The sequence below is a fragment of the Rhea pennata genome, chromosome 4 (genome assembly GCF_028389875.1).
Source record: "Rhea pennata isolate bPtePen1 chromosome 4, bPtePen1.pri, whole genome shotgun sequence".
In the NCBI taxonomy this organism is placed as follows: domain Eukaryota; kingdom Metazoa; phylum Chordata; class Aves; order Rheiformes; family Rheidae; genus Rhea; species Rhea pennata.
The window spans coordinates 66,822,173-66,952,977 of NC_084666.1; the positions used below are offsets into that span (position 1 = coordinate 66,822,173).

General features: G+C 40.2%; 6 protein-coding genes across 9 annotated transcripts in view; 5 read left to right on the forward strand and 1 right to left on the reverse strand.

Moving 5' to 3' along the window:
* The window catches only part of LOC134140100 (alcohol dehydrogenase 1), a 12,456-nt gene extending 5,440 nt beyond the window's left edge, over nt 1-7,016 (forward strand). Inside the window, exons 5-10 of the mRNA XM_062574962.1 lie at nt 1,024-1,111; nt 1,222-1,441; nt 2,103-2,363; nt 2,887-3,022; nt 5,142-5,280; nt 6,836-7,016. Of these exons, the coding sequence (XP_062430946.1) occupies nt 1,024-1,111; nt 1,222-1,441; nt 2,103-2,363; nt 2,887-3,022; nt 5,142-5,280; nt 6,836-6,860 (869 nt within the window). The 3' untranslated portion in view covers nt 6,861-7,016. The remainder of the gene's footprint in view (nt 1-1,023; nt 1,112-1,221; nt 1,442-2,102; nt 2,364-2,886; nt 3,023-5,141; nt 5,281-6,835) is intronic.
* Nucleotides 7,017-11,288: 4,272 nt separating this feature from the next.
* LOC134139599 (alcohol dehydrogenase 1-like) lies at nt 11,289-17,680 on the forward strand. Its single transcript, XM_062574190.1, has 9 exons — nt 11,289-11,306; nt 13,191-13,292; nt 14,105-14,246; nt 14,609-14,696; nt 14,795-15,014; nt 15,156-15,416; nt 15,728-15,863; nt 16,661-16,799; nt 17,656-17,680. Exons 1-9 carry the CDS (start codon nt 11,289-11,291, stop codon nt 17,678-17,680), a joined length of 1,131 nt encoding a protein of 376 aa, XP_062430174.1.
* A 10,999-nt stretch (nt 17,681-28,679) lies between these two features.
* On the forward strand, nt 28,680-31,195 carry LOC134140102 (all-trans-retinol dehydrogenase [NAD(+)] ADH4-like). The gene is given in 4 exon segments (XM_062574963.1): nt 28,680-28,819; nt 29,862-29,951; nt 30,138-30,339; nt 31,010-31,195. Coding segments are annotated over 4 exon segments (618 nt in total).
* Nucleotides 31,196-39,760: 8,565 nt separating this feature from the next.
* LOC134139600 (alcohol dehydrogenase class-3) lies at nt 39,761-49,533 on the forward strand. 2 transcript variants are annotated; one of them, XM_062574192.1, is made up of 9 exons: nt 39,761-39,811; nt 41,722-41,823; nt 42,675-42,816; nt 43,317-43,404; nt 44,572-44,791; nt 44,994-45,254; nt 46,002-46,137; nt 47,059-47,197; nt 49,220-49,533. In XM_062574192.1, exons 1-9 carry the CDS (start codon nt 39,800-39,802, stop codon nt 49,242-49,244), a joined length of 1,125 nt encoding a protein of 374 aa, XP_062430176.1. In that variant the 5' UTR covers nt 39,761-39,799; the 3' UTR covers nt 49,245-49,533. The 2 variants fall into 2 exon arrangements, with proteins under 2 accessions (XP_062430176.1, XP_062430175.1); XM_062574191.1 differs by lacking the exon at nt 39,761-39,811 and adding an exon at nt 40,853-40,882.
* Nucleotides 49,534-52,302: 2,769 nt separating this feature from the next.
* Nucleotides 52,303-79,789, reverse strand: METAP1 (methionyl aminopeptidase 1). 3 transcript variants are annotated; one of them, XM_062574194.1, is made up of 11 exons: nt 79,670-79,789; nt 70,352-70,403; nt 67,735-67,847; nt 66,371-66,431; nt 65,232-65,323; nt 64,761-64,844; nt 62,992-63,130; nt 59,316-59,447; nt 56,886-57,029; nt 54,661-54,726; nt 52,303-54,436 (listed from the first exon to the last, which is right to left on the reverse strand). In XM_062574194.1, the coding sequence occupies exons 1-11, from the start codon at nt 79,781-79,783 to the stop codon at nt 54,276-54,278; spliced, it is 1,158 nt and encodes a 385-aa protein (XP_062430178.1). In that variant the 5' UTR covers nt 79,784-79,789; the 3' UTR covers nt 52,303-54,275. The 3 variants fall into 3 exon arrangements, with proteins under 3 accessions (XP_062430178.1, XP_062430177.1, XP_062430179.1); XM_062574193.1 differs by having other exon boundaries at nt 67,735-67,874; XM_062574195.1 differs by lacking the exon at nt 59,316-59,447 and having other exon boundaries at nt 67,735-67,874.
* Nucleotides 79,790-91,099: 11,310 nt separating this feature from the next.
* Nucleotides 91,100-117,276, forward strand: EIF4E (eukaryotic translation initiation factor 4E). The gene is made up of 7 exons (XM_062574196.1): nt 91,100-91,194; nt 101,832-101,938; nt 103,184-103,279; nt 105,178-105,241; nt 107,249-107,362; nt 109,896-110,035; nt 111,943-117,276. Exons 1-7 carry the CDS (start codon nt 91,177-91,179, stop codon nt 112,055-112,057), a joined length of 654 nt encoding a protein of 217 aa, XP_062430180.1. The 5' UTR covers nt 91,100-91,176; the 3' UTR covers nt 112,058-117,276.
* The last annotated feature ends 13,529 nt before the right edge of the window (nt 117,277-130,805 follow it).

Here is a 130,805-nt window from a genome sequence, read left to right on the forward strand (position 1 = left end):
TGTCCAAGGCAGGTTGATATGTATAAGAAAATGTTTTCTTAGAGAGAGATCTCTGCTTTGTTCTAACTCCAAGCAGATATTTCAAATTTCAGCGATAGCTCAAACCATTTTTTCTCTGTTTTCAAGAATTTGATACATTACTTGATTGTCCAGTTCTAGCAACCATATGTTTTCACATGTGCTGAGACAGTATCTGTCTCTGAACTTCTGCACAGAATACGTCTCTGATGCTTGAGTTACACGTCTGAGATCTACAAAAAGCCCTGAGACCTGCGAAGTTCCTACAGCAGAATGATTACTAAGCCCAGGTCCCGGTTCTAAATTAACAAGGGGTGGAGAGGCATTCTCACGTTCTCTAAGGTGTTTTTCCACTTTTCAGTGGGAATCAAAGATTTCCTTTGGCTTTGAACATGTCAAAGGTGAGCCACATTTTAGAACTGCCAAATCACAGTATGATCTGTATTAAATGAGGTATTTACAATACACTGTTCTGGTGGAATATACACAGCAGGTAATGTTGCACTGAGAATGATGTGCTACTTTGTTAATCATATCATTGTGCTAGAAAATTTGAGATCTTAACTTGTAGGTTGGCAAATTAATAAATTTCCCCTTTTCGTGTGCACAGTTCGCAACCTTGTTAGCTCAGCACCCCAGGCTCATGCTGCAGTGGATCTCAGTTTTTATTTCAGTTTCTTCACCAGTGTGACATTATTTTCCTTTGGAGAAGCAGAAGATGTGATGCACTGCTGACTGAGTACTTGGTGAATGGCAGTAGCTAACTAACTTTTATTATGTAGTTCAGACTTAGTTCTATGAAGGACACTAGGTCTTTTGCACATTGAAATTAGCCATCATAACCCAGCACTAATGCTGTCTTTTGAGACACATGCAGAAGTTCCATCTTCCAAGTCCAGTACTGCACTCATGGTGCATATTTTCCTATGGTTTAAATAATGTTTTTACCTGCATGCTTCTTGTCTGCCTTTTTAACTCCTCTTGTTATCACTGTTTTATTTCTAGGAGACAAGGTTATTCCACTCTTTGTTCCACAGTGTGGGGAGTGCAGCACTTGCTTAAGCACCAAGGGCAATCTATGCTGTAAAAATGAGTGAGTTTCCTCCATTACCTAATGACCTTTGTTTGATTTTATTTACAAAATAGCCTGTCCCATGCTTTAGAGATCTCATTTGCCATTAATTTCGGTTATCTTTTGAACAGAATTGGTTCACCTTCTGGAATGATGCCTGATGGCACCACGAGGTTTACCTGTAATGGAAAAAAAATTCACCATTTTCTTGGTGCAAGCACCTTCACTGAATACACTGTAGTGCACGAAACTGCAGTGGTCAAAATCGCTGCTGCTGCTCCTCTGGAAAAAGTCTGCCTCATTGGCTGTGGATTTTCGACTGGTTACGGGGCTGCACTGCAGACGGCCAAGGTAGGTGCTGCGGCAGCTGCTTCTGATGCCTTCTGGGGTCTGTTAAGCATTGAGGCCTGCGAGCAGGTCATCAGCATGGGAGTCAGAGGTACAAGACTCCATTTGCTGACTTCATGGTGGACAGAAGTTTTTTGCCTCAGTTTCTCTGTCTATAAAGTACTTTTGAATTGTAGACTTAAAATCCCCCCAAACTGTTACTTACCATTACCATCTGTAAGGTTTCCTCTCAGAACTCTAGCTTTATCGCCCTTTACCACCACTCTAGCTTTATCACCTGGAAGTCTGCTGTGAGGAAAGCTCGTAATCTGCAGCAATGCACAAATATGACTTTTACAGCTGGCTCTGTCTCCAAGGGAGTGAAACCACAGCCTGATTTTAACAGCAGTGAAATACAGAGCATCATAAAAAATTTGGCTCTAAACCTGAAGTTGAGACCTGTAATGAAAGCCTCGTCTCAGAAATGTATTTTAGAAACAACTTATCTTAGTCACGTGTAAGATTTTAACAGTGTACCTGGCTACTGCATTGGTAGATGCGCTAGTGCATATTCCTTCTCCGTGGGTAAACTCCAGCCGTCTTAAGTGAAAATGAGTGGATAATAAGAAATGCACTGTACTTCACCTGGAATGTAACAGGATACCATATTCTTTGATTACTGTAGGTGGAACCAGGCTCTACCTGTGCAGTCTTTGGCCTCGGAGGAGTTGGCCTCTCTGTTGTCATGGGCTGCAAGGCGGCTGGAGCTTCCCGCATCATTGCCGTTGACATCAACAAGGACAAGTTTGCCAAGGCCAAAGAGCTGGGAGCCACCGACTGCGTCAACCCTAAAGATTTCACAAAGCCCATTCATGAAGTGTTGATCGAGATGACTGGCTATGGCGTGGACTACTCCTTCGAAGTCATAGGTCACACTGAAACCATGGTATGCAACCGAAAGAGAGAGTCAAAAGAGGACTTAGTTGGTAGCTGTTCCTCCTCTGATCTGCTCAGCACTGAGGGTGCGGAGCTGAGAGCCACTGGCAAAGTGTTAACCGGGATTTCCAGCCATGACGTGCAGCTGTTTTCCACTGAGCTCTAGGGACAGAAGCACCCTCAGAAGCCTTAGGAAAGGGGACCTGCATGGAGCCCCCGAATATTCTGATAGAAGAAGGGCCAGACCAAAAGGAGACAAGCATTCATCTAACTCACTCAGTAACTCCCCTCCAACAGTGACTAATCAATCACCAACAAATAGGACAGAACAAGGGAACTGAACAAAGCTATGACATGTCTAACCTGTGACAGCAGGTAGGATGGTGTGAGCTGCAGAAATTGTTTGATAAGGTTTCAGTTGCAAAAGGCGTTGCCAGCGGAGTCCTGAGGGGAAGAGGAGGAGAATTTCCGTGTTGCACTCCAATGGCAGATCTTGCATAACCTCAGGGTCGCCCTCTCTGTTTTAAATTCAGGCTGCAGCCTTGGCCTCTTGCAACTACAACTATGGAGTCAGTGTGATTGTGGGAGTGCCCCCTGCAGCACAAAAGATCACTTTTGACCCCATGCTTCTCTTCAGTGGTCGCACCTGGAAAGGGTCTGTCTTTGGAGGTAAGGACATTGGAAAAGATAGCATTGGAAAGATGCTATTTAACTTGCTTGGAAAACTTGTAAATCATTTCAAATCAGATGAGATGCATCTAAATTCATGCTTAGGCTGCCCTACTGGAAAAATACTGATAATTACTAAGGTGACAGGCAGCACAAAGGCAATTTGTTATGAAAACTGCGATTAACAACTAGAAGTGGTTAATGGAGAGAGAGAGAGAGAGAGAGAGCAAGCAACAGCGCAAGTGAGAAAAAGTGCATCAGCAAGCGAGAGAAGCCACAAGTAAGCAAGAGGAATAACCAGTAAAAGAGGGCAAGTAAGACAAAGTGTGTGAGCAAGAGAGTGAAATAGCACGAGCACGAGTGTGCCAATGAGAGAAACAACAAGAAGGGGATAGAGCACACTAGCATGAGGGAGAGGGAAAGCGGGAGTAAGAAAGAGTATGAAAGAGACTGCAAGAGAAAGGAACCACAAGCAAGTGAATGAGCGAGCAAGAGTGAATGAAAGAGCATGAGCAAGTGAGAGAATGTGAGCAAAAAAGCGAGAGATGAATGAACATGAGACTGAGCAAGTGACAAAGTAAATGTAAGAGTGGAGGAGCAAAAGGGAAGGTGAGGGAGAGAAGGAGAGAGGAGGATGGGGGAAGCAGGGGGAGAGAGAAAGGGTGAAAAGGGGTATGAAAAGAGAAGGAAAAGAGGAGAGAAGGGGAGAGAGGGAGAGCGAGGAATGGGGGAAGAAGGAGGAGGAAAAAGGGAGAGAAGGTGGGGAAAGGAGCAATGGGACAGAGGTAGAACGAGGGCAAGAATGGGAGAGAGAGAGAAAGGGAGATAGAGACATACAGGAAGAAAAAGAGGGGGAGAGAAGGATGGGGAGAAGGAGAGAAAAGAGAAAGGGAACAGCAATGGGGAAAGTGAGAAAGGAGGAGAGAGAAAAGGAGGGAGATAAATGGACAGAAAGAGGGACAGAGACGAAGGAGAGAGGGAAGTAAAAAAGAGGAACAGTAAGGGAGAGAGTGAGAAAGGGAGAAAGCATGAGAGAAAAGGGGGAAGGGAGAAATGAGAGAAATCGTGGGAGAAGGGTAGCAGGAGAGAGAGGAAGACAAGGAGAACTAAGGGAGAAGGGGAAAGGGAAAGAATAGCAGGCAGACATGAGAGCAGACAAAGGGGGAGAGGAAGGAGGAGAGTGAGGGGGGAGAGAGAGAAAAGCATGGGAGGGAGAGGGGGAGAAAGAAAGGGGAAGAAAGGAAGGGGAAGGGCAGGAGTAAGAGGGGGACAGGGAGCGAGAGGGAGTGGGAGAAAGGGACAGAGTAAGAAGGAGAAAGGGGGAGAGAGAAGGGGGAGAGAAAGGGAGATAGAAAGAAAGAATGAACGAACAAAAGCGAGTCAGGATGCTGGAGGACACTGGGGGTCAGACGCACCTGACGCAGGTCAGTTCAGGCCCCGGCTCAGCCCCTTGGGGCCCCTCTCCTCAGTCCAGCCAGGCTCTCTTGTTTGTGCCTTGTCTCAGCAGAGACCCACACGCAGCAAGTCCTCGGGGGCCTGCAGCTGAAGGCCAGCGGCCATACATTAGATTATCCCTTCCCCAGCCTCCTCCTCATACAGTCAATAGGTACTGAACAAAACAGCAAAATGTGTATTAGGCTCTTCTGGAACAGGATCCTGCTATTGAGACAGCTTTATCCAGCTGCTTGCAAGAAAACAGACTCCCATTAATTTGGCCAGAGAATCAAGTTTGCAGTTACCACTACAGATGCCAGCGCTCTGGCTTTGTATGATGTGCGTCTTGGGGGACAAGGGAATCAGCACCTTCAACAATGTGTATTGAAACAGCATTTGACATCAGAAAAGGATTCTTTAAAGACTCAAGTTCTAGAAAATTTGACTTGTTCTGTTAAAGCACTGCTGGGTTCATCGTACGCCCTAGACTCCACTGTAGCATAGCTGCGCTTTATACCGTGTTACCTGTTGGAACTTTGTATCACAAAGGTAAAGACCTACTGCAACATCTCACCACGCTACTCTGCTAAAGAAAGTTCACCTGTGAATTCAGTCTGTTCTATGTTCACAAGCATTTAATTTTTTTATTATCCATTGTCTAGATTTTTTTTTTTTTTTTTTCCAGGCTGGAAAGGTAAAGATGCAGTCCCTAAACTGGTTGCTGACTACATGGAGAAAAAATTTGTTCTGGAACCATTAATAACTCACACCCTTCCTTTCATTAAAATCAATGAGGGATTTGATCTGCTGAGGACAGGGAAGAGGTAAGCATTGTTTAATTTTAAAGGCTCTATATAAATAACTCAAAGAGCTGTATAGTAACACGAAGCATGGCTTCGTGGCAGAGAATGGGGAAAGCAACCCATTGTGCCCGTTAACATTGCCCAGTGCACCACGTGCTGCACGAGCTGTAGCACAGCGACGCAGCCAGCCAGGCTTTCGCTTTGGAAACACGGAGGGGCCCTGCCTCCCCTTTTGGAGGAGTTTTCTGATGCTCTTTGTTCAAACTAGAAAGAAAACAAAGACTTTGGGTGGCAGAGGGAAAAAAGCCCGTACAAATCAGCCAGTCTGTGCCCACTGGAAAAAGAGCAAAGAACCAGAGGAGCCTGAGCACATTTACCTGTGTGATGGCTGACATATGAGATGTACATCACAGCTGGCAAAATTCACTATGGCAACAATAGAAAATTTTCCTTTGCCGAAACGGGAGATAATTTGTATATTTTGATATACGTTGAGACAATCCTTTTTGAAGTTTCTAGTCTTTTATAAATTACACAGTCTGGAGAATGCGTTCATGTTCCCTTTCCATTATCAGTTGCTAGTATTTTTTTAGGGGCCACTTGCTCTAAATATAAAAAGCATATAACAAGGGAGAGGAATTTACCCCCGATGATGTCGTTGAGGTTTTCTCCCAGGTTCTAACTACGCTCACTTCATTCTTCCGACTGCCCTTACTTTAGACATTTTTTAAATGTTAGTTCTAGACTCCAGTATAACAGGAGCAAGTCATGAGGACAGAGCTGCCATGAGCTTTGCTAAAATATTGGCAGTCATCCTGAAGATGGGGCATGTTGGTGCCACATTGAGCAATTTTGCTTTATAGCATTTTGTGTAGAGCATGTAAGGATCATACCACACTCTACCAATATTTATTTAGCCAGAGTCATTAGGGAGCTCAGACTAACCTTTAAACCCTTGCAAGAAAGTGAATTATTGCTGTATCTGACTTTGTCTGCTCTATGCACGCTGTCCCCATAACTTAGGTAGGGATAGTGCCCACTGCACCGTAGCAGATCAGGGCTTGAAAGCCAAGGTCTACCTCAGGAAAATTAAGTTTCCTGCCCTTTTCATCAATCATTTACACCAGAAATCAACATATCCTGTAGTCTCACTTGACAAATAAGCCCTATGGTAGTGCTAAGTGATGATCATTTTCTTGTATGTTCTTTCTGATAAGCCAAAAAAAAAGAAAATCCTCAAAATGAATGGAAGTTCCAGGGCTCACACCCTGGATATGGTTTTTTTTAGCTAGCTGTGGTGGGTGTCTCTGCATTTATATTCCATTTTGGAGGTGTTTAGATAAAAACTAACCCCTCCTAAGGAAAGAAGATGCTGAAGGGCCATCTATGCTCCCAGCAGCTTTGCGAGCTGTTCTCCTTCCCGCTCTCCTTCCTCCCCACCCCATTTGATACCAAGTTTATGAGAGTATTGTAGCCAGCAGTAATATCCTAGATTTTCAGAGAAAGCAGCAGCATCTTGCTGATGTTGGCATAGGCAGGTTTTCTACAATCACTAACCTGTCATTTTATATTGCAGTATTCGCAGCGTCCTGGTGTTTTAGGATTCCCAAATGCTAAGCTGCAGATGGCTTAAAACAGCAGTACAAAGTTTGTTATCCTCCTACAACCACTATGCAATACAAAACAAGCCGTTTCTAAAAGACCTACCACCATCACCCTCGAATAAAAGGATCAAGCTCAAAACCCAAACTTTAAGGCACAGCATTTATAAAGAAAATAAATAAATCGTTTTCCTCTCATGTCTTTTTCCTGATTCTTCTTGAAATAATCAGTATTATTCTGCAATTTTCTTTTAACAGCCAGTGCTGATATTGTAGTACTTAATGCTGTCACGTGTTATGAAAGGCTTAGATTTTTTTTTTAATCACTTTTAATGAGCCATTTTTTAAATACAAAAAAAGAAACTCTTTCTTTGGGTTTTAATAGCACTGCAGATTTAGCAGATTTATGCATATAGCTCACACGTATGGGAGATGAACGCTACCATACTACTCAGTAAAACTCCCAAGTCAGAACTATGCCCTGGCTTAACCCATTACCTGAGCGGTATGGAAACTACTGCAGAGATTACAAACAGGGACAATCTTTCACTGTGTTGTTAGATACCCCAGTGCATCATATTAAAATGACCGTTAATTCTTTTTTTCTTAAGCCAGTAGTATGCCAAACTGTTCTGCTTTAGATATGCAAGCCCTTTGTAGAAGAGACAATGCACAATTTTGCTGTTTTTTTTTTTTTTTTTTTTTTTTTTACTCTTGCAAGCTTAATGGAGTTAAATTGGAAAAAACATAAAGACTACTCTGTGAAAGGTTATTAGTGTTTTAGTCCCTCTTTTTTATGGCTTACCCTATCCATCTCCCAGTCTCTCGCCTCTGTAGCAGCATAGCAGAAAACTTCAGTGTGTGCTCTGATCCAGCTGACCATGTGTTTGAACTAATAATTTCAATAAATGATAAGTAAATCACAAACTTAGGCATTGAAGAATGCCTCGCAACTGGATATTTTATATAACTAACATGTCTAATCATTTTATATAAAACAGCTGTGGGTTTTTCTTTTAAGCCTGTACCTCTTTTGAGGTTTTAGTTGTTTTATCAATGTGGTTTTAGATCTTTGGAGAGGTTATAGAAGCATGCCTGAAGCTTGGGAAACAGTGTGAATAAACACAAATATACATCATTATTTGTTCCATTAAACAAAGGGGAGGAGTCTTAGCTGTAAGTGTGACTACAAAATAAATGAGGAGACGACATAATTGTTGGTAACAGGCTGCAAGAAATCAAACATAAAGAATCTTGCAGCTTTTGGTGTTTGTAACTTGGTAACAGGAGGTGTTAGAGGCTATTTCTGTCTTGTCAATCATGGTCAAATTGCCTTACTTTTCATTTAAACAGCCACTTACAGTACTGCTCAAAGCTTGCATGCACCCAGTTGCACAGTATCAGGGTAGAAGAGCATATGAACTAAGGTGTCTGTGTGCTAATGAGGACTGAGGTTTGTCCTAGCAGAAAGAGTCCTTGAATAGCCCAGTTAGATTAGAGTATGAGTTTAACCAGGGATTAGGCTTTAACAGAACAAGATCCTTGAACAACACGCATGTGTATAATAAACTCAGTTTACCCTGCAATTAAGAATCAAACTTCACATTTGTTTCTGTGTGTGTGTGTGTTGGGGGGGGTGTTACCTGTGTGCATGGTTTTGAAGCTCTCTCTTTTCTGGCCTGTAGGATGACACATCTCAGGTGCGGTACTGTTGAAAAGGTCCCATCTCTTTCCAGGCCAACAGTGTGCACTGGATCACTGAAATGTTCAAAACAGAGGGAGAGGGTTTTAATTCTGCTTAATTCCGCTCATCTGTAGTAACATGCATGCAACAGAAATAAGAACCTAGTAACGTCTCAGTGCTCAGAGTATTGTTCCCTTTTTTTTTTTTTTTTTTTTTTTTTTTTTTTTTTTTAATGGAGGCAAAACTGGTTTACTGTATCAAATAAGGAACAGGCATTAAACATGCTAAATAAAGCTTGTTTAAACCTAGTGTGCAGTGATAGAAAGGGACCGTACAGGGAGGTGAAACACCCCCGTGTCCAAGACTCAGAGGGGGGGTTTCTCAGGCATTCCACAATGCATCAAAGATACAGCAGCAAATACATTGGTAGCCTTGAGAGTGGAATGAGGCTGGGGGGGGGGGGGAAACCTGAGCTAAGGAATAAATCACAACACACCACCTCGTAACTGGATCTCAGGATCACGCAAGCTATGCCTAGTAAAGGCCTGCTGTTGGTGTCTTTAGGAGGCTATTTGCCAGGGTGCAGGACAGTCAACTGAAATCATCCTTACTGGGGACATTTTATAAGGCAGCACCCTGGCTTTGTGCTCACCTGTGGGGCTGGGGGGGGGGGAGAGAGACCCCTCTGTCTCTCAGCAGCCACAAGAGCTCATTGGCTCCCAGCCTACGACCCTGTGGTGAACCCCTATTGCAGCCGCAGGGCGCCCTACCCACATTCCAATGAGGAGCCCAGGGGGAGTGAGGGGCTGGGCCCTGTGATGGCAAAGCTCTGGCCAGCATTTGCCCTCAGAGACCCTTTCCCAACAGCTGACTCTGGGGCAGGGGGCACAAGCCTGGTCTGTACCTGCACTGGGGCGCTTTCCTGTGAAGAGCCAGGAGCCCCAAGGCTCCCTCGCCCCAAGCACCCAGACGGCCTGACTGCAGCTCCCTGGCGCTCTGCTCCTCCTGGCCTTCAGCTTGCTCCCAGCTCACACCATGGCATTTCGGGAGACATATACGAACTGATTTGTCAGCAGCTACATCCGTGCCAGCTACTGCTGCCAGGCTGTAAGCTGGAAAAGGTCTGGCTTAGAAGGAGGGTGCCTACCCCTGTGCTGCAATCACAGCACATCATTAAACAGCCACTGTTACAAGTTAATGCCAACCATTGCCACATATTAGGGCAACAAGATTAAAGCTGTTAATGATTCTCTTGGGCTCCAGTATGTGCCCTGAAGAACTTGTCTTTGCTTAAACGCGTAGCATAGCCTTTAGCCCCTGTAACTCTAGAGAAAAGGTTGAATATCTTATCAAGTTCAAATAAAAGTAGCCATGCAGCTAGGAGCAGCTGCCAGACACGGTTATTCAGCAGTTCATAAAAACAAAACAAAACAAAAAACCCCACGGGGTCGGGGTCGGGCAGAACAGGTCTGCCCCGCGGCAGCGAGCAGAGCAGCTCCTCCTGGTGGCTGAAGCCGCCGCCGCCCCTCAGGGCCAGCCGGCCCCAGGCAAGAGCTCAGCGGCCGCAGGGGTCAGCAGTGCTGCCCGTCTGCACCCGGACGCCTCAGCCAGGCTGGAGGCACTCACGGCGGCAGGAATTTTGGCCTGCCAACGGTGAACAAACGCTGCTGCTGCCAACCTGCTCTCCCCACCATAAGACAGTGCTGATACACACAGAGGCAAAGGCCAACACAAAGCTCACCAGGGATTCCCCTAAATACTTACCCCTGGGGCTGAAGTCTCCAAAGATGTGGTAGCACCTCCCAAACCTTAGGGTGAGCCAAAGGACAGGAGAGGTGCTCATCTTATCCTGGTGCCATTCTTCCAAATTCCTCTAGGTTAGCTTGCTGGATGCCTCAGTGGAAACACACCTGCGAGAAGAGAGCATAGGTGTGTGATTCTCATCACAGAACAGGATGATGTTGTTGTTACACATAAGTAAGTTAAACGAAAGCCTTCTTGGAAAAGCCTCTCCTTTCTGACACATTTGCTCCTTTTGGCTGGGGCACTGCTATAGCACACTACAGCAGCCAGGCATTAAAAAAAATAAAATCCAGCAACATCACAGATATTTAAGTTTTACTTGTACTCTTCAAAGTGCCCTGCATGTCTATTTTTCACTCTCTTTATTATTTTAATTTAATTTAATTTTATTTTTTAATCCTTTTGCAAGTATTGGAGGCACTGCCAGGTCAAATGTTGCCTTTTGGCAAGGGGTGAACTCCAAGGAAACCTAAGTAGTGCCAGGAATCTCCTCTCTCCACCTGTCCCTGCAGCAGTTGGAGAAAAACGTCAGTGAGTGCTGTTGTGCTTTCCAGGGGGCACAGGGAACCCCACCAAGATGCGAGGCATCAATAAAAGCCTTCCAGGCAGATTTGTCCTGGCACTCTGTGGAACATGACTGCCTCCCGTTGGCATTTCCCTGCCACAAGCAGGCTCCTCTGCTCAATGCACCCTGTACTCACTGATGTCCAGCCCTGGACAAAGATTAACCAGTGCTCCCAGCTCTCCAGTGATGCTCCTGCAGCGGTTTGCTCTGGCCCTACGCCAGGGCTCTCACGGTGCTCCCTGCTGTCCTTACCAGCACTGACCTGTGTGTGCTCAGGGCCACAGCTGGGACTTTTCGCAGTACAAGGAGTCAGCCAGACTGAAAGCAGCTTCCCTCGAGCCTGCTGCAGTGCCTGCAACAACTCTTCTAAGACCACATGACTACCACCGGAAAAGTAAGGACAATTCATTTATTTTCTTATTTTCAATTCATTATACTCACTTCACTTATTTTCTTTCAAAGGTATTCTGGGGAACAATCTTGAGATGGCTCACACTGCAAACTTGTAACTTTTTTCTAAACTTACTCCCCTAAGTCATCCAAATCACTCTCCAGTACAATCCTGTGCCTTCGTACAACTGCAGTTTGTCAATACGTACGTACAGGATTCCTCTTCTGTTCTATCTTCTAGCACTATTCAGTATTTTCACTGGTGAGCTGGTCTGAAAAACAGGCTCCTGCTGAACCCTGCCTCATGCCCCCACTTTAACAGCGAGACACAGCTCTTTAACGGGGAGCAGCCAACCACATATTCCCCAGTCTGGTAACAGCTTCATACTGACCTGTTTTCTGACAAACAGCTGTCACGTGGGACCATTTCCAAAGCCCTGATATAGTCAAGACCCGGGGCATTTCTCTCAACCCTGATACAAAAGGATATTTAATTTGATACGACTTGTTCCTGACAAATCCCATTTTTACTTGCAAGGTAACTGACTACAAATTGCTTGTTTCTGACCACACATTTCCAAAGAAATCTTTCCACTCAGCAGGGGTACGACAGCGGCTGTCTCTAAAACATGGCAAATGGCAAAGGGAGCCCTGCCTAGGTGGGCGTTCAACTGATTTTTTTCTAAGTTCCCCAGCAGCACTTGTGGCCCAGCCCTAACACCAGTGCACTCATGAGGGCAGCGGGAAATCCTGGCTGTCAGGATTTTACAAGAGTAGCTGGAAAGGCAGCCGGGTAAACTGTTGAGTACTTTCAGGGACTTGAAGACATTTGCCTGAATTAGATTTGAACTCTGCAGCAAGCACCCTGCTTCCTTTCATTGCCAGACAGGGCAAAGCCTCTTTAACATGCATAAGCTTTTAAGCAGCCTTCTCAAAGAGAAAATTCTGTAGCCAGTTTCCTATGAATACTGCCCAGGTGACAGCAGCTCCTCTGCTCCAGCCATTTCACTAGAAGCAGGATGTGTGATTAAGCTTCCTTCCACAAGAGCTATGGCCCTCTTCTCGGACTGGAAATATCATCTGTAACAGACTACAGTGCCGCGCGGAGATCTGTAGGATCCCAGTACATAAATAAATAAATAAATAAATCCACTATGCTTCGCACACAGCTGGAAGACAGGAGGCCTAGGCAGAATCACTGCTGAATCCAGCTTCCTTAGGGGCTTGCCCTGGCGATTGCTCCGACCATCCAGTCCCACAGATACAAGGTTGCTGGATATTTTCAAATCCAGATTCCTAGGGAAAGCACTAGCCTAATCCTCAGACTAATGGTTCACTTCACAATTTCACAGCTAAATCCACTCATGACCACAGCTGACAGACCAACCGCCATCAGCTCCAAAGACCATCAGGGGTTCATAGAGCAACTGACAGGCACTAACCCATTGAATCTCACAGTGCCCAAAGGAGCTAGAGATGGAGGGGCCCTTGCTCCAGGGAGACAGGCAGGGACACAGAGCTGATGCCATTTCCCACCTTAACTTGCAATAGCAGCAGTAAATGAAAGGAGAACCAGCCGAGTCCTTCTGGCAAAGGACAAATGGCATTTCCTCAGACCTCAAACTATGTCTGTATTTATCAACCATCACTTGATTTCATTTTTAATTCAGCACTGCCATGTTTCTGCTCTCCCACCTCATCCCACATATACAGGAAGATCCCCATGAAACATCACAGGAAGGCTGTCTAGCACCCACAGGCCCAGCCACATGTGTTTCGCACATACACCCAGTGTAGCTCTCTTTTATACAATTGTGAGAAGCCCTTCCCTGCTTATACTTTCAAGGCAAACAGTCCCACGCAGCCTAATCCCCTCTACTGCTTCCAGGTTATAAAATGCAGAGCTGCCGTTGCCTGGGAAGTGGGCAAATCACTCTCTGTTGAGGAGGTAGAGGTTGCACCTCCAAAGGCGCGAGAAGTTCGTGTCAAGGTAAGACCTGCAAGTTTTGCTATGTTCCTTTTCCCTCTTGTTCTTTTGGTTGGGGATTGGATATACAGTTTCATGAGTCTTGGTAGGAGGAGATCAGGGTGTGAGAGCCGAGTTTGGGCAATCAAACCTCTACTTAACATTTAAACACAAAAATGGAAAAACAAACAAACAAAAAAAAAACAAACAAACAAAAAAAAACGTTCTCAGTTCCTCCTACCTGATAGCTGTTGAAACAGGCAGAGACATCAATGCACACAACTGGGTACAGCAGTGTGCTGAGAAAGTGGACTAACACGCCAGTGCGTTACTGGTAAGTCATATGGAAAAAATAAATGCACAAGAGCTACTTGCCTATGCAGATATTTGAATGACATGGCCAGTTTATTTAGGGATGCCATTTTAGCCTTTACTGCTTTTTAAGTGAACGCTTAATCTCCATGAACTACCTTTCTTACACTTCCCCCACAGTTCTGGGCACCAATGCTATTCAGTTCACAGGAAAAGGAAATTTTTCCCTGGATTATCAAATTATGTGGCACACCAGTGGACAGCAAAACTCTTTGCTCTCCCCTGCTGATCTATACCATGTTATTTTAGATACCTGGGATTTTTGATTTCAGAACTCTAAGAACCAGAGATGCTCCACAGGTTAATTTTCAGTCCTCTTCAACATGGCACAGAGTACGATGGGAAGCATTCAGTGCGAGCAAAAGGCAAAGGCTGGTCTGGGCACAAATGATGATGAAAATTACCCCCAGGAACAGGGTTAAACAGTGTTTCTTAGGCTAATCTACACGTTCATCTCCAAACAGATTGTGGCCACTGGGATCTGTTGCACAGATGACCATGTTTTAAGAGGCTGCTTTCCTAATACAGAATTCCCACTTATCCCAGGCCATGAAGGAGCTGGGATTGTGGAGAGCATTGGAGAAGGAGTGACCTCTGTGCAACCAGGTAAAAGCAAGCACACACACACGCGTGCGTGCACACACACACACAAGCACGCGCACAGAGGATTCAGCACCCCGAATAGACAGAGCAGCCCAGAGCTCAGAAATTCCTGCCTGCAGTCTGCACCCTTGATCCCGAGTCTGCCTGTGCACTAGGACAGTTACTCTCTAACACCACAAAAACTTTCCTAGATGTTCTCCAAGCACATGAGTGTGGCTCCAAGCATTTCCTACTGACAGAGGAAGCAAAGTACTCTCTGTAGGAGGCTGCCACCTGAAAGCTCAGCCAAGACACTCCAACAGGCAACACAGCACCCTCAGGGCCTGTTGAGTCAGAGGTGCCTAACACGGTGTGCTTTCCTTCAGGAGACAAAGTCATCCCTCTTTGCCTTCCTCAGTGTGGGGAATGCGGCTTCTGTTTGAATCCTGACTCCAACTACTGCAAAAAGGCTCAGTGAGTTTGGTTTACCTCCCCTTTATCCAAATGCAGTTGGCTGTCTGACAGTCCTGTGTGTGCTGTGCTTGATGAACAATGCATTTGTCTCTTAACAGCTTTGACGAAACCCAGAATGTGATGCCGGACAAGACCAGCAGGTTTACCTGCAAAGGGAAACAGCTTCACCATTTCCTATGGGTCAGCACCTTTGCAGAATACACCGTTATGCCAGAGTGTGCCGTTGCCAAAATAGATGCTGCTGCACCTCTGGACAAAGTCTGCCTGTTGGGTTGTGGTTTTCCCACAGGGTATGGGGCTGCCATCAATACTGCTAAGGTTGGTAATCAGGGGTTTCTAGGACAAACATCACCACAGCTGCCTTAGCACGCTTGTCAAGGCTGTGCAACAGAAACCTCCTCCTCACACTGGAGCCCTGTGGATTCCAGATGGAGGCTAACAGGGCCTCATGTTGTGCAGGTAAAACCAGGCTCTACCTGTGCAGTCTTTGGCCTCGGAGGAGTTGGCCTCTCTGCTGTCATGGGCTGCAAGGCAGCTGGAGCTTCCCGCATCATTGCTGTTGACATCAACAAGGGCAAGTTTGCCAAGGCCAAAGAGCTGGGAGCCACCGACTGCGTCAGTCCTTTGGATTTCAAGAAGCCTATTCAGGAGGTGCTCACTGAGATGACTGGCTATGGCGTGGACTACTCCTTTGAGGCCATTGGGCACAAAGATACCCTGGTATGTGGCCTTTTAGCACATGCTTTCCCAGCTCATTCACAGTCCCCTGCCAGGGCAAATTTCTCCAGAGCAGCTACTTGCTTGCCTTGTGCCTGTGTTTTTGTGCATATCTTTGCTCAGTAAGGCAGGCTATTCGGCTTTGAGAGGAAACTATATCTGAGGCTTAAAACAGGAACAGAGCTTTGCATTCTAGTTGCAGAAGAGTGTGAGTACTTTTAAATTACCAGCAAGGGAGAAATAACTACATAGATGGAATGCATTTTTGAGAAACTAATTAGTGTATTTTCTAATTCACCTACCTGTCCCATCAGATTGCTGCCCTGGCCTCCTGCAACATGAGCACAGGCATCTGCGTGATGGCTGGGGAACTGGATTCTGGATCAACAATTTCCTTTGACCCTATGCTTCTGCTATGTGGGCGTGCATGGAGAGGGACTCTGCTCGGAGGTAGGAGACTAAAGAAAAGATGATAGCTATTTCAATCTTTGCAAACTTTTCCTCTCACTGTAATTCCCAAATGTGTGTGGACAGTTACCCTTCAATGTATATGAAAACCCTCCCCTTGACAATTCATTGAATACATTTTCCCATGTGAGCAATGTATTCAGCTGCATACCAAAAGAAACATTTTCTGAGTGATGATAAATGTCCCATGAAAGCAACTTCCTTCTGCCCCACTAACACCTTCCTGTTGCACAGCCTGTAAACTGCCTGGGTCTCTCATTCCACAAGATTCTTCTAATCTCTCCCGCCCCTTTGCTTCCCTCCCCTTTTTCTCCCCTCATCCCCTCCATTTCACGCATACCCACCACCCTCAAAGGCACTCCCCTCAGCTCCAAGCAATGTTCTCAACCTGGATTTTACTTCAAACCTGCTGCATCTAGCTCATGCCAGAAGTGGGGCTGATGTGCCCTAAGGATCTTCTAACTCTTTTCAACTATACCCTCAGCTCTAAGACTGTTCTATCTGTAAACCTCATCCTATTAATTATGATGCATTCAGGCAGATGGAGATCATCTCTCTGGCTGCGATCTTTAGAAGCAGCTATCTTGTTTTTCAAGGACACAGTCTGACATATCTTTTACATGTGAACATAGCCTGGTAGAGGTGCCAAGCCACTGACTGGCATCTGTATTCATCTCAAAGTACTGTTGTTAGACTTCCGCACCAGCCAACAAATACTTATGTTACTTCACCAATCAGCATTTCTTTGATTATTTACTGTGTGTACTTCTCATTTCTAGGTTGGAAGATGAGGGATTCTATTCCCAAATTAGTTTCTAGCTATTTAGAAAAGAAATTTAACTTGGACTTGCTGATCACGCACACATTGCCGATTGCTGAAGTGAACAAAGGATTTGAATTGTTGCGTACAGGTAAAAGGTAAGATTTTGACTGGCTGGAATTAGGCGTAACAAATGCCACCTCCATCTAAAATTCAAAGCAGTCCAAATACTCTGGCAGCCCGAATAAAGCAGCAACATGAAATACTACCCTATCAAAAAGCATCAAAGGGAACTAAGAAAGCTGGGCCCAGAACCATGTTAGTGTGTTGGGAGGATCTGCCATAACTGAGACATAAGAGCCAATACCCAGCAAAGGAATTCTCCTATTTATTGTTCAACTCTTCAGAGATCCTGCAGCCCCCAGCACTGGACTGATGCAGACACAAGATCTTATTTCAGTGTTTGAAAGCACAAATGAAAGAGAATAAGGAGGAAGGCATACCTGGGGTCAAAAGTATGAAAGTAAGAGAAGTAAGAAGGATGTATCTTAAGACTGCAGTACAAAAGAATTGAGGGAAGGGCAAGGTAACTTAGCTACTGAGTGCTTCCTTTCAGTAGATTTTTGAAGACAGCCCATTTGCTGCCTGTCTCATTCAGCTGAGTTAAAAACAGGCTGGATGAGAAACAAGGTGGCCAGTCCTCATACGCATCAGCCTGGTATCTACTCCATCTGAATATGAGGAAAAACTTCTTTACTGTGAAGGTGACAGAGCACTGGAACAGGCTGCCCAGAGAGGTTGCAGAGTCTGCTTCTCTGGAGATATTGAAAACCCACCTGGACGCAATCCTGTGCAACATGCTCTAGGTGACCCTGCTTGAGCAGGGGGCTTGGACTAGATGATTTCCAGAGGCCCCTTCCAACCTCAACCATTTTGTGACTCTGTGCGATTCTGTGATTCATGAAAACTTTCAATGCCAGCACTCGTAACTCTCACTTCCTTTCCATTTTTCAGTATTCGCAGTGTCCTACTGTTTTGAAAGACAAAACCAAGGGAGGCAGAGTAGAGTTAACAGCTCAGCAGACATCCTGTTGGTACAGGCACAACTTCCCTAGCACCTCATTTTGTGGGGCACAAGGAGAAGAGAACGAAGCACTTGCTGATGATGGTACCACCAGCAGCATTCCCATGGCTGGCTGAAACCTGAAACAACCCCTCTCCTAAGAAAACAGTCTTATAAATAAAAGGTTTCTATTCAACTCTTCCTACAGAGTGCAATGAAATGATAGAGGCCCCATGGGGGAGGAGGAGCTCTTCCTCATATCACAAGACCTTCCATTGCTCCCTCCACTGCTACTTCTTCAGACCTTCTTTGGCCTTCCACACTTAGGAACATACATCTTCATGTTCACCACAATCTCAGCTGTGTTATTGCTGCAACCTAGACCAAAACTGCATAAGGAAACACAGTGCACTGCTGCTGCTGTTATTCTTGATCTCTCTCTTGGGAACACCATGTGTTTTGCTACACTTGCTGCTCTAGCTCTTTCATCATTTACCTGCCCGCTTAGAACCTCCCACTTACTGTTAGTGAACTGCATCCCAGTTTTTTCCAAAATGTCTCCGCAAACTGTCAGAACCATTTTCTAATCCTCTCCTTCAGTATGCTTGCGGCCCTACCATTATCTGCAGATTTAATGAGCATACTCTATTCCAATGCCGAAGCCTCTCAATATGAAACACTGAGTAAACCCAGACAATGACAGAACCTTGAAAAACATCACTCAACATATCCTTCAAGTCATAACAGCCAATATTGAATAGTTAATCTCATAATTTCCCCAAACAGCTAGAATCATGACATGAGAAGCATGTGCAGAGTCTTGACACAAGAGAATACACAAGATGTACTTCAGAATGCAGATTATGGCACAGAGGAACACTTTGACTACCTGGTTTCACATAAGAGGGTCTGATGGTAATTTCCCTTTGAGTTTTTGTAAGCCCTGCCACAAAGCAACTTCATGTTTGGTTGATCTTTTGCCTGTATCTAAGTTTTAGCTTTGAAGTTAATATGTATCTCTCCATCATATGGCATTTCTGCCAATTACTACTATACTACTAGTAATTGCTATAACATTTCTCTATTAATACAACAAAAGAGCAAATTTCTGCTGTCAGAATTATATCACTATTTGAACAGAGATTCTGTTCTTTGGCAGAGCCTCACAAGACTATGCTATTATAAAAAACAATACAAAAGCATGCAATTTCAGTCATAAATGCAATATGCCAGGCAAAAAAATAAATGAGCTTTTTCACTGGTAATTATTTCACCCTATGATCATCATGCCTTAAAACCTGTGGTCAGAGTTCATAAAGCTTCCATATCATATAGAGGTAGAAATTAGCTGAAGACATTAGAGCTATAACTCCATTCCGCATTTCACAACATTCAATTAACTGATTCAGTTACCAAGAAAACTGCACTATTTGCACACCAAGTATCAGACAGTTGCTGCATTTCAGCACTGCCTGCCTGTCTTTTTTATATCAACACAGTCTGCAGGATGCTTGCAGAGGAAAGTATTTTCAAATAAAAAATAAAAAGGAATATTAGTTTTAGTTACCACAGCAATACATTAAAACCAATAAAAAAGCAATTCAAAATAAATACTATAAAAGAATTTGTTGAAACATGGCAAAATTGCACTGTACAACCCGCTAGACCCTATTTACATAATCTACATATTGCTCTAATGTCTTATTCTCTAGCCTTCTTCACAACAACCAGTCAAACATGTGAAATTTGTTAGCTGCTTGGTTTTTTTTTAATCATATTTTGTCTTCAAATTGTCCAGCTTGTGGAGTTTTCATTCATAAGATTTTTGAGCCACCCACCACGCCAACGTACTTCAATCCACTTCTCCCACTTAAGTGCTAGGCCCAAGTCAGAACATTCGAAACCCTTGTGACCCTGCACCATGCCATAAGATAGGCTCACTAAGCAGAATATTCATCTCAGATAAACAACACTTTCTATGACTCATTTTCAACAGCTTTTTTTTCTAATTTCTTTCAGGGAACATAATGCATATAGTGGGAATATCTTGTTATTTACAAACTTTCAATGGGTCTTAACATTGAGTTCTTATGGTACCATTTGAATTGAGATATCTCCTCTACAATTTTCTTCTTCCTTACAAAAAATGATCGTACCACTTCCCCTTCTCATCAGTTCCAGGCTGGGAACCAAGGAAATCAATACTGAATCACTAAACAAAATGTTGAATCTTACAGCACACTGGAGGTCAAACCAGGCAATCACAGCAGTTTTAAAGAAGATCAATCCATATGAGTAAATATGAGCAATATTTCTAACAAGCATGTTGTGACTTGTGTTGCTACAGCAATGGTTCTTGTGCCCTTCTCTTCATATACTCAAGCAACAATGCCCGATGTCTCCATTCACATGGTGTATGATGAGTTAACCACAGTGACCTACACACAAATATCCGAGGCGACTGACATGTGTTAGATAGTCCCTAATTTATACCCTAATATCCCAACTTAAATTCCAAAATGCTATCAGTCCCCCAGGTAAATGCTTATTCAGTAAGTGTATGTCATGGCATACTCCATTTAGACCACTATCACGTCAACATCTACTCAAAGTATGATTTAGTTGTTCACTCAGAGTTTCTTTCTTACACTATTGTAAATCTGAAGGTGAACTACAGTCAGGAAGAACGTACTACCAAACGTAAAACATGAATCAGTCTCTTCATATTCAAGTCTGTTTGTGCAGACAGCTTAGAAGAAAAAATAAAACAATTTAAAGCCAAGGAAGTTCAGTGGTCACTTGGCATGAGTAGACTGAATTCAACTTCAGCAGTCTCACAAACACTCAGTTACACAGGGCTTGCCTACACAAAAGAATTTACTTACAGACACATTCTTTGCTGTAACTATTAAAGCTCTCCCAAATACATGTTCAGTTTCAACCTCAAAATGTGTCACCGCTTCCATGCAGTAAAAGATGTCCTTCAGCACATGCACTCAGCATAGTAGCCAAGTAAGTCACCAACCTTTAGGCCGCTGCTGAACCCTGAGCACTGTGTGACTGTTCCCAGAGTCCACAGTGGAAATTTTACTAGAAGTCGCTGTTGTCTGCCTTGGAGAAAAAGACAAAAGGTAGCAGTGAAAGTCCCACAGTTCTTCTCTCACTTCTCCACAATCCAGTTCCTTTCTGATCCATGGCACCATTTCACACTGCCCACATGTCAGTGTGATTGGCACTCCACCTTCCACATTGTCATGCCATGGCATATATCTGACACATCACTGCCAGAAAACCAAAGCGTTGCAAGATTAATACTGGTGCCCCTTTTAAAGCCCCTCTTACTGCCACTTTGGACTACTGTTTGCCTCAGATCTCCCTATCAGTCCTCTTCAAGCATTCCTGGAAATGACAGCTACCCACCCTGCAACGAAGTCTGAGAGTCTCCTCTTTGACCTAAAAGCTCTCTGCTATCTGGCGCACACACGATACTTTGACAAGAACTGAGGATACATTGCAGAAAGGGCTATAACAAGTACTCATTTATCTAATTTTTCTTTCCGTGGACTGCATGATTATCAGGGCACTAAAAATTACTATTGTCTGTTTTGCACAGCATTTCCTCTCAAATTTTATAACTACGAAAAACAGATGTACCAGGTCACCTCTGTCAAAGAAGTTTGCCAAATACTTGCTAAAACTGACTATGGATTGTGTCCAACAACTTTAGGGAGAGCAAAATACAAATGAAGTATGTTTCATAATAGGATGCTGATTTATTTTTCAGTTTTAGCTAGTACATTGTGAACTGTATTTCTCATATTGTTCTACAAAATACAGAAGAAATGCTTTTTATCACTTTTCTATTCAAACACTAAAAGATTGTTCAATATTATGTCTTGAACATAATAAACTGCATAAACTGATGTTTTGCTGCAATCCCAAAGTCCCCCAGCAAAAAAACAAATGTCAGTGGAGCAGCACCAGTTTACATCAGTAGAAAAGCTGGCCATTGGATCTCATTCACTACTTCTTTATTATCCAGTGAGTGATAGCTCCACTGTTTAAGTTTCACATCACTAAACTAGTCATAACTGGTAAAAGATTAAATATAGACTGGACAGTGGAGCACTGAAACAGTATCTCTCCACAAACACTTCTATTATGGTTCCTATAAGGAAGACTAGGAGCCTGCAGCTATGGGTAAAACTGGGAAGAAAACCCCTCGCTGCAGACAACATCCATCTCATGTTGTGAAAGCTGTCAAAGCCTGTCATGTCCATTCTACATTAATGTCGTAAACTGTCAGTCTCTCCTCAGGGAATCTGTTCCTCAGCAACAACTTACTGACTGCAGTATTGCAGCTTGCTCAGCTATAGTGTGGTTCCTAAGATCTAGCAATCCTGTTACTCAATTTCTAATCCTCTTAGCACAATCAAGGATTTTAAAACTGCTGCTCCTGCACCTGATATCCTTCTCTGCATATTATGAACCTAAAAAGTTATATGAACTGTGAGCGATGTGATGGAAACATTAGCTGTAATCCATTTAGCTACTTCCTTCTCAGATTTGAAACGTGCCTGGCTAAGAGTATACTGTACACAGAGCCAGAACGCAAGTTGTACACAGCCACTTCCACACTCTTCCACAGCAGATTCACATACCAGAGGAGGCGTCTGGCTGAGAACATTTAATGGAACTTCTCTTCCAACACTTTTGGGGCTGGCATCCCTCCCACGCCTCACAGTAGTGCTGCCTGACCCCATCTCTTCCTTCTTAATATGAACCTCGAGTACCTCTACCTCCCCTTCCTCCCAGCTCTGCCTGTCAGAGCCAGGGACTGCTTGCAACACCAGAGTCAAAACATTGCTAAAATTCTCCCTCAGGAGTCTCCGCTTGTGAAAACTCCTAGTTGTCATAAATTAGTATCTGTCTTCTACAGCGGAGGAAAAGCCTTCTTGTGACATCCAAGTCATAAGCGAGAAGTTATTGATCGCATGTGTACATGGTATCTTTGTTACACAGTGAGCATTTATAGACAGGACCACAGAAACAGCCACATTATCTGGTTTACAAAAGCTTCCAGACAAAATGCTCCTGTGAAAATCCTTGTATATCTTTTAAATTTGACATATTTTTTACATCTCACTTGTATGTAATGTAGTTTCTTCCCTGTAGAACAGGCAGAAGAATCTCTTTGCCATGCCTACTACGAAACACGCAACTTGGCAACCCTGAGTGGAAACACAGGACTTTATGCTCCAAGTGAGGGAAAACATCTCCCACAGACAGAAAAATTCCCTTGTTTACTCAACACCATTACCAGGCATTAGTACAGAAACTGAAGCAAACAATATCCAAGTTTTTGTTGTTATATTGTGCATGGATGGCTTACAATGCAGCTCCTGCCAGGGCTGCAGATAAGGCTCTAAATGGAAGCTGGTCTATTCCCTGGCTCCTCCACAGTCTTCTGCGACTAAACCTCTAAGCCCAAACTGTCAAGAGGAGTGAGATGTGCTGTGGCAGAAAGGCACTACAGGACCATAAAGATGCCTTTACAGAAGCTTTGAAATATCTTCAAGATGCTGAGATTTCCTTTTCAGTGAGGGTTCTCTGTGCCACTTACTTTCTCTGCAATCCCACTGACAGGTTCAAGTCCCAACCTAATTGAGATCAGCCTAAGGACTACTACAACACATTGTAGAAAGCATCCCGTTACAGCTAATACGATAAATACAGAGCATACAGCAAGCCAGAAAGCACACAGAGCACCTCATTCAGCTAGGTTAGTCATTATGCAAAGCAACACAACAAGATGTGTTCTCCAGTAATTTATTTCTTGCACTGACATGTTAAGTTCAGTTTTCAGTTATTTGAGACATAGCTAACAGGATGAACAACGAATAAGGAAGTTCTGGTTAACTATGTTCAAGGATGATGAATTCAAACTGGCAGAGATGCAAAGGGAGGCTACTAAAAGGATTTAGGAAAAAGTGGAGGGTGAAATGATATGTCTTCCATAAATATATTAACACTACAAACACTAGACAAGGTAAGAACATTCTGAGGTAACTGGCACTGTTTGCATAGAAATAAGTGAGAAAAAGTAGCCTAGAAGTTAAGAGAAGACTAATTTGATCAAGATATTGTAAGTGATCTTAATGGCTGTAAAAATATTAAAACAAGATTTGACAGGTTTATGATAAGGGCTACATGATACAGTTTCTACAGCAGCAAAGGATTAGACTCAGTCTTTTTTTTTTTGTTTGTTTGTTTGTTTTTTTTTTGTTTTTGTTTTTTGGTGGTGGTGGGGAGTCCAGGCAACTTGTTACATGAGCATTGCTTGTATGGAACAGAATGAATAGAATTAAAAAGAATTAAGAGTGATAATCTCCTAACTTACCTGGTTGTACCAAGATATTCTCACCAGAGTTTGTATTCAGAAATGCATTTGTTATGTGACTGATGTCTAAGTCAATGATCTGGATTTGAGTCTAAAGCAAACAAGTCAAATTGTAAGAGCTGAAATCTTGGCAATGTTTATACTTGAAATGGATTTCCTCCTCCAAAACTTAAGACTGCTTGGTTTGGATTTTTGTTACTGATTGTTACAAAGAGTCAAAAAATTAATTCTACTCATAGGTTGGATCATACAATTTAAAGAATAAGACGACACACTGGGAACTGAATTCCTGATCAGACCAGCACTCATTCTGAGCAATTCTCACCATATGCTGGAGAAAATGTTTCTTTAAGGAAAACAATATCATTTGATGGTGCAACATTTTCTTGCAGCATGGATAAAACATGGCACCATTGGGGGAATGAAAGGATGCTTTTATCTTCATACATGAATTGCATGCAATGTATAAATAGCCACAAATTTCATTGGGAATCTATATGCATTTGATTCTTGAAAGTACAATGAAATTATTTCCCATATATAATCATTCAAATATTTACAAGATTAGGAACTTGACTAAAAACTTTTTTTTTTTTTTTTCAGAATTCTCACTTTTGTGTTTTGACAGGTACCTTAGAGGTATTTGATTATTTCCACCTTCATATTACTTGGAGGTAACAGTCCTTTTTCTCAGCTAAAAGGTCAGCATTTCAAAGAGGCATCAGTGGCAGCTTTGCTAATAGCTTTAGTTTAGTAATTAACTGATAACATGAACCTGAATTAGTCATTCTGTTGGGGTCTTATTTTGGTTTGCACAAACTGAAATGGGAGCCACATTCCAGAATAAACAAAACACTAATATACTTTGAACATAATTTAAAAATTGCAGTAAAGGCTAGTTATCTCTTGAAACCATCCTTTGTAATAAACCTGCTGAGAGATGTTCTGCTTTATAGGCTTTAACATGAACACGGGGTCTTTATTTTGCTTTCATTTTTGTAAGAACTACAGGAGCATGCTTACTTTTGTTTTGGCTTTCTTCATGCCCTTTGGGCTTTTCTTACTAATAACACAATATAGAGAAAGATTTCTGCTTTACATCAGAGTATCTGCTTAATAAACAGATTTATTTCAACAGAAATGCACATCATTTTTATCATCTTTATCATCTTATCCTTTTTATTGCCAGCACTGCACTTCTTGCCAACCAGTATTTTGCTGTTCAAATTTCTTCAGTTGTAGTTCTTTTCCTTGCTTTGAGAAAATATTCATCCCCTTTAGTACTGAGGCTTATAAATAATGTACTTGACCTGTGTACACTTGGTGCTAAGCACATGTTAATGTTTTGACTTTCAAATGCACAGCTTATTTTTCCATTATGTTACATCTGTGCTTACTTTATTGAACCAATGCTAATACTTTTATGTTGGCTTATATACATTTCTATGTTTCTCACAAAAATTAACTCTCAAAGAAATCATGTGGATTTTTATAAATCCGTAGATTAAAAAAAAAAAGTTTGATTATTGACAAGAGAGTTTGATTATAATTCCACTCTCTGGGTTTCTCAGGAGAAATCTGTACTGAGAAACTCAGTTCAAATGGAGAAATCTGCAACTGGCAACTCACTTGCAAAAAATGGCCTTTTCTCTGTTCTGAAGGACTTTATAGTCATAATACTGTATCAACAGCACACTCAAACTTCATCATGTGACAGTGCTCGAGATGTCATCATTCCTTTTGCATTTTTCTGTGGTTTAAACTATATGTTTTTGTTAGTAAAGCAATGCCACAAAATGTCACTGACCTAGGTTCAGATCCAAAACAGGATCTGTGTGTTTTCTAGATACTTGCCAAAAAAAAAAAAAAAAAAAAAAAAAAAAATCCATAATAAAGGATTCCACAATAGTCAACAATAAAGACTGGAAGAGCAGGCACCTAACTTCAGAAACCCTATTCCAGTTTTGACCTGACAGTTCCCAGGCTCCCATAGTTGCCAGAACTACTCCTGTTCTACAAGTCCTACCACTGACTCTGATAAAGCATTTCTCTGCCAGGAAGATGTTATTTATTAGTACCAGATAGTAACTGCCAGGCCTTGTTAAAGACCAGGAGCCCACCACGCTGGGCACCCTAAATACTGAATAAAATGCATGCCCTGCCCTACAGAGTTAACAGTGTAAAACAAGAAATGACAGATGAGCACAGTTAGACAAGGGGACAACCAAGAAACAAAATTTAAAATAGCTTATTATGGTAGACAGCAGCAATGGTACCTTGACAACAAATATGTTGTTGAGATTTTGTAGACCTCAGAGCAAAGGAAAGTTTTAGAAAGGAATTTCAATGAGTACAAGGTAGCACTGCAGACATTGACAAGGATCTACCAAAAAAGAGACAGTAAGTCAGACAGGGGTCTCCCCAAGAAGTTAACAGGCAGCTGGAATCAAGGATCAAAACATAGGTAGGAGTTTGTTCATGCTGAACAAGAGGCAAAGGAGTGTGAAAGGCCTTGAAAGCACAGCTAAATCACTTACATTTAATACACTGAAAGAATGAAATCAACAAGTGTGATGGAGAGAGAAAGAGATGATTCAGTCAAAGTAAAAGGATAATAAAATTATTTTTGCAGCAGCATTCTGAATGAGTCAGATCATACTTGTCAATACCAGAAAAAAAGATGTTGCTATAACTGAGATGAAAAGGCCATAAGGCTGTAAAAATATTCCCAAAATAAAAATATCCCATGTTACCTCCTCTCATTCTCTGTTTTTTTGATCTGTAACAAACAAACAAATCTGTAACAAAATGACATTAATTACTATTTGTATAAACTACAAACTGTATCTAAGTATTAGATGCTGGGTATACACAAGACATGCTTGCCTTGAGGAGGTTGTTAAGGAAAAAAACATGACTCAATCTAACAATAAATAAGACCTTTACAAAATCAGCAGCAGATTGTAAAAGGCACAAACTACAGCATCTCAGGTGAAAGTTGCTGTCCAAATACACAATACCGTCATCATTAATGAAATGTTACCAGTAAATCTATCACCTTTTGACATTCAGAACTGAAATTTAGGACTTATTCGCACATTCTAGAGCACAGGATTCAGTCTGCCTCTCATTAAAATCATCCAAGCCAGGTGGTTCAGGGACCAGCGAAGGCTCTCTGCTACGGGAAGGTCTGTTAAGTCTGTACTTCTTACATGTGTCCACATTAAGCACTCTATTAATCATATCAATCTCCTTTAAAAAAAATAAACTGAAGCCCACATTGCAATCACAGTTAAGTCTGTACTGTTCCGGTCCAGCTGATACAATGACATGTGACGCATTTAAAAAATTGTAAGACAACAACTAACATTATCCTAAGGACAACACCTGCAATCTTTCCAAGATGACATCTATTGGGGCTTCAAATTCAGAAGTCCAAAGAATGAGCTCGAAATTAAGTCTTGAGAAAGAACAAAAGCACTGGGAAAGTATAAGAAAATAGCTTGCATTTGTTTTAACACTGAAAAATGAACACCAGGTGCTTGATATTATTTTTGTGGTGAGTACCTATCACAGGTTACATTTCAGTGTTTTATTTTCAATATGGAGCTTGATATCTTTGGAAGGGTGGCTCTGTGATGTAGCTGGTGACAGCAGTAAAGAACTGGGTTCATGACTCATGTGGTCCTTTCCAGTTCTATGTTCCTAAATGTGATGTTACTTGTTCATATGGAGGGAGTAATGCTAAATTGTTACTTCTGAAGTGTGATTAGTATTTAAAATCCCATGCAAACATGAGATGTAAGTTTTATGGACTAAAGCTTGGAGAGAGAAGAGTGGTGTGTATATAGGAGAGAATACTGAAAGGAGGGGACTGCCGAGATAGGAGGAGCAAAGGGAGGGGAATGACAGAAATTCTAGATGGTATTTAGCACAGTGTAGCTGGCTCCTGCAAGATTCAAACAGCAAGCTACTGCTACTGATGCTCTGAGCAGCATCTTTCAGGACCTCAGACTCCTCCCTGAGACCCGCACCAGAGAGGGAAGGAACATGAGCAATAAGGGCAAAGTAAGACAGTGCGTTCAGACATCACTTACTGCTGCATTTCCTGCTCCTGTGCAACACAGGCATCAAATGAAGTGTTCAGCCACAGTATGTTGCCTTTTTCCTCTGCAACAGTGACAGGGTGACAGGGCTGGTGCTGCACAGACAGATGGCTCAGGGGGCTTTTCAGAACTCCTCCCTCTTTTAGGCAGCACAAAAAGGACAAAAAGAGGGAATATTGCAGGGCCTGTACTCTGTGGATATTGGAAGATTGTAGGGATGGGAACAAGAAACAGAGTTGAGTTGACAGCAGTAGCTCAGGAACGACAATTATGGACAAAACAATGCTATGCAAAGGGTCTGCTCCTGAAACTAAAATGCAAGCAAGGAATTTTGTTCAATTCAGTTTAAAAATGGAACTAGATCAAAGTGCAAGTATTAGGAGAATAAAGCATCTGCTGTGGTGACTGGTCCACCAAGACTACCTCTCTAATTTTTCTCAAGTCACAGCTGCAATGCTTCATGACAGACATGCAGATTGCTGCCACTGGCATATGCACAGATAATCATCCTATCAATCCCAGTTTCAAGGAGGGTGTTTTCGCAATGATACTGGGCCACAAGGGAGCCAGAATAGAGAGCATTGAACAAGGAGTTACTAAATTTAAACCAACTATGGAGATACTTTTTGTCACACAACATTTAAGTCCTCTCTGGAAAAATAGTTACATGCTGGTGTGAACATGCTGAAGTCAGAGTTACTCTGTTTAAATCACGTAACATTCTGCTGAAACAATTAATTGCTCACAGAAGGTGACTATAATGAACATGCCCCCACAAAACATTCCCCCTCCAACACCAATTCTGACTTGGAAAGCAGAGGTAAGATTGCAATATTCAGAATTTATGAAGCTTCACTGTCCTTCCAACTCAATGGGATATTACTGGATTCTCTTCATTTCATTCTTTATAAAAAGAAAGAGGAGGAGGAACATAAACATGAATCTGCAATCAAAGACAAAACTGATACTTGAACAAAATAACATTAATGTCTACAAGTAAGAAAAGAGTAATCTCCACAGTCCCTTTCATTGAAACACACTGCACTCCCACCCATGCCATGCCCACTTGCCTTTAGTATTTTCTTCTCTACTCTGACAGCCCTAGTCAAACTGTCTTCTCCACTCACAGCACTGGAAGAGGAGATTCTGGCATTCATGCCTCTAAGCAACAAGCGATTTATGAGCAAAATACCTGAACCCTTGCCACCTCCATTTGACCAATTATAACAGCATACAATCTTGCTTTTCCGTTGCCTTTCTGACTCCATACAATATTCCATGTGACAACACTGCAATGCCTATTTCTTCCTGTTTCTCTGTATCACTTGTTCAAAATCACCTGAATGCAGAAGCTAAAATTTGCCACTTTACTTGCCTACCTTGAGTTTAGCTGTTGGTTTTCAGGCTAGGCTAATTCAGCCATACTGTCATACACTGGATGGTCAAACTCTGGAGTTACACTAGTGAAGACTCTGAGCTAAGAAAAGGCTGAAGAACTCTTAAAAAAGTAGACCTACATATGTTTTAGTCCTATGGGAGTTCTATGCCCGGAGAACTTGCAGAATTAGGTCTATGACTGAGAAGGCAGGGTTAAAATATCAGCAATTGCAATAGCTTTACAGAAATATTACCCTATACAATTACTATCTTTAGGTGACAAGGTTATTCCCCTCTACATGCCTCAATGCAGCCACTGTAAGTTCTGTTTGAACTCCAAGACCAATCTTTGTGAAAAGATCAGGTAGAAACCACAAATAATTAACTTGTAGTGAGTTAATTCTGCAAAGACCAACACACGGTCTGACAGAAGCAGTGGTCAAGAGAAGACTGCTACTGCTAGCAAAGAGCCTAGCAACACAGAACAGAGGGAGAAGGACCAGCCAGGGCTGGTGACGTGTGAATTCCTGTTCTATTTTTATGCTTGTAGCAAGGTTAAAACACTTATTTCGGATCAAGATGTGATATGTGATGGATCTAGTAGATTCACTTGCAGAGTGAAGCCAATATACCAGTACAGTGTTGCGTCAGAAAGCTCTTAGGGAAACTGCTGCTGCTGCTCTTTTGGACAAAGTCTGTCTGTTGGTTGTGGATTTTCCACTGGCTATGGGGCTGCCATCAATACTGCACAGGTAAGCAGCTTACAGATCAGCTTCTGCTCACCCAAGCAATGCTGCTTCTACACTCTCTGAACTCATTTTAGAAACTTGTGCCTAATGTGACTTATTCGAGTTCAGTGGATCTATTCACACGACAAATGCAAGCAAAATTAGCTTTAAAGATCTTTTAAAGTAGCATATGAAACATTTGACATATATTTTACATGTATAATTTAAAGAAAAGTGCAAGAATAAAAGCAGATCACCTTTCCTCTCTTCCCCCCTCAGTGTATTGCCATGAGTGTTTTCCTAGTTTTACAGGGCTGATTGTACAAAACATTTGTACTGTTCCCCTTTTTAAAATGGAAGTATGGAAGTATACTGATTGCTTACAAGGCTCATAGTTTCAAACTTTAAGTTTCTTCTGCTTTAAGCTTTTCATATTTTTGGTGAACAGAACGAAAATTTAGTCAACACATGGAGCTATGTTGTTTACTTGAGGCAGGAAGTGTAAGCCTTGATATAACATACTCAAGTAGAGTTCTCTTTTAGTCTTTTGTTTGAAATAGAAATTTTAAGTAAAAATATGGTTACATGTAACTCATGCACTTCATGACACAAGTCTGACATCAGAGGGTTTTATAAAAAAAACATTTTTCCTTTGAACACTAAAGCCATTTCATAATCTTTCTCCCTGCTGTAGGTTGAGCATGGTTCCACCTGTGCTGTCTTTGGCTTGGGAGGTGTTGGCCTTGCAACTGTCATGGGTTGTAAAGCTGCTGGAGCTTCCAATATTTTGGGGATTGAGATCAATAAAGACAAATTTCTACTAGCTAAAAAACTGGGAACAACTGACTGCCTCAACTGGCTGGTTTGGGAAACAGAATGATCGTACATAGGCTACTACATGCCTACGCAAAAGCAGTCCATTCCAGTTCCATCACCCCCAGTTCTTCTAAGCAGCCTCACCAAGGAGACCAGCTGCTGGCAACACCTTGAAGCTGTACGCACACTGCACAGCTGGTAGCAGGGACAAATGGATGTACTTTTCACTTTTATAATCTGTCTCCAGTGCTCCACACTCCTATCCAGCCTACATAAACTTTGGAGTTGTACAAAGTCATATCAATCTCATTCCACGTATCAGAACACTTTGAATACAAATGATTCAGTATCTTATCTTACAAATTATTTCATAATCACTAGTATTTTCTGTTCCCTGAATATTAGCTTGCACCACATATATTATGGATCTGAAATCTTTATAGTTACATATCTCAGATAGTCTGGGAAGTGTACAAATCATGGGATAGGTTAAACAAGGTTGTATACATGCATTAAATATGAACACTTGAGAATACATGCTTCCTAGTTGGAAGGCTGGCTCTGTTCAAGTCAATGAGAACTTTATGGAACAAAACTGGATATATGGACATTTAAAAGTGGATATTTAATCCAAAAGAAATAGTACAGGACAATTAAAGCAGGCATAACTGTTGTGAAATATTACAGTTTTTACATGGGATACAGTATATTTCAGGCATAACTAAACACTGTGATGATATTTACTGAGAGGCAATTTATGCCACTCTTCTCCAGAATAATGTAAAGCAGTCCTTACTTATTGGTAAGTTTTCAGAATATGCTCTCAAACAGCTGAATTCCACTGGTTGAAAAGAAGCAAATGAGAGCAGAAAATCTCTCACATTTTCAATCATATTTTCTTCAACAATGAAAACAAAGAGATTTTCCTAATACTAGGCTTTTTGTCAAGTTATATAGAGTTTTGATTTGTGACTCCCATCTCACAGACAGCATCTTGATCCACAGTGAAATTCCCTCTAGTGTTCATGTGACTGCAGCTCAGTTATTTGACTGCGTAACACCAGTGAGATTGCCCTCTCAATCTGAGCTTGTTTTGCTTTTCAGAAAGCTGCCTTTGAAAGCACTGCAATGGGCTGCGGAACATTTGTGATGGTTGGAGTGGCTGCTGGTGAGCAACTGATACCTGTTTCTCCAAAGTAGTTGATAATGGAACAGAAATTAAAAGCTACCTTCTTTGGAGGTCAGTTTTCCCAAATAGCTTAGACAGAGTCAGTCTCTCCCTATCAGTTTAAGTCTATCAGTAGTTAGCCAAGCACCACAAAACAATTTGGTCACTTCCAGTGACATGCATTTCCTTAACTAATTTCCCGTATTTTAGAGATCCAAATACACATAATTGTATTCCTTAGGTTAGATTTATTAACTACAAGCACAAATGTTCATGAACCGGATAAGCTTGATCTTGAGGTTCCCGTGCATTCAAAATCCATTGGGCTGATACTGGTAAAGGAGCATATGTGGAGATCCAAGACAGTATGCATTTGGACTTGCATCTTCTACCCAGAACACTACAAAATATGTTTTTGTTTATTTAAATGTTTTGTTGGCAATGTATAAAGGGATACAGTATAACTGGCACTGACTTTTAATGATTCTAAGATCTTACCATAGTAAGTCTCCAAAGCATTCCCCCCCCCGCCTCCCGGAACCTCAGAAATTAAATTTCTGACTTGAAAAATGTGTAAGTAAAAAAATGGCACATGCTTCAGGAATAAATCTTATTCTACATAATCTTCATTATCCAGGAGAAGGAAACACAGAAAACAATTTGCAAAGATATGACAGAAAATGCAGATGTAAAAAAAAAAAATATATATATATATATATATATATATTTTAATTTGTCCTTCATGACAGTATCTCAGCAGAGTTAGGATACTTGGCAAATGTTTGAAATTTCTGGAAGTGATTATCAGAATAAGATCATTATAAGGGTCTACCATTTACCTCCCAGTTTCTCAGTATATACAGAAAAAATGTGATAATGCATTTAGACTTGAAATTTATTAAAAGAATCACAAACTCGAACATAACAACTAGGGTTTTTTTAAGAGTGTAACTGGATGTGTAACAGCATTTAATGTACTAATTATCCTTTTCTTGGAATATTACTGAAGTCATTTGGGCTTGCATCTTACTGAGCAAGAACTGCACTAGGTAATACTTAAAAGATGTACAGACTTTTATAACTTCACTAATTCCCTATAAATCAGCAATTTGTGGAGTAACACATGACTGCTAACACCACAACTAAAGTTTAATGACCAAACACTTCTATTCAGCCAAAACTCTTAGCAAGGACAACCAAAGAAGCCACTAGAACAGATTTGCCATTTAATTACTAACACTTCTGTTCAGCAAAGCATACTTCCATTAATCAAAACAAGATTGTTAGAGCACATTATATAGAGTATTCAGCATATTCAGGGTATTATTATTTACTTTAGCAGTGTATTAGTGCTCAGTGTGGAGCCTATATTTATCTGAACAGATACAGAATAGTGAGCAGCAGTTATGCATTTGACAGATGGTAGAGTTCAATGAATCTCCTGTATCCGTGAAACATTCATCAATCATACTTAAACTAAGTTTTTGCAAAATATGTGTGTGACTGCTAAGTCAGAAAAAGCATCTGTGACCACTGGCTTGAAACTTAAAATAAGAAAGCAATCATCTAATCTTGGATCAAATTGATCTTTCTTGCAACCTATTAATTATTTCAGTTTGTTCACTGTTCACTTGATTTGGTTTTTACAGACTTTGTTGCAAGTTGGAAAAGTGTACCAAAGCTGATGTCTGATTATATGGCAAAGAAATTTTATTTGGATGCCTTGGTGTCACATACTCTGCCATTTGAGAAAATCAGTGACGCTTTTGACTTACGATTGCAGGAAAGAGGTAAGATATCAATAAATTAAATCTGCTTATGCTGTTGATGAAGCATATTTTAATTATACAAGCTGAATATTTTGTTACCCTATTCTATGAATGTATCAGTTTGAACATACTTAAAAGGAAAAGAAGAAAGAAACATTTTAAACTGTTCCAAGAAAATCTGATTCTTGACATTAATAAATAGGAAAATTAACACACCACCAAGGAGACTGTGCATTTCCACAGCTTTAGGTACTCTGTGCTGACTCTTTATGAGGAAATCTATTGCACACCAGAATTATTACACTTTCAAACTAAAGTATGCATCTTAGGAAACAGTAAGCAAATCTTAACAAGGAGTTAACCTCCAGAAGCTAAAACTTTGTCATCTCATACCCCAGTTGACTACAGCGACTTCCAGCAAACCTTTACCTTTCTGGAGAAGTTTTATTGAGGAACTCTATAACTATTATACACTGACAGGATACAGTAATAAAATTTTCAGCTTACATATTATAAAAAACGTAAGAATGAAGGAGACAGAAGCATGGTGTGGGAAGAGTCATTTAATACGTCACACAGGTCTCTTTTTTGGAAGACATTGGAAATTTTATTTTGTCTTCACAAATACTTCTGGGATATCCTCTTTTACTGCAACTTTATTTTTGTGAGGGTCAATTTGACAAAGTGTGAGTAATCCCATCCAGGGAAAGTCAACTTCCTCAGATTTCTCCTTAGTGTAATGACAATTTTAATAGTGATACTAAAAAGCTGCTGAGTCAAACATTTAAGCTATATCGTTGACAGCGTGCCACACAAAAGTAAGGTTGCTAAGGTGATGAACAGCTCAGTAATAGGATTGCTTGAAGCTTTAATGCAACAGGAAAAAATTAATGATAACGAGTGGATATGATCCACATCCAAGTTCCATATAGAAATGCTTTGTTTGTGGATTATTTTTTTCTTTAAAAACAAACAAACAAACATTTTAAAACAAACTTTTAAGTGGCTGATTTTCTTTGTTACAGCAATCGAACAATTCTGGTTTTCTAATGATTGAGAAGAAAGTTTTGAAGACTCTCACTTGAACTTAAGGCTTATTTTCAGTGTGCGTCTATTCAGTAAACTGATAATTCTCTTAATATCTATCTAAGGGAGTGCAGCTCACGCAAATATGGAATGGTTAATAGTCAATGGTCATAACAGACATTATTTAAAGCACACTATATAAATCAGAATGTAACTGCTTTTTGTTATTATGTAAGTAACGTTTATACATACATATAAGGATGTGGTTCATTTTTGCTTATGACCTTTTGCAAATACTGTTGTACTTTTTAATATATACTCAGCACTAAGTCATTACAGTACAATCGTGCAAAACCTTCCCCAGAGAACAGGATTGTCCCTTTGAGCAGACCATTCTGCTAAACAAACACTTCATATGGAGCAGAAGTTCAGACCCGTAAGACTAATGACTTCTGACTGTTTTTGAGCCACTCTTACCCCAACCCATAGCCAAAACACATCCTCTGAACTTACCGTGAACCCCTTATCAGGGGTTACAATAACCAATTACACAACACATCACGAACACACTAATGAGCAATGAGCAGTTAACAAATTCCACCTTATCTGCTCATTTGCAGCAACCTTTGCACATGGAAGTTGTTAGTTTGCCCCACTATAAAATTTCTTAATTCTCTTAATTACTTTCTAAATAAAAAAAGAATAAGACTACAGATAATGAGGTGATATCAAAATATTTTTTTTCTCATTGTAAGCAAGTTCTATGCTTCCCTACATAGAAAATACTAGAATTTCCTCCCATAAACTGAACATGTCCCAAACCCTGCAAATATGTATGTACAAGTCTTAATTTTATATTAGCTAGTGTTCTCAGAAAAGTAATCAATTAGTCAGATAACTCTGTAGTAAATATAGACACAGAAACAGATTATACATTAAAATCATACTAATGTCTTATAAACAAACCATTTCCTCCATCCGCATTACTTTCAAGTTTTGCTAATCCGACTGATTTATTTTTAAGAAAAAAAATCTAAAGCGTGATTAAATCAGATTTGATTGTTACAAAATAACTCTGCCTTAAGTCAATTATAACATGCATTTTACCAGCTATTTAAAACTTTTTACATTTGATAAATCGTGTAAGTACATCTGATTACAGTGAAATTACAAGTTCTGACATTATTGCAGTGCCACCCAGTGCTTATTTTTACTACATTCTCTGCATACTGTTGATCAAATTTCTGACATGCAGGAAGAGCTGGATTTTTGCAAAGATCAAACATTTGTTTCTAGCAGGCATCTCCAACAGGTTTGCAGTGTGCAGTGATATGCATGCACAGTTGCCAATATCACTGAAAATTCTGCAATCTTAAGTTTCTATGGTCTACTATCATCTACTACAAGGTGAATTGCTAAAGAAACTGTTCAGCTGCCCTTTCCTTTGAGCCACAAATGTATTATTGCTAATTTTCCATCAACTTGGAGATTCTCCTGCCTTTTTGACATTGATCACTGACTAGGCAAGAATCTGAATTTCAGCAGATAATTATAGAGCTCCTGAATTTTTGTTTTGTTCCTAAAACCTCATCTTGGACGCCAAAGCCAAGCCAAGGTACAAGAAAATGCTCACTAAAACTACTACCCACTGGAGGTACATACCTCCCCCCCCCCAAAAAAAAAAAAAAGGAAAAGAAAGAATACTGCAGATCCCTGCAATAAAAAGCAATGTCATGCAGTATTGGATAAAAGCAAAGGTTGTAAAGCAGGGTTAGGTTACATGAAAGGTAAAGGATATTTACCTTCTACGTTTCAGCCCAATTTTTCTACCTCTTGCATAAGATAACCAGAACTCATCCATCATCCATCCTACCCTCTATCTGTCCTCTTTATTTTGCCCAGGTGCAGCCTTAGCAGATTCCAAAAGCAATCCAAAATATTTCCCTTAGTATGTTTTTGTGTTTATTAAAAACACTATGAAAAGCCTTCAGGAGGTTTTGCACAAAAAAAGGAAGTCAAATAATCATAAGGTATGTCAGATCAGAGAAGTACTTCACAGTACTGCTTCAGAATTACAAACACTTCTTTTGGATCAAAGTCTTTCTAGTCTCTCCCATAGCCCATGACAAAGCTTTGGCTCAGAGAAAGATAAAGAACAACAAGGCCTTAATACTACTCCTCATTGAAGTCTAAACAGTAACAGCTCCTGCGAACACAACTATGGTAGAAAGGCATCAACTGCACAGCAAACTTTCAGAAGGTAGAGTTGAATTTGACATACCTACTTTGCTCTGCAGCATTATAATGCTGCTGGAAAAGCAAACTTATCTTCAGTTTCCAAACTGGTCACTATCCTTTCCACACATGATACCTGAATAGTGATGTCCCTCTAACAGAATTTCCCCCATCTTTTGTAAATAGCTGCTTGGGGCTTTTCCCTGATGCTTGCCATGTCAAACAGAGAACATCTTCCAAAGTTAGGCCTTTCAGCAAAAACACAATTGCCAGGCCTTTCTCCCACATGCTCATAGAGCTTCCAAGCCCTTCTCTTTTCTCAATCCAAGCTAATATGCCTGATAAGCACTTAACATCTGCTAAAACAACAAACCAAAACCAAGCCAATGTTAAAAACCAGAGAGCACAGTAGCACAAGGAACCCTCACCCACAGAACTTTCCTATACAGACCTGAAACATAGATGGCAAAGCAACAGACAGTTCAGTCAAAAGCACAGTGTGGAAACTCGATTTACTTGCATAGTACAGAGAATAGAAAGTTGCAAGATCACTTACCATGCCCAGGGGTTTCCAATAGCACAAGGCAATACGGGAGAGAGCATGACAAAACTACAAAGGAAGGAAAAAAAACACATTAATCTCTGAAATTGAACAGTGAGCATTAATAAGTTATGATTTACATATTCATATTTTTCCCTACCAGAATCAGCATCATCAGGTTCAGGAACTTCACAGATATGGCCACTAACAAAGCGGAGTGCAATTCAGCTAAGGATGAAGTTTGAAGGTCTTTTGGAAGCACTGATGAATCAAAGATAACCAAGAGCATGAATTTCACAGGGGAGACAGGGTTTGACCAAGAACATGAGCAAAGCCTGCTTTGATTTGAACAACATGGTTTTAGCAGTAGCTGGTGAAAGCAAGAAGAAACACAAACAGCCGTTACTGTAAGACAGTCTCAAGAAGGGCATGGGACAGACAGTATGTCCGTATCCCCCCTTCATTTCTTCTCAATATATGTCACCATATGTGAAAACTAATACAGCACTCTCACTGCTCATATTACCTTCCAGATAGGTGTCAGCCTTCTTGAGCCTACAGATTTCCATGTTTATGTTATTTTTACACCCAAGTTAGCGCTGCTGTTTATCTATGGTCTTTGCTGAGCTTCATTAGCATGTCAGTGTAAAAATTCTGTGTCTTGCCACAGAAAACTTTGTAACGCTCTGCAGGTCCTTTGGCACAATCCAGCACCTCACATGTGAAATCCCAACAGCAGAAGTGTTCACTTGATTTTCATGTCTACAAATCCCGCAAGAAGCCCTTTCCATCCTGCCTGGGGAAAAAATGGTCCTTCAGAAAACAAAACAAAAGCATGGGCAGGTGAAGAATCCCAGCAGGGCCAAGGTGGCAGCAACAGTACTCTTGCTTGAACAATTGCCACAAGGTATCACAGCATCTCAACCAAAACTTCCATCTCACTGCTCTGACTTGGTGAATCATTTCACCTACACTGGAAAGCGGCTGCTTTCATTCAGCTGAAAGCCTACTGCTACCTAGTACAAAAACCACCACCACAGTGGCTCAGCTGTCCAAGTACAGATTCGGGTACAAAAGATCTCCACTGAAGACATGAGAACAGCTACTGCCTCCAGGATTACAGCTGAATAGCTCTACACTGGGTGCAAGAGGGTGACTCCTCTAAAAATGGAGTATGTCTACATACACACCGCATCTTCAAGAAAGCGGTTACAGAGGGGTAAGTTAACATCCCCTTGTAGCTGTATGTTCAGGAAAAGAAGTTGGATAGTGTCATGCCTGCAGTATCAGGGGAGTGGACCCCACTACATAGGACGATGTGCCTGTTCCTTTACAGGTAGAGTAGCACAAATCTGCCTGCTAGACTGATGGGACTGTGTTGTGAGATGATGATGCAACAGAAAAAGCCACAAAACTAGCAACCTTGTAATGAAACACTGGGGAAGATGTGAGAGAACTGCTAGATCCTTGCTCACACCAAGTGCTAACACCAAGATTTGCAGGAAGAAAAGGGTTGCACCATGAGACTGAAAAGCAGAATTAGTGGCTTCATAACCCACCTTCCCCTGTTTCCTATCAGCAGCTGTGATTGCGGCCTCCGACGGGCAGGGAACGAAACGCACGGGGCTTGGCCCGGCCTCCTCCTGCCCCGCCACCACGTTAGGAAGCGCGGAAAACACCCAGAAGCGGCCACCGAGCAAACGGCACGGCGGCAGGCTCCCCCCGCGGCGCCAGCCCTCGACGAGGAGAGGGGGACACTCCCCAGACCGCCTCACCTGCCCGCTCCGCTCCGCGGCCGCCCCAGCCCCAACCAGCGGCCGCCACCATCTCCCTCGCTCCGCCCTCACCCGCTAACGGCTCTAACGGCCGCGGCGGCGGCGCGCGCATGCGCCGCGGCCGCCCTCCCCTTCCGTCGGGCGGCGGCGCGCCATGGCGAGCGGGGTGAGTGCTTGTCTGAATGCGAAGGTGGGGTTTCGGGAGCGTTTTGGGGCGAGCCCGGCGTCCCGCTTCCTCCGGTCGCGGCCGCGGGGCGCAGGACGTTCGCCGCTTGCAAAGCGCGGTCGCTGCCGTTGGCTTTTAAGTACCGCGGCGCAGGCCTGCGGCAGGAGTGTCATGGGGACGGACGGACGCACGGACGCTCCCTCCCTTCTGGCTCCTCTTATCTCTGTCCTCCAGATAGAGAGGATATAAAAGCAATCAGTGCCACTTTGAACAGTGAAGGGGCCTTGATGGATGTATCAACCGATTGTTACTTGAAAAGTCGGTTTAAACAGCGTTCTGAATCATGAGTTGTTGCTTTAGGATGTGCAGTATTAGTTTGGGAAGATCTGAACCTGTCCTATAGGAAGACTTTTGTGTTTTTCCCTTTCTTTAATCCTTCATTTAAATAAACTTGCATGAATTCAAATTTTGAGAAAGCTCAAATCTCCTTTGAGAAAGTAAGTGGCTTTGTAAGGAAGACAGATGGGTGGGAAAACAGTAAATGATTTACAGAGCAAGAGCTCCCCTTGTACTTTGTGCCTTGAATTTAGATTTTCTGGCAAATTCTTTGGTACATTTTGAGATTACGACCGCACTGTGGCTCCACAGCTATTTTGTTATATGTAGTGCATTTTTATAACATCTATGCTGATAATAGAAAGCGGGACAAGTGAAGTTCGCACTTGAAGGTTACGAGCACTTCCGTCCAATCTAGGCCTGTGCGGGCTGTAGGAATAGGTATCTGTTTTGTCTTGCTCCAGGCCATGGTTATAAAGCTTCAGGCCTTTTAAGGTTGGGTATAGTTATCTCAGCAGGTTTGAGCCAAGTTAAACATCTGTAGTTCTGCTGTTTCAGGTGCAGTGAGGGTGTTAGCTGGCTCTGGTAAGGCCCAGTAGTGTTTACTGTAGAACAAAGGTATTATAGAAAATCATAAACTGATTTGTTACTTTATTGTATGCATGCAGGTGATGAACCAGAGCTGGCAGTGGGTCCTGGTGCTGTTATTTCATCTAGGCAATGGAATTGCAAAAGGCTAGGTGGCTGAGTATTTGGTTTGGGGAATTTCCATTTTTCAGTGATTCCACAGGAACATCACAGCTTGCTTGAACACACGAACATATGTAACACCTTTTGTCTTGGTAACATCTTATTTTGTATTGGTATATAGCACATGCTATGAAATGCTGCACATTTCCAAATGTCATAGTAGTGGCTTATGGCTTCTTTGCATGGAAGAAATGCTAACAGCAATCCGTGCAGGCTCTGCAGAGGTGCTAGTGCACAGTAAGCTGCTGGCGATAACCATACAGCCAAATCTGTCTAGTCCCTACCCATCACTGGAGGGCTCTGCACGTTAGCCACATGCACGCATTTCTCCTGGCCGAAATCCCACCCAGCAGCTCTCCCGATAAGGACAAGAAATTCACTCCTAATGCGGGTCTCGGACAATTAAGGGATCTCCACTTTGCTTTCTAGATTTCTTGAACGTGAGCACCCTGTGCTCAAGCAACGCATCTCATATAAATGCCAGTCTGTTCTTTTAAGCCACCATTTTCATTATCCAATCTATTACAATTGCTCGTTTCCCTGCAGTATTTGAGCATCTTCGAGCACTCCTAGTTTTAGTATATTTTTGTTCAGTAAGAGAGTAACATTCAAGTCTCAGATTTTGGTTTGTTTGTCCTTATTTAGCTCCCTGAAAGCAGATGTAGAGCCATTAAGTCTTTGTGTTGAAATTAGTAATTTCAAATCTGGGATTGTTTCCAAAAGCCGTAGCCTTTCTCTTGCTTCCTCACTTGGTTGAACAAGAATTATTTTAAATGAACCATGTAACAAATGTCCTCTTCTTATTTTTTTTTGTTCTATTTTAGGTTATTAAATGCAAGGCTGCTGTTGCCTGGGAGGCAGGTAAACCACTCTCTATTGAGGAGGTAGAGGTTGCTCCACCAAAAGCTCATGAAGTTCGTATTAAGGTAATTAATTTAATTGTTAACTGCATGCATTATATTTTGGAAGACTTTAGTATTAAAGCTGAGTAGATTGTTTACTAACCAAACATAAACAAACATAATTTGTTTATGAAAAACATGTTTAATTTTTGTTAGTCTCAGTCCACACTCTGGACTAAAGGTCATGGTTACCCCTGAAGATCAGTTCTAGTTGTTACAGGCTAAGCATCCCACAACAGCTGAGCTAAAACATCTTTGATCCTGTTTGAAGGGCTGCAGCTTGTGACCTGTTGCAGTTGTGTAACACACTGGATTTTCTTCACTCAGACTATAAATTACTGATTATTGTGATTACGCTCTTGATTTTCCAAACCTAAGCTACTGATTTGATCGGGAGTTTTTAGTAACCCATATCTGCCAAAAAGTATACGTTAAAGTAAAATTTATCACTGTGGAAGGGTCTGTGCATTGTCTTTACATGCTGCTTAAGACTTACTCTGGATTTTTGCAATACTGAGAGTTTGGTGTGGACTTTCTGGTAATTTTACCTTTGAGAGACTGACTAACTTCAGTTCTGGGACACCAACCTGCTTTGAGATTTAGAGTGCTGATTTCTAGTGTCATTTCCTAATTTCAACGTCACAGTTTAGTTGATGGAAATGAGAAAAGATGTATTATCATGACTTTCCTTTTTCAAAGTATTATATACTGTGTACCTTGTCAGGAATGAAAGTATGTTGGCAGCCTTGCAAAAGCTGTTGGTATTGGCAGACCTGTCCCAGCAGTAGTCCTGAATTAGTGACCACGGCAAAATATTTAAACCCATGGTACTATTCCATTCTTCACGACGTCTCAGATTATATATTTCTTTATAGATAGTTGCCACTGCTGTCTGTCACACTGATGCCTATACTCTGAGTGGTGCTGATCCCGAGGGATGTTTCCCTGTGATCTTGGGTCATGAAGGAGCAGGGATTGTAGAGAGTGTTGGAGAAGGAGTAACAAATGTAAAGCCAGGTAAGAAAACGTCTTGCCAATCTTAGTTCTGACTGCATAGTTTTCTCTTTGTGAGGTACATCTGTCTAATGGGCTCTTGACTGAATGTTTGGAAGATCTCAGCTTATAGAGTTCTTATTTGAAACTGCATCAATATAATTAAAAGATTTATTTATTTTTTTCAAATGATAGTTGTTACCTGTTTTAATTAAAGGGCTTAAGAGATGTTTAAACATGCTTTTCACTACTGGTTTGGGGTAGTTTTGTTTTGCAGTGTTTTGCATGATCCTATTTGTTCTGGAATGTTTAATTTCAGATTGGCTGTCTGCTCAGAAATGTGAAAAACAGCATTTTGTCTAGCATGCTCTATAAACACTGCTACTTTATTCTGTAAGCAGTTTCTAATACACAAACAAGGTTTTAAATGAACAGGCTCACATAAAAGCCATGAAAATCAAAGAACTGTTTTCCCTAGTGCCTCACTTGATTCAGTAATTAGCCATGTGTTTTTTTTTTCCTAGGGGATACAGTTATACCTCTCTACATTCCCCAGTGTGGAGAATGCAAGTTCTGTAAGAACCCTAAAACTAATCTGTGCCAGAAGATAAGGTTTGTATTATTTTTGTCTTGACACGCAGTATAGTATTTCTTCAACATGTACCTGATTCAGTTATCAAACACAATTGATTAGAGTTGCCTCTGAAGAATCAATCTCTTGACACATCATTTAATGACTTGGAAAGTGCATTCATTAGGGAGTTATGCAGTACTTTCTCCTTTGTTTCTTTTTTGACCTTATGTAAATCTGATTTGTTTGTTTTCTATTTGAAGGTGTGAGCTGATAGCTTGTATCCACAGCTTTGGAAACAAAAGCACTTACTCCATATTTAATCCATACTTAAGGGAAATACTTCAGGGAATTTAGCTTGTAGAGTAAACACCAAAGCAATTATGTGATACAGAATTGTATGGAAAGCCCTTTTTTCTTCAAACTTGCTTCCCAGCTGAATTTCCAGCTAGGTCCAATAAACAATAAAGGTGATGAAGAAGGGAAGGCTGCTCTGTGTTTGGGATTGATATACCATAAATACTGTTTGATACCTGGTCTACCTTGGATGCATTAAGTAGATTTAAGTGGTAGTAAAAATGATGAATCTTGGTGGTTGGGGAGAATATCTGGCTAAAGTCACTATCTTCAGCCCACAGAAAGTTAGTTCGCATTTGTAAACCAAAAGCTGCAGTTCATATGTTTCAGTCTTTAAAGCGACTAAGCTGCAACTGCATTTGAAGGTTCTTGGTTAAAACCCAGTTGTGCTACCACTCTGTCAGCAAAGGGCCACAGGAATAATGGTGGCCACTATTTTTGGACACACTATTTAAATTGCTGCTAAAAAATTAGCTTGATTTCACTGTAGATTCCACTTGGAAAAATAAGTTTTCCAAACACCTCCCCGCTTCCCTGGTGACATTACTGACAGGTGCTGCTCAAGGGAACTGGACTGAAGGAAGTGCTGGTTGTGAACAGGGCAACATACTGATAGTTCAGTTTCTTTTAGTGCTTCTGTGAGGGCATTATAACATGAAGTCTTCACTGGTTTTCAGAGCTATGAATTACGCCTATAGCATCTAATTTCTGTAAACTCCTAGGTTCATTGGAATGTTTCAAAAATTACAGCTGCCTAAGTGCACCTTACCTCTGGGTTGCTCAAAGGATACTATTTGGTAAGGATAGTCACTGCTTAGATTCTGACTGTAATTTCTTGTGTTTGCTTTAAGAGTCACTCAAGGAAAAGGACTCATGCCTGATGGTACCAGCAGATTCACCTGCAAAGGAAAGCAGATTTACCACTTCATGGGGACTAGCACCTTCTCCGAGTACACTGTGGTGGCTGATATCTCAGTAGCTAAGATAGATGCTGCAGCACCTCCTGATAAAGTGTGCCTGCTGGGTTGTGGCATCTCAACTGGCTATGGGGCTGCTCTTAACACTGCTAAGGTAAAAGGCTGTGGTTGCCTCTTGAAAAACTTTTCAGATTAAATTTCTGCATAATTCCTCTTAACCTAAGTGATAAAGTCTTGTAGCTATATGTATTTACTCACACATTTCCTTCGTTACAGACTACTTAACCTGTGCTTCACACTGACATGGAAGGGTGAGTCTTCTCTGTGTTGCTCATGCTCTTCTCTTACTCTTTCAGGTGGAACGTGGCTCTACATGTGCTGTCTTTGGTTTAGGAGGAGTTGGGCTGGCAGCTATTATGGGCTGTAAAGTAGCAGGAGCATCCCGGATCATTGGCATTGACATTAACAAGGATAAGTTTGCCAAAGCCAAAGAGTTTGGAGCTACTGAGTGCATTAACCCTCAAGACTTCAAGAAGCCCATTCAGGAGGTGCTCGTTGAGATGACCGATGGTGGGGTAGATTATTCATTTGAATGCATTGGTAATGTTGGAGTCATGGTGAGTGTTTGCATGCTACCACTTAGAACTTGTTTAGCTAAACAGGAAAATGAGTTGCTTTCTCAGTAATATATAGTAATAGTAATGATAACTGCTATGACTTAAAAATGCCTATTTACAACCACTTCTATTTATATAATGAAAGCAAATGTCACTTAGATTGAAAATGGCTTTCTTATAGTTCACAAACTTTTTTCCTTAATGGGAATTCTTTAAAACCCTGAGTTTTCATATGTTGACAATGGAAACGTTTACAAAAAACACATATAAAAGATACTGTACAATGAATAGTAAAATCTCAGCACGCAGCATCCCCCTCCTTCCCCAAATAATGAATTTAACCTTTAGAAATACAGAGAAATAAAGGTATCGCTAAATGTAAAGTAAGGCTTTCAGGAAAGAAAACAGCATTCCTAAACTATCAGTAACAAGGTCTACATTGCCTTTGATCTCTTTATTATACTTTATCACAGCTTCTCCCAGTGGGAGTTCAAAGTGACTTCTCTGGCAGCCAAATGGGATATAAAAAGAGCAAAATAAATCTTTAACAGTATAAGGAGTCTGAATCAATGGAAAATGTAATGTAGTTTTCAGGTTTTTATTGTTCTTTTAATACTGATGTGTGATTCATTAACTGGGAGGGAGGGCAGGGGGAGTATAACATGTACCAGTGTGTAACTGTCAGTGCGTATGTGCTGCATAAACATTAGTGATACATGCTGTGCTTTGTCCTATCCATCTGTGAAGAGGGCTGCCTTGGAAGCCTGCCACAAAGGCTGGGGAGTCAGTGTGATAGTTGGAGTTGCTGCTTCTGGTCAGGAGATCTCTACCCGGCCATTCCAGCTAGTAACTGGACGCACGTGGAAAGGGACTGCGTTTGGAGGTAACTTACTTTTGGTATGAAGGTACAGATAACCTAGTATGGCTTAAATGTGGGAAGAACATGCTGCTTTGCTTTTGCTTGTGGAAGAAACTTAATACTGGCAGATTATTAAGAATGTTGTGTTGGCTTTTAAAATCTTAGATTCCTACAGACAGGCTACAGATACTTCTTGTATCATATCTCACAAATTTCAGATGCAGAACATAGCCGTATGTTACTTAGTTATCAAACAGTGGTATAGAGCAGTTGCTTTATTAACAGCTGAAAATTTGGGATATGCAGTAAAAGGACCTGATCTCTGGGGAGACTAGGACTTGCATAAACATGTTTTTGTTGTCACTAAGCAAATTGTGGGGCTCCATATGAGAAAGAAGTGTCACTTAGTCACTGAAGTGGAAACTTGTTATAAAAGAAGCTTTAAAATAAAAAGCAACGAGTTCATAATCAGCATTTCCTGCTGTCAGACCAGAAGCATGTGGAGACCTCTACAGCCAGGAGTAACTTGGGGAATTCAGTAACTGCTGAAGTTCAGTAACTGCTGAAGTTCATATAGATACCCAAACGTTACACTGTTCTAATGCTGCTGTTTTTGAAAGTACTACAAAGATTATGTAGAGGGGCTGGCAGAGGTGTCTAGGGCATGCTTTCTGAGGGGAGAGCTGCTGTGTGTTCAACACTGAAATACTAGTGAAAGGTTAATGCACTAGTGTGTTGAGCTAACATGCGCTCTCTTGCCTGTCCTCCTACATTCCTTACTCACTGCCTCTTTGAGCAGGAAGGACAAACATGTGACTGATCTCAGGCCTTCAATTTCTCAGAATATCTATCACAAAAGTACTGCTGTGAGGGTTGTATGTTTTTCATCTCTTTTGTTCTGAAGAGGGAGGATAGGGGAAAAACAAATGCATACTTATCTTTCAGGCTGGAAGAGCGTAGAAAGTGTACCAAAACTGGTGACTGACTACATGTCCAAAAAGATCAAAATTGATGAATTTGTGACTCACAATCTGCCTTTTGACAACGTTAATGAAGCTTTTGAGCTGATGCATTCAGGAAAGAGGTAATGTTCATAATATTAAAAGGTGTAGCAAAGGTTTCTTGCTGGGACAGTCTAGGTACACATTTCTTGGCCAGTGCCATGTTTTAAACAGGGAAGATAAGGGCTGACATACAGCATGTATGTTCATTCTGAGATAAAACAATTGCTTTCCCAGGACTTGAGGGGTTTGCTGAAATCAGTCTATATAGTGTGTATGAGACAAAGGCAGAGCTAAAAGCCAGCGGCAGTGTGCAAGGGAAAGATGAAATTCTGTAAAACTGAAAAAGGAAAAGGGGAAGGAAGTTGGTTTTAGCTTTCAACTTCCAAAACTGATTGCTAGAACATTCTTCCTCAGAAGAATAAATATGAAGAGGTTGAAGGAGAGTTCTCATGAATTAAATCTAATGTTTTTACAAAAGTCATTAAGCTGTTAGTTTATTTGAATCAAATTGTGTTTGAAAATCTACTATTATTATTTGAGGACTAGGGTTGATCCAGTAGAAATCGTTATTTGGAAAGATCTTTTAATGTGCTGTATTTTAAAATTTTTCTTTAGTGCGATAGGTGTAGAACATTAACATGGCAAGTTTGTACTTAGCATGGTCAGTTAGCTTTACAGGAATTTTTGCCAGGCAATTTTGATTATTCATATTGCAGACTCATACCATAGCTGTGATCTGTATTAAAAATTCCTAGTGAAGCTCTGACCCCACTACAGGATGAACCGACTCTTATTGGTTAGTGAAAAACCTGCTGGATGCATGAGCCTTGCTACCCCTAAAAAGTGCTGAGCAGCAGCTGGTGTACTTTGCAGACAGTGATCAACCTGCAACAGCAGGACAAAGCTCAGAGTAGAGTATATTCTTATTAGAGGATGTATTAGGCAGTCCTTGGGAAGCCCCCTGCAAATATAGGCATGGATGCACTTGAGGGAAAATAAGGACCAGCATGGAGATACAGTGACAAAACTTGACCCTGCAAGTTAAAAATCTAAGGCAGTGAACAGAAGGGGAAAGGAACAGTCAGTTTTAGCCTTAGCTGTGTTAGACCTTGTCCTGCAGCGTATTTCCATGTGTGGGCTTGTGATAAGAGGCCAGTTCACTTAGTGCTCATCCCTTAAATGAGAGTTTTAATGAGATGCCCTTTAATTTGCTGAGAATTCAGAGACTTTTAATTAAATAGCTACTAGTGCCTCTTAGAGTAGCAGCCAGCTTATTGGCAGTGTAAGTCACATACTTTTTAAGAACATGTATTGAATGAAGGGAAGAATCAGCTGATAGGCAAGAAATGTGGAGAGGAAACATTCAATTAGAAGAGAATTTCTTCCTGCATATTTGCACTAATTCAGGCAACTGTGTTTATTCATATTTAATTTATCTACATACAGATAAACAGTTGCCTGCATTATTGTAAGAACTCAACTTCCTCTTTATATTTGTCCTCAATCCATACTGATTTTGATTTATTGTATGTCACTTTCTGAAAAATAGTTGATGTTCTCTTTTATCTGATTATTATCAGATTTACTTCATATTTAGTCCTATTTTGGATAATTCAGATGACAATTACATTTGTATTACTTAAACTGTAAACACTGCATCAGCTATGCAAATTTCATCCAGTAGGTGATCTCTTTTCCCAGTTATGAATTTGTACATCATTTCAGTGCTTTATTTCTAAACATGCCCTATGAAATTAATAATGAATATTTAAATTCTCCAGGCAGCAGAAAGAGGAGGGAATGCTTATAATGTTGGTCCTTCTGATCAAGATTCTTGGCTAGCTGCTGCAAATTGACAGTGGAACTGTTACTGAAACTTTTATTTTGAGTAACAGATAGTAATAGGCATTATGGCCTATTTCTGGGGAGGATTTTTAATGAATATTTTTTACAGGTATAAGCAGAATTTCATCCTTACAGAAGATGAAAGTTAAGCAAAAGTATGCTTCAGCAACACATGGGAAAGGGAGGGAACTAAGGTGGAAAAAACCCACACTTATTGATAATTATCTTTTTTTTTCTCTCTCTCCTTTCATTTTAAGCATTCGAAGTGTCCTGAAGCTTTAGAGCCAAACATGGATCATCCTGTTGGTCAGCAACATGGTAACTGTTCATTTATAATGGAATTTCTGACAGAGTATGATCAGGTAGATGAAGACTCATGGGGACTAGTAAGACAAACTATATTAGGATGAGTATTCTGAATATTAAATAACCTGTTCTTTGACAAAACAATCAAAAAGTAACCACTGAGTAACATTACATAATTAACACTGATCTTGGAACTCCTATTTCTGTACTTGTTCCTTAAATTTAATACTTATCTCAACCTACTTAATAAAAGGTTATTTCTAAACACAGTGTTGGAATTCTTGAGCATGAAAGCACTGATTGCTGAGTTTTACCATTTTCCTCTGGTGCTTTAACAGTACATGCACATTATGAAAGAATAGCATTCTTCTGAGCCAAGAGTGAATGATGTGTGATTTGTTATGCCAGGTAGTTTAATAAGCATTGGGAAGCAGCACTGATGCACTGTAACTGCAGTGAGAGATTGGCAAGAAAACAGCTGTCACACATATCAGGCTAGTCCAAGAATGAAAAAGGATATACTGCCAACCAGTGGAGCAAGCTGTGGTTGGATGTATGACCTAAATATCCAGATGTATTCTGGTGTTAGTTTGGGAAGTCTAATTCTGCTTAATTTCGTATTTGGTTCATTACAGTAGCTGTAGGTAGACTTGTAGAAATAATAATGGCATAAGACTACTCTGCTGCCTAGCCCTGGTGTTCTCCAAAATCCAGTAGTACAGAGAAAGTCTTGCCCTTTCCTTAAACTTGCTGGCAACTGAAGAAGCCCTTGGCAGCCACTGCAAAAGTTGTCTCTATTTAGTGAGATCTAGGATCATGCCATTGAAACAGAAAATGAAAGTGATGTTACTAGTAGAGCAATAATCTCCATTGTTATAATTTGAGACTGCAGTGTTGTTTTTTTTTTCCCCTAAGTTTTGTCACAACTTCCTTACTGCAGTTTAAGTGACCTAATTAGGTAAGATTTCTTAGAACTGAAACATGGAAGCAATGCAGCATGTCTAAAAAAAAAGAAAAAAAAAAGAAAAAAGAAAAAAAGAGAGAGAGAGGGAGAGAGAGAGGAAGGACAAAAACCAGACTGTGAAGCAGAGGCAGAAAGGCTCCTGAGTTAAGAGCAGTAAGGAATATATGCAAGTCAGTGGTTTTTGGTACCCCAAGGACACTGATCAAGAGAGGTTCCATGTTTCAAGTGAACATGATCATGCAAAAGCAACCATTACAGTGAGCCTTCTGAATCCAAACCCTATTTTTGTTATTGATGAGAGGCAATTTCTTCCAATAGTCATCTTACCCCTATGATGCTGCTGTACAAATGGGACAGCTTAGCGTATTCCATCTATCCTTAGAAATATAGCCTTAGAGCATTCTGAAAATAGATGAGATTATCTGACATAAAGTTAAAAATACAGCAGAGTAAACAACAAAATCCAAATCATGTGTATGTCATAAGAATGTCATAAGAAATCAATTTTGAGCATCCAAGAGAAATACAAACCTGGAAAGTGAGCCATCTGAAACTGCAATGAAGTGATTCTCAGTGCCTTGTAGCTCCAGAAACTCTGGCTGAACATTAGAGTTCAGTGAAAACTGCTCAATAACCAGTTCCAGCTACAGCATCCTGTAACTATAGGATGGCATCAATAATACATTAGTAGCTTTTAGCTCAACATCTCAAAGCTATGCCCTGAATGAATTTAATAGAATTAAATATTTTACACAGTAATAACTAGTTCTTTAGGTTGTACACACTAAATCAAGATTGTACAATGCCTTTGTCTGTTTTGTATTACTGCATTAGTGGATCTACAACTTTATGTTGGTGGGAAGCTAGTCACCTAATCCCAGGATAAGTCAACAACAATGAAAAAAAAGGCATTTAGTGATACTGAAAAACTTGGATTAAAGACTTGCAGTTTCTTCCCAGCCTAAAGAATTGATGTCCTAGGCATTGTGCGGCTGAGTTTTCAGTCCACTGTCCTGTAAAGCAGCTGATTAAATGCAACATCTTTGAAGTATCCTCTTTGAAGTTGCTCAGCTAACAAAAGGATACACTAACACAAGGGTTCTTCCTCACACCCTGTTCTTAATGTGAAGATACTGTATTAAACCACCATCTTGTCAATTCTAAGAACTCTGAGGATCAAAATACTTCCACCAAATGAAACTGCTTTGCTAGCTGCCTCATAAAGGATGCAACAGCAGCACAGAAACTTCACTTTGCCTCTCCTCAGTACAGCCTTTTGGTTGTCTCGTCTTCATGCTGTTATTTTTATTCAGCGTTAACTGTTAAATCTCTCTTTAAATATTCAAGTCAATTTGCAGAAACAGCATGAAACATTTCCACACTTTCAGCTCCTACATGATTTTGGAATTGGAGATAGTAGTAAAGGGAGAACATTTCAGGAGGTTGCTTCAAACAAACTGCACAGTTGTGCTTTTTGTAGGAGTGTGTATAGTTTTTTAAAAAGCACTATTAGAAAGTTGATCCAAACTCTTAAAAAAAAAAAAAAAAAAGAGAGAGAGAGAGAGAGAGCGCGTGCGCGCAACTTCTGGAAGAATCAGAAATAGACCACTTTCCAAACCCAGCCAGCACAAGTTCAGTATGTAATGGTCAAGCAAAGCTATACCTGAATATGTGTGTGTTGGGGGGGGGTAGGGGGAGGACTGATAAAATATTAGGGAACAAAAAAGCTCTGTTCTTCAGACTGATGCGTTATCTCATGTTCAACAGGTATAGATGATGCCTGAACTTTTCACTTGTTTAAGTATAATGCAAAAGTATTATTTCAGTAAACAGTTTTGTTACTGTGATTATAAATTTATAAGCAGAGGTGCACAGTATCAGAAATTAGCACCTGCAGTGCTAAATATGGTTGTATTTGTGCAAAGATAAAGAAGTATTCAAGTGATGCATGCACAGGTTTAAGCGCGATTTTTAACTGGTTGCATGCATCTACCAGTAGGGTTTGCACTAGTGCAAGCAAACCTGGATACAACTGAGAACACTATGTCTAGTTTTGTATCACAAAACTAATTTCCATTAAAAGCAGCTGCAACTTTTATTTTATAGATGAAAAATGAAGCCCCTCCCATCACATACACACACACATACACACACAGAAAACAAAAGACAGTTGTAACCATTCAGGTGAGTGATAAGGTGGGCAAACCTCCAGGATAGTCATCTCATTACATCTCATTCAACACAAGTAATTCCACTCAACTACTACAGTCTGTTTAGTTAAAATCTATACACACACACACGCACACATACACACGCACATACACACTATATGCATCATTTCAGGTCACTTTACTGCATAATTAAAAATAAAGGTAATGAAAATGTTACCACACTGATACTCTTACAGCAACAGAGGTCTGAGGCACTCAGGGAAGAGAAGACATTTTCTGGCAAGTTTGGTATTTGGTAGTACACATAGTGAGTCCAGTTCTATGAAGCACTAACCCCTTTCCCCCATTCAAATTCCGCAGTGCCAAGGGGAGCCAAGGGCATGCAGTACCTCATAAGGTTAGGTCTAATGTGGCAACAGATTCACCAGACACCTTGTAAAAGGTGTATTTTATGCCTATGATTGCATGATTTAATACGTCTGCATTGCTCAACTATTTCTTGTATTACAGTGGTATAAGACCTGAAATCTGCAATGGGGTCTGAAATAATTTTCATTACAGTTCAGGAAAAAAAAAATAGACTCCCTCAGCAGACACACCAAAGATTTTTCAAAAGGAAGTGTGCAGGGGAAAAAGATGGGAAAGGAGAAGACAGAGGCTTAATCAGTCCACAATCCTTAAGACGACAGTTTCCAGCTTGGCATGACACATGAACAGAAAAGAAAGTGGTTTATGTACTATCATCGCCCACCCTATACCCAGCCTGAGGGAAATGATCAGTTTTCACAGCTGTCCCCCTGAGACTTCAAAAGCATGAAACTCCACTCAACTGTTTGAGGAAAATACCTTAACTGTTTAAAAATTATGAAAGAAAAAATTGAAGATACTTCCTCTTCTCACATTCAGACTTTTTCTGAGATATATACTTATCTCATTACAAGTCTTGCAAATCCAATCCCCCACAGCTACTGTGGATGTACCTTTAGAAAATGCCCCACAGTTAACTTCCACAGGGATCCAATGAAACTTTTTTTTTTCTGGTTCTTGTTTCATTCCTTTCTCTAGTCAAGTCAGATATAGCAGTTTCACTGAGCTTTCTGAGCAGGAGACTGCCAAACACCGCTCTGCAAAGCAGCAGCTTGTTCCAGGGAGCTGCACTTAAGACAGAATTTAGTAATTTTCCCAGTAGGCAGTCTGTACTATCAATCCCCAGCAACAGAAGTAAGTCCCACCATTAACACAGTGTGTCACCAACAATCACAATTACAAGAGGCAATCAGCAGAGAAATGGGACAGAATTAAAGGTAAGGGTAGACTATTCTTGGCAAGATGCATGTCTTTTTGCTTCTCCCCTACAGCTCTTATCAACTGATAAACAAGGCCCAGCCCATTACAACAGTTTCTGCAGAAGCAAAAGCATGTCTTTAGAACTAGAAATGCTTAAAACTTGGGTGTCACTCACACCAAGAGAGACAGGGCACACTGAAGTAGTGAAAAAACCTGGATCCCAAAATATCAAGTCCCAGTGGGAAAGGTAACCCAAACTTTTCTAGCTAGTATCATGGCAGCAACAGAAACAACTGCAGATCTAATTGGAAGAAAGATGCTAAAGAAGTAATTGAAACAAAAAAGAAAAATATAGTATGAGTGTTGTAGGTAGGAGGAAAGCAGAAAATATTTTAAATTCTTCTCTGCTTTTCCAGACACTGGGCCAGGTTCTTCAAGATATTCCTCTCTCATCTACAGTCAATGAGAACAAAATAAATGATGAAATCCCCCTCTATTCTGTACTCTTAATAAAATGCATAGTACAGAGACAAAAAAATATATATATATATGTATCTTTCAGATCCACCCACTCAGTCTAAACTATCACTGGGACATGAAATGCGGACGAATGCTATCCAGCCGCCGGGTTAGGATCTCACAGCCTGTATCTGTGACCAGAAGAGTGTGTTCAAACTGGGCAGATCGCTTTCCATCTCTTGTTACTGCAGTCCAACCATCAGGCCACGTTTCATCTTGCCAACCACCTAAAAATACAAAAATTCTCAAAAAGTCATCATTTAAGTACAAGAGACAGTTCTCCAAGGGGAGGTGGGGAAAGAGGTAATCAACCAACTATACTAAATAAGATTGGTATTTTCTTTCCATTCATTTTTATACCGTAGTAAAGAAGGGTGACTATTTTACTGTAATAACAAGCATTGCACAGAGTGAGTTTAGTTTATCACTTTTTGGAATATCAGTTGCTTACCTTCACAGATCATTGGTTCGATCGTAAATACATGACCTGGCTTCATTACTCCAACTGCCTTATTTTCTGCAATAAAAGTAACAAGTTAGAAAAAGCTATCCTATCTTAGGAAGTGAATGAATCCTTCTCTTACAGGAATATATCACGATTAGGTAAAGTCAGAAAATCCCTTCAGAGAAGGCCCAGTCACACTTGTCCATTAGTCTGCTTTCCTTCATGTTAAAATTTCCTTCTTTCCTCCTCCCTTTCTCCAATGTTGTAAAACGTATTCAAGGAGCATAATTGTTCAGAGTTCAATTCCAGTTCTACAAAAACACTGAACAAGTGTAATACAAGAATTCCTGCAGACTTTTATGATGAAAAACATCAATAAAAGTAAGAAGCACTTAAGATACTCAGAGAAGGCTTGAAAACTTAATTACTTCTTAATTTGGTTTCATTGAACCATTAACTCCAGTAAATTGTCAAAATAGGCTAGTGGTCAAGTAGTCTCACATTTCAATACAAGAGATCTTCCTTTTTGTTACTCTGGAATACTAAAGGTGTCATCTTGCTATGAGGATGAAAATGCTGTATTTCTTCAGTTAACATATAAAAGTGGAGAATTTCAAGGCACCTAGGACAACAATACTGAAAGTTTTTGATGTTAAAACATTTATGTGGAGGCACGTGAGCTGACGTATAGCACGTTTGACTAACAAAGCTGTGGCTTAGATCTGATTTAGCCTGACAGGCGAGAGGTGCAACAAAATCCAATGCTGCATGGGGACCACTAGCTCCCCCAGCTATTTTGTCACTATGGACAACTTCCATCAATTCTGACATACAGATTCACCACCTCTCAGTTTATTCTTACAGTGCAAATCTATTAAATTGTCTGAATTGCCTACATGTTTCAAAAAATTCAGACATCAAGCTGACACAACCAGAACACTTTTCTTAAACTTGAAGGGACTTGTTTCTATCCTCATCTGCTGGTATTTTATGTTCTCAGCACTTACATTTAAGTTTCAAATACATTCTCTCTTTTTCCCCTAAAATTTCATACAGTCTTCTTAAATAGTTTAAAGGCTTATAAAATAATCCTTTCCCCTTTAAAATTATTTCACAGATAGCCAGAAAGAAGCAAGATGCTTCTGTATTTTTTCTTCAATAGGCTTTTAGTCCCTTAGATCTTTCTACTTTGCTTTGCTGCCAAGCTATGTTAAAATAAAACAGCATCTTCCTCCTTGGGAATAGCTGTCTTGGCTCAGTCAGAAAAAAGGCTCAAAGTTCCCAACAGCCAGATAAACAAATAAGAATTCCCGTTTTCTCAGATGCCATTTTTATTGGTACAAAATGTCTCTATCTCCAGAGTAGTGTTTTACACATAAAAAAAATAAATACTTAGAATCAATACCCTTCCACCCTGTGAGTAATAGATCTTTGTTGAAGAGATCATTTACGGAAATGACCAGATTGCTACATCACAATCTACAACTATAACTGGTGTTAAAACTTGTTAGGAGATAGAAGATAGAGGCATCTGTCAGCTCTGAGGAAAGAAAGGTCCTATCAGGGAAGCTTCACAGCTAAAGTGGGTTTGAATTGTTTATCACTGCTTTACAGAGTATATTCTATCCTTAGTTATCTGACCATCTTTAAGCTTTTCTTCTTTCCTCCTAAGGATGCTTTCTGTTACTCTAGCTGCCAAAAATGTTACGGGAAAACTGTCATTTCCCAAAGCTAAAACTGAGAACCAAGACTGCCCCTCATCTGCCACATACTGCAAAGAAATTTCTAGGAATGCCAGATCACAACATTCAAATGCAGAAAAGAAAACATAACAGGATCCAGATCCAGGCACAACATCTACATCGTTCAAAACATTTACGTCTGGGAATGGCATTCAGGTTTTGCTTAGACCTTCTGTGAATGAATAGAAATATGTTCCTATTCCAGACGAGAATGTCTAGCGGGCTACTTGAGAATTCATGCAAACAAGCTAAGCACCAACTCACTACAGGTGAAAGCTAATACTTAGTGCAGGAACAGACTGTCTCAGTATATAATGTATGCAGCTAATTCATGTTTATAAAGAATTCTATGATCCAGAGCATGTGTGTGTATTTTTTTTTTTAATGTATACACACACACACACAAATAATTTTCTACAAGCAGGTGGATTGGGCGTGTTTATTGCAAACCATGTCCTGTCTACAAGACAACAAAAAGCAAATACTCACTGGCATAATGTGGCACATTGGGGGCTGTATGGAAAAGTTTATGGATTCCATGCCCGCAGTAGCTCCGAACCACTGAAAATCCATTTGCTTGAGCATGTTTCTGAATAATGTTTCCAAGTTCTCTATACCGAACACCAGGTTTTACTGCAAAATTAAGATAATGTATATGGATACAAATTTTTACAGCTTTCTTACAACATACCCAACCATCTCACACCATTCAGTGAAACACTATCTCTGTAAAAGCTCTGTAACACTGGTTGCTTATACATCTATCTGTTCCTGCATGCAGCACCCTCCCTCCATCATGATCTCTTAATTCATCAAGTACGTAAACGAGTCTAATGAGCAGCATTAGGAAACAGTCTCATGGGAGGAGGGGAAAAACAACAACAAAAAAAACAAACAAAAAAAAAAGAAGTTCCTCCTTCACAAAAGCATCTCTCCCCCTCCCCCTGGATAAGTGCTCATATATTAAAAGGATGAAATTTGAAGTTAAAGACAAAGATGTTCCAAGTACTTGGCAGGCTCTCGTAACTAGAGTACCAGTGCTGCTTTTGACAAATGTATGAACTAAATTTGAATATGCACTTTTCTCCCACTATTATGTGAAAAGCACACACAAATTAACATGAAAAATGATTACACATGAAGTACACAAAAGGGAGTAGAGGCGGGGAGACAAAAATGGGTGTCTCTAATCTTAGACAAGATTGTGATAGCCAATGCTATTGCAAATCAGAATTTTTACACTCAGGACTGACTTCTTTTGCTAGCCCTCTTAGGAAACTAAGAAAATTAAATGAGTTAGATTTAAGTGGTATGAAAAATTCACTTAGACAAGGGGTAAATAAAAGCATAAAAGCCACGTTGCCTCATACAACAAACAATGAAGCTACTTACAAAAAGGAACCTAGAGCCACTGATAAGAAAATCTAAATGCTATTTCAGGATCATTTATTACTCCCTGAATATATGCTCTTCCTACAGGTGCAAAATATGTGGTTAAATAAAGCTACCTTAAGCAGGGTAAGTGAACAGTGAGAACAGCAAAAAGCTTTCATGCAACAAGCCATTTAGTTTAATCCTCTGCTAACATAAACAACTATAACTTAAGCAAGTAAGCTGAATCTACATAAAATAACAAGGAATTTAACCTATTTTAAAAATAGGCCTACTTTTCCCGAAACACACAACAGACATGGTAGAGAAGAAAGAAAAACTAATCTATTTGTTTTGTGCTATTTGTTGTTGTGGGGTAATGTAGATCATCTCCTTCAGGCTTCACAATAGCAAGCAAATCATCTCAATGCAGCAAGGAGACCCCTGCTTTTCTTTCTCTCACATTACTCTCATAGAAAGTGCTCTGCTGGTCAAAAGCCCAGAATTTAAGATGTTGTAAACAGGAAAGAGATGACACCTTGTAACAGCTGAGAAACTTGCAGCTGGAACTCCTATTATCAAGGAATGTCTAAAACCCATTAAAAACTGTTACAACACCCAAAATGTTGCAAAAAAAGTTACACTGAGAATTTAAATATTATAATGAGCACAAAGATGAATTATTGTTATAGCTTATGTATCTAAAGCAGGATATTAAAGATAAGAGACAATACATAATAGAGCAAATCTGCTATAAAGATAAAACACAGGAACATAAATAAACATTACTTTGATTTAGCTTTGAAAGACAAAGCGCTCATTTCAGAATAGTAAGCTTGCATAAATAAGTAATCTATATTCTTTACAGCTTGGTCCTACAGTATTTTCTTGATCACACAAAAGGTATACAATATATCATTTACCTGTTTTTTCGTCTCAGTGAAGCTATCTTGAGTTATACCTAAGCAATGTACAAAGTCCTCTAGGTGCTGAAGGAAATGGGCCTGTCTTCCCTGGCACCTTCACACAGTTTATAAACAAGAACTCCTAATTAGCTTTATGAAATAACAAGTTAGGGGGGCAAAGAAGTGTGTTTTCAAGCCTTCGAACAGTATTTTACATTATTGATTCATTTAACAATATCATTGAAAATTTAAAAAGTAGCAAGCCCTTCTTTTGTTTCCAATATACACTTTGTTCTTCACATTCTATAAACAATTCAGATCTGGGATTGTCTTACTTATCTTACTAATTGTCTAAACAGCTGTTTCCATTTAAATATCATAGGTGGATCACCTCAGCATCAATTACATTTTCCTTGTGAACACCTGTTTAAAATAAGAGCTGCAACCACCACTTACAAAATTGTAGTGTTTGAAGAATCATTGTATTAAACAATATACATCATCTACTAGTGACGTACTGTAAGAACGGTTCTAAAACAAAAGTCATTCCCAGGTAACAGCAAATATAAGCAATTATGTTTGTATAAACAATATGTTTGAGAACCAAAACAGTAATGCTTCAAGCCTCAGCAGAAGGTTTTACCTGCATCGATGGCTTGCATTAGGCACTCATAAGTTGTTTGGACAAGCCTCCTTGCACCCTCATCAACTTCTCCAACATAAAATGTTTCATTCAGATCTCCATGGTAACCATTACGATAGACAGTAATATCCACTGCAAAGAATACCAGACATACCATAATACTACCACTGTTTCTCACTTTTTCTTTTGATTTCCATAAAGGACAACAAAAACACAAAAGAATGTAGTATTATAATTCTGAAGTTATGAAACTACTTTGGAAGATGTAAAAGCTCTTTCAGCAGTATCAATTTTCCAATACTTATCCTGTAGATTTTTTTTGAATTAGTAAATAAGACAGTGCTTTACTGTTCAATGGCTTGATTTAGAAAAAGATTTTTAAATGAAAAAAAACCTACCAATGTAACACAGCCATGGCAAACTTACTGCTTATGATTGGTTTTCTGGGTAAATATAAAACCAGGGCAGGGAAGTTATTTGCTCCATGGTGAATGACCTGGTTAAAGTATGTCCTTAAAATCAATTTCAGCACCAGCAGCGAGAAATTAAGTTTAAACCACTACGTAATGATATTTTAAACCATCTTTTAACTTCAGCAATTTCATTACATGTTTAGAATAGTAAGTCACACCTCTGCAAAAATCAGCATGTCGATCGTTCACAGCCAAAAAACAGAGTTTCTTACTGCACATTAACTGCATAGCACCTTGCCAACATTATTCCCGACTAACAAAAACATGTTAAATTATTCTGAAAGAAAAAAGTTTTTTAAAATTTAAAATGTTCTGAATCAGGCAAATAACAAGACTGAAAAGGGCATGCTTAAAACAACCTACGTTTATGGGAGCATGTAATCAGAGCTTAGAATTGTGCTACAGCAGAACTCTAAATTAGTTGCTTTGTATGTAAAGTTGGTTGTGAATTGAAAGTGAAATAACTTACTGTTGAAAAATAGGACCACACGCACTTTTACGCAACACACTTTTTTTGTCTAGTTTAACCCATTTTGAAAAAAAGTAGTTTTTTTGATTAAGAATGTCCACATGATGTTCATTACAAATATTCATTTTTCAAAATATGGAAAACAGGCCTGCTAGTTTAGACATAATGGTCATCTATTCTAGTAGCCTGTCTCTGATGTGCTCAAGAGAAAAAAAAAAGGAAAGAAAAAAAATAACCATCATACAGACGCTATAGATAGTAAACACATTATGCAAAATACTGTAGATTTGCAGCTCAAGTTGATTTCCTGTGCTAGAATTAGTACTTTTGAATTTAGCAGACTTTGATAGAAGTCTCGTAGCTCTAATAACCACCAGATAAGCTAAAATACTAGAATAGTTACTGAATTGCTAAGCATGAAGAAAACCATGCCTAGACAATCTCACAGGTAAATATCCATGAAGGAAACAGGACTGAGCTATAATATTTTAAGAATACAGTACACAAGCTGCCTAGCAAGACCAGTATAATGTTGATAGGAAACACGGGAAAACACTAGTGCCAACAGTAAATCTGCATAGATGGCAAACATGAAAGAAAGCAATTAACACTGCACTAAACCAATACTGCCTGTTATGGATACAGGCATATACACGGTCACACTATACTACTGCATGATTACATGGAGCTACTGAAACATTTAAACCAACATATATACCTGGTAGCCTACCAAAAATACCATTTAGAAACCAACACCCAGGTAAATTTATTCAGGTTTCTTGTGAATAAAGTATCAGAGCTCAAAGGACAATGTCCAGACTACTTCCTGCAAAGAAGCTATTTCTACAGGCTGCTTGATTACAAGACTTCTTCAGACACTGCCAGACTTGGCCAAAACATCTCGCTTTGCAGAGACCAGCATCCGTCAAGAAACCTCTCACAGAGAACAATACGGTAACAAAAATGTTACTTTGCCCTGCTTGGAGAGGAAGTTGGACTAGATGTTGGATCTCAACTTGCTTCTAAGGCTAGGCCATACTCTGGGAATTCTTGAATATATTTTTAAGGATAAAAGAAAACAAAAGCTCATGTGATAAATTGAAGTACAAATATTTATACAACCGTTACTAACTTTTATTGTGAAATCAAGAAAAAACCAGAAGTTGGACAGCTGGTCACTTCCAAACTATTTTTTTTTTCTTATGTTTTCCTCTGATTCTGAAATCTTGTTTCGGGCTCTGAAATAGTGTCCTTTTGCTTCTAGTTGGCAAAGTTTTAGGTAGAGAGAGAGATGGGTCTACCCCTCCATCATTTAAGGTACTTTCTCCATCCTCTCCCTGGTACCCTGCTTTCTTCTTCCTTTTAAAGCAGCTTTTGGGAAACTATGTTCCCAAAGGTGAACCCAGAAGACTTCAAAGCCTTTTGAGGCTGTGGGGAAAGTACATTTCATCCACAAAACACAAGACCTACTCCGCTACAGAAGAGTCAGCAAATGCTTTCTCAGAGACAAAGCAGGGGGCTCAAGGCTTGCAGAAACACATTCAGGGCAGGGATGTGAACAGAAAAATGACTAAATTCTCTCACAAATAGTGTTTGCTAGTGCTGAGGTACAGACTTGGCATGCAAACAGTGGAGAGCTAATACATTGTGTAGATGAAGCCAACCTAGTAAGTTTAATTGGGCTTCTTAGTTTGGGCTCCAACAAAGCCAGGAAGCTGGCAACAAGTGTACAAAGGCACTACCACTTTTTTTTTTTTTTTTTTTTTTTTTTTAATTGTAGCCATTTGGCTAAATGGCTACACATACACTACAGTTGAGAGCTATCAGCCAGGCCAAACCTGAGGGAGGAAGGGCCAGCAATCATGAGGCACACTCCACAGTACCCACAGTACTGTGCTGTAGACACTAGCTATTAGTGCATGTTAATATATAGCAAATGCCTGACTATCTTGAGAATCTCAACTTGCTTCTAAGGCTAGGCCATACTCTGGGAATTCTTGAATATATTTTTAAGGATAAAAGAAAACAAAAGCTCATGTGATAAATTGAAGTACAAATATTTATACAACTGTTGCTAACTTTTATTGTGAAATCAAGAAAAAAAAAGAACAAGAAAATAAAACGCTCCCAAATAATTTATATAGGTAATACTTATGCTCCAAAATGTTTGAGTACCTTCAGTACCACAAGCAAAAAACAGCAGGCACTGTCAGATTGTGAGAGTCTCAAAAAAATGATATGCTGTTCAATATGCCACCATAAAATGTCTCACCATTAGGATTCTTTACAGTCATCACAACTCTAGTAGTAACTTAAAGATTTAAAGCAACCTTACTAAGAATTCACATTAAAATAATCTAAATGTGTAATCCTGGCAATATTAAAAACATTCAAAACACCACATTTTTTATTCCATATTTTTATAGAGTCTAGAACAATTGGAATCCTGCCCATAACTGGAATATTCAGGCACTATGACAATATACAGATGAGGATAGGAGAATTATAAAGCTATTAAAAAGGTCCAAGCTTCTACCATTGTTTTAACTACTTAAATTAATTAATTTAAATGTATAAAGAGAAGTTAATTAATTAGTAAATGAAAACAAAAGGCTCTTAAGAAGCTACTTCTTGGCAGCTTCTTTGCCTGCTACTGAAACTTTACCTTATTGAATAGCCTAACTGGATAGAAGACAGAAATGCTGAAGGTTGATTTTTTTTTTAAAACACTTACCATTAACAATATCTCCTTCCTGTAATGGCCTCCTGTCAGGAATTCCATGACAGATCACTTCATTCACGGAGGTACAGCATGACTTAGGGAAATTATAATAATTCAGAGGGGAAGGATAGCAATTCCTTGCAATACAAGCCTAAATCAGATTTAAAAGAATACAATTTATACTTTATATTAGCAAGCTTTGTACAAAGTATAAGCACAATAGCTTTACAATATGAATGATATTTTGAAAAGCAGCAGCTCCTAAAAATAAGTTTCTTCAAGCACTCCTTTTCTGCCCTTATATTTAGTAATGCTTTACATTTCATACCAGTCTTGCAAGAAGAAAACAAAGCCAGTTCAATGCTTTTTCCTCGCTCATTTTTACGTTCAACTACCAATGCTGACGTATTCAGGTTTAAAATAATGCATGGAAATATATAATTGATTAAAAACCAGCCATTTTCAATAAGTGCCTTTAAGCACTTGTTCTAAGACTTTAAATAACTGTTTTATAGGAGATCACCTAGACAAAACTACATTTGGTACCACATATTTATCCCTGACTTCAAAAACATAAACTGCTTCCTTTGCTTTCCTATAATATTCTTTCTGTTATTTCTGCAAAATTGAAATATATTTTAGGCACACACATATATACAATCACACTAAGTGGCACGTTGAACAATTCAGGAAAAACAATACTGTTGTAAACCTTTTCATATTAAAAAAACAAAACTATTTTAAAACTGTTAAATACCAATTAGGGATATCAGTCAATACCAATTATCTTCTGTGCAAAAATTTCCAGAAGTTGCTTTTTCTAATGGGGGGCAGAAAGGAACACATTCCTGTTATAACTGCTAGCTGCTTTTATTAGACATCAGGTGCATAATTTAGTGCTTAGCTGTTTAAAACAATTTAGTATAAACCTCAGGTCTAATCAAACCTGAGCAAGCTCCTTATAACCTTGGCTTAGGAGTTGCATACACAGATAGGAGAACAGCAACCAAAAAGCTCTCCCAACAAATTTGTTTACACCACTGGCCTAAAAGATCCTTGCATTCTCCACAATGCATATAGGTATCTTGTCTCAAAATCAAATGCATCTATCTTAGAGATCGGGAAAAAAATTACACAATTGAAGCACCTATGAATTCATGGGTCAGCAAAATACTGCATCACACATTTCAAACGCTTTGTTTTGGACTGCAGCCTTAGTTTGCCACACCGCATCAAAAAACTTAACATGAAAGAACTTGTCAGCTCCTTTTCACTATATTTGTTGACTTTGCAAAAGAGTCCCTCTTTACTCTCTCAGGCTTCCCAGTTCTGATTCCTGATCACAGAGAACTAAACTTTCTTCTCTGCTTTTCTCCTCCTTATCTTAATCAACAGGATGGAGCACAAAAAGTCTGTGGCCTACACATGACACCCTATACAGCAGCACCTGTGGACCTCAGAAAAGTCTAGAAGAAAGAAAATTATGTGACATTGACAGAGAAAACAGATGAAGGAACTTGGAGGGAAAATCTGAAGCTGAAAATTATGGAAGGAGCTGACATGGAGGGAGCCTCAGGAGTTCCTCACTTGGGATTCATTACTGAATTTAACATTGTGCTGTAACAGATTTCTAACATCTGAGCTACCTAGTATCTTCAAATTGGGAGCAAGATAGTTCTGAATAAAGAAAAGGAATGCACACACAACCAAAAATACATAACAATCATACTAAAACAAAAAGGGCACTTAACAGAACCAAAAGAATAATAAAATAACCTTACTAAGTGGACAGCATGATCAATTTCTTCAGTAGTTACACCTGCTTTCACCATCATGGCAGCAACATCCAATACTTCTCTAGCAAGCTGCAAATGAGGAAAACACAAAAGCACCTTATTTAAAATGACACCAGGTCTATTCCTTGGAAAGTTAGCAACGCATTTGCTGGAGCTATACTGAGACTTGAGGAAAAAATGGGTAGACCAGGACTTTTAAAAGACTTTGAGATGTCTACACTTTATATTAGTAAGACACATCAGGCACACTTGAAAACATCCCTTTTTATTAAGATTTGGACCACAAATCCCTTGAATATTGCAAACATAAAACAGACTACCTGAACACACGTTTCAAAGCATGACTTTATGCACAAGAAAATGATCACAGCCGAATAGCTCTTATTCAGGAACCTGAAATAAGTTTTTCTTTTTAGGAATAAAGGCATTTTGCAATGAAAAACAAAACCCCCTTACCCTACACACTACTCGCATTCCTTCTATATCCTCAGATGAGAGGATTTTTATTTGAGAGGTTCCTTTCAAAGCCTGTTCCGATTCAGACATTCCTGAAAAATGAAAAAGAAGAAAGGTTATACAGATAAGCGATTGCTAAGCAGTTCCAATTCAAGCAACTTCCTTAGCTTCTCAACTGTAATAAAAGCATGCCTCTTCTCACCACAGACTAAAATAATGAAACCACCAGTCATAGCATTATCATCATCATCTGGATTACTTTGAATTCATAAGCCTTCCACCACATTTCAATGCCCAAAATTGTTCAGGATGCCCATCCACTTACTGAATACAACCATCATGCCCCGTTAGTTGTAAGCACTTTCAGTGTTCAGAAATGGTTTGATTGTATTCTCAAATGAGCCGTCACAAAATGGGAAAATTACTATAGATTTTTAGAGAATAAAGACCATTCACACAGTTGAATGACTTCCTAAAACACAGCATTGCGTTGTTTAAATATTTACATTCTGTAAACTACAACTAAAGCTCTGCTGAAGTTTTAAGAATAATTGTAACAGACTTAACAGTTTCTTTGGGAAACATAAGGCATCAAGGTTAATGTGAATGGAGGAAAACATCAAAATAAACCAATAACCAAGTAGTTTTGAAAGTATTTTCTCTGTGTCCAGAAATGTGTCAGGAACTCATCAGTTTGCTTTGGGAGTTGCTTACTGGATTTTCATTCGTTTTGAAGAGGACGGAGGTTATTTTATAACACATTTCCAACAGATAGAGTGATGTCACTGAGAATGGCTTTAAAGAATTCGTATGTCGCAGATCCTGTATGTCACAGCTGACTTTTGTGATAGGTTCATAGTTTGTTACCCAGTAAGCAACATAGGTAGGATTTGCTGGGGAGGGTTGGGAGAGGGTTGTCCTTCAAAGGTGTATAGGGAAGAGAAGACAACTCCTCACAAATTCTGGACTTCTATGAAATAATTGTAACCATATTTCTGAAAAATCAGTAGTTAACGTAAGAGAAGAGGAGGAGAGAAGAAATTTCCTAACATCTCCTAGACACTTTAAAGGCTTCTTCAGTTGAAGGAACACATGCACACAAAAGTAACACACTGTAATCGTGATTTGTTTCAAGTTACCTAGTGGGTGATCAGCATAATCCGGTCTCTGAATATAACTTGGCACAGGCCTTGTTGGTGTCTAAATAAATCATAGTCAAAGCTGGTTAGATTGGAAGAGTACTTATTACAGAGATAAAAACAGAGACCCGTGCAGCAAAATTAAATATAGTGAAACATGGCTAATTCTCCTTAGAGAAAGTTGCAAAGTATGCAGACACCCAAACCCACCTCCAATTAGCATTTCTCAGCAAAGACTAACTCCTTGTTGTCTTTATATAATATAACCTCTAACAGCCAACTTCACAGCCTTGTAAAACCAATTCTATCTGTCAAACAAAATTGCTTTTGTAAATTATTATCCCTGCTATCTTGTAGCGATTATTCTGATACTTTCCAGACTGCAAATGCTCTCTTCCAGATGCACCCTTCCTTCTTTTGGTTATTTGTATGCATTAGCAAGATTGTTATTTTTAATTATCACCCTATTTCTTAGGGCTTCTTCTTATAATTTCACATACACCAATGCTACAACTGAGGGACAAAAAAGCAAGTGTTCAGCAACAGCACTATTAATTACATAGCCAGTGAAATAGCCAACACACTTTCTCTAATGCTACTACTAAGCACACACTATCTCAGGATCTGTAGATCTACTTGCTGAATCCATAACAGATGGAGAAGACTACAGAGAGGATGCTACAGTGACTGCATCTCTAGCACAGACCAGCTAGAAAAAGCACTGAAAAATGAAATGCCACTAATCCTGTTAAAACTTTGGCTTATTCCATGTACAAGCTTGCATCACTTTAAAATACAGGTATAGGCAGGTCCTCTTCTAAATTCACTTTCAGAGTTGGACTGACCACAATTACTATTCAACAACCCAGTGTTAGAGGCTGCTGTTCTTTCAGAAGAGCTGTTCACCAGTTTATTCATCAGATTATTTCAAACCACTTAAGCAAGGTTCTATCAAGTCATTTATTTAAATGCTAAATTAATCTATCTGAATTTTCCTGAAATAGCACCATTATTGGTGGAAACAGTAAACAGCTAGAACAACATTTTAGCTAGCAGCAGGATTTTGCAGAATGAATGTCAAAAGATATAGCCAAAACACATGATCTTAAACCTATTAGTGATATATATTCCCTCATGGGCACTTCAGTTTAAGCATAACAAGGTAGCTCAAGTTAAGCCAAAATGAGCTACAATCAAGGCACAGTCACACATCTTGCCATCAGGTTCTGACTATTTAAGAAACTTCCATTTCTCAGGTGAGTGGGAGCTGACCAGTCCAGGACGTCTGTTCCATTAGCTGCTACAGAATGTAATGTGGAACATTCTTCCCCCAGTGCTGGAATAGAGTGGCATTTGTTACTTACCAGTGGATAATGCGGCCTGAGTTTACCAGTATATCGATAACCAGACCAGGGATTTGTATTAATGTCACCTTCCAGGGTCCAAGAGGAAACCTCACGTTTAGCTTTTTCGTCTTCTGAAAAGAAAACAAAATTGCAGCAGCCTACCAAGAAAAAAAAAAGTGTTGCATCCAGAGAGTGACCTACAAGTACACAAATACAGATTTAACTCTATTTGGCTTTTTATTTTTTTAATGCTACTGATTAGGACAAAATAAGATGAAAATTACGGACTGCACTTTTACTTAAGTTTTTCGTATTCAAAATTCACATTCTGCCAATGGCAAACTGAGCAATACAGAGTCAAGAAGGCAATACTGAAGGCCCAAAGGAAACAAAATAGTTATTGATGTAATTGTTCATATGTAGTTCTAAAACATGGTTCTGTGCTTGTTTTGATTCTTGGGGAAAAATGTATTTTTACTAAGAGACTCATCATCCCTTCAATTAGCAGTCTTGTACTGTAGCTGAAGGTTCCTAATCCATGTGACTTCTCTTAGCATTCAAAGACAGAAATGATTTGGGTGGGAAAGAGGGCATTTGACTAGGATTTTCAATTCACGGAGCCTACTACCAACTCTGTCTTGATGGGCAGAGTGAGGGTACAGCCTCTTCTGCATTTCAAAACAGGCACTGTGTGTACTTTACAAGATAGTTTTAATCTCCTGAAGATTTCTGGCTCTCAACCTTGTAAAACTTTTGCCTGATGTGGTCTATTCATGACTTCCTTCACAAATAACAAATCTAAGAGCAGATTGATGGCTATTACATGGAGGACTGAAACAAGTGCATCCTGAACATTATCAAAGGAAAAATGCACTTAGAAAGAGGGTGCAAGGGTTAAGAAAGAGCATGGTAGCATTAATTTAACTCAAAACTCATAATTTAGGGCTTTTTTTTTTCCTCTTTTCAGATCTCACAAGAATGAAAAGATGCAAAAGTGTGGCCGTAGCAGCCCTCAGTTTGAGTTCCTCAGAAACTGCATGGTTGACATCTGAGCCTTCTACTCACATGAGTTTAGATGAACCACAGAGAAATAACACAAGAATCCAAAGTTCTAATAAAGTGATACTTTGGATTCACTTGAGATGCTTCAGCATAGTTTGTGACATTCAGAACATGAGGGCTATCAGAACCAAACCCACTGAAACTGGGCTCAGTAATTATTGAAAGGCAGGATCATAAGAAAATATGGATATATAATTATAAGAAGCCAGTACTACTGGCTCGATTTTATGGTATTGTCAAAAATTTTGCTGTCAGATAAACAGCAGCATTCGTAGACTGTAGAAGAAGATTACTACAAGTAGTATATTAAACAAAAGAGAGTTTCACATCCACAAGTGTGCAAAGTAATAGGATATAAATTTTAAGTGTAAACTATGAGAACTCTGCACTGGGGAGGTAGAAAGGAGGAAAACACTTGTAATTGCCTATACTACTCTCAGCTATAAACTGTGCAACAGTTATCATGGAACAGGGGGTTTTATTGGGTTTTAGGAAAGGAGGAGATAAACAAGTTGAGAATTCAGCTTTTTGCCATGCCACTTACTTTTTAATCCCAATTTCATTTTCAGTAGAGCTTGATGGAGTTAGCCTTTTTGGGGTGGGGAGGGGAAGGGATTGAATTTCAACTCCTGGATTATATTTGCTCCCCTGGTACCCCTTGTCTGTTGAAAGGGTTTTGACTGATGAATCCAGTCAGAGCAGCAACATTCTAATACAAGATTAGGACGTAGGAAACAGCATAGAGTTGTACCTATTAGATACTCGTTAACAAAGTGCAAGGAAATGCATTATTGGACAAGGAAGACCACAGAGAGAGGGGTAAAGGAGAACCTACTAATTTTTCTGTACAAATGCTTTCTGCTGTAACTAAAGCATACAGATATAGTACCTTCAGATAAACTCAGCAAAATCCTAGCTACAATACATCCTCCAACAATAGCAGCATCAGATCCTAAAAAATATTTTCTTCTTTTTCCAAAGAGGTAAGCCTCAAGTGTACAGAATAGCTGCATTATCACTGCCTTGCTCATATTCAAACAAGTATCCAATCACATAAAGACATTAAAAAAAAACCCTCCTCCACGTTACTTTTACTATATCAGATATCAAAACACTATGATGGAACAAGCCTGACAATGACTTACGGTCATAATTTATTCTCTTCAGCCTCTAATTCATCACCTCTCTTTCTCTGTTCATATGCCTGGCAATTTAGCTCAAAGCAATACTTCAGACAAATAGCAATAAGAAAAGAAATAGATATTTCTGTACCATTGTCTCTGAAATTTTACACAGATCTGTGATTACCAGGAACTGAATGCAGTCTTAGATGTGCAGCATCCAGTGCCAAGTATCTTGGAAAAATCCATACCATTCTCAGACATTCATGTATATAAAGATAAAAAACAAAGTGCGCTATACTGTTCAACCCAAAATATTATTCCTACTTACTATTTTGAAAACTATATTAAACAAAAAACAATGATAGAAGATGATGAGGGAGAGGAGTGAATGCACAGATGGGAACAGTTTTCAAAACAGAATACTAGAACTGAATAAAGTATTTACTTACTTGCTTTCTTGTGTAATAACTTGTGAGTAGCCCAGCTTCCCTTAAAACATTCCTAGAATTACAAAATATATGTACAATATTAAAGTAGCTTCATCCTGGACAGACATGTCATTCCCAAAATAAAAGAACTGTTATTTTTTTTAAAAAACTAAGAATTTTATAAACTCTTGTAGCAACACGTAGTAAATGCTACTGTAACTGACAATCTTAACACTAGAAAATACTATATTCAAGAGTTTGAACCAGAATAAGCAAAAAGCATAGCCAAACAGGTGCACCCAAAGTGAAATGCACTGAGTTAATCTTCTCTACTAAATATTGTCTCCTTTCCAATTTAATGAGTAACCAGACACCACAGTTGCTCCAGGGTGGCAGAAACCCTGTGCTGTTCAATGGAACGTGAGGGCCAGAGTTCACCTGCTCTCCCTCTGTACCAAATCTCCTCCCTTTACAGTGGGTGGAGTGAGCCTCCCTTGGCTCCTACAAGAAGCCATCTCCTCCTGCTGGTTGCATCCTTCCTGACTCCTTCTCCAGCATAAGGAAGCAACAGAGATCAGTCAGCATCATCACAGCTGAACAAATGAAAGTGATCAAGCTTGAAAAAAAGGGTTAGGGCTACCAAATAGAAAAGGACAGACAGATGGACAGACAGTAGAAGGATGGACAGAAGATAATTGAAATAGAAAGCAAGGAAAGAGAGGATGTAAAGAGATTGATATTTTTCTCTTCTTCCTGGGAATAGACAGAAGTTTATGGGAAAAGGAGAAAAAAACAGTGAATCAGCAAAGGGGCGGATGGAAACGATTAGCAGCTAAAGATAGATTAAAATGAGGGAAAGACAGGTGAGAAAATGAGAAAATCAAGTAGAAAAGCTGCTGAAGAAGGCATTAAAAAGGATCCTTTAGGGTATTAAGTAGGTAACTTCTTAGTGTTGTAGCTGAAAGTCTAAATCAATGGCTATGTGTACTCACAACAGGTGTGTGGAAAGAGATAATTCCAATCATTTACAGCAACAGCTGAATTTCTGAAGTAGAAGGCAGGAAGCAAGCTTTTTTCCTTTATAAGGAAAAATAATACTAATGCTGAGTCATCATCATAAAGCTGCTGACCAGAGCCAACAACTGATTCAACACAATGTATACAACACTAAACGAATGCCAGACAACAGATTTGCAAACTAAGCCCAGTGTATAGGAGTCTAGTCCCGCTTCACATATTTTGTTGTGGTCTTAATTGCCTACTCTTTTAGAGCCCTCTTCTCCCCATTTTCTATTTAGTCTGCCACCAGTGGTTACCAACCTGTATCCACAAGACCACAGTACACTGGTACACAGATCAACCACATTTACTGCTTGGCACTTCCATCATTACCAAAACAACCAGCTGTTGCTGTAGTCTTCTCCTACACCATGTATCTGATTTTGCTGAACTGACATTACAGGCCAACAGAGGGTTCAGGCAACCCTGAATATTCAGGCAACAAGAGAACATTATCTTGAATAAACAGTGGAAGGTTTCACCACCACACTTTTATAACCCACTGCATACAGACTTTTTTGCTGCACTGTTACCTTCTTTCTGTTGGAGAGCTAGGGGAAAAGGAACAGGTTTTAACTGAGGCCTATTTTAAGAAAAAGTGAAAAGCCAAAATCCCTATTTCCAGGACACTAGAATGTTTTTAAACCCCTTCTACTTCTGAATTGAGATAGGATATGTAAAACAAACAAAAAAGAACAGGATTACACAGTTCAAGACTCGCAGGTCATAGAATACCTCTACCATGGGGAAACTGAGTCTGCAAGTCTAGAATCCACTTCTTGGGAGATAAGGGAGATAAGCTTTTTGGGAAAGACAACACCAGTTGCGGTAACTCTCTGTTGTAGTTGATTCTCTCTTTCCCTCTGCAAATTGAGGATATGTTCTCCAAATTCATTTCTTTTTCTCTGGGGCCAGGTGTCTTTCCTCTTTGCAGGCCCATAACCAACCCACACTAGGCAAACAACACCGCTAGCAGTATCATAACCTGGCAGCCTCCATTTGGACTATTTCCTGCAGCTGCAAGCAACATAAGAGGATCCTGCATAAGGCTGCCATATGTTTGAGTTTTCCCAAGCATGTTTCCCAGATTTTAGTTGTCCTGCATTTCCAGAGAAACAGCAACTTAATCAGAACTACTACAGCATAGCTTCAGAGAAGCTGCTGTACACCCAGACATCCCAGGCGTGCACTGTATGAACATCAATCAACTGTAACTGAGTACACAGAGCAACTCCAGAGCAACAATTACACATGCATTGTACAACCAATAAATACCTGAGCCTTGGTCTGACATTTCTGGAAAGCACTCAAAGGATGCGCTGCACAACTTTTAAAACCCAGGTATTTTTTGTAGGATCAGCCACATGCTTCTTGTGGGCACTGAACTTACCAGATACTCACTTTTTTTAAAAAAAAACATTCAACAGCTTACTGCACAAGCACTACATCACATGTCTGCACAGCTCTGCCCAGGCAATTCTAGACAAAAATATGGCAGCTGCAATCTTACAGGTTGGAGAAACATAGCTCTGTCTACAAAGCATTACCAGCATACTGTTGCGTATCTCAAACACCCTCACCTTCTAAACAGCAGACTTCCTGCCAAGGCATGGAAGAAAGCCACTCTTTCTCTCCATCCAGGCCACTTTCTGGAGAAAATTCTGCTTTTGATGAGCCTTCTCTGCTGAGCCTTCTTCTCTCAGCCTTCTGCTGAGACATTTACTTCAATCTTCCCACTACCATTCCTGCCTCTAATGATTCTTCCATGGTCCTATGCCATATATAGATCAAGATAAAAACTTTCAATGAATAAACAAACATAATCCAAGAAAAATATCCAGGGTGAACTTTAGTATTAAAACAAAGAAACAAAAAAGTCCCATTTCCACTAAAAAAGGAACACAGCCTTGTGTGGCTGCATCTGAAAACATTAGCTAGCTTGAATGAGAAAATACACAGGAATATTGTAAATTTCTTTTCAAGCTTTTTGGAATTTCTCAGATTTCATTTCAAACATTTTATTATCCATTATTATGCTTGATAATAATATTCCCACCCATCTCACCTAAAGCAGTTTTCTTTATATGTTTTTTCAATAGCAATCGAGCAAGACTTGGTAACGCTGAAGAGGACTGTACAAGAAGAGAGGTCTGAGATACAACACAAAAGAGAGAAACACAATCCTTCATTTTTGTTTACAGCAACACCAGTCACCAATTCCGTGTTTAAAGGCAAGCTCAACCCAATGTTCATCACAGCCTATGCTTTACCCAAAGGTAACCAAAGACACAATCAGCCTTAAGATCTGGAATGATTCCTATTGGATCGATTCCTGGAAATCAAATATTTCTCTCAATGATCTCCACCTTAGGGACTCAGCCCAACATCTACTGTTTGAAATACTGAGAGAAGCATGCAACAAAGCAGAATTGGTTTACAGTAGAGTGCATTTTTGCTAAATCCACAGTGATCACTACTAAATAGTGACCAAACAGACTTTAAAATCAACCCTTAAAAAAAAAAAGAGAGAGAGAGGAAAAAAAATCCTTTCAGACAGTTCAACACCAGTTATTGAGCTACTTTAAAATGGACTTTTTCTTACTTTTATTCTTATCATTGCAGAGAATTTCTTATTCTTTGGTTCATGTATCCTTGCAACCCGACTGGGAGGTTGAAAAGCACAACCAGCTCCAAATCTCAGATGAGAAAGTGGACTAACAGTTTTATGTGCTTACTTCCAGGATTTATGGAACAAAGAAAATTACAAAATCTCAGTCACTTGTCAACTAACTTCAAGGGCACCTAAAGTCTTCAAAGAGTAGAATGTAACTACACTGCAAACTTCTGTAGCACAGACATATGCAAAGTAGCTTTAGAAAAGCTGCTCAAGTACAGGAAGTTATGCAAGCCCTACAACACAAAATTCAAGACGTACTCATTCATCCTGTTTCTGAACTGCTTTTGTAAGGTGGCAGCTCAACTAAAATTAGCTATGCCAACTCTTCATTAATGATTTTTCAGCCTCAGGACTACCCCTCTCTCTTCTTCAGGCTCCCCTTCACCTGCTGCTTTATACAACCTGGCATTTGGCACTGTAAGTTTAACTGTTTGCATATATGCAAACACTGCCCAAATCTTGGCACCCGACAGCTACTGAAAACAACCTCAAAATTCATCTCTAACCTCTGCAGAATTCCTCCTCTCCATCCTCTGTGCCCATTGTTTTGAATCATTGAGTTGAATTTCCAAAAATACCTATTCTACCACAAAAGAGAGACAGCTGGAAGTGAGACTGTGTGGACAGACTGGCTGGCTCTCTGCATGTCATTATACTGCAAATTGTAATAGTTAGGTAAACATCTGGGAAGGGTCAAGCAGTACACTCCATTAAAAACAAAAATCTATTTTAAAAACTACTCAAAACATTTTTCAATGTAAAATTCTGTTGAGCTCAATCCAAAATCATGTGATTTTGCTTAATGAGAACTAGTTTTTACCTAACCACTGCTAGGGTATGCAAGCAGAAAAGAAAAAAAGCTCAAGTATGGCAATAGTTTAAGAAAAATATCAGTGTTATCAGTGATATATGTTTAATACAATACAGATTAACCTTACATTTTGCTCATAAATACAGGGTGTCTTGAGGAATGCAATTGTTAATATATTTGATGTTAAAATACAATAATTGCCTTTCTTAGCATACTGAACCCTATTCTTCCAGGTGCTGTACAAGCCAATAGAGACAATCTGTGACCTGAAAAACTCAGGACTAAGTTCACAAAGTAGCTTAAGGGGTATATTTGACAGCCATTTTTTTTCAGATGAGGGGAAATACAGACCTGGAGATTCAAATTCAAGGGAAGCATGTACATACTACCTTGGTATGAGCAACATTTTCCTTCTCATTCATCTAAAGCCTGATCTCATTCAGAGACTACTGGAATCCACATGATAAGAGTATTTCAACTCTTCCTTTAAGGAAGAGGTATATTTTACAACCCTCCAATCAGACTTACAGAGCTATACAAGTAACCTGTGATGTATCAGCGAAGACGTGCCTCCCAGAAAGGAGTAAATCAGCATTCTCAAGAATAGTTACTACTTTTCCTGTGCTTAACACTCAGCAGATTTTAAAAGGCATGTATCAAATGCAAGCTGTTTTTGTAAACACATGCTGTTTATGTAGACCACATATAATTTACAAAAGTGTATGTGCATTTCTAAAGAGATACTGCAATATCAAATTCATCTTACTAACAGCAAAAATACACTTGTGATGCTGAGCATCTGTGTTCTTTTCATTCAGAAAATGCAGCGAGACGTAGTAATTCGGTCTGAACTGACACATATGTAACACTGATAAATCTTTACAGAAGGTACAGGCTTATGAAAGTAAGACAGTGACAGAAGGTAGCTGGCAGTGACAATACCTGATGTATTAGGCTAAATGAGGATATATTGAAGGTTAATAGCTGACAGAATCACTCAGTGGAGTACTCCCTCTCACTACATCTTTGGCTGATAGAAAATAATGCTGAGATTAACCACACTACTTTAACACATACCCCAGAGCAACTCTACCACTAAAAAGCATCTTTGCCCTGCTCCCACTACCTTCCCAAACATCAGTGCTAGGCCAGAACTCAGCTGTCTTGGCCCTCTTTTCACCCATGACCCATAAGCACAACTGTAATTCAACTGTACCCAGCTTACAAGGTGCACATCACCCAGAAAACCATGTTGGCTTAATAGCTCAAAGCAATTTCAGAGGATGTTACACTACTTCAGAGTAACCGTTTTCAGGACACATGGTCATGACCTCCTCTTTTTGAGGCAGAAGAGGAGGAATAAATGACTAGGATAATGCCCTTAACCAAGTAAAGGAGAAATAAAAATGACAAATCCTAGGGTTGTCTCCTCACTACACTGGAATTCTCAGTCCTACACTACTTGTGTTAATTTCTCTTATCAAATTATATATTACTATTTATAATCCAAACACATTTCTCCATACTGGTTGCCCTTCTACAGTAGTTTATTTTTATATTTTCTCCAGTGCTAAGAATAAACAAAATACTATAAATTTGGGTTGGATTCTTACTGGAGGTCTGGCTGTATGAACAAGACAGGCTTCAATCAGATTAGTTAACCTGGCAAGCATGCCTATGCAGGCGCTCTAACCCCTCAAAGAAACGCTTGGTAACATGACACTTCATGAGCAATCCTGCAGTTATTCCAAGGAGAAAGCCTACAAACAGGTAGTTAACACCACTGCATTCAGTAAGGATGGTTTGATTTTACAGCTTTGCCAAACCACGGACACAATGGAAAAGTCTCCTCATCAGCTGAACGCTCTTAAAGCATGAGTGTTCTCTGACTCTGCGGTGCACAGCTTCAGGGAGCTAAACTACCAAAAAATTTAACGCAGCTGCTTTTCCTCTATTGAAATAAATCCCTAAAAATCCCAGAAATGCCTCATTAAAGAATCAAGACTAGCTTAACACAAGATGTGGAAATATGCATCTTTGGAGGGAGGAAATAGGACAAGTTCATTCCTTTTGGTGATAGCCAGCTATAATGCAGGTTGTACTGCAGAGTGGACTAACATCCTAGGTCCACCCAGTAGTTTATCACAGTTATCCATGCACTTAACCATGCCACAACAGAAAGAAAACCTTTTAATTTCAAGTCACTGCAACTCTGCTGCCTTTTGATGTCCACAGACAAAATGAACCACAGTGTTAAATTCTCTCCACTGAGGAGATAACTTTGTAGAAGCTTCACAAAGGCTAAGCATTCCAGTAACTGCCAGCTGAAACCTGCTGAAAGTCCAGACAAAGCTTCCTGGTTTTAAAGACTCCTCTGCTCAGTGACAATAAGGCTACCACGTGCTTGTGCTTGAATGAACAGCCAGCCAGGTAGTTGGTGGTTCCTCAGCTGCCCTCCTGGCAGTACTTGGTGCTCACAGAGGCCAGTGGAGCAGTGTGGTGAGTCTCCAGCTCCTCTATGACACACACCAGATGCAGGGGGCTGGTACCAAAGAGCAGCCCTGCCCTGGGCCCTGAAGAAGGGCCCAAGGTGAGGAACTGAAGCCTCTCACTGCAGGCTGAACATAGGACTATTCTCGCAGTGCATGCCTTGACATGAGATTTTTTTTGTGTGCATGTCCTGAAAACAGGCTGCTGTTAATTTCCTTAGCTCTTCTGTAACACTCTTCATCCCAAATCCTCAAGCACCTTTCATACGGGGAATAACAAGGCTTACCTACTTTACTGATCAGGACAATGAGGCACAGCAAGGAGAAACAGCACACTCAAGGTCAGTCAGAACTGGGGAGACTCTGGGATTCCCAGTTCAATGTTTTACTTTCTAGGTAGCACAGCTTTTGAAGCATGTAGGCAGCCTATTTTAACAAACCAATAACTACTTCCTGTAAATCTCCTTTCCTCTTACAACAGTAGCTGATATACCAAAAGAATTTAGCCTAATACGTTACCAAAAATCTCTTCATCCTATATAAATTTAACTGTTTTGGAAGGGAGGAGGTGAAGGCAGTTCCCAATCAGATCTCTCCAGTCCATCGACAAACGGACTTGTCATCACCAACTAGTATTTGTACATGCTAAAGAAGCATTTGTATTCAGTTTTACACCAGAGTTGCCAAAAACGGTCGTAAATGCAGGGCAAATCAGCTATAAACATCACACTGGGAAAAGGAACAGTTCAGAGTTGCAGTTCATCTAATTTAGCATCAACTCTCAATGCCCGGTATCAGAGGCTTCAGGGGAAAGTACCAGAAACTGTGCAGTAGGTGTATTATATGCGTGTGGAAAGTTTTTTTCCTTAGTCTTATGCAAATGCTAATGATCAGTTTATATTCTGAAGCAGAAAAAAATAGTTTACCCAATTAATAAGTTTACCTAGCTGATATGACTGAATGCTTGTTATCTACAGAAGTTTAAGGATTTTGCCCTGAATTATAATTCTGACAGTGAAGTCCAATGCTGATCTCTCAATTAAATATATATTTCCTCAGCTAACAGAAGTGATGCACACTAAAGGTTCAAAGTACTAGGCTGTGTGTTTTACCATGCTTTTTCAAGTTTTTTTTTACAGTAACAAAAACACTCAACAACCATCCAGCAGCTCCTTCTATTTAAATGAGGGGCCAAAGTATATTACCACTGCTGTAGTTGAGGCCTACACAACACGTTTAGTCGAAGATGATAGGTATATGACAACTAGTTCCACCTGAATCTCCTCCCTGTTTGGTGGCCTTAAAAATTCAGAGAGAGAGAGGAGTATCATCCTCATTTTCCCTGAGAGCTCTTATTTAGTTAGAGGGGCGGAAAAAAATCTGCTTTCAGAGCAACAAGTCCTTTACATCTATCAAAGCCACGCAACTCCAGAGCCAGAGCTGATCCAGACACAGAAATATACGTGCTGCAATTTGATGAGCACGTCTCATTTTGCCCCATTAAACTCGTATAAAATAATAAATAAATAAATAAATAAATCCACCGTCAGACAGAGGAAAAACGTGTTTCCCGTGAGTGATACGGCTACTCTAAAGCAGTAACACCCTGCACCTATAGACACTAGGAGCAGTGCTGCCATCCCCGCCCTAGGGGCCGCCGGCCCGGCGCCCTCGCCACCCACATGCTCCAACTTCTCCCGGGGCGAGGTAATTTTCCGCGGGGGCAAACCGTGGATCCTCCCTCACCCCCCGAAACTTCCGGGGTTCCCGGGCTTCGCGTGCCAGGAGTTAAGGCCTGCCGAGGAGAGCCGGGGGCTGTGGCCCGGGTCCCAGGAGGGGTGCTGCCACCTCAGCCCCGCCACACGCCCCGCAGCCTGGCCCCAGCAGTCACACAGCAGCCTAATTTGCTGACTGGAAATCTAATTACGCTCCCCCTCCCCTTCCAGGTTTCCTCTCTGTAAAAGGAAAGCACTCTCCAGAGCACACCGGCACTAGAAAGTGCGCGCACACACACACATACAAAACAGGGAAGGGGGCCGGCCAGCCGGGGGGGGGGGGGGCCGTTGTCGCCCCCTCCCAGCCCGCCGGCAGTGGGCCCGGTGAGCGGCAAGAAGCCGGTCCGGGCACACACCTGTCCCCGCCGCCACCTGGGAGCGCCCGGCCGCCGCCAGCTCGGCGCCCACCAGCCCCTCCGCGGCCCGGGGGAGAAAGCGCAGCCTGGGGTGGGGGGGGGGCTCCCGAGGGGAGCCCGCCGGGTAGCGGGGCGTGGGGCGAGGGCGCGGGAGGAGGAAGGGGGGGCTCACCTGAGAGCAGAAGTAGGAGCCCTGAATGCCCAGCTTGAGGCAGGTCGGGCACTGCAGCTTGGCCTCGCTGCTGCAGCCGGCCGTCTCGCAGACGCGGGTCTCCACGGCCGCCATGCTGCCGGGCTGCCACAGGCGCGGCGCGGCGAGCGCCGGGGGAGGAGCCGCCGCCCGGAGGTGCCGCCGGCTGGGAGGGGCGGGCGGAGCCTCCGCCGCGCTGCCGCCGCGCCGCACCGCCCCTCCCGGCCTCCCCCGGCGCAGATGCAGCCGTTCCTGGCGGCGGGGAGGCGGCCGCCGGCAACGGGGCACGTAGGGAGCGCGCCGCGCCGCGCCGCGCCGGGGGACGCCTCATGGCGGCGCGCGGGGTAGCGGCCGTAACGGCCGCAACGGTCGGCGGCAGCGCGCGCGCGGGGCAACGGCCGCAATGGCCGGCAGCGCGCGCGCGCGCGGACCCCGGGGGGTGGGGGTGGCGGTAGGAGGGCGACCAACGGGCGCAACGGCCGGGGGCGGTTCAGGCCCCGGTGCCGCGGCGGGCTGGCCCAGAGCTGGCCTCGCCGAAAGGGTTTCCGACCGGCGTGAGGCGGCGGGGAGGGAGTTGGTGCCGTCGCGGTACCTGCCAGGAGGGCGAGGAGCCGCGGGTGGCGCCGTGTCGCCTTTGAGAGCGGTGTCTCGTCTTCGCCCGGCAGGAGGGCGGCGGGCGAGGGGAGAGAAGCCGCGTTTGGCCCTGAGAAGTGCGATCCGCTTCTCCCCAAACTCACTGCTGCCCCCGAAACGTCATCTGGCGAGGGGCAAAGAACTTAAAACGCGTGCTCCTATGGAAGAACAAATAATATTTTGTACACGGTGTCTCCAGACCTGCCACGGTGATTCACGTATATTTTACATAGGTGCCTCAGGAACCACAGGTCCCCATAGCCCCACGGCGGGGAGCAGAGCGGAAGGCGGGAGCACCCCAATGACAAAACAGCCCGGGAAAGGGGTGGCAGAGGTGAGCGTACAAGTCGTGCTACTACCTCTGCATTTCATGCTCTTACCCTTTTGACACATTATTCAATTATTTTGTAAATAATGCTTAAGATAAAGCATACTTTTCTGTTGCCGTTATTCTTCTCATGATCCTGATATGTATGGCATGGTGCACAGGGTGTTTTGCTTGGCTTCACTTTAAATTTGTGCTGAACTAATGTATTTCAGTCTCCCGGGAAGAAATGAAGTCTGTGGTTTTCCCTTTTTGTATTTCTGATCAGTGAGGCTATATGTCGAATCTGATCCTTAGATGATCTCTTCTGAAACTTTTATGGAATGTTTTTTTATTCTATAGAGCTGTTTTTCACTGTATTTTAGCTGTCATTTGGAGAGGAAAAACTCACTAATTCAATAAGGCAGTAACTAGAATTAGAAAAGTCAGCTGCAAAGTCACAGTGAGATTATGACAGGAGGTACGCTAGTTTTCTTTCTCAGGAAAAAAGATTAAATACAAAGGTTCTGTCTCCATCATATAAAAGTAAATGTCTACTACTTTTTATTTGCTTCATTTATGTTAATTGATCTCATACTGTCCTTATGTTCTGTAAGTGTTGATAGCAAAGGTCTTCTTAATATGTAGTAAAACATGTCTAACAACATTAAATGCAAGGCACCTTTTAGTGGTTTAGAAGTCAAGAGGAAGCTGTTTGAAACAGCTGCCTTTTAATGAGGAGATCAGTTGCAGAAAACTTCAGAGCACATGCTTGCTAGATCTAGCCATTAGAGCTGGAATCTCTCTCCTTGTTTAAATGCTCTATTGTCTTCCTAACAGCTGGCAGGAGCAGAATATTCTTCCCAAAAAACTTTGCTGAGTCAGATTTTCCCTTGGTGTCATGACACTTCCTTCATTTTCATTGACTTCAATGAAACTACTCTGGTCTGTGTTCTGATACTAGTACATAAAGTATTCTTCTTATTTCTTGACATCCAGATAATTCCCCAGAAAGTATGATTCAAAATCCAAAATACAATCTCAGTATTTTCCACAATTATATTGTGTTCTATTCCCTGTGGTATTCTGGCTCCATCTTAAATTTTTAAAAAATCTGCATCCTAGGCTTAGAGGTTAAGTGAAATTTTTCACTAAGGCTAGAACAAAAAGCATACATCAGAATAAGTATATTCACATAGATGTACTTGCTTAGTTATGCCAATGTAATCAGTAAAAATTGTCTATGTAGGGCAACTGATTACAGGAACAAGGCAACAGAAAAACAAAGGACCTGATCCTGGTCTGTTTTGTGATAAACATGTTCACTAGCATTGTCAAACAACCCCAGGAATTTGAAACCTTGATATTACTGACATGTAATTACAGGTGGATAGCTTTGCAAATTCCTCTGAAAATCCTAGCCTTCATTTGTCTGTGAGTGATAGTAGTCATATCCACCTATTTTGTTGGAAAAAAAGAATACTGTGCAAGTGAATTAGCAAACATTTCAATGATATTTTTAAAATACAAAGACTATACCTTCTATTTTCGTCACTGAGTAAAACTAATTATGTATTGATTCATGTAGTTCATGTTGTCACAGCATTTAGCTGTCAGCTAATATGACAACATTCAGGTCAAAAAATTCTGAAGATAGGTAAACAATTGCCAAGCATCATCACAAAATACCTTTTAAGTACATGTTCACTGACTGATTTTACATATTCCAAATATAGACCGTTATTATAGTTACATGTAGTCATTTAACCTACTTAAAGCAAAATATTATTGAATGGGTATGATCATTCTCAAATCCATGTTGCTAGCAGTTCTCATAATAGTGTGTACAGCACAAGAAAAATCAGTGTTCCTTTCCATGTAGTCAACAACTCAAATTATGAAGCAGCATAGGATAGATATCTCTGTACACTTCAGTTGCCGCTTTGTGCCACTTAAACAACTCTAAGGAGTTGCAAACATTATTTATCCAGCCAGTTAAGCAGGGGTTACAGTACTTTATATTACTGGCATGGTATAAAGAGGTTAAAGCATACTGGTTTATTTAGTCCATTGTCCTCTGCTCAAATGTCACCTTTGGTTTCTTGAGATTTCAGTAGAATAATCATTAATACTTTCTAATACTTTATGATTTTTCTAAGTATTGAACTTGCATTTAATTCCATGTCTAACTTCACAAATATGAAGAAATCATATTTCAATATCTTTACAGGGCACAGTAGCTATATGTTTGAGCTCATGCATTTAATTCCATGTCTAACTTCACAAATATGAAGAAATCATATTTCAATATCCTCACAGGGCACAGTAGCTATATGTTTGAGCTCATTTTATAGTGCTTGACAGCGATGCAGATTAGGAAAAAAGGAGGACTCCCATTCTACTAATAGGATTCCTTCTGTTACTCAATTTCATTTTCTGCATTTCTGAAATGTAAAATAAAACATACTGTTTCATTGTCCACTAATTAACAAACTTATTTATTTGTCCCTCTCACTGTTTGGAAGAACACAGCATCTGTGGATAAACCTAGCATAACAAATTCTGGTTTGACAGAAGTTCTTTTTTGTTGTTTCCTTTTAAACAGTGCTGTCTTTTTATTAAAAAAAAAAAAAAGTGGAGTATGTGATACTTACATAGTTTTGTTTAGCCTTGATTTTCCAGTTTGGTAGGAGAACTGAATCACACTTCATGGAAGTCTATCCATTGCCATTTCCCATTTTCTGGTGGCACACTCATTCTTACCAGGGAAGTTCACTGACCTTTGCTGTGACCTTCCCCCAGTGGAGCTCTCTTTTCTCTGTTAGGCTTTTCATGTCACTCTCTAGCTGCCTGTCCCCCTCTCTCACTGACAAACACACACACAGACGTATGAATCAGAAAGTTTATAACCTATTCGTGGTCCTTGATTTATGTCCACACTGTATTCCTGCTCTCCTCGCAACTTTTCTGAGGTGATGCACGGCTGAGAGTGACTGAGGTTAGCAAACAAGAGCAAAAGGGGAGATCAGCAGTGTCTCAGGGGTCAGACAGCTGCTGCAGAAAAAATAGTGCAGATGGCAGCTAAGACAGCTGCTAGTTAGGAAGAAAATGGCCACTGAATTTGATGTTACTTAATTAAGAGAGTGCCTTAGCCTGTGTTCTCCCTTCTTCCTTTGCTTTTAGAGGTTGCACTAGTGGGGTTGGGCAATCACAGTTTCCCAGTGAAGCTCTTGGGTATAGTAGCTGTCTTTCTTTCAGACTTATTGAAAGCCCAATTAAATGCCTCTTTGTTTAGTGATAACTGAAACAATGAAAAAATACCACCCAGGAGCTAGACCACATGCAAATGTGAATCACAGCTTGGCCAGATGGTACTTTCTGGGATTTTGATACCAACTGCAGCAGTGATACAGGTTGTGTGTGTGTGTGTGTGTAAGTAAGGAAGAACAAAACCATTACAGATGCACACAGAAAAATGTCTCAAAGGCTGCCAGATAAAAACCTGTAGCACAATCTTAAAGATTGAAAAAAAGCAGGAAATGGTACTGAGAGAAAAAGACAGACCTGTTGTCAAAGCAAAGTATTCCGACTATGGACAGAGAAACAGGACTTTATAAACATTCTTTGTAAATGAACAGAGTTGCATTAGAGAAATACTCATCTGTGATTCTCTTTAAAGAAAAATGATATGGGATTTCAAAGTCTGTCTAATTCTGCAAGTCAAAAGAGGTTGTAATATATTTTAAACCTCTGAAACCCTTATTCCTTCCATTGGTGGAGATATAAACTAAACTATTGAAAGACTCACTATAACCACAGCTGGTAATAGAGCAGACTTATTCCAAGCTAATCAATATGTCCAGAGACAAAAATCTCTCAGGAGTGCCTTTTTTAGTTGTGGTGAAAAGGAAGATTCTGCAAATTTTTCAGGTTTTGCTTTCCTTATTCAAATTACATTGCCTCTTGCAGCTTGTCTTGATACAATGAGTTGAATTTGTGCTATAATTTTAAGAATGGTTTTCTCTGAATTCAAGAATGCCCTTCTGGTATACAAGGAATGTTAGTGTCTTTCAATACATGCAGACAAAATTGAATGTTTGTCATGGAACAAGAACAAAGAAAAGACAAGCTATATCTTTTTAAATTAAATGCTATTTTATTAAAAAAAAACTTTTCCTATTTAACAAACAAGTTACAAGCAATAAAGAGAGAAACTCCACCATTTAGGATATTTGAAAAAATCCATGGATGTAATAAAATAAAAAAAGTACCTTCAGAAAGATGTGAATTTTGTAGATGTAACCATGATGCCTCTTGGCCTTGTGTCTTGATGTTTATTTTAGCTAGTCTGAGGGTAATGTCACTACGTAAGGCAGCCACGCCACTTGTGAGGATCTTATCTATGTCAATGATTCAAAGAAAAGATTACTGTAACTCATAATCCTCTCATTTCTATTAAAAGTTGTTGGATAACTTCTGATGTCATCTTTAGAGGATTGATACCTCTTTAACTCAGCAAATCTAAGAAAAACATGCTATATTACAATGCATGTTTATTTCCTTTTTGCTCAGTAATAATGTAGGTGATATTCTGAATTCAGATGTACTATATTCTTACATATCTATCTTAGATATGCAGGAGAATCCAGCCAAATGCTGTTCAGCCTTCAGTATTAGTTGATAGTGATCATGTGTTCACAATTTTTTTCAGTAAAATAGCATTTACAACTTTAACATATAGCTCTGAACACTGGCTTCATTGATGAGAATAAAAATACAAAGTTAAACGTAAAAAAAGCTCAAGAGAAAATGATCAGAGAGGAAGAGGATTGTGGATGGATTATCTTTATTTATGTTAAGAGACTTAAGGCAGGATTAAAGGCCATCAAAGGATGTGATTGTTGTCAAACGAGTAAAATGAAGTATTAGATCCATCTGGCAACATATTAGTCAAATAAATAGGAAGGCCTATTAGTTACTGTATTCACATTAAACAGTCTATAAACAATTAAAGAACTAATTATAGAACTAACATTTTATTTAATGTTAGTTCTACAATTACGTATAGAAACTTAAATTGTATATAATAGGTAAATTAATGAAGATTATATCACAGGATCAAAAGAATGTTTCTGAATGTATTGACATACTTTCTGAATGCACAGATTTAATAAATTATATTCTTATTTTGTCAGCATAACATGATTTAACATAAGACCGCATACAGAGAAGGGAAGGAACAAATACTTAATTCCTTTGTTATCACTGGGAAAATGTGTCCCAGTTCTCAGAACACAAAATGTGTTCTTTTATTGTGAAATTGTTTTCAGTATTTATTTCTTTAAAACAATATTATAAAAGGTGAAGACCTTGGATATATTTTTTATGTGTTTTTCTTTATATAGGTAGGCTGGCAGAAAAAACACTACTTCACTGAACACTCTCCCTTTATTAAATACCAAAACTAAAATAGCAAAAATACTGCAGAAATTTTATTGTTCCAGTATTTTGGTTATAACCAATGGCCATTCAGCAATCGAGAAACAAATATAGCGGAAAGCAGCTTTATTCCTATACAAGCATTCTTCCAGTATTAGTCTCACAAAATCACTGCCCCGTGGGAGTTACTGCTCCGGGCATTTTTGTCTCTATTGTCCAGATTTCAGAGTAACAAGAAGTCCCTCTTCCTTTAGAAAACAGTTTGGTTTTTTGGAAAAGCCAGTCTTCAAATCAAGTCCAATTAACAAACTTATTACCAGAAATCAAATAAGATCTGCATAGGTTAACATGACAGGCCTAAATAGGGAGATTATAGAGGAGGATAGTCAATAAGTACTAACTTGTTCCATAATTAACTAACCAACCCAATATTTGGTTTATTTTACTAATAGTGAAATTCTGAAGAAGATAAAGAAGATCAGCAAGGATGGGAAGTATAACAGTAACAGGAGACTTCATTGCTTGTGTGTAGATTGTACAAGTGTTACATCTAGATGTAACATAGAGACTGATTTTTTAGACATTAGTAGTGTCTCCTTCATGGCACAGCTAGTTTGAAAGTCCATGAGAAGAGACCTTTGACTTCATCCTGAGCAGCATTCAGGATCTGGTTTAAAAATTGATATTTGGAGAGCCGTTCTGTGACAATGATTGTAACATACTTTGATGCAGTCTCATTACAGGATCATCAACAGCTAAAAAAAATCACCAAACTGTGACTCAATTTCAAAGACCAGAACTATGTAAAAATAAGACAATTTGTTAAAAGCTGACTGAAAGATGCAGCTAAATAACTAAAATAGCTTCCATGCTGCCTGTAAGGACTTAAGTTGCACATATTAGAAACATAAGGCATATACACATACTTGCATTATGTAGGAGGGCTTGAGAAGGGTGAAGTAATATTCAAATGAAACAAAGTAGTAACAAAAATTCCTGCAGATTGAATGTAAGAAAACAATAAAATTGGCCCCCAAGAAAAGAATCAAAGCTAATAATGAATCTTTCCTTGATCCTCTCAGGAATAGGAAGCCTTCCAGAAGTCTGTTGGAACAGTTGATAACCATGGTATTAACAGGAGTACTCAAAGAACACAAGGGCATTGCAGAGAAGTTTAATAAATCATTTGAGTCAGTTTTCACTATTATAGAAATTTCTGGAAGAAATCACTGGAATCATTTATGTGGGATTCACCAGTGGATATCCTATAAATTGAAGGAAGACAGAATAGAAGAAACTTGATTAAATGATCTGTAAAGATCACTAGGACCAGACAGTATTCACCACAGTATTCAAGGGGAAAAGAGCAAAATTGCTAACAGGTATGTGTAACCACAGTTTAAAAAAGCACCGATACCTGTGTCTGCAGGACAGCAAGTGTGATGCTAACTTCTAGAAACAGTCCTATGGAAGTTAGGAGGCCTGACAGGCTGGGAAGCTTGCTTTCTCCAATACAGATCTGTAGAGAGTATGGTAGGGAACAGAATAGTGGACACTTGGCTAAATATCTACTTGGAAGAGTCAACATGACCTTTATAGAGGGAAATTCTGCCTTACAAACTTACTGAATTCCCTGAAGAGTCAACATGCATATGGAGAAGAGTGAGCTGGTTGACAGAGTATAGTTGGATTTCCCGGGGGTAACTCATGTGCTTGTGGCAGATGAAGGAATGCATACCTTTCCACTTCTCTGGCCACAGTACCCTACATAAAGTGTCTAGTGTATTTTTTCCCATATTTTGCTTCCCTAAACTGCTGTTTCTCTCACCTCTTCCAAATATCTTCCATAAATATCTGGTTTCCATTAAGACTTAATGCCAAAAGGTGCATCTCATCGCTCTCTCTCCTCCCTCACCTTCCTCTATTCTCAGGACTGTAATTTCTTATTTCCCGTTTGTTGTGAGGTAAGCAATACCATCCTGGCTGGGAAAAGTGATTTTGAGAGTTGTTAAAGGTGGATTTCTAGGATGAATTAAAAGCACTTTAGCCACTATGATTACTATCCCTCTGTCCCTGTAGTTGTAACTCCATTTCTAGGTCACCCAGGGAAGGAGATGCTGCATGAATGCACAACCCACTCTCAAAGCCTGAAAATACTCTACCTGCTACCTAGCTCTTTAGCAGGTGGAAAAGAACGGATGTATTCAGTCACCGCACTAGACTTTCTGTGACGGGAAATTTCAGAAGGAAGATGAAGTTAATTGCCTTTTCTCTGGACACCTTGCCTCCATGCTCAAAAGGAATTTTGCAGCCTTTTCCCATGGAATTGACTTAGAGCTCAATCATACCACCATCCCTCTCATCCTGCTGTATATTGTTCATCTAATCAGGTGTCATCTTGGCACATGAATAGCAATCTAAAATATGGGCTTTGCTGTGCAGCCTGGGAGTCTTATTTCTTAAAATAGTTCCATTTAATTTTTAGATCCTCCTTGTAAGGTAGGAACATGGGCCATTTAGATATCCTTTGAAGCCTCCTGATTTCCTGCAGAACCATCAAAAATCTGAGCTGTGGTAGATCTCATTTGCTTGATTTCCTATACCCTGCTATTTCCACAGAGCAAAGCAATCACGTTCTTCTACTGTGACTGGATTAAATTTCTCAGAACACCTAATTTATTTAATCAGGGGCCAAGGGGTAAGGTAAATGGAGCTGCTGCAACCCCTCTAATTATGGTCAGAAATCTAAGTGGCAATAGAATGGGACTGAGTCAGTTAAAACAGTGAGGGCAAAGTGCCAAGAGTTAAGACTTCATAGTTTTAAAATGACAACCTTTTCAACTATGTCCTTTTTTCTCTCTTTGAGAGGACCCCCTACTCAAAATTCTGTATGTAGAGATACTATCTTCTGAGCAAATAGGAACAAAATTAAGGAGAGAAGATAGCTAAAACTACTCCTCTCAAAACATGTGGTCATATATGACTGAACAAAATAAGCCATGCAGCATGCAGCCAGTGTTGATAAGAAGAGATTACAAACCAATCTGTTAGACTTCAGGTACATTCTGAATTCTTTATGGTGTTTTCTGTTGTCATCGTATGCTCCCACTTTTCTCTTAAGGTCAATACTACTTATCCCTTCTAATACCTCATTTTATTCCCCTCCCCTGTCTTATCTCTGGTTTGTGGACATTGCCCTGGCTTTCAGCTTATTAGAGCCTTGTTTAGTATTCAAAAATACTGTATGGGGAGGAATACAACATTTTTGGTGATACTCTTTGTGTATTTGTCTTAGTATTCCACTGGCGATTTTGGCTGCAAGGCCATGTTGCCATTCTGTTTTTCTTTCTTTTTTAAAATAAACAGAATAACAGATGTGAATAGCTATATTTCTGGTGCGCGCTGTTGCTTCACGTATTCAAGGTGGAGTAAACCTCAGGGAATTTAGGAAGTGTAGCAGCTGCCATTCCTTTGACTGTGAAAACAAAACATCAATACAGAAACACAAACTATTTCTCAAAACAGAAGTATATTAAAGTCTGCATAGAAGCTATGTCTCACAGGCATCTGCAGTAGGTATTTTTCTTTGATCGTATCAAAAGTGATAACATTATCGTCATAATGAAATCTGAATTTGTTCAGCTGTCCACCAAAAATGCAATTCTTGTGAGAGTAATAGGTTTGTGTCAATCTCAGAATCATGACTGGTGATGGCAAAAGTGGACTTTGTTTTTTAAAACAGCCAGCTTGCGACCAGCTGACTTGAACAACAAACATGATGTTCTTTTTATGAATGAGAAACATTCTATCAACGAAACATGAATGGGCACAGTTACACTTAATACGCTGAGTTTTTCTTGGCTTCTGTTTCACTTTGGGGGGAAAGGAGAAGAAATTCCATTCCATTGCAACGAATAGAAACTCATTCAAAAGCTGACCTTGGGGAAGCAAAATACAAAGACTGTTGCATTTTGGATGCTGTCAAAATAGAATATGATGAACTCTTGATTAAATCCAATCAGATAATCAGTCTGGACCTCACAGTAAAAGAGCCCATAGTTTTCTTGTATTAAGGGTATAACTTAATTGCATTGTTTACAGCACGAGAGACAGCTTAATGGTGCGCTTGAAATTCACTGGGTTTTGGGCTTCCTTTTTTTGTCGTATACAGTAGGTACAGAAGATGGCATTACAAATTCTATTAGTTTCCTATCTAAAGTAGAAAAATACAGTTGCACCCTATTCTTTAATATACTTGAAATGCCTTGAGAATTGTGTATGTTGTATCGTCTGGTCATCAGACACACACTGCAAGGTGCCATTTAAAAATCCCGGAAAAATCTGTAGTTTCTACAGTCCTGATGTACTTTCAGGAAAAAACCTTGCCCTGAAACACTTTGAAACGTGTGTCGTGAATAACATAAACCCAGCTAAACCCTGATGCGGGAAGAGCATGTAACCTTGCATGGAAAGTAGACTATTTCTTTAGGTGGGTGAAGCTTTTATTTTATTTGTGATGGAGTGGACACCCTTCCCAGCACCTCCGGCCCCAGGCCAGATGGAGGCAGGCCGAGTGGGCCTACTCGCGCAGCGCTGCCCCGCACTGCCTACGGACGGGTGCGAAACGCTTGGCGCCGCGCCGCGGCGAGGCCACCGTTAATTTAAAGCGAGGGCTGCCGCCCGGCGCGCCGCCACTAACGGCCCGCCGCCAACGGCCGCCGCGCGCCGCCCCACAGCATCACGGGACGGCGCCGCGCGGCGCATTGTGCGCGCGGGCGGGCGGCGCCCCGCAGCCCCGCGCATCGCGCCAGCGCGGCCGCTAGGGGTCAGCGCCCGCCTCGCGCCCGCCTCTTCCTCCCCACGTGGCCGCGCCTCGCCCGCGAGAGGCGGTGGGAAGGACTCCCGGCCTCCTCCGCGCGCAGCGCCTACAGCTCCCAGCAGGCGCCGCGCCGCGCCCCTCCCTCCCCGCGGCCCGAACGCTGGAGCCTCCCCTCCCCCGCCCAAACGGCCGCCCGGCGCACGTGACCGCCGGGCAGCCAACCGGGTTTGAACCTGCCTTTTTTATCCGCCCCTTCCCCTCCCCGCAGCGCTTGTGCGATCAGATCGATCTAAGATGGCGACTGTGGAACCGGTGAGTGTCTCATTGCCTTCTCCCGCCCGCCTTTCTCCTCCCTTCCTCTGCCTCTCCCCTCCGCCCGCCTCCCCCTGCCCGCGCCACCCGGCGCGGCGGCGGCGGCGGGCGCTGGGCGGCGGCGGCGGGAAGCGAGGCGGGCGGCCGATGGGCGCCGGGGCGCGGGCGATGGGGCCGGCGAGGAGCGCACGCACGGGGACGGGGCGGGGGAGGGGGAAGGGAGGTGCCGGCCTGCGCGGCGCGGCGGGGCCGGGCTGGGCGGGCGAGGGGGGGGGGGAAAGGGGGCGGTGGCGGCGCTGCGCGCGCGCGCGCCGTCCGCGCCGTTGGGACTGTGCCGTCAGCGGTGCGTGGGAAACGGGCCGGCCGTTGGGCGGGGGGCGCGCGCGGCCTGCGCGTTAGCGGCGCTCGCCGCCGCCGTGGCGCCTATTGTGCGGCCGCGGCTCCGCGCCGCCCGTGACCTCGCCGCCCTCCCGGGGCCCCGGCAGGGGAGGAGAGGAGGAGCGGCGGCGACGGGCCCCGCGGAGCCGTCCCGGCCGCCTGGCAGGCGGCTCCTGGCCGCGCTCGGCTCATGTGGCGCGGTGGGGGTGGCCATGTTGCTTTCCGCCGCCAGGCGCCGGCGAGTTGGGACTTTTCCTGTCACTTCAGCTCGTCCCCCGCCAGGATGCGTGCGCGCACCCCGATGGCGATTCAGGAGTCGTAAAGGCTTAGTTTCGCGGCAGCCCTAGTATTTCCAAGCTCGCGGTGAAAATACCTTGTGCTTAGGCCATACACAATCTCTAACCTGGGGAGGGGTGAGTATCTCTAACTTAGTGGATATGTTACTCTAGGTTTAGGCAATTGAAATAAGAAAAACAATGTGGCTGCTAAGATTCCAGATGTGATGCAGACACTACTGTCTTTTTGTCTGGCTGATGTTGCCTTTCTGGATCAAAATCGTATCTTTATTAACCCTTTCTGTAGGGTCATTTCTGTAAAATGCTTGAACACTTTCCTCTCTGTTAAGTTGTGTTTATGAAACTGCACAATGTTTCTTAATTTTTGTCCCAACTGGCACTTCCTTAAATAATTGAAGCAGAGCTGGAGATGGTCTGGTAGTTGTCAGTCTAGTTGTACACATTCAGGTATCATGGAGATAAAACATAGATTGTTAGACAGTTAGCTGGAGCACCAGCAGCAGCTTTCCCATGTTTCCCATGTTCTTCAGCCAGTCTCAAACACTTATTTTTGCTTCTGATGTCTATTTTTTTTCCTAAGCTTAAGCCCGTATTTCTGAAGATGAGAGCTTTGTGTTTTGTGTTTTATGATCATCAGGGGCTTGGCAGATGTGATAAATTATTTGTAATACTGATAGCCACTGGAAGTTGAAATGACACTAAAGGCATGATTTTGTGGCTCTTTGCTGCAGTGCTGGCATAAGCCTGTCCTCGCACTATTCCTTCCATTGTTGTTTCTTGTTTGTGTGGTTGCATGTTGAACTAGATCTGGGGCCTAATTTAGACAAAAATAAAGAATTTATTTTGTCACTTTGCATTTTCTAGTAGAATTAGTTCCCAAATCTGATTTAACTTAGAGTGACACAGTTCTTACTGACTCAGTGGAAGACTAGGTAGTACCTATGACAGTTTAAGTAACACTGATGTTGACTGTTTTGTTGTCGATTAAGCATGAAGCAAAATCAACTATGCCTGGTTATTTTCAAATGCATTAAATAATACCTGTTTTATATTTTTACTCTTAGGTGACTCACTTTTACCTAAGCTTAAATTTGAGCTTATGTAGTGACTGAAATCATAGATGGTTGTCATTGTAAAAATAGTGCGTGATTTGTGGTTGAGTAGTATAGTTGTATGTGTAGTTAGGGGTTGGATTACTTTTTGATCATATGGAAGCCTTTCTGTTGCTGACCTTCAAAGTCTGGATCTAGGTTTGAAGAGATGTGTTGGTTTAGTAAACATCTTGCAGTAAGAGTTACTTTGCAGTAAGTATTTTACATAACTGAAAAGTAACCTTGCTTCACTGTTCCTTATATTTAAAGAGGGAAATAAGCTATAGAATGAAGGAAAAAAATGTCAGATACCCCTTTTTGCCTCTGCCAAAATAGTAGATAACTTTTAGTGTTGCTTCCCTAGTTTGGAAATGAATCTTAGGCAATGCAAAACACACAAGAACATTCATTGACGTGAGATACTACTGAAGTCAATGCTTTTTCTGATACCTCCTTGTTCTCTAATATACTATACATGTTTTAAATGTTGAGAGGATGGAAAAGCGTTCTTAGAACTACCTGAGAATTTGGAAATTTCAGGTAGGGGTACTCCAAAGACTTCCGTGGAAGTTACTAAGAAATGCAAGCGTGTCATAAGTAAAGATAAACCTGTTCTACTGGGAGTCACACTTCCACTGCAGAAAAAAACTCAAGCCTCTGCAAAACTGAAAGGTTAAAACTGTCAGTTTATTCAGATAGCTATTCAGATAGCTTCTCTTATAAAACTGTTTTGTCTGAATTGGCCAGAACGTGCAGGAGTGCCTGTATTTCAGAGATTAGTATGTGGTCACTTTTGGAGCCTTTGAGGATTGAATGTGATCAGATGACAGTGTATAAAAGTCCACAAAGTCAATAACAAAACCAATAGTAATGGTTTAGTAAACAATAGTTTACCAAAGGTAACTTTAAAATTTGGCTAAGGAAAGACCATAGCTACCATAACTAGGAAGTGTGTGAAAGTAAATTCTATGTGAGCATCTGATCCTTCATCGATTAACCAGGAAATGGGCATTGTAGTTCTTTAGGTTTTATGCTTCCTGGGAGTTATCCTTATATTTACACAAATACAATTTTGTGACTTTAACTCCACGTTCTAAAGTTAAGATATGCAGGTGAAATGTGGTATTGTGAACTTGGTTGTTTGTTCATTGCCTTTTCCTGAAAAGTAGGATATAAATGTGTCTCAAAAGCTGTTTAATAATTGAGACTTTCTACTGTAAGCTGCCGTTCTAATTGTAAATTACCTTTCTGACTTAATAGGAAACTTCTAAAGTTTTAAAAGGAGGAAGATGCTAGACATCTCAATGTTTCTTTTTTGAGGAGATGAGTAGACCTGTTATGTGAGAGAAACATTTTTTCTGAAAGGATTTTAAGAAAACACATTTCACATAGCATGTAAAATAAATTTGAGGTTTATATCAAGCTAGTCCATAGAAATAACATATGAGACTGAGTCTAATAGTATGAGCTCCAGGTACTGTGCTACCTGGGAAAATGGGAAAATGTGAGCATCTTGGCAGCATCATACTGATCAATGTGAGCTTTAAGACAACAGAGGAAAGAATCAAATGAAGGATGTATGTAGAGAGCTTAATGTACAGCATTTAAAAGTGAATTCAAGGGACTCTTCCTGAGTCAGATGAAACCTGTCTTTCATTTTTTTCAAACGGTACTCGGAAGTGAAGGTTAAAGGATTGAAGAGACTTTAACTAACATTCACCTAAAGTCCTAGAACTTGGTCCTTTTTAAAATGTTCTTATTGTTAAGGTACTAAATGCATGGAATTTTGTTGTCTACAGATTAGTGTCTTATATAAGCATTTTTAACTGCTTAAAAATGACGTTTTTCCTTGATTTTTATACAGTAAATATAAGGCAGACTGCAACTGTAATGTTTTATCTAAATGTGACGGACACCTGTTTAATAGTCTTTTAAATAGCACTCTTATAAATTCAGATGTATTGAATACAAGAAAATATGCATTGCATGCTTTTCAGTAATTATACCACTGGTATGTCCAATACTTTATAATTTTTTGTAATTGAAGTCTGAACTCTTAAACATGTGTTCATTAAACTTGTTTTAAATTTCTGAAGACTGGAAGTGTCTTAAATTTTCAGCTGAGGAGATAAAATATTGTGCTTAGGTGGAAGAGCAGCTCAAAGTATTTCAAACTCTCAATAGTTAAAGGGGCTTTTCTACCTCCTGGTGGGGGGCAGGGCAGGAATTAAATATTAGGTGTTCTGTGTCCCTTGAAGTCGTCTGAGCTGCCCTGGTTCTCAACAGCTCTTTGGAAGTCTTTGTTTTCTTGTCTGGGTATCTTAGAACTTGGAATGTTAGATTTGAAGCTTGTTTTAACCTGTGTGTAGATTTCATGTTCCAGTATTAATGGCAGCAGCATAGTGTGGATAACTTTTGTGAACATGAGGTATGGTAGCATGAGGGCAGTCTGCTTATGTAGCTAGGAAAAATGGCTATGAAAGTGGGTTTTTTTTTAACTAATTCTAGTTGTAAGGTTGTGACTTAAATCTTGAAATCTACCAGTTAAGTGTATGTAACCATTGTTTCAGAAATCAAGAGCTGTAAATATTCTTCAGTTCTTTAGAAGTTATGAGTAAAAGCCAGCATGCTGCCCCATCCTCTCCTCACTTCTCCCCCCCCCCAAAAAAAAAAAAAATCCAAACATTGGAGGAAGTGTATGACTATTCTAATTCAATCTCTTGTTCTGAGAACTGTCCTCCTGCAAATGTGTTGCATTTCTATTCTAATTTTGTGGGCTGTCACTCAACTGAAATGTCCTGTGTTTGTATTCTAATAGTAAACACTTTTCTAAAGATCTATGCTGTTCTGAGTTGTACATATGCTGTTTGGATACTTGGCCTTTTTCTAGAAATTTTTTCTCTATCCTGCTGTCTAGAAACCTGTGTAATGCTGGATAATTTGTAACAGGTGGCTATTGGTACCTCTGTTCTGCTTTATATGGTTTTTACCTCCATGTATTTGTTCACTACTCAGACTTGCATATCAGTTCTTGAATCCCTGCCAACCAAAGGAACAAATCATTTGCTTTGTTTTATTATAGCATGTAACATTTCCTTGTGGGTGTGTGTAAGGCCCCCCCCCCCTTTTTTTGTCCAAAACACTTTATTCAGATAAAGAGCTCTTGACTCTTGTACATTAAGTTGTTACTCTAGTTTTAGTGTAGTAATAGTTATTGGCAAGAAGCATGGGCACCAGGATATAAATTACATTCTTTTTATCCCTAGACATGTTGTAGCTGGAAAATGTATTTTTTCACATTCTGTTGGAAACCCTAAAGAAGAAGGTAGAAACTGTCAGATTAGCTTATTTTGACTTAGTTGAAGAAAACTTTGGAAGCTTCTTCCACAAGTGGATTTTCTACCTTTTCGTCCAGAATGTGTAATAGTGATAGTTATGCCCTTTTGGGACCTAATATGTTACTACTCCCCTCAGCTGGACTTCCTAAACATCTTCTGTAGGCTGTTAAGTGATGTGCATGTGGGATGGGCAGCATCTGAAAACACTCTGAGAAACCTGTCAAGCTAGCTCTGCTCGTAAATACTCAAACCTGATTAATCAGTTTTTACTGTAGGTGCTATTTATTTCCTGTGTTGGTGACATGCACACCTTCTATGTTGGTCATAATGTACTGAGGAGAAAGAATAACAACACCAATTAAATCCCCGAGTGTCAGAATCCAGGTAATGTGCAGATACATATAGTCAAATGCTGAGCAGGCAAATGTTTCATAGACTTCTGCAAGTTGATTCCTACATCAAAAAGTATGTGGGTACTAAATAAAGTCACTTGCAATTACACGCTGTGTGGTGTATAAGGAATAGGACTGGCCATATGAAGCCTTTTGGTTTAGCCGGTAATACTACCCTGTTATATCTATTTAAAAAGCAGCAAATATAGTGATAGTTTAGCTGAATAGTAAGCTCCAAGTGAATTTTAGATTAAAGAATACATTAATTATACTAAAGTGTTGCAAGAGACTTTAAATTTGACAGTCCATAAACTGCTATGGGAAACAGTCTGGCCTTTGTATAACAATTGGAAAATTTCACTGTGTGATTGGTAAAACTTTAATTGATGTGATATTTATAGAAACTTCTATAACGGGCTTGTTGCATACTTGTAGTTTGGTGTAGGATTTCAGTAGCTGGATATCAGAAATGGACTTTGAATTTATGGTTAGTGAACTTGCTTTGTGTTTGATTAATGATGAGAAATGCTTTACTGTGTAAATACTTTGGTGTGATGGTTAGAATAGTGAGAAGTTCGGGTGGGGGCCCTGGTGACAAGGGATACAGAGAAGGCAAAATTACTGAATGCCTGCTTTGCTTCAGTCTTCACTGCTAAAGGCAGCTCTCAGGAATCCCAGAGCCTGGATGTGAGAGAGAGAGAGAGTCTGGAGAAGGGAAGACTTTGCTTTGGTTGAGGAGGATAGGATTAGAGACCGCCGGGCAGGCTGGACATCCACAAATCCATGGGCCCAGATGGGATGCACCCACGGGTACTGAGGGAGCTGGCGGATGTTGTTGCCAGGCCGCTCTCCATCATCTTTGAAAAGTCATGAAGAACTGGAGAGGTGACTGAGGAGTGGAAGAAAGCCAATGTCACTCCAGTCTTCAAGAAGGGCAAGAAGAAGGATCCAGGCAACTATAGGCCGGCCAGCCTCACCTCCATCCCTGGAAAGGTGAAGGAACAGCTCCTTCTGGATGTCATCTCCAGACATGGAGGAAAAGGTGATCAGGAGTAGCCAGCATGGATTCACCAAGGGGAAATCCTGCTTAACCAACCTGATAGCCTTCTCTGATGGAATGACTGGGTGGGTAGATGAGGGCAGAGCAGTGGATGTTGTGTACCTTGACTTCAGCAAGGCTTTGGACATTGTCTCCCATAACATTCTCCTAGAGAAGCTCGGGAAGTGTGGGTTAGACAAGTGGACAGTGAGGTGGATTGAGAACTGGCTTGGAAGGCAGAGCTCCGAGGATGGTCATTAGTGGCGCAGAGTCTAGTTGGAGGCCTGTGGCTAGTGGCATCCCCCAGGGCTCAGTACTGTGTCCCATCCTGTTCAGCTTCTTCCTCAGTGACCTGGATGAGGGGACAGAGTGCCTCCTCAGCAAGTTTCTTGATGAGACCAAGCTGGGAGGAGCGGCTGACACACCTGAGGGCTGTGCTGCCATTCAGAGAGCCCTGGGCAGGCTGGAGAGCTGGGCGGAGAGGAACCTCCTGAGGTTCAACAAGGGCAAGTGCAGAGTCCTGCACCTAGGGAGAAATAACCCTAGGCACCAGTGCAAGCTGGGGGCTGACCTTCTGGAGAGCAGCTCTGCCGAGAAGGACCTGGGAGTGCTGGTGGATGACGAGTTGACCATGAGCCAGCAATGTGCCCTTGTGCATTAGGTGCATTAGGGTGCATTAGGAAGAGTGTTGCCAGCAGGTGGAGGGAGGTGATCCTGCCCCTCTACCCAGCCCTGGGGAGGCCTCATTTTGAGTACTGTGTCCAGTTCTGAGCTCCCCAGTCCAAGAGAGACATGGGGCTACTGGAGAGAGTCCAGCGCAGGGCTACAAAGATGATCAGAGGGCTGGAGCACCTGCCCTATGAGGAACGGCTGTGAGAGCTGGGCCTCTTCAGCCTGGGGAAGAGAAGCCTGAGGGGGGATCTTATCCATGTGTACAAGTACCTGAAGGGAGGGTGTCAAGGGGACGGGGACAAACTCTTGTCAGTTGTCCCGTGTGACAGGACAAGAGGCAATGGGCAGAAACTGAAGCACAGGAAGTTCTGCCTGAGTGTGAGGGGGGATTTCTTCCCTGTGAGAGTGACAGAGCCCTGGCACAGGTTGCCCCAGAGAGGCTGTGGAGTCTCCTTCTGTGGAGATCTTCAAGGCCTGCCTGGATGCAGCCCTGTCTGCCATGCTGTAGGTGACCCTGCTGAGCAGGGAGGTTGGACTAGATGATCTCCAGAGGCCCCTTCCAACCTTACTGAATCTATGATTATGATTCTAAGTGAGATTAAAAGAAATGAGTTGGTAAAATTAACAAGCTAAAAAAGAAAATGGGCTTACCTTGAGTGCTGGTCCTTTTTTTTTTTCCATGATGACAGTGGGGAAATAAAAGGTAATGAACAAACTGCTTTAAACTTCGTTCTGAAAATAACTAGAAGATGATTTTGTGGTAGAAAGCTCTACTTCCAGCTTAGTGCCTTTTTCCAAATTTGTTATAGCCTGTACAGCTGAGCTTATCCTTGATGGCCAGCCTTGTGATGAAAAATCTCTTGCTATTGGATTAGTTTGAGGGGAGTTTTGTCCTGTGTCAAGATGATAGCTAGTCCTTTGAATGAGTTGTCACACATGGTTTTGGACAGCAGCTTGAAATAATGGTTAAGCTGAGTTTCATTATTGCTGCATAGCTTCCAAAATATAAGCTGCTTGTTGATGTGGTGGCCTAACAGAAACATTTTGTGCAGTCAGATGTCTTCCATTTGGCCAGGTAAGGTCTTCAAATATCAGTTAGTTGCCTTTAAGAATGGGAGCTGTTGGTACACTGGGCAGATACTGAGGCTCATTGCGTGTTTCTAGTTGTATGCACATGCTGCCTTGATCCGTTCTAATGTCTTCTCATATTAAAGATTTGTGAAAGTGCCTTTTTTAGTAGCCCTGTATTTGCTTGGAAATTTTGCACTTGTCCTTTCAGAAGTACCATGACAATGATATGCTCAATAGAATTAACTTTTGTAACAGTTTTCCAGATTGTAATACTCTGCATTCATCAGGAATTTATTTAATGTTCAAGATCTTTAGTGTAGTAGTCTTTGTAAATCAACTGTAAATGCTAAGTGTCACAACTGTAGTGTATTGTGAATAAAAGCAAACATTATCACTATATCTAGTGCTTGATTGTTAATTTTCGAAATATTGACTGCATCCTTGTTTTTTGTGCTTGCAAATGAAATATTTCTCTAACTTATCTTATTATGAGAAGTCCTTGAGGAGCAAAACTTGAGTTGTCATTATGTGAACGTTTTGGCCATTCTGTCATGTAATACAGGAAGTTAAAAGCTGGAGGAGGATATATTGAAATGTTCGGTATATTTGACAACCTTTGTGCACTGACAGTCTTAGTTTGTTCTGTGGAGTTCTTAAGTGTATTTTTAATTGTATTAAATTAAAAACAGATGGGGCTAACATGAGAGATTTTATTCTGGGTAGAACTTGATTTTTTTTTTTTTTGCAGGTATTGTTTAAGGTTTTTTGCAGAACTGCTTATATTTAGTGTTGCACTGAACAAGGTTTGACTGACAAATCCACAGCAGTGTGCAATGTTTAAGAGTCTATGTTCCTTATTGGACTCTTCTTAAAAAAACTAAACACTTTCTGAAAAACAGGAAAAATTGTACTACCTGCCCCTTGAACAAAGTAAACGTTAAGCCTTCTTGTTTTAGTCTTTCCTCTGAACATGGTAGCATGTGAAAGCACTGTTCAATTTGATGTAACATTTTTAATGTTTGAGCTGAGAACTTTACTAGGTGAACTGTTAAACTAAAGCATATTTGATTATTCTTGAGCATAATGATGGAATTCCTTAAATAAAATGGAATATAATGCTTAATAAAATTGATTATAGGAGGAAAATGTCTATTGAGTCAGATCTTTAGATGTTACCAGAAAAGGTGGACAGCTGGCATTGTGAATGCCAGGAAGTATTTGTTAGCACTTCAGATCCATTCTACTCCTCAGTAGCTTAGGTGTTGATGAACTAAGTAATTTGGAGGATTTGAGTAAGCTGTTCCATTAATTGCATCACTCAGCATATCTTACTCCACTTTTTGTCTTGCTTTTAAGACCACAAAACCTAAACTCAATTTTGAGTACTGTTTTGTATTGCTGCATTTAGGGATATCTAGAGTATTTGGGTCTGTTGTAGTTAGCACTTATTTGTATCACTGAAGTGCTGTTTCTTTGCAAAGTCAGCTGTATAGACTTTTTGGTGTGGAGAATTAATGTCTTCATTCCTTGTTCCTGCAATATTCTAGCAAGAATTGCAAATTAGGGAGAGATGGTGGTAACTAGAGGGAACATTTGGCCTCATAATAAAGCTTTGTGTTTCCTGGTTTGAAGGAATGGCATTAGAATTTCAAACCTGACACAGTGGCTTTTAGAACCAAATGACAAGCTTGAGGGGTTCACATGCAATGGGAATATATTATGTCAGTTTGTGTTAAAGTATATTTGTCTCTAGCACTTTCTGAACTGATTTGGAAAGCGATGCTTGGGATCAGTGTAATCTGCAGTAAACTATATGTATAATTAAAGCTTAGTTCAGTTTGGAATCTGTTTTAGCTGCCAGCTGATTATAGACCTGAGAGTTCTATTCATGTCTCAGATTTGTAGTAACACATTAATCTTCTAAATAAACGTGGGCTGTATATTTGTTTTCAATTATGTTTTGTCAGAAATAGGTCAACAAGTAGTTGGTATTTCTCTTCTGGAATGATTACAGTTTGGGGAGTTTCATTTTCTAAATAATACAGCATATAATGTATTCCTGAAATACCTTTCAGAACTGTTTCAAAACAATATGAAAGTTAAAGCATGCTAGAAACTTACACAGGAAGCAAATCAACGAACAGCACCGAATGAATTCCTGCAGTTATTACCAAAGAGCTGTCGGGATGCTGATGAACAAAGGGATGCAAATACTGTACTTCTTTGAGGCATTCAGCCTCATAATCCAAAATGAATTAGAGGAACTCTTAGTTTTAGCCTTCTTAAAGTTACTTCAAAGAACTTAATTTGTTCCTTCTCAATTTTATTAAAGTAGTTTAATAACTGTTTTCTTCAAACAGGAAACCACTCCCAATCCTCAGCCTTCAGAAGAGGAGAAAACTGAGCCAGCACCTAGTCAGGAGGTTGCCAGCCCTGAACAGTATATTAAGCATCCACTACAAAACAGGTAAATAGTATGGAAGTATGATAATTCTTAAAAGAAATCCAGTATGCTTATAGCTTTACAGATGCTTTTTTTTAAAAAAAAAAAAAAACTTACTTACCTTTTCTTGCAGTATTTTGTGGTCTCTCAATGGGCTTTGAGATTTTTACCATGAATGAAATTGTAGAGGAAATAGAATTTAATCATGCTGTAATTTAGAGCCTGTTCAAGTAGTGGTGTTATAGAAGTTGATCTCTTGTAAATTTTCACAAGGCAAATTCTGCATTTGGAGAAATGGACTGCATTGGAAAATAATAAACTTTTAAAACTAGATCTGAAATGCCAGGAAAGATCTCAAAACAATAGACTGATACTTGGCAACTTCTTAAATACTATCCTGTGAGAAGAAAAAAAACTCAAGTTCTAATTTATGGGATCTCAGTAGTACTGAAACTGTCAAAATGAGAGAAGCTTAATTGGTTAAATGCTTCATCAGATATCTCATTCCAGCAATTTAAGTGATGTTCTTTAGATCCACAAAGAATATCTCCTCTGTTCATTCCAAGTGTGTAATGATTCAGTTTATGCTCTATTTTGAAATTTCTGTTTAGTGGAGATAGTGTTGAGAACTGTGAGAAACTTTCTCGTAGTCTGGCTTTCACGCATACAGATTTAACATGAAATAGAATTTAGAAGTTGATATAGTTACAAAGATTGCCATTTGTAAGGTTAAAATAGCTTCCCTTTTTAAACTTATGTTCTACTACGTGAATGCTTGGGAAAGCTTCATATTATGTATTGGTTTTGGGCTTACCTGAGGAAATCAGCTTTTGTAACCTTTACAAAGAAATTACTGGAAAGGGAGCTGTGCTCCCAGTTTGAATAGTTGGCGTTATTTTAGACTGTAATCAGTGTCTGGGGTACAAAATAGCAGCTTGCAAATAGCAACAAGTAGAAATGTGTGCAGCTTGGTATTTTAGAGACTTGGAATTGATCTTTCAGAAGTATTTTAAATACTTATCTAAATGGATTGATCAAGTGTCCCACAGTTCTTTTAACTGAACACAAATATTGTAGGTTTGAGAATCAGATTTAAGTGAATTTCTCACAGTTTCTCTGGATTTGAAAGTAGATTTCTATGCTAGTATTTATTTTACTATTATATCTAAATAGATCTATTGATATAATTAGTTTGGGTGTAATTTCTAATGCAACATTTTATTTTTAATATATCATTTTCATATGCTATTATTCTACATCTTTTTTTAGATGGGCACTCTGGTTTTTTAAAAATGACAAGAGCAAAACTTGGCAAGCAAATCTTCGTCTGATCTCAAAGTTTGATACTGTTGAAGATTTTTGGGCGTAAGTAAATGTTTTTAATCCACATAATAATCCTAGTGCATATTGGTGAAGTCTATGCTAAAGTCAGAAAATGTAAAGATGCTCCCTTAACTGCAGCTTTCAAGCTTGTGATTTTAAATTTGTTTACAAAGTTGAAGGTGAAGTCTAAGACCCCCATTCTTCATACTCTCACAGAATATGCAACATTTGAGTTAAAGCAGTTCTTCATAGTTTGAAACATGTTTTGCTATTAACACTGCTTATAATTATACGTACACGACAGATGTAGAAAATTGTATTCATGCAGTTGCTATCTGATACTAACATGAATTTGTAAATGCTCGGAGCAACTGATAGTCACATCCTGGGTCCCAAATTTCTCTACTTGATTAAATTGTCCCAGACAGCTGACTTGCTTCAGATATGTGAGAATGCCTGAGTCTGGAGCATAGTACTTGGGAGGATGATGGAAAATTAAGCATCCTTGAAGGAACTTCATTAGAGGTTACGGAGGAAGCTGTTTTGTTCTGAATTGAAGGTCTGCAAAAGCTATGAGATTGGAAGGCACAGGCCTCCTTCTAAGGCTTTGTTCTTGCTGTTTGAGCCAAAGATTAGCTTCAGTTGAATTCAGATGGCTTACCTGAAAGATTTTGACTGCCATAATGATGGGTATATGAAGAAAATGTTAGTGTAACATGCTGCATTGAGTGGTAGAGTTGTGAAGATTATTTTTGTTGCATACCTTCTTTTGGATCTGAGCACTAAATTGGGGATAGTCTCCCCAAGTGTGGGGAAACAAGACCTGTCAGTCCTATTGGTACCAACAGGGAAGAAATAAGAGTTGCCAAAGGTGTTGGACAGGTGTTTTATCTGTGCAGTCATTGGAGGGGAGTAGAGTTCTGTTTTTGTAACCAGCTTCTGTATTCCAGCTATGCGGTGACAATGAACTGTACTTTGCAGCCTGGAAGTATTTGATGGGAGACTAAATTGTTTGAAGCTTGTTATTAGAGTTGGTTAATGATAGGTCTGAGTTCACATAACCAGAACCTGACTGGATAATTAAGTGCTTAACCTAGATGTTCCCAGTGAAGGCATTAAATCAATCATAACCACTTGAAGTTATACAACTGTGGTCAGAGTGGGAAGTAGATATGTTTTCAGGGAGAAATTGCTAAAATTAAGATGAACTTGGAGTGAAGTTGGTAGATCTCACTTGAATTCCTGTGCCTGATCTCTAGTTGTTAGAATAGATTCCAATGTTGGAACTAATCCTGGTTGGACTATGCCACAGAAGGACACTGCTCACTCCTTTAACTTTTATGCTCTAAATTGCCTAGGGCTGAGTTTAATTCTGGACATAGCATATATTTTACATTCTTTCAGTTTTCTGTTCTTGCGCTTTGAATCCATATTTCAGTCTTAAAGAGGAGGCCTGCAGCCCTCAACCTTTGAATGTTATATTAAATGATGAAGTTGAATTAGTCCTCTTAATCTCTTTGTAGAAAGAAAAGCCTTAGAAATAGACACCATTATCCTTATTCTATGTGTATATACACATATGTATATAGAGCACATGTACAATCTTACAACTTTATTTGCCACCATGAAAGTTTGAGGTATGCTTTTAGTGACTTTTATTTATAACAAGGTTTAAAAGAAGCAGTGAGATTTCTGGAATATACTGTAGTATAGGAACCCAGCATATACTCATAAGCTAGTTTCTGTTCTGTTTCTTTAAACCTAAAATATATCAAAGTAATGCTTTTTTGTACTGCTGAAAAATACATAGGTAATAGGGTTACTTCTAAAGTAACTTTAATGTTGTTTTAATCTTTGTATTTGGTTATATATATTAAATTTGTAAAGTTTGTAACCCAAAATAATGCTTAGTTTTTAATCCTGCTTTTTTCCTCCAATAGTTTATACAACCATATCCAGCTCTCTAGTAATTTAATGCCTGGTTGTGACTACTCGCTCTTTAAGGTATGCTTGCTAACCTTTTTTCTTTAGTTTGGGATGTTGATGGGTAGTTTCCTGGCTAAGTGAGACACTGTCTAAATATTTTGCTTCATATATTTAGCAGTGCAGTTGTAAATGGCCTGAAAGTGTTAATTTTTAGTCTCAAGCACAAGTCATCTGAAAATCAGACTGTTACATGCATTTTCAGAACTAGCAACTATTTGCTTTAAAAGCACCCTGTCTGTAAAGTGTGTTACCTGATGCTATGTTTGTCTTCATTTTGGCTTTGAGATGTTTGTGCAAACTGAGTTTGTCTTTTTTTTTTTTTTAATGGGAAAGATTTTCCAGCTCTGTCATTTGGTGTGACATGAAAGCAGTTAAAATGTCTTGGAAGCTCCTTGGGGGACTTCAGAGGTCTCCACTATTATTCTTTAGGAACAGTATTAACTAGGTGCACGAAAACACCTATAATACAACCTCAGGTTTACCTCAGTTAAGTGCTGTGGTTCCTTACATGTGAAATAAGAAACTGTATCCAAGACTTGCACTTTAAGCTTACTGAGGAAGGTAGTTTAGCATTCAAGTCTGCTAATAGTTGATGTTAAGGAGAAATGTGAAATCTTGCCTCTTATTTGGAGAGGTGAGCCAATCTGGAGCCCTAAGTTTAAATCCTGACCTCTCCCAAGTGCTTCTAACATACGGGTTCTGTTTGGATTTAGATACTTGAATAATCCCGTTAAGTACCAATGTCTGCTTCTTCCTTTGCTCCTGTAACATAGCCAATGGCTGGGACTCTTCAGTAGGCTGCATACATGACTTGTAGCAACTTTAACCAATAAAGAGGCTCTGTAATACTTAGCTTTGAGAAGGTAGCAGTATTTTATGTGCCTAAAGAGTTATAGTAGTAAAACCTAAAGAAGTCACAGGTCCTTCAGAGGTTGATATATATGAATTATGGTTATTTCTAAATGTGTTGTAAAATGTTTTTGACTGAATTTCAAATTCCTCTGAGTACCTGTATGTTTTCCGCCATTGATTTATTGTCCGTCAGCAAGAATTTATTATTTAAATGCATGGAAAAGGTATAGAAATGGCATCTGCTGCAGGCTTTTGAGATCTCTTGTTGTCCTTCAGTCTTGATCTCGTAAGAGTTCCTCTAAAGGTGATGAAGTAGTTTGAACTCTGCAGCTGCCTGTGAGGATTTTAAATTTGAGAAAGTGAGCTGACACTACTTCTGTCCTGCATGTTACTAAGCACTCAGTTTTTGGCTGAAGTTCTGTAGTGTAGCCCTTCAAGAAACTACCATTAAGACATTTCTTACCTGAGTTCTTTTGTCTAGAGAAGAGTCATTAAAAAAAAAAAAAAAAAAAAGTTAACCATCTAAAGTGCAGCCTAATTGGTGGATATGGGAGTTGCAGCTGGCTTCTTTGCTGCCTCAGTTCTGTGCAGGACCATTGATAAAAGAATCGGAATGCAACTTGCTTCTAAATGGTGTTTGTGGAGTTGTTTTTTGTTTGTTTGTTTGTTTGTTTTGGGGGGTTTGGTTCTGGCAGTTCAAAAAACATATTCTCCCCCTACTTGTGCAGGAGGCTGTTGAGGTAGGCTGCCAGGGTGTCTGCTTCAGTGAAGTCTTCTCAAGAAGGACATTCCTACTTCACGTGCAAATGGAGCACTTGGTCAAAGTTGCACTGAGACCAAAACTCAGAACAATGTCTCAATGTAACTGATTTTATCTAGTTTTGTAGAGTACAAAGTGAATGTTCAATGGATGTTTAACTTTTCCTCTTCTCATTTTTTTTTTTTTATGGAGTATTCTGTAGCCAAAACTCCTTGAGTTTTAGTTCTTTCTAGAAATAAAAACTCAAACTTTTCAAACAGTTTAAAGTGCCACTTTAGTATGAGACTATTTCTGGACAGGTATGCATCTTAAACTATACTTTTTTTCTTTAAGTATCTGCTTCAGATATCACTTGTCTTTTGATTATCCTTTAAGAAATACAAAACAATTTATTTTTTTACTGTGCTTTGCAGGATGGAATTGAACCAATGTGGGAAGATGAAAAAAATAAGCGAGGAGGACGGTGGCTAATCACACTAAACAAACAGCAGAGACGAAGTGACCTTGATCGCTTCTGGCTAGAGACAGTAAGCACTATGACCTTATAAGTTGCAACTTAAGAATTCTACATTTATATTTAACGTTTAAATTGGTATGTTCTTCCTGTGTGCTACAGACTGAACTACTGACAGCATCAACTGTCCTTTATATTCTGGCTGACAAGCTGTATCTGAAACTCTTTTCAGTAGTGAAGTTTACTATAGCTGTATGCCATTGAATACTTCCTTATAAAGGGCAGAAATAGGAATAATTCTACAGGACCAATTAACCTTTATTGTGGAGTGTGCTGGGCATAGCTGTAGAACTACTGGAAAATAATGCTTTGTCTTGAACATAACACCCACATTTATCTTAACTAGTTAAGTGTAACATCTTATTCACACTTCTATATTCTATTTGTTCTTAGAAGTGAACAGTTCTCAGGATTAGATTTTATTTTAGCAAGTCTTCCAGATTCCATTTTATTCTTCTTGTACTTACCCTAACAGAGTAATAATAGTCTTTCTGTACACTACAGAAATTCTTACTTTTCCCATTGCTGTTAGTTTTTAGAATAGATTTTTTATCTTAGATATGCTTGTAGAGATGATATGGATTGCAGTAAATGTGTTGTGCAAAAGGATAGAACTGTATTGTCTAGAAGCCAACTCAAGACAGCCTGAAGATGCTAGTGATCTGAATTTAAGTGATCTGGGTTGCAGGCAGTACAACGCAAAACAATCTTACCAAATCTGATTTTGCTTTTTTACCCTGCTTTTTTGAGAGACGAGAAGCATTCTACCTCTTAGAGGGCAAAATGACTCGTGGATATCAAAGTGGAGGTATCCAAAATACTACAGCCCTTGTCAGGGTATTTTTAGGTTCTTTCTACTGTTGAAACTCCTTAAGGAAAGGATGATGGGCATTATACTGCCAGGTAATGTGACTGCCCATGAGTAAACAGACTGTACTATTTTCGTTTGACCTCCCCATCTAAATGCTTATGTGAGTCTTTTTAATTCTCTGGAGCTATTTCATATGACTTGGAAAGCACGTAGACAGACTTAAGCAAATAATGATAGAGAACCCAAACACCAGTGTCATATATGCACTAAAACAATTGTTGCTTTTAATACCAGCAGTTCTTTGTAACCAGCTTTTTCCAATAAAAATCAAAAGCATATTCCATTTCCAGTCTCCTGTGAAACAAACTTTTACTGCAACTTATCAATCTTTACCATTCTGGACTGTAAACTTGATTTGAGTGACTTTCCCTTGTGTGTGTTATGTAGAGCTCATTAAAGATGTGCTTGCCTTTGATGTTGAGCATGGTAGCCCTCTTTGCCTGTATCTATAGTAAGTGTGTTGACCAGTGGTATTTTAAATGCTTCTCTGTGGCTTGAGCTTAAACATTTATGGTTTTCATTACTCAGTGAATGTGTACATTCTGTAGTTGAGTATATTGTTTAAAGTATGTCTAATTATACTTGATTTATTCAGTAGCACACATTGTCCATTTTGTATTTCCGTGATGAAGTCAGCCCTTGCAGCTGTCAGTGATACTGAAAGACTTGCTTTGTTCAAAATGTTGCAAGAAAGTGTTGAATTTCCAAATATGAAATGTGCTGCCACTAGATTAATTTTTTTCAGAATCACTTTTGACATGTACAGTGCAAATGAAGTAAACGGGCTTCCATTTTTAAGTGAGTACTTTAACGTGCAGAAGGATTTTTTTGTACAGAATAGACAAGAAATTTCTACAAGAAGTTCTGTTTTGAATATTGAAATTACTCATTAATATACAAATCTAAGGTTAAAGGTTTTAAACACTCATTTCACAGTGTGCATATTGTACAGGGATGTGACCTAATTTAATCTGAGATTCCTGAGGTGTACTACCAATGCCATTTCAAAACTTCTAGAGACCTGTTGGATGACTAATATGAGATTTTCCCCCAATTGCAGTACTAGTTTTGATAACAGATTTTCACTTCTGAGTCTGTGGGAACTCTCAAGCTTTCTAAATGTGTTGACAGAAAGTAACATTTCATTAAATACCCTTATATTTAAGTTACAACCTGATTTGTCTCCAGATTGATTTACTTCAGAACTGAGGTCAGATCTATGTAGCTGATATATACTGCACCAATAGTTCTTTACATTCATTAGCTAGAAAGAACCTGTTAGACAAACCTTAAAATTTGTTACCTATGTGTTAAGTATACTTTAGAAAGAAGAATAAATTTATTAAGTATTATTTTTACATGTTTTTAGATTTTATGGTGGGGGAGACACTACATAAATGACCAACTTAATGATTGCAGCTGCCAGGACAGAAGGCAGAAAAAAATGAAACTCAAATTGGAGGAAAATCTACTGTAACTGAGTTTACATTCACTTACCGCATTTCAAATACTCAAAAGATACTTTGATAAACAGGAGATTATTGCTGTATGGCAGTTGGCTATAAGCAGTAAAATATAATAGTCCTCAATGCTTTATGGACACTGAAGCCTTCTGGATGGAGCTGGGTTCTGACTTTGAACTGATACCTTTTAATGATCAATCTTTATTTTGTAGCTGCTGTGCCTTATTGGGGAGTCGTTTGATGACTACAGTGATGATGTATGTGGTGCTGTTGTTAACGTTAGAACTAAGGGTGATAAAATAGCAATATGGACAACTGAATGTGAAAACAGGGATGCTGTTACGCATATAGGGTAAGTAGTGTGATTGATGTCTTGCATAAATATATGAAATGTAATATTGCTTTTAAGGACAGTTTACATGATGCAAGACTCCATGCTGAATCTTCATAGAGATTTTTGGGTACAAGAAAACATACTTTTAGCAAAAGTAGTCAGGAGAACAGAGCTGTATCTGAAGTTCAAGTAATCCAGTACAGAATTGCTTGCATTCTTGTGTGTATTTATGTTAGTAATTTCTGTGTACTACACTTGCAGTTTGTGTAATGGAAAATTGAATGCAAATCCTGGCAAAAGCTTTTCATTTCAGAATGAGATGTTTTAAGCAGCCTCTAAGTAATACGGATTCTGTTGCAGCTTGCCAATTTGTAGAGATATTCAGTACCTGTATGGCATTGGTAAGCTTATTCTAAGGAAAGTGGTGGTGCTTACATGTAAGGGAGGAAAGGTACTGTAAATTAAGCCCACAAGAATGCTTTTGTACTTGAAAGTAGGCTGGATAAGTGATGTGTTATAAAACTCCACAGATGGGTTTTTCTACCCTCTTGTCTCTGCTTAAATACAAAACAAACTGCTGAGTTTCATGGATTTGACAAGAGTAATAGCATGTTACAGTCTTCATTCTGGTAAGAGGAAATAGTCATCTCAACTTACCATGAGTCTATGCTAGGGAAAACAGTGCTATTGTCTGCTAGTTAGCAAGCATTGCGAAAGCCAGAAGACTTTCTGCTGTAGTACTGATGCTTTGAAATTACTGTTCAGTTACTGAAGGCTGCTTGAATATTTTTGATTTGTCTTCCCAGCTTAGCACATCTGTTTTAGGCTAAATGTTAACTGTCGGGCATAGTTTGCTAACACTTCTCACTTACTGGATGGCTCTCTAACACATTTCTCAGCTAGGCCATTATGAATTCATTGGGGTCTGACTTTCTTACAGTAGCAATTTAATTTCTGTACAGTATTTTTTTCTGACTTGGAAGGTGAGTGATAGACAGACATGCTGAACTGTGGTACGTACTCTTTACTAGTAAAGAATAACTTTGTCAAACTTAGGCAGAGTGCATTGTTAGAATGACATTAACTGTTAACAAAGGATCTAAGAGGACTTCATCAGACAACAGTAAAAATTAAGATTTGTCAAACTGACACAATAACCTTTTGGTAATCTGACTATTTTCAGTCTAACTGTATGCTGCCACACTGACATGACTGTCAAACTACATCAAGCTTTCATTTTACTGTTAAATTTTAAAATTTGGACTGCTCTGTAAACTGCCACATCATGGTCAGGGTAGGTTAAGATTGGCAACAAATTTATTTAGCTCGTTGGTAGTTTGCATCTTGCTTGTCCTGTACCAAGAAGGAGCAGCGTGTGTCTACACGGAGTACCATAGTGAATCTAGTGGGATCTGCCTTTAAGGAATTGGCCAAAGGCTGCTTTCCGTGTATAGTTAAAGACATCTAGTTAGTCTGTGCAACTGAAGCTTGTGATGATAAAACTTACTGTGTTCTAGGGAATTGCTACTTTAAATGGTTCAGATTACCATCTCAGCACTCCTGAAATGATAGACCACGACTTCCTTGTAGCTGTTTTGTTGCTCTATGTGGGAATATAACTTGCTGATATTAATGATATCCACATGAATGCAATAGAATCTGTTCTACTTTTATGTAGGCCTAGTAATTATTTTTTGGCAAGACTTTGTCCTGTTTTGTTAAGCTGCTTTCATACAGCAGTGTGTGCTGATTTTGATACAAGCTAGCAAGATCCTGTGTAGTGTCCTTTATTCACACCTGCAAAGTTGTTTCTAAATAGGCAACTATTCTTTCTTAAGATGTTAGCAGATCCAAAAGTAGGTGTCCTCTTACTAATCTCTTTAAGAGCTCTGCTTAAACTGTTCTATTTCTCTTTTTTTTCTTAGGAGAGTATACAAGGAAAGATTAGGACTTCCTCCAAAGATAGTGATTGGTTATCAGTCCCATGCAGACACAGCTACTAAGAGCGGCTCCACCACTAAAAATAGGTTTGTTGTTTAAGAAGACACCTTCTGAGTATTCTTTCATAGGAGACTGCGTCAAGCAATCGAGATTTGGGAGCTGAACCAAAGCCTCTTCAAAAGCAGAGTGGACTACATTTAAATTTGATTTCCATCTAAATGTTGCTAAGATTTGTGAGAAGTCTCATTTGCCTTTGTCTTGTACTTCTGTGTTCAATTTTTTCTATTTTGGCTGAAGTAACCATTACCAATCAGAATGTCAGTACACTTCACCTCCCCCCATCCCTAAATCCATAAAAGATTTCCTGGCCCACTCTGTAATAGCTTGGTAGAAACATTACTCTTACAAAAAAAAAAAAAAAAACCATTCGTTTATCCACAGTATTCAGAAAAAGTTGCATTTCTGTACCTGCAGGAAATTATTCTGTTTTATATTTGCATTGTATGCAGTAACATTTTGCTGGTTTGGAAAGAGTATGGTGCATACAGTTTTCTAGCAATTTTTTTATACAGCATCATCTTTGCTGTAACCTATGCTGATGGCTGCTAGATTAATTTATTTGTTTTCCCTATTTGATAACATTAGTGATATTTTGATTTCAGTTGTTTTTGCTCATGTAACATTGGTGAAGAATCTGGGAATATGACAAAGGTGGAATAAACATTAATTTTGTGCATTCTTTGGTAAGCTTTTGGTTTTTTTGTAACATCAAAGCTTTGCTACAAATTTATGCATTTCAGTCAAATCAGTGATCTGTTTGTGATTTCCTAAACATAATTGTGGATTTTTTTAATGTAACACCATAATTTACATTCCTTACTAGAAATAGTATGTCTGTTTTTGTATCTTATGCTGTATTTTAACACTTTGTATTACTTAGGTTATTTTGCTTTGGTTAAAATGGCTCAAGTAGAAAAGCGGTCCCATTCATATTAAGACAGTGTACAAAACTGTAAATAAAATGTGTACAGTGAATTGTCTTTTAGACAACTAGATTTGTCCTTTTATTTCTCCATCTGTACAGCAAGTATTTGTACTTGTGACAAGGCAGTCTCTACTGTGGCTTCTATTGTAGTGTGTTTTCTAAGAAGATCAAGTCTGGAGCTATAGTTTTAGTAAAACTTTTAATAAATCTTTTAGTTAGCACCCTTCATCAAAGTGAAATTATGTTGATGTGGCTACTGTTTTTTCTTAGTGGCTGGTGCAACTGATTATGCTTTGTGCTTTTTTTTCTTGACTTTAGTGAACACCAACTGAGAAGTTCAAAGGTACATAGAAAGCTCTCTGGTTTCAGGTGGGAACTACAGTAAAAGCTCTGAAGTACTTTAAATATACACTTGCTATATGAATTACAAGTAAAGTGCATTAGAGACAGCTATAAAATGAAAGGATGTCAAGAACTAAGTGGTCTGTTATTAGGTGCATCTTGTAAGAAAATGAAACTTTTTTTATTGGCTTGAAAATTATGGCATTGTGGATTAGCTTGGCTTGCTGGTTTGGGAAAAAATTTGAGGAGGTCTAGTGAGTTTAACTTTTTGGTTTGAGTGCAGCATAAGATTTTTTTTTCATTATGCTCTAAAAGTAGAACATAAGGCAAATCAATAATGTATTGTTAATTTCTTGATCTTTTGTGTATGAGATCCTTTAAGGTCTTGCCAGGGCTGTTTAGCCTTCAGTCAAACTTTAAGGCAGATGTTCACTGTGTTTTTTGATCTTTTAAGTGGTAACCCCTTAAAGGAAGTTTAGTCTCAGGTAATACAGCCTCAGTTGAATCAGGCTTTTATAATCTGACTGACTGAGGTGCTTACGTGTTTCTGTGTGCAGAGATGGACTTATACTTTTGTGTACATTTTGTGTACATTACACCAAAATGGTATTACATTGTTCTGGATCCTTTGTCCATTTAAATGAAGCCTTTGAAGGCATCTGATGACACTGTTTCAGTGTTGGTTGTTAACTAGGATTAGTTGGAGGTGGAGAGAACTATGAGGCTGTTTGTATTCTGGTTTCTGTCGATTGTGGTGTAATTGGCTGCCTGTCCTAATTCTGTAGTGTGCAAATCAAGTCTGGTTTTCTTTAATAGGACTGTCTGTAGTAGACTGTATTTATCTCTGCCATTTGCCAACTTAACTGCTTGAAATAGTTCTTTTCAATTGAAGTAAGCTTCTCAAACTAAATTTCTCTGAACTACTTCAGTATCATCAGTCTCAAGTTGAGCAATGTTTATAATGGCTTTGCCAATTCCTAATAAACTGTGTGTATATATAGGATACATATGCATATCTCCTAAATTGGTAATATCTATACTTATGAAAAAGTAAAGATAAATTAATCTCCTGAGTGGTAAGACAAGATTGTCTAGGTATATGTAACTTGGGAGCACTGGAGCAAGGCTCACTAAAAATCAGCATAGTAAAGTTGAAAAGTGTGTGTAATGCTGGCCTTATAAAGAGCTTTGAGATTAAATTGAGTGCTGTTGGGAGAAGTAGGTAGTATTGCTTTTGTATTTAATTTCAGTGAAAGACTGAACAGAGCATCATTCAGGGTAGCAGCAGATGGTTTGCTAGAAGAGTTGGTGTTGGTCTCTTATCTTGAGCCTGAACTAACTTAAGCAGACCAAGTAACTTGTGACTGACTTGCACTGTAATGTGAAAATTTCCAGTAGGTTGATTTGTGGCTCTTCGCTGCTCAGATAAATGTTGGTTCTGGGAGAGTTGAGTGAAAATTTAATTACATACTTGTTATATCAAATACCTCACCTGTGCCTTGAATTCATTGCTCAAAGAAACAACTGACCATGAGTTTATCTTCAACTTGTGAATCACTTGAGGCAGCATACTCCATGTTGTCCTGATTATAATGGTGTAGTTTTTGTTCTTAGTGTGGAAGGAAGCTAAGAGCTTTCCATTCTGCATATTAATAAAATGGCCACAGGATTGTAAGAAGGAAAACAGTGGAACATATTAAATTTAATTCTCTAGTTGTAATTACATATAGTTAATACATGTAACTAAGCTTCCAGCCAGGGGGATGTAGCCATTGTCAAAGTGGTGATGGTATTTTAGTAAGCCTAAGATGACTAAAGAATAATGGTTTGAAGCTTCTGTTCTGGAGTGTTCTTAAATGGAACAAAGCCTGTGTGGGAAGAAGACAAAGCAGAAACTGATGCTGTGCTCAGAGGTGTAAGAATGTGTCAAAACACAGCCTGTGAAGAAGGGGAGAAAGACAAGGAAGTATTGGTTAACAAATTTGGGGTGTACTCTAAGTCTGTGCAGTGCTTTCTGATTGTCCCTTTTTATTTGTCCTGCTGCATTGTCACTGTCTGTGTTTCAGGCTGTTTCTAGTTCAGGAAACTAATTTTTTTGAGTTACCCAAATTCTGGGAACTTGGAAGAGTAGTTTGTAGCAAAGCTTGGACTGAATTCAGAACTTCCATCCTACTTAATGGAATCTTTCCTACAGAAATGCTTGAAAAAATATTCTGGACTTAATTTCAGCCTTACTAAAAGCAAAGAAAGCATTGCATTTCAATGTAGTAAAGTGGCATGGATCATCTTAGTAGTGTTAAGATCTCCGATGTAAACTCCCTTGTTTCTGAGGACCTCTATTTTTAAGGCTGGGTCTGATGCTTGTAAACTTAGATTTTAAAGAATGTTCTGTGCAGAAGTACTGAACTAAATGGCTGGCCTCAGCCAAACACATAGCTTTCTGACCATCTAGCTCTGTGGTTTTACATGAATTCCTGTCAGTTCATTTCTCTCAAATAATCAATTCTACAGTTTTTTGACTAGGTTTTAATTGAGTCTTACAATAAAGCTCCTCTACAGAATTTGTGCCTTTCCATATTGGCCAAGATGTCCTGTTTGGAAACACTGTTGCAACAGTTTACTTTAGTAGTTTTATTTTAGATTAATTCTATTTTCTGCATGTATGTGAGCTCTCTTCCTCTCCTTTTCCCTGCTACCTGCTAAGAAATGGATAAAGCAAATAAAAAGGACATCAAAAGCAGGAGTTCATACCTGACCATTTCAAGGCATTTCCTACCTGTCTATCCAGACTAGAAGGATGAGAGTGCAGAGCATCTGAGCAAGCAGCTCAGTGGAGCCAGCTCCAGAGTCTTAGCTATGCAGTGCACCTGGTACACCTCTGCTATTACTTCAAAGCTCCTGAAGCTTATGAATTTTGAAGCCTTTTCTTTTTGTTCTTGAAGGAACATTTGCCAGTATAGCTGCTTGAATAGTATTATTGCCCTCTAGCTCAGAAGGAGCTTGTGTTCTACTGGAACTTGTCTGGCTCTGGCACTGCAGCAAAGCCTGTAATAAGCACTTAGATTCTTTCTTATACAGTAAAACTCATGGTTACTGCTCTTGCCTGGTGGCTCTCTGGCACTTTTCCAAAAGACTGTGGGATGCCCTGCTGGCCTTTGGATTTGAAATAAAGCAGATCCTCGTCTCCAGAGCAATATGTGAGTTGTGGCTGAGCACATGACAATTGTTATGCTCCTTAGCATTAGCCTGTGTGATGCCATAAATATAAGAACATCTTAGCTGAAGTCTGTCTGTATCTATTGCCTACTAAACAAAGTTGTTTTTTCATTGCCTGCTAGTGCTGGGCCTGTGATAAACTGAACCAAGAATTTGTGCGGTTTATGACTTCCTGACCTTCACTTTCTAAATTCTGATCTCTTCCAAGCTCTATTTTTTTTAATAAAAAGGGGAGAAATTATATGGTCTAGTCACTGCTTTTTTGGTCACTGGTACTGTGTGGAATTACAAGTGTTGCTAATGTCAGAGACTGAGGGACTGTCAGTATTTTATCTATAGCCATATAAGTATGATGATGTGGAAAATTGTGCTTGAATGTGTTTATATATATATATCATAAAGCAAAAGGACTCTTTTCAAGGTAGAAAATAAAACTGATTTTATTTCTAAAATATTTCTTTGCATGAACAACACTAATGGATTTTGGGATTTTGCTTACACTAGGGAGTTTAGGTCAGTCTTTTTTCCTTATGTTAAAAACATGTTTAACATAAAATCATTAAATGTTATCAATGAGTTGGAGCTAACCTCGTAAGTGAGCTTTGGCACTCTTTGAATGAGCAAGTTTTTTGATGAAGCCTTATCTTCCTTTGTATATATGGGGTAGTTATCTTAGTGCATCTTACCCTGAGCCATGCAAATATGCGGAGAATATAGGAAATTCAAAGGTACTACTTTGTAGCTTGATTGGAAATAAAGCTTCTGAGAATTTGAATGTCTCAGCTTCATGACTGTGTATGGGATATTGAAAAATGCCAATCAAAGATAAATGAGTAAACTATTACTTTGAAATGTATGTGCTTTTCAGATTGGAGCTTTATGTGCCAGCAAGGCTTCTGCAGCTCATCTGTAAATTAGTCTTGCTGTGAGCGAGGTTTATGCAATACTTGTAGGAATGCTGCTGACTGCTCTTCCCTTATCTACCATGCTTTCTCTAGTAGGAAAGTAGTGAGATTAAGTCTAAATGTTCCTGTAAAATGGTACCAGCTATCAGGAAACTGTGGCTGATGTTTTAATGGGAGCTTCTGTGTTCCAGTTGTGTCACCCCATTGATGCTAAACAGCTGGAGACACTATGTTGAACTTGGAGGGGATTTAGTCTGTGTTTAGGTTGATCTGTTAAGGGCTTTAAGACCAGAAATAAACTTCTCCTATAGACATGTTATTACACAGCTGCAGACTTGCACCTGCTACTGGTGCTTGATTCTCCTATAAACTCATTTCACTGTGCAGCTTCAGTTGTGTAAGCAAGCATTTTGGAGTAAGCCTGCAATGAGGATAGAGTGACCACGTTCTGCTGGGGGTGAAGAGGCAGCTTCCACGTTTCCTTGCCACTGGAAGAGCCGTCACTGAGCTCATTCCCCAAAGGCACCTGAGAAGAATCTGCAGACTGGGAACTGGAAAGAGATTCAGAAGAACATTCCAAACTGGTGGGATGAAAACAAACAAAACCCTTCTTAAAAGGCCTGTTAAGGTTTTGTAGTCATTGACAGGTATAGCCTTCCTGTGCACAGAAACAAAGATGGTAAAGGGCAGAGCTGAGACTTTACCAGGCCATCAGGCTGTTGGAAGGGATTTTGGGGATGAAGTAAAAGCTCAAGCTGAACTTTAGGCAATACCAGATTCAGCTGACAAGTAATGTGATTTAAAGTCAATTTTGTCTATCTCATGGCAGAAGTCTGGTGTTTCCAATCTTTTCAAACTGTTTGCCTTAACTGTAAATACTGTTCTACAGTACAGCTTTTTACTGTTTTGGAGTCCTTGTATATGCATATGTGAATTAGAATTTTGTGTTACTTTTGCAGTATAATCAAATTAATGTTCACTAAAGTTTGTGACTGACTCCTTCAGCTCAATGCAATTGGCTCCTCTTTTATTTTCCTTGAACTGGGAGTTTACCTATGGTTTTGTAATAGGAGCACAGATTAGTCATAAGCTGCAGCAGCAGTGAACTGTTCTAGGGATGTAATGCAAAATTTTCTGCTTTGGATAGAGAGGACTACTTAAGCAGTAGACAGTTCTCTGCCATTTTTGGTATTTAAAAAAAAAAAAAGTAACTGGATTTTCCTACCAGAGTGTTGGGCTTTCCCTTGGTCATTGTTTCTCTGTAGATGTAGTGCTGTTTTGATTTCACTGCGCAGTCCTGCTGTGTGCAGTGGGGCCCTCCCTGAAGCAAGAGTGATGGCAATAGCAGAGGGGATACCCTGGCGAGTACATCAGCTCTCAGCAGCTGGTTGTACTCAGCTTTTCTTACAGATGCTGCAAGCTGTTGTCACCTTCAAATGAAGATTTAGGATTTGAGGTGGTAGGTTTTCATTTTTTATCCTTTAATGAAATTGTACGCTGTACTTGAAGTATAATGTGAGCTTGGACCTGACACTTCGTATGCTAGTGTGCTAATCCTGTCACTTGTAGAGATTTTTAATATCTTGATACATGAATATTTTTTCCAGATTGTTAAATAGTAGGTGTTTTGCCAGAACATGATTATTATGAACTGAACACAACCCTGACAGACTCTGGAGGCTACAGCTAAATTACGTTGAAATATATGGCTTAGGGTCATCTCCAGTAAAAGTGCCTTGAGGTGACTGTCCTGCTTCTCTCTACAGCAGACTCTTCATAGCTTCTTTATACTAGAAGCACTAAGGTAACGTAGTGTTTCTGAAAGGCTAGCATATACTTTTATTACAGTATAGTTGGAACTCTCTTATAGCCGCAATATCTCTGCCCTCGTGCTTCCAAAACAAAGCGCTTGCTGAATTTGCAGCAGAATTGGCATGTGCTAGGAAGGGAATAAAATGCTCTGTCAATGTGAGCTGTTTGCAGTGGGGCTGCTCACTGGCTACAATGGTGCCTGGGATACACTCAGGCATCAGGCCTGGGCTTCATAAGGAGGCTTGTACAAAAACTTAACTGTGCTTGCGTGTGAGCCCAAGCAATTAAAAAATGTAACAGCAGTGACTCAAACATTCAGGAACAAAACAACAGTCATTTGTTGTAAGGTGTAGTTTTCAAAAGAAATCCTAGTTTAGACTAAAGTTATCCAAATCCAGACTTCTAGCTTTAAAAAGAAAGATGCAATTCAGGGAAGAAAACACGCTTGTTTTAAAAGACCCTCCTGTTTTAAAGGCTTCCCCAGCATTAGTGAGCCCTGCTCAGTGCTAATCTTCTTGGCAATATCAGTGTTAATGTTGAGCCAATTCTGGAATAGCATGTTGAAAAATGAGCATGGGCCCAAGGTGGCTGGGCCAGATGGGCTTTCCAGGGCAGGCTTGGTGGTGACCACCCTGCTCCTCTGGAGGAAGAGAAAACAGATGCCTGGATGCATCATGCCTGTGTTTAAGGATTCCCCCCTGCCCCCGAACTGAGCTGCAGCCTTAATGTAGAGAATGCACATAGTTATAGTGGCCGTTCGTGCGTTCGTGTTTGTGCCTGTGTAATTCTGGTTGGGAGTAGTGGCCTGCAGCAGATGGAGGTGAAACGGCTGGTGGGCACATGCCCAAGGAATATGAAACTGTGACTCAGCAGTAAGCGAGCTGCTGGAATGGTAGAAGGGCTCCTGCTGCAGCTAATAAATCAACCCAGAAGACTACTAAAACCTGTAGGCTTTTTTTTTTTTTTTTTTTTTTTGGGTCCTGAACAGGTGAGTTTTGGTGAGTTTTGGAGGCTAGGGTAAGCTGTGCTCTTATGATTTGCCCAATCTTGCTAAAATAGCACACAGAGCAGCACAGCGTTGTCTTGCATGAGAGGAGCTGTGCATGGAGCATGCTCACCCCAGTCCTCCCATGAGGACTCACTAGCCAAAATGCCTCCAGGGCTGGCCTCTCCCAACCAGCTTTTTTGCTTTGCACTTGGTCTTCAGGTAGCAACAACATAATTCCATAGTCTTTTGATTAAATTAAAGGCTGCTGGGTTCTGAGCAACAAAGAACCCTTTAATGAAGGTAAAACTTCAAAATAGCTCAGACATAGCATGTGAGCTGATTCCTACCTTACAATGGCATCAGGGGACAGGTGACTCACAGGATGATTTTTGTACCAGAGGAGTCAGAGAGCAAGCATCCTCCCAACATTAGCTCCAGCGAGGAAGTGAGTATTAATGATGACTAAGGGGGCATGCGAAAGACAGTTGAGCTGCAGCATTTCCCTAGGCCTTGTGCGGATGCTGAACCTGGTATTAGGCATGGTAGAAGTTAATGAGTTGTAAAAGTCACTCAGTCAGCATCAACCCCTTCTGATGTAGCAGCTGCTGTGTGTGGTGACTGCTATGCACGTAGCCATTTTATCATTTGCCCACCTTTATGCAACACTTCAGGGTTTTCTGATTTCCTCCATGCTGCTCCCTTGCTGGAGAATGCCCCAGCAGTAGAATGATGTGCTCCTTGGCTGTTAGGTGGGTCTTGCTTTTCTCTGCCCTTCTTTCCTGCTTTGTTGCCCAAGTTTGACTTCCTGATAGTCTGGCCAAGTCCATCCAGTTCTTCGTGCCTGCATGGGAAGTGATGGGGTAGGAAAGGTGAGCCTCTGTTTTCCTTCCCTGCTACTGCCACCTTCCTTGTGATGTTGTGCAGAGAGAGAATTCGGTTGGGTTTGTCATCTTGTACAAGGGGAAGCAATCCAGATAAGCTGCTGCTTCAATGTTCTGTTTTGGTCCTCCACTAAGATCTAGGATTTTTATTGTTTTTAGTTTTTGCCAGTATCACAACACTTGAAACTGATTTCTTGCTTTGCAGTCTCTCCTGCCCTCTGGCTTGAAGCTCCTTTGGTCTGTTCTTACTACTTTGCAACCCTTGCTGAAGACAATTATTGATAGCTTAAACCACTTAGGCGCTTGGTTTTTAGGGTTCTCCCCCCGCCCTTCAGCAATGATTCTTCTGTGCTCTTTGTCATGAAGCACTGTGGTGGCAGGGAGGTGTCTGCTGTGATCTAAACTGTTGCAGAGGGTATTGAAAGGAGCTGGAATAGGAATGTGTGGATTGTGAGTTTCCCCTGGATGCAGGAACTCCTCAGGGGCACAAAGTGGGCAGAGAGCAGGAGCATCTAGCAGAGTGAAGTGCGCTCTGCCATAGGAGTGTGTGAGAGCTTTACCAGGTGCATGCATCACTTCCAGATATATTCTGAACAGGATAGCAGCTGGGCCTGTTCCCACCTCCTTCCTGCCTTAAATAATGAGGTGCTAATTCAAATACTTACAAGAGCACATTTTCCAGGTGTGGGTCTCCAGCTATCATTTGCCCTTGGGCATGAATAAAATGTTACTACAGACAGTTTCAAATGGTAAACACATACATGAAAGTAGCCCTTAGCACTACAGCAATAAGCACTGTCCCAAGCAGACCTCAGAAATCCCCTAAGAAGCACAAGAGATGCAAAGTATGAACCTTCCCCTTTCCCAGCAATTGCTATCATGTCTGTTGTGTTTAGGGGCACAGACACCTTCACTGTGCTTTCTCCTGCAACTGATCAGGTCTGCCCTCAGCAAGAGGGACTTGGAAAAATCATCAGACTTCAGCTGTGGGGGGAATAGGGTATGGGGAGCATTTGCACTGAGCCATGTGGAGAGCTTGTTGCTTTTCATGTTGTGACATGGAGTGTGCAAGGGGAAAAAGAACTGTTTTCCTTCCCTGCCACAGTCCAGGCAAGCTGGCAGGGCATGCTCTAGTCAAAGCAGCTCTCTAACTCTAAAACCACAGTAATGATTTTCAAAGAGTCCATACTGGTCTTCAGCATTGAAGTCTGAGGCAATTGCTGCTCTCCTTTTGGTTCAGGAGAACAAAAATGTGATATTTTTGTTCTTGTGGCTAATTGTTATCTATTGCTATTGACTGTAGTACAAACAGAAAAAATGAGCTATGTTTAAATGCAACACAGGATTTGGGTGACAGGAGTTTTCATTAGACTCATGGCTAAAGTGGGGTATGCTTTAGTTCTTTCAATGTGATGAAATCCAGGATCTGTTTATTCTTTGGAGACAGGTTTTTAAAGAAAAAAGATTGTTATTGCTAATAGAGCTACAAAAACAATGTGTTATTACTTGGAGCATTCCATACAGAAAGTTGCCTTTCTGATTCACTGAGGAGCTTTGTTGTTTGCCTCCTCTTGGTGCACAGGGTGTTCTTGGGCATGCCTCTGAAACCTGGGCCTGACAGCAAAAACTTCCTCCTCCTGAACTGGTTAGAAGGTCAACCTAGCCTTGTGTCCTGTCTCCAGCAGTTGCCAAGGACAGAGGATTAGAAAACAAAAAGCTTAAGAAATGGAAGAGAGATATTGTGATTCCCCACTGCCACCCCACACCCCAGGTTACCTTCACTTCTGGAAAAGAAACCTTGGCATCTATACCACGATGTTTAACAGCTGCTGATGGATCTGTCTCCATTAATTTGGCCAGTTCTTCTTGAAGAGATTCATAGTATTGGTCTCAAGTGTTCTTATAATGATGGGATTCCCAACTTGGTTGCATGCAGTGAGAAGGCAGTTCTGGCTGTATTGTCTGCTGCAGGAGCTTCCTACAAACCAACTTGCCTGAGGCTGAGCTTCCCCTTCCAATTTAGTCTGGTAGCATATGTGTCCAACTGCAACTTTATTTGAAAAAAAAAAAAAGACTTATTTTAACTGTGCTTTCTTTGAAAGTCCTATGTATGGCTTAGTTTGTTCCTTCCATTCTGTTGGGTTATGCAGTTGCCAAGTACTGACAATCAGGTTAAGAACTTTTTCTCCACCCAGGAGAACACAGACTGTACAATTTCAATATAAGCATAAGAAAAAAAAAAAAAAAAAGAAAGAAAGAAAAAGAAAAAAAGACTTGCAAGCTAGCAGGCTGTGCCTTAAATGAGATGGAGATAAAGAAGCAGAAAATCAGCTTTTGAATTAGAAAGAGCAACTCTTGCTCATAATTAGCAGTGCTTCAAACACTACCAACTGGTGCCTGCTTTGCCTGGTAAGGAGGACTAGGTTTGTTTCAAACAAGTCTTATTTTTTGACCCTGGTAATAGCTGGTTCATTAAGCCTGAATTTCCCTTGGCAGAGCTGTGCATAGTTACTGTGTACTCTTCAATTTTCTGCCTCTGTCCTCTTTCAGTTAAAAATAAATGCATTTAAATGGGGTATATTTGCAAAGGGGCCCATGTTTGCACTTCGTGTCAGCTGTTTGCAGTGGCCCTGTCGCTTCCCCCAGCCTGCAGGAACCTTCTGCCCTCATAAATGAATGGCATATAAATCAAGTGAGCTGGACTTCCTCGCAGCTGGCATTTCACCATGGGAAGCTGGCGCTGGCGGCTGCCTTGCTGCTGTCAAGTAGGCGAGGTCTGGGGGAAGACCCTCATCAATGAAAAACAAAAATAACAAAGGCAGTTCACTTGCTGCAATAACTCTGGCTGATCTTGTGACATTTTGGATGTTCTGATTTTTATTTCTTTTGTTTGCTCTTTATATGAGAAGCTGTGACCTTTCCATCCTGGGTGACAGAACGGCAAACCTGGAAAATTAGCAAAACTGTGAACTTGTGAGAGTAAAAATTGGACCTAATTAATGGGGAGATTTTTTTTTTTCCCCCCTAATTGTTCTGGAATAAGTTATTTCATGGTAGAGCTTGCAAGATGGAGCTGCAGCTGGTGGTAGATACTGGTATGTACAAAGAATCACTTCCATATGCATGGTCGCTTTACTTTTGGGGAATCTGACCTGTACCTGGACCCTGACTTTCAGGTGCATAAAGCTTCCTTTTTGGGGAAAAGTTGGTGTCTGCAAAGCAGACCTGCTTTGACCCTGGAGCAAGCGCTATAATCCTCCTATGTAGAATTGCTTGTTCGTTTTTTTTTTTTTTGTTTTTGGTTTTTTTTTTTTTTTTTTTTTGTTTCTCCGCCAAAAAAAGTCATGTCACACTTTGTATCATGTTGTCTCCTGAAATAAAACTTCACTGTATCTTCTTCCCAGGCAAAAGTGGTTGTGCAAAGACTTAAGTACTTCCAAAATGTATCATCTTTTATGTGTGGACAAGTTTTACTGGTAAGGGCAGCCTGAGAACTTCCTCTCTTCTTGCCTCCTGGAAACTAACTTTCACACATCTCTCAACTGTAATCTAGCAATGAAAGCTTTTCTTCAAGCCAAACATCAGGCACTTAACTTCTTATAATGACTTTTTTTTTTAATACAAACTTTTTACTTTCAAAGACTAAAGATGCAAGTCTTTCAAGAATTGATAAAGCCAAATGACAGAAAATCTCTGCTGTAATTCACTTTCCTTTAAAGTGTGGGGGAAATGGTAAGATTTATAGGTATACTAAGAGTTTGCACTTTATTTCAGGCCTCAAACTAAATTTAAGCAACTGCATTTGTATTATAGGCATAGATGTTACATGTGGGCCATGTTTTGCATTTACTTTAGATGGAGTTTCTTAAAAGAGGAGACATGCAAGGTAAGGGCAAACCATAAGCTGCTGCGTGTGCTGGATTTGTAAACTAAATGTGAAAACTGAACCTGACTGCTGCTGAGTCACAGTGGCAGCTCTGCCCTGGGTGATGTGAAACAAGGCGCAGAGGAGAAAGTGGCGTCTTTCCACACAGCGGGACATCCCCCCGCTGGGGCTTGGTCACACTTGCAGCGGGAGCTGCAGCACTGGCCGTGCCACAGTCAGGCCGTGGGTTTTTGCCTCTGTGCTTCCTCTTCTTACAAAACATCTGCTGTTGGACTTCATTTTTAATGTGTGAACAGTCTGGCCTGCAGGATAAGGGCACTGACAGTGTGCAGCTGATGGTGGCTCCAGGCAGGGAGCCCACTCTGCTGCTGCATTGCTCCCCAAGCTGTGAAACAGCCACTGCGTGATAGTTCACAGAGGTGTGCTGCTTGGGTGGCACAGGCGCTCTGTTTGCTCCATGAGCCAAACTGTGCTGGGAGCATCTTTGGATCTCCGTGCAGGCAGTGCTGAAGAGAAAGAAGCAAATCTGAGTGGCGTTAGGAACTGCTGAAGCCTTGCCTGGCCATGCAGAAGCCTTGTCCATGACAGAGGTGGCCGTTCAGCAATGCTGTTACACCACGAGGACCATCTCGGGGACGCCGTGTTTTATAGACGGTGTGCTCTTGCTTTGGCTTCTAGTGGCATGCCTGGTGATCGTGCAAAGGGCTTTTGCTACTGAGAAACAGGGCTTTTCCTCTTGTGTTAAACTCTTTGCTCTGCAGATTGGCATCGCTTTGTGCTTTGGGAGTGTTGTCCATTAAAGCATGTGGTGAAACCTCAGCCCTGGTTGCAAAACTTACAGGTTTGTTTGGAGCTGAATTTCACTTGCAGATGTGGTTTTTTGGACCGTATAATTCCTCTGTTCATGCCTCAGCTGGCTGGTGTTTTCATTTCTACCAGTCATAACTAGTCTTGTGTTTCTTGCTCAGGGCTCTTGAAACCCACAGGCTGCTTCCAGTCTTCTCCAGGAGCAAGACTAACTGGGTCAGACCCTGTGTGCACCAAGGATGCCACCTCACAATATTTAGGCCAACTGATCTATCAGAGATATTTTACTTTGTATGTTTTTCTAGGAGTCAGCAGGTATTTTAGTCTTTGCACAGGCTGATCGATTGTTTGGCTGATTCTCCTAGACTCCACATCTAAAAACAAATGTTTCCAAGTTATGTATCTTGGAGCTCAGGCTACTTTATGCATTCTCGTTAGCTGGGACTGGGGGAAGAGCAGAGCATGTCCTCTGCGAGCTGGTAGTGACATGTTAGACTCCATTTCTGAAGAGAGACCAAGAGAGCATGTGGCAACCCAGGGCAGCTCTTTCTAGTGATGTGATTGCCTGGTTCTTACTGGTGTTACTGGTTTGGTTCTGTCAGGTTTGTGGGGACATGCCAGCATCCATGCATCTCTAATTGTTATTGTGCACATTGAATATATTTTTTTAATGTACTGGCATATATTGATGTTAATCTCACCAAGAGAAGTGAAGGACAAAGTGATCAAGAAGCCTCCCTTCCAAGGGAGGCTCTAGGATGCCCCAAATGGTCACACACTGGGGACAAGCAGCAGTGCTGACACTTGCAGGGAAATCTCAAGAAGGCCAAATTACATGTGCGGTGGCTTCCTTGGTAGCATCAGCTAAAAGGAAGTTTCTAGGAGACTTCTGAGGTTAGCAGTGCTTCCAGAAGTCAACAGGAGAGGACTGGGAGAGAGCAGGAAAGGGATGAAGGAGGGAATAATCCCAGGAAGGGGGAGAAACAAGGCCAGAAGGCGGGGGGGGGGAGGGAAACTGTGTAACTAGCACTTAGGAGGGCAACACGTGCCCTAGAGCAGCACTGCCAAGAAAGTAACAGTGGAAATCACCGGTGGGAAAGTTTAGAAGGATGGCAGGAGCATGAGGCAAAGTGTTATTTATGCAGAGGGGAAGAGATGCATATGAGGACATCTGCTCCAAGGAGCAGCTTCAAAAATAGCCACAGGAGACTTTGCAGAACACAGTGGGCAATGCGCAGTGCTCTGAGAGGGAAGACAGCTCCCAACAGCTGCAGGATTGCATAGGCTTGCCCTCATTGCCAGACCACCCCGCTCGGACCTCAGTGTCTGTTTCACAGACCAAAGGAGGTGCTGTTTCCATATTTTTTGTCCGAGAAAACTCTCTATTGCCCTCCTAGCTGTCTCTTTAAGTCATCAGCTTTTAAGCTCAAGTTTTAAGTCTTTGCAAAATAGTCCTGTTTTTCAATGACTGCCAAAATGTAGAGCGGGGCAATACATACTAAGACACGAACACATTCCTAAGGTGAGTCCTTCTTCACTTGGAAAAATGAAAAAGCAGATGGAAGTGTTTGGAAGGAGGATGCTTTTGTCTAGCATCATGCCCTAGCCTCTTACTGAGCCTCCTGCTGAGCCCAGGAGCCACTGCAGGCAGTGGCTTCAGGCCTCTGGACTTTGCTCTGAGCCTGGCCACTGATTTCCTGGAATGCTGCGAGAAAGTCCTTTAAAACCTACCTGTTGCCTCAGCTGCCCAGTGGGTAACATGAGGATGCAGAAAGAGCTATCCTGCCCTTAATTCCCTCTGTTGCCTGTGATGTAGGATCTGACAGGCATATCAGGTGTGATCCACCAGTAGAAAGAGGGGGCAGAGCTGGATGACAGAAGATGGCCACCTTGCTGAGGAACACTGTTTGCAAGCTCTGGGCAGTTAGTCTCCCCTTTAGTCCAGGGAGAGGTCATGTCTGCTAAATTAAGTCTCTTTAGTATCTTCAGACTTGGATGTTACAAGTGAAGCACTTGAATCTACAGTTGGCTAAATAGATAATTGGATTTATGTTTTTACTGCAATTTCAATTCCCATTGAAACTAATGGTTACTTAATGTCCAGGCTGCTCAGGTTATCCCGCTGGATACCTATGCCAAAGTAAGTTGAACTTACAAAACTTGTGTGTGCCTACTTTTAAGGAGACATAGACTTCAAAGTATGGGCATCACTTTTCAAATGGGAGCTTTGATAAACAGGGCTGAATACCTAGATGTACTAAGTCATATGTATATATGTTTTTAACTTTTCCCTCAAAATATTGCATGTTTTACTATTTTGCTATCTCTTTAGGCCCTGCCAACGGTTAGATTTTTGTGTGAACTTATACCCACACCAAAAAATACAAAACACAGTTCACTCAATACATTTGGAAGGTAATTGTTTTATCCTAGCTTAGACTAAGCATATGGCTTTCTCTGTATAGCTGTTTGATTGCATCCTTCTACTTTCAATCTGTACACCCTATTTGGCTTGTGCATCTCTTTTGCTGCTTTGAAACAGGACCTGAGCATATTGTTCCATTCTGTTGTGCCTCTCCTTTAGACATGTTCTTCTCTGCTAAGGAACTACGAGAAAACCACCTGATTTTTCTCTGAATGCTGCTGTACAAAAAGCAGGCGAGGTGGCAAGTGCAAGCTCCCAGGCACATACCTATATTCTGAAGAGAGAAAAAAATTGCCAGTGCGATTTGCCACTGGATGGCTGGGACTCATCTTTGTCTGGCTGATGGGTTTTGTTCCCAGTTCAAAGCAACAGTGCTCAAAGAACAGCAATGTACTTGTGAGCTCTCTGCCCACCCTCTTTATAACTTAACATTTTTAAACAACTTATGCTTTTAGAAAAATCACTGTTGTGATGAATAGTTCCAACTTTACAGGGCTGTGCTAACATTTAGGAAAACGATGTGCATTTTACAAGACCAAAATACAAAAGAGAAAGCTCCTTATACCTGTTGTTCTTTTTTTTTCTTTTTAATTTCATTACACATGTAATACAGCTTTCATTGAATCTTTTACTTTATAGGTGTATGCATGAGTGTGACACGTGTAACAGCTCGTTGCTCAGACTGGGATACAACACCATAAAGTCCTGAGAAATCATGACACAGCAGGCAACATATCTTGGCAATATATCTGGCAAATTTGGTAGAGGTAAAACTTGCAAATCTGTTGGAAACTGACCTTTATGGGCACTGTGAATTGGGGCAGAAATGTCCCTCTTGAGCAAAATTCTGTGTCCAAAAAGTTTTTATTTTGATCAGTTAGCCTTTTCAAAAGGCTACTACTTCAGTGTGAAAAATGTCAACTTTCCTGATGACTGTAGGCTGATATGTTACACAGAGCAAGCAGGCCTCTTTCCAAAGGCAGATGTTTGCTGCCTGAAAGGCAGATAAAAAAAAAAAAAAAAAAAAATAGTCAAAGTATGAGTTTGTCTCTCAAAGGAGATGGCTACTGTTTCTTTTTTCTTTTCACTCTCTTGCTGTTTTTCAGAAACATTAATTGTATTCATAGGGCCCACATTGTGTGCTTACAGATATAATTGTATCCCTGAGATCAAGACACTTGAGGTACATTTTTTGCAGTAAAATGACTATCATTTTTGCTGTCACCACACTAGCATTTTCTGCTGAACACTTTCAGGAACAAGAGAAGTCTCTCTCTCTAAAGTGGTATAATCCAACACACTAGACCTGGGAATATCGGGGCACTTTAACAATTTCATTTATGTGAAAGACTAAAGATACGTTGAAGATATGCCTAGAGATTATACAATGGTCTCCAACCTGTAATATCTGATAAAGTGTGTATGGATCACATAACCCAGCAACAATGCTGAGTTAGCAAGGCACAAAAAAACAAAACAACAAAAAAAGGTTTCAATGGTGCATGAAATGCTCAAGTGGAGATGGATTTAGAAGATCTGTGGTGGGCTTTCTTCTCCTTTCCAAATATTGGCATGGATACAAGTCTCTTGCGTTTGGATTTTCTTAAAAGGTCATGGCAGCAAAAATGCTGATGGTATGATCAGTGTGTAGAAGAACAGCAGGAAACTGAAACCAGCTCCACCCATCCAAACTCACCGTATGACAGAGATGCATGGTGTGAGGGAGAGAGCAAATTGCAAGCCTCTGAAAAAGCAGATCTCAAAAGCAATTGTGCTTTTGTTCAGTTTAACAAAAATATTGGTGGCTCCTCTGTTCTTGTCTACCGGAAGCTTTCTGGTTCTGTTAATGTTACAGGAGGTAAGACACAAAGGCCTGGAAATTTCCACTTATTGGGCTCACAGACAAGTAAATTATTTTCTAAAGTGTTGTCATCTTAAAGGTGCCCGAAGGATAATGTCTGTGGATTCTTTATAAAATGTAACCTTGAAATAGGAAGTTGTCCAAAACAAAAGTCTGGATCCAGCCCACTTGTCCTTTGAGCTCTTCAAAGTCCTCAGGGCACTGGAATGCCCACATAACTAGGGGCAACCCTGTGGCCAGCTTGACTCTTACTGGATCTGCTTGATCCTTTCACAGCTGACATGCTCTTTCTTGCTAAGCACAGAGGACTACCTGCCAAAGATGTAGCAGTACCACAGGCATGGCATGTTCCTCCCATGACACGACAGGAGGTACAAAGCCCTTGACGACACAATGTGGTTTTGTAAAGATTGTAGTACTACTATTTTATGCCTTTTGGGAATGCTTTTTTAAAAAAGCACATTACTTAGTTTTGTTCTCAAGCAGGTCCGTTGCTATAATATAGAATATACAAAATATAGCTGTAGAATGCGTTCATCATCTCTCTGTATTAAGTGTTATGTTTGCTGCCAGATATCTTCCTGTAATATCGGAGTAACCCAAACTTAATACTAAAGGTAAAGGAAACTGTGGTATCTTTCATCCTGTTATGTGGTAACTGGTGTCAGATATGAATAAAGATGATGTGTATGAAGAACTGGAGACAAAATTGTGAGAAAATCGGGTCAAGCGTATGAAT

Coding starts and splice junctions, on each gene's coding strand:
- LOC134139599 (XM_062574190.1), top strand. Junction 15,015..15,155: donor CTGCCATCAATACTGCTAAG/GTTGGTAATCAG, acceptor CATGTTGTGCAG/GTAAAACCAGGCTCTACCTG. Junction 15,864..16,660: donor GAGAGGGACTCTGCTCGGAG/GTAGGAGACTAA, acceptor TCTCATTTCTAG/GTTGGAAGATGAGGGATTCT.
- LOC134139600 (XM_062574191.1), top strand. Junction 42,817..43,316: donor AGTAACAAATGTAAAGCCAG/GTAAGAAAACGT, acceptor TTTTTTTCCTAG/GGGATACAGTTATACCTCTC. Junction 43,405..44,571: donor AATCTGTGCCAGAAGATAAG/GTTTGTATTATT, acceptor GTTTGCTTTAAG/AGTCACTCAAGGAAAAGGAC.
- METAP1 (XM_062574193.1), bottom strand. CDS start 79,783: ATGGCGGCCGTGGAGACCCGCGTCTGCGAGACGGCCGGCTGCAGCAGC. Junction 64,845..65,231: donor GAATGCGAGTAGTGTGTAGG/GTAAGGGGGTTT, acceptor CCTCATTTGCAG/CTTGCTAGAGAAGTATTGGA. Junction 57,030..59,315: donor AATGCAAGCCATCGATGCAG/GTAAAACCTTCT, acceptor TTAATTTTGCAG/TAAAACCTGGTGTTCGGTAT.
- EIF4E (XM_062574196.1), top strand. Junction 103,280..105,177: donor ACTGTTGAAGATTTTTGGGC/GTAAGTAAATGT, acceptor TTCCTCCAATAG/TTTATACAACCATATCCAGC. Junction 107,363..109,895: donor ATCGCTTCTGGCTAGAGACA/GTAAGCACTATG, acceptor TTTATTTTGTAG/CTGCTGTGCCTTATTGGGGA.